This window comes from Palaemon carinicauda, chromosome 3 (assembly GCF_036898095.1).
Source record: "Palaemon carinicauda isolate YSFRI2023 chromosome 3, ASM3689809v2, whole genome shotgun sequence".
Lineage (NCBI taxonomy): Eukaryota > Metazoa > Arthropoda > Malacostraca > Decapoda > Palaemonidae > Palaemon > Palaemon carinicauda.
In genome coordinates, this window is record NC_090727.1 from 60448974 (window position 1) to 60553973 (window position 105000).

At 40.5% G+C, this 105000-nt stretch overlaps 4 long non-coding RNA genes across 13 annotated transcripts in view; 3 read left to right on the forward strand and 1 right to left on the reverse strand.

Annotated features, from left to right (window-relative positions):
- The first annotated feature begins 3160 nt into the window (after positions 1-3160).
- LOC137638298 (uncharacterized) lies at positions 3161-51518 on the forward strand. 6 transcript variants are annotated; one of them, XR_011044003.1, is made up of 5 exons: positions 3161-3272; positions 32546-32705; positions 33088-33514; positions 45248-45471; positions 51199-51513. It is a non-coding gene; the product is annotated as an uncharacterized lncRNA (long non-coding RNA). The 6 variants fall into 6 exon arrangements; XR_011044006.1 differs by lacking the exon at positions 3161-3272 and adding an exon at positions 5119-5199 and having other exon boundaries at positions 32546-32739; positions 51199-51518; XR_011044007.1 differs by lacking the exon at positions 3161-3272 and adding an exon at positions 5119-5199 and having other exon boundaries at positions 33088-33509; positions 51199-51514.
- A 7012-nt stretch (positions 51519-58530) lies between these two features.
- LOC137638299 (uncharacterized) lies at positions 58531-66356 on the forward strand. Its single transcript, XR_011044008.1, has 2 exons — positions 58531-58991; positions 65403-66356. It is a non-coding gene; the product is annotated as an uncharacterized lncRNA (long non-coding RNA).
- Positions 66357-71876: 5520 nt separating this feature from the next.
- On the forward strand, positions 71877-89052 carry LOC137638300 (uncharacterized). Of its 3 annotated transcripts, none has more exons than XR_011044010.1 (4): positions 71877-72014; positions 81871-81974; positions 82802-82916; positions 85589-89052. It is a non-coding gene; the product is annotated as an uncharacterized lncRNA (long non-coding RNA). The 3 variants fall into 3 exon arrangements; XR_011044009.1 differs by lacking the exon at positions 71877-72014 and adding an exon at positions 73120-73199; XR_011044011.1 differs by lacking the exon at positions 71877-72014 and adding an exon at positions 73120-73199 and having other exon boundaries at positions 82802-82911.
- A 10691-nt stretch (positions 89053-99743) lies between these two features.
- LOC137638301 (uncharacterized) overlaps positions 99744-105000 on the reverse strand; it is a 14508-nt gene continuing 9251 nt past the window's right edge. For all 3 annotated transcript variants that reach the window (XR_011044014.1, XR_011044013.1, XR_011044012.1), the window contains 2 exons: positions 102074-102687; positions 99744-100369 (listed from right to left, as the gene is read on the reverse strand). This is a non-coding gene — a long non-coding RNA (uncharacterized lncRNA). The remainder of the gene's footprint in view (positions 100370-102073; positions 102688-105000) is intronic.

Consider the following 105000-nt stretch of genomic DNA (forward strand, 5'->3'; position numbering starts at 1 on the left):
TTACATGATAGAATGGGACAATTTGTATGTTTTTATCTCATCACTTTAGCTTCGTTTCCCTAAATTAATTCGTCTGCTAACATCAAATCTCGATTTATTAAGGTTTTTATCTATGTATAGCCATCTTTAGGATGGAATATTCCTTAATGATTAACTATATTCTATTCTAGGACTTAACATTGCCTTTAGAATGGTATATTAATGTTTTATAAGCCATAACACCAAAGTCTTTTTTGCCACGTCACCATCAGTATTCTGCAAATGCTTTTTCACTTGTTTTACCAAACAGGATGACTAGAAACCCTTCGTGAGTTTTAAATTAACAGTCAAATAAAACATAAATAGGATATAACACATTCCATTTCTTTTATATAATTGTATTTTGTAGTACTTGTTGACAAAAGAATATATTTTATACGAAAGAATTTTAAAGCTCAGACAATAGTTTTTTTTTTTTTTAATGAATGATCCTTATAATCAGTTTTAACTTATTTATATTACCAATTTTTATTTTAAAAATTGAATAAAATCCTGACTATAAGTTAAAGTAATTTTATTTTCTAATATATTCGTTATATATTACTGTGTCCAGAAAAGATTAAACATTGTTAAATCATTTAATAGAATACACAAACTATATTCTTCTTATAATTACTATAAGAAAAACTAAGGGAGAATTAATGAAGAAAGACCATGAAATATCCGACTAAGTGAAATCTTCACTGCAACCCCCGTAGAGTTTAACCATGTCCGTTGCCTTTCTTGGCAGTTGGGCATGGTCCCTCTATGGTATCGTTTGACATTGCAAGCGTCTTTACCAAGAAGACTGCGACTGCGACCACTACACCAGTCACAAGGAACGAAGGATTGAACTTTTCACCATGGTTGGTGTCACTACCGGACACCTTGCAGACCTGACAACGCACTGCCACAACATCAGATGTAATTGCAATTATTGCAATATTGCATCCACCATGATCCTCAACTATTTTCAACCTGCCACAGCTGCTTTGGAGGAGACTACTCCCCCTCCCAAACGAAAGAAGAGCCCTGTTCAACCTTCTACAGCTCCCATTGAACCCTCACCATCGCCTTTAAGGACACCAAGGACTGAGAACCTGGCCTCACCCTTGTTTGTCCCTTCTTCACCTTCACAGACAGCATCTGTTGCAGCCCGCACTCCTTCTCCTTGCTGGGACTTGCTACTATCAAAACTTTTTCTCTAACTAAAAACCTTTCATTTCGTGGACCTAAAAAGTAGTCTCCTTTTCGGGTTGCTTTCCGTCCCTTTCCATGTCATGTCAAATCCCTCATTTAAATCCCTCATCCTATATTCCTCCAATACCACACTCTATTTCAAAGTCCAACCTTTCTCCTAATAACATCCATTTTTACTCCTCGGGGTTCTCTTTACAGATCCATCCTCTTACGGGCTGTCCAATGACAAGAGCCCGTGTCATGCTATAGGCATGGCAATCTGTAACCAACCAACCAACCAACAAGATCGGGCAATATCAAGATACCAGATTTGTTTACATCCATCGTTTTCAGCCGATCATTTACAACAGCAAATGAAATATGATTGTCTGTATGCTGAACGGTTGTGTGGCAATGCTTCGAATCTTTAAAAGTGACTAACTAGTTGTTCAAGAATGACATATTCCAGCAATTTTGAAAGGGGCATTTACTATTGCACTGTAATTTTTCAGTGGCTAATTTCTCTCGGTAGAAGAGAGACTAGCTATGGTAAGCAGCTCTCAAGTGAAGGATACTCCAAAATCTAACCATTGTTCTTTGCTCTTGGGTAGTGCCATAGACTCTGAACCATGGTTTTCCACTGTCTTGGTCTTAAACCCCAGTCCAGCAGATTACCAGGCAGAGACATTTCCAATATGCTACCAAAACCCTTTGTGATTGTACTAGGGAATTAGGCTATTGAAATTGCCTCTGCCAGGCGATCTGCTGGATAGGTTTTCAATACTTGCTCAAGCACAATAGTTTCTTGTAGTGTCTGCAACCTCACCATCCTTGAGAGTTAAGGATGGGGGTTTTGGGGAACCTACAGGTCTACCATTCCCTACCCCTCCCTGGTCGTAGCTTGGGTGAAGAGGGCATTTGGTGCTGATCATATGTATATATGGCAATTCTCTGGAGCTTTGTCCTGCTCGGTTGTTGTTAAGGTCCCTTGCTTCTGCCATTCATGAGTGGCCTTTAAACCTTAAAATCCGGACACAAATCTTTCAAAGCAGTCTCGGATGAAAGTGTCAGGAATGACTGACTTTACTTTACTTTAAGGGCTGCTTATCTGGTCCCGTACAGCAGGGGAACCCTACTCTCTACAGGACCTCCACGGTCGTTTTATGATGTTCATTCGGGAACATTTCACATTTCACAATGTACATTGTTCGCTTACTGTATGATCATCTTTGTCAAAACAGGAGAGTATCATTGATTGTGTGTTGGTAACTCCATATTCGTGTGGGGGTGGGTGGTCGGGGGAAAAGTAAAATACAAATGGTTTAAGGAAAATGAGGGATCTTTGCCCACACTAGAATGAGTGTTGTTGGCTTTTCAACTAATTATTATTATTATTATTATTATTATTATTATTATTATTATTATTATTATTATTATTATTATTATTATTATTATTATTAATTGCTAAACTACATCCCTAGTTGGAAAAGCAGAATGCTATAAGCCCTAGGGCTCCAACAGGGATTATATCCCAGTGACGAAACGAAATAAGGAAACTTCAAGAAAAGTAATTGACAATTAATATAAAATATTTCAAGAACAGTAACAACATTAAAATAAATATCTCACATATAAACTATGAAAACTTAAGAAAAAATAAGGGAAGAGAAATAAGATAGAATAGTGTGCCCAAGTTTACCCTCAAGCAAGAGAACTCTACCCCAGGACAGTGAAAGGCCATGGTAAAGAGGCTATTGCACTATCCAAGATCAGAGAACAACCGTTTGATTTTGGAGTGTCCTCCCAGAAGAGCTGCACTGTAATTGTTCAGTGGCTTCTTCTCACTTGGTATGGGTAGAATAGAATTTTTAGTTATGGTAAGCAACTCTTCTAGAAAAAGGACACTTCACTAGAAAGGCAACAAATGTTTGATATCATAAAATGTTTTTTTTTTTTTTTTTTTAGGTATGACAAGAGCAACGTCCCCGGAAGCCACCTCCAACAGCATACTACCAGATCCAATACATAGGCCCAGAGTTGATCTGGCCCTTTGTATTGGATCTTAACATAAAGCAGTGAGTTTATTACCTTCAGGCAGTAGTGGTGGTCCCCCAGGAAGACACAAAAAGGCTTTAAAATAAAGATAAATCAATATGTAATTAAAACCAATTTTCTGAGGCTGGTTTTTCCTTAAAGTATTTTGCGTCTCCTGGATGGTGACTTCTGCATGTGGAAACCTGGCGGTGGTACATATTAAAGGATTTCGGCTCCTTTAATGTAACTGTAGCATGTGGCACCACAACTGATGAAGGTTTTACTTTCTTTTATTAATATTTTTCATCACTTGATGTCCTTAGATATTTGATTAAGCAATGCTAGGTTGTTGTAACTGTTCAATGCTTTGGTAAAGTGTAATAGATTACATAAATTATGATCATAAACTTTACTTTAGTGATGAGGGAATTAATTTCCAAGACAATCTTAATATTAGTTCCAAACAATCATAGGCTGTTTATTTCAGTGTATTAGGTGAGTATTAAAGTTAAATCATTTTAACTGGCAAGGTAAAAAATAAGGAAAGTCTTCAAAGAAATAGAAACAAGCCTTTTCTTTGGGCAAATGCCTAATATGAATAAATTATAAAAAAAAGATTCATGATATAAAGTTTGGAATTTACGAAAACCTTGAAACTTAAATTAAGACAATAATCAACATCTTCCGTTCAATTGTTGTTACAAGAAGAATATAGTAAAAGAGATGAGGAAGATTGAGATCATCCTCTCTCTCTCTCTCTCTCTCTCTCTCTCTCTCTCTCTCTCTCTCTCTCTCTCTCTCTCTCTCTCTCTCTCTCTCTCTCTCTCTCTCAAATATCGTCTTTTCTACTTTTCTAATTCCCTCTCGCCCTATTGCTCATAGTCACGCTATATTCATGCACTTTGTATTCTGTGTTCACCCTCTCTCTCTCTCTCTCTCTCTCTCTCTCTCTCTCTCTCTCTCTCTCTCTCTCTCTCTCTCTCTCTCTCTCTCAAATGGTAAAAATTAATTACGTATGAGCTGGAAATAAAGAGATTGTGTTTGTGATATGAATCAAGTTAGAAATGGTGGGGAAACTAATTACAATTCGATGAGTCAACATAACTCAAGAGGTAGTCAGTTGATGGGGTTTCCCGGGAATGTATAGTATTAAAAGTATTATCGTAGAGATTACTGCTGTATATTTTTATATATATTATCGGGATGCTGTTATTGCCTAATGCGTATTCACGTTATAGATGCAATTTTAAGGAGAAAATGATTTCAGATACATGAAAAAATTGCTCTTAAATAGATTAAAATTGCGACAGTCTTCGGGGCCTTACAGTTCCCCCTTTTTAACTTGCTGGATCTGCGCTCGTAGGAGATGAATGGAGAAGTATTGATTTAAAAGCTCAAGATAGAGATGACTGGTGAAATATAACCGAGCCCTTAACATCAATAGGTGTAAGAGCAGATGAAGATGGTAACGATATATAATCTGATGTATATTTTCTCATTTTTTTTCACTTTTGAAATTTGTCAACTACTTTTAGGCTCGTAGTCTGTCCATGGGCCTTCACTAAAGATTAAGTCATATTAGTTTGCCTCTAAATATATGAATAATATATATTTATAAATTACAAAGAAGTAAATATAAATGGTAAAAAGCATAAATATCAGTTACTTTGATCCCAAGGATAATCTTTTAGGACTCATAGTTTATATTAAAAAACTTGAAATCTGGTTTAATTCATTGTGAAATACAGAATATATGCGCAATAATATGTAATTTAATTCAAAAAAAATTTCAGATAGGATTAAATAAAACACATTTAAAAGCCAAATCGAATATAAATTTTATAAAATTATTTTACGCTCATAGTACGTTGTTTTTGTTTTGATTTATTTTGAATTTGTGTATACGACCAGACCGTCCAGACGTCACTGAAGAGTCTCGTCATATCTAGTCTATATATCAGGAATTAGGTGAAATATGATGATTTACTAGATCACGCAGGTTTTAATCACAATTATTGCTTGCAACATTAGAGTTGGACTTGAGAAGTGTATATTTTAGGCAAGAAGTAGGCCCTCTACTACAGTCATTTGCACCCTATGGTTGGCCGGGCGCATTAGGGCTTCGTTATACGTGAAATTGTATGATTGTTTTGTTTTATTTTGGTTGTGTTTACAGTTTTAATCACGTAGAACAATAATGTAGCCCCGTGGAAGGTTTGGTGTTTGGTTCAGGACTCTTGGCCCAAGACAACTCGTCTCAAAGACAAATTGGCTCAAGACAAATTGTTCCAAAGATTACAACGCCCTAAAACAGTTCTGGGTAAAGTTTTATGTTCCGTAAGGGAATCATTTCGAACAAAAAATATATATTTTCCTGTAGTAAAGAACATGATGGGGGTGTATGTATAATAGCAGCCAACTTTATGTATCATTATTTTTAACTTGGAATACGGCAGTGTAAGGGGGGGGAGTTAGCCCCCTTCCCATTAGGCAAGTAGGTAAGGACATGGGTTGTAGGTTAGGTTAGGGGGGAAAGTTTAGGTAGGTTGATGTCCATTTTCAATCAATGTGTGAGGAACTGGCCGCTGATATACAAAGGCTCCGAGACAACTCGTCTCAAAGAAAAATTGGCTCAAGACAAATTGTCCCAAAGATTACAACTCCCTAAAACAGCTCTGAGTAAAGTTTTACTTACTGTAAGGGAATCATTTCGAAAAAAATATATATATATTTTCCTGTAGTATAAAGAACGTGATTTTACCGAATGTGACCTTCATTTCAATTGCAAACAAACAGAACAAACAGTACGACTAACTCGTGGTGTTCTTTATGGCTGTGATTGAAATTAAGTTAAATTCGGTGAAATCACATTATTTACAACAGGAAAACATATATTTTCAATATTAAACTTACCCGATAATCATGTAGCTGTCAACTCCGTTGCCCGACAGAATTCTACGGAAGGGATACGCCAGCGATCGCTATACAAGAGGGGGGTGTACTCACAAGCGCCACCTGTGGCCAGGTACTGCAGTACTTCTTGTTGACACCACTTCAATTTTTCCTCTGTCGTGCTTCCGGCAAGACGTTCATGGATACGCTTATAATTTTGGAGTCTTGTTCACGGTTTTTGGTGAAGTATTGCTCTAAGATTTCAGCTTTCGCTATTCAGGAAGTTTTATTATTAGCTTAGCTAGCTTTTGGAATTAATTTGATTAATTATAGTGACGAAGAGAGTATGAACTCTCTTTCACCTTTAAATGGCCGACCCTTCCCTTAGACGGAAGTGTTGGTTTCTAAGAGAGTATAGACTCTCTTTCTTAATTTTGCTTAACAAAGTTATAGATTTATTTTATATCTCCGCCTTTTATAGGCCTCTTCGATTAACTTCCTTTTTTATAAAATTATTAAAATTAATTTTTATATTTGTTTATATTCGACCTTTCCTAATAGTAGGCGGTCTTTTCTTGTACCGAAGTTAATTAACATTGAGCCCGTCATTTCGGTTTTACCTGTTAACATATTATGCTATTTTAATGTTTTTGAAAGAATTTCTTTGATAGTCTCGTACTGTTTCAAAGTTGAACTAACGTTTTGTTTTGTCTCTGCAGTTGTTGACGTTCAGAACGTTCAACTTGCGCTCTATCGTTACGATAGAGAGAGAATTTTCACGGTGTCACGTTGCAGTAAGAGTAAACCGTTTATAACGTTTTGTTCATTCTTTCTTAGCTTAATGGTTTTAATTCTAATAAAGGAACTTTTTATTTGGGAAATCTTTCAGTTTTTTTCCTTTAACAATAATATGTTTTAACGAGTATATATGATTGGGCTCTTCTCTCAGGTTCTAAGTCAAGAGAGAGAGAGATAGAGACGGAGGGAGAGAGAGCTGGATAAACGTTTCGTTCAAGCGAGTAACGTTGTTATCGTTTTTGCTCTTCTCCCTAGTCTCTTTAGGGGAAGAAGGTAAACGTTTCTAGAGTTTATTCTTGTTCTCAAGCTTTATGCGGTGAGAGATTTTAAACGTAGTTTATTTGATCTAGTGTTTAGTCTCTTTCCAGCCACTGAATTATTTATCTTTCATTAGATTTTTCTGTTACATTGTAATTCTGTTTTCGCAATTACTAACTTTTAAGGAAGGATAGAATTGCGTGTTTCAGGTACAAACCACTTAAAGTTTCGAGTTCAGTGAAATAAGTGCAAACAGAAATTCAAAAGTGATAAGTGATTAGCGCAAAGTGTGTCAGTGTTGTGCGTGAGGGTACTTCTGTGCGTGCCAGTCGTCCTCCCAGTCCGGGACCTCTTGCAAGCTCCCAAGCCCAGGGGAGAAGCAATGTCGAAGGGCAAAAGGGTTCGGCAGGCCTTGATCGGCGCACAGAAGTATCCTCGGTGGTTCCGGGCGTGTCTTACAGAGACCGTCACTCCCACCCGCAGACGATTGAGCCCTTATTTTACTCGTCTGCAGAAGAAATTTCGGGGAGAAAACGCTGGACTCAGGTCTCAAGACCTCTTAAACGTAAAGTCCAGACCTCTAGAGTTCAACAACCCGGATGCAGTCATTGGGTTAGCTCTGACTCTCCGCAGTCATCAGGTGACTGCACACCTCCTAAGAGAGGTAAGGTGATGCCGCAACAGACCTCATCTTCTGTTAAGGCTTTGCCTCAGCAGACCTTAGCGTCTGCCGACCCCAAGATGACTTTGCTGCAGTCCATGCAGTCACAGCTTGCGGTCTTAATGCGTGAGTGTCAGGCTGAGAAGGTTACACCTCCTCCTGCGATGGCTCCGCCTCACCGCAGTCCAGTCTGCCAGGCGTACGAAGTTGAGGTTCCTCAGGATACCTTACCGCGTACTGAGTTGCCAGTTACCAGCGGTGTGCAGCAACCTCCGCCTTCCTTAAGGCAACCTCAGCAATGGGAGCAGGAATCTTATGCCTTACTTCCTCCGCTTCCGCTTGCGGTTCCACCAGCGAGGCAACAATCTCTTGAGGTACGACAACCTCTTCCATCAATGAGGCAGCCACCTCAGCACTCGCTGCAGCGACCTCAACCCTCCTCAAGGCGAGAGCCTCAACTCCTTAGGCTAGCACCTCAGGAACCTCAACTTGCGAGACAAGAACTGCGTTCTGCGCAGCCGCTACCTCAACTCTCGCAGCTCACACCTCAGGAACCTCAACTCGTTCCTCAGGAACCTGCTACTGCGCATCCGCAACCCTTACAGCAAGCGCAACTCTTGAGGCAGCAACCTCATGCTATGAGTCAGCCACCTCAACGCATGCATCTGCCACTTTCTCCTCAACTTGAGCCTCTTCCCATTCAACTTGGAAATAACAAATGACAATAATAACACCTCATTACTTTCATAACTTGCATTTGTATTCATATACATGTATGCCTACACAAACATTATGATAATGGAGGTTATTTGTATTACTTATATAAAAATATATATGCATTCCTTGCAATATATTTTTAACAAAATCGCAAAATATGGCAAAATATCTTCAAAACAAAAATGAATCATGAGTTATGAATGTAAGGTAAATATTATGTTGATATTAAAACCCCATGCAAGCATGCATGAAGTAATGCAGTGTTGCCAACAGGGCGAGTTTCCCTTTCCTGAGGTGAAGTAGATTATAGTACATTTAGTGCAGCTTAATTCTACGATTATCATGCCGGCTATCAAATTCATCAACAAAACAGTCTAAATCAATTCCCTCGGCACGTGCACTTTCAATGGACAGTAATGCGATATTACTCACTCTAGCACTGGTCATGGAATTTCTGAGAAATGTTACACGCCATGCAACACGCTCTGCTTACCTTACAGCATGCTCTACATACAGCATGCTCTGCATACAGCATGCTCTGCATACAGCATGCTCTGCATACAACATGCTCTGCATACCTTACCGCATGCTTCTCAGTCACACATCTTTGGTTGTTGCCAACTCACTAGACTGTCAAGCAGTTTCATAACGTTGCCTTCTAGTCTGCTGCTTTTGCACCAGTGAAACCCTCACTGAGAGAACTTAGCTTTTCTCGGATATGGTCCCTGTAGATTTGAAAGTGCTTTTCTCCCTCCTTCTGATATTCCCTTGAGGACTCTGTCATTTGGAGAGGAGCCTTTAGCTGCGTAGCCTCCTATGGACTTTTATTTAAGCATAACATGCTTCCAGGGAAGGTAATGGTTCCACTTCAGTCGCTAACCCCGTCTGTTACCACACCTGCTCCCATAGACCTTGAGCTGTGTTGCAAGACATGCAGTCCAAGTTTAGTCCTTGTTAGAGGATTTTTTTGTTTACGGAGTCAGTGTGTCACTGGTAAGACGTTCAACAACCAGCAGAAGTGACTTGTTGTGACGCAGTGCGGCAACCTCAGCAACCCGATAAGGAGTTGTCTGTACGACCCAGACAGTCTAGACAGCTTCGGGTTGTCACTGTACTTCCTCGCTTCCCCATGGTTGACAGTTCACAGACTGTGCAGCAGTACCATGATCTTGTGTCCGGCTCCGTCAGACGACTGGCTTTTAAGAGCTCCCACAAGTCGTCGCTGTCTGGAGATTCTCAGATGGACTATGGATCTGACCAAGGAACTGGGCCTCCTGGTCAATTTTGAGGAGTCTCAGCTCGTCCCATCCCAGACCATTGTCTCCCTGGGTATGGATCTTCAGAGTCGAGCTTTTCGGGCTTTTCCGTCGGCCCCAAGGATCTTCCAAGCCCTAGAATGCATCCAGAGCATGCTGAGAAGGAACCGATGCTCAGTCAGGTAGTGGATGAGTCTAACAGGGACACTTTCATCGCTGGCCCTGTTCATCGTGTTAGGGAGACTCCACCTCCCCCCCTTCAGTATCATCTAGCTGCTCACTGGATAAAGGACATGACGCTAGAGACGGTCTCAGTTCCTGTTTCCGAAGAGAGGAGGTCTTCTCTCGCGTGGTGTAAGAACAGCTTTCTTCTCAAGGAAGTCTACCTTTGGCTGTTCAGAAACCCGACCGCCGTCTCCTCTCGGACGCATCAGACACGGGCGGGGGTGCGACTTTGGACGGACAGGAATGCTCGGGAACATGGAATCAGGAACAAAGGACACTTCACATCAATTGCAAGGAGTTGTTGGCGGTTCTTCTGGCCTTGATAAACTTCAAGTCCCTCCAGCTTAACAAAGTGGTGGAGGTGGACTCTGACAATACCACAGCCCTGGCTTACATCTTCAAGCAGGGAGGGACTCTTTCGTGAAGTTGTTCTAGATCGCAAGGGACCTCCTCATCTGGTCTAAAGATCGAAAGCTCACGCTGGTAACGAGGTTCATTCAGGGCGGTATGAATGTCATGGCAGATCACCTCAGCCGGAAGGGTCAGGTCATCCCCACAGAGTGGACCCTTCACAAGAATGTTTGCAGCAGACTTTGGGCCCTGTGGGGTCAGCCAACCATAGATCTGTTCGCTACCTCGATAACCTAGAGACTCCTGTTGTATTGTTCTCCGATTCCAGACCCAGCAGCAGTTCACGTGGATGCCTTTCTGCTGGATTGGTTCCATCTCGACCTGTATGCATTCCCGCCGTTCAAGATTGTCAACAGGGTACTTCAGAAGTTCTCCTCTCGCAAAGGGACACGGCTGACGTTGGTTGGCTCCGCTCTGGCCCGCGAGAGAATGGTTCTTAGAGGTACTGCAATGGCTGGTCGACATTCCCAGGACTCTTCCTCTAGGAGTGAACCTTCTACGTCTACCTCACGTAAAGAAGGTACTCCCAAACCTCCACGCTCTTCGTCTGACTGCCTTCAGACTTTCGAAAGACTCTCAAGAGCTAGGGGCTTTTCGAAGGAGGCAGCCAGAGCGATTGCCAAAGCAAGGAGAACATCCACTCTCAGAATCTATCAGTCTCAAGGGGAAGTATTTCGTAGCTGGTACAAGACCAATGCAGTTTCCTCAACCAGTACCACTGTAACCCAGATTGCTGACTTCCTGTTATATCTAAGGAAAGTAAGATCCCTTTCAGCTCCTACGATCAAGGGTTACAGAAGTATGTTGGCAGCGGTTTTCCGCCACAGAGGCTTGGATCTTTCCACCAACAAAGATCTACAGGACCTCCCTAGGTTTTTTGAGACCTCAAAGGAACGTCGGTTGTCCACTCCAGGCTGGAATCTAGACGTGGTCCTAAGGTTCCTTATGTCATCAAGATTTGAACCTCTCCAATCAGCCTCTTTTTAGGTCCTCACATTAAAAACTCTTTTCCTCGTGTGCTTGACAACAGCTAAAAGAGTAAGTGAGATCCACGCCTTCAGCAGGATCATTGTTTTCACATCTGAAACGGCTACATGTTCCTTGCAGCTCGGTTTTTGCTAAACGAGCTTCCTTCACGTCCTTGGCCTAAGTCGTTCGAGATCCCAAGCCTGTCCAACTTGGTGGGGAATGAACTGGAGAGAGTACTTTGCCCAGTTAGAGCTCTTAGGTACTATCTAAAAAGGTCTTAACCTTTACGAGGACAATCAGAAGCCTTATGGTGTGCTATCAAGAAACCTTCTTTTCCAAGTTCTAAGAACTCAGTTTCTTACTATTCAGGCTTCTGATTAGGGAAGCACATTCTCATCTGAAGGAAGAAGACCTTGCTTTGCTGAAGGTAAGGACACATGAAGTGGGAGCTGTGGCTACTTCAGTGGCCTTCAAACAGAGCCATTCTCTGCAGAGTGTTATGGATGCAACCTATTGGAGAAGCAAGTCAGTGTTCGCATCATTCTATCTCAAAGATGTCCAGTCTCTTTACGAGTACTGCTACACCCTGGGACCATTCGTAGCAACGAATGCAGTAGTAGGCGAGGGCTCAGCCACTACATTCCCATAATCCCATAACCTTTTAACCTTTCTCTTGAATACTTTTTATGGGTTGTACGGTCGGCTAAGAAGCCTTCCACATCCTTGTTGATTTGGCGGGTGGTCAATTCTTTCTTGAGAAGCGCCGAGGTTAAAGGTTGTGATGAGGTCCTTTAGTATGGGTTGCAGCCCTTGATACTTCAGCACCTTAGAGTTGTTCAGCCTCCTAAGAGGAACGCTGCGCTCAGTAAGGAAGACGAACTTATTTAAGGCAGAGTAATGGCTCAAGTCGACTTCCTTACCAGGTACTTGTAATTTCATTGTTATTTTGAATAACTGATAATATGAAATACGGGATACTTAGCTTCTTGATATACATGTACACTGGTTTTCACCCACCTCCCTGGGTGTGAATCAGCTACATGATTATCGGGTAAGTTTAATATTGAAAAATGTTATTTTCATTAGTAAAATAAATTTTTGAATATACTTACCCGATAATCATGATTTAATTGACCCACCCTTCCTCCCCATAGAACCAGTGGACCGAGGAAAAATTGAAGTGGTGTCAACAAGAAGTACTGCAGTACCTGGCCACAGGTGGCGCTTGTGAGTACACCCCCCTCTTGTATAGCGATCGCTGGCGTATCCCTTCCGTAGAATTCTGTCGGGCAACGGAGTTGACAGCTACATGATTATCGGGTAAGTATATTCAAAAATTTATTTTACTAATGAAAATAACATTTTTCAGTTCAAAATGTTTTACCATGAATATAATGGTTCTTGTTTGGCCAAACATCAAGTTCCGTATGTACTGTACTGGCAATCGGTAATGTTGAGCTGCGCATGCCGTTAGCAATGTCTTACCCTGACGGTAAGAACAGTAATACCCAGCTCTGCCTACATCGAGACAACTCCACCTGTGTCAATTTTATTTTAATGTCTTATATGTTAGTAGACTTTACAACATTCATAACATTAAAATCAGAATTATTTATAAATGAGAGAAACATGAAATTCAATCTCTATACAAAAATAAGAAAACAGTCTATTAACAATGTACTATTAATTCTCTATATGCTTTTATGTTATTACAAAGAAATAGTTATAGATGGTAACAGTTTAAAATTTAATTTTTTTGGTTACATGTATGATAGTAGCCAGGCGTATGTATCATGACGGCTGACTAAGAATACAGCCATGGACTGATCCCTCCAATACAAACCCCCTGAAAGTCCTGCCATAATTACAAAAGTGACGGTTAGTCCCTTTTGCTGCTGTGAGTGGGAGGCTTACTTACTCCAATCTGCACCGCTAACTAGCAGTTACACCTTGTCAAAAAAGTGTATCGGCTGGTTTCAGCTTCGCCAAAATAACACTCCACAGTAAAGAGCTTCTCGTTTGTATTGCTAGGAAAAATACAATTGTTCCGTAACTGGAATACAAACCTACGCTATTTATTTAGAGGTATTACTTTTGAATATTAAACTTACCCGGTGAATATATAATAGCTGACGTCTCCGACGGCTCGACAGATTCCAAAAACTCGCTAGCGATCGCCGTGAAGGTTGCGGGTGTGACCACCAGCGCCGACTATCGGCCAGATACCGCATATACTTGTAAACATCTCCAGTTCTTCTCTGTCGGTCTTGTCGACAAGTTGGTTCCACTCGCTTTATTACCTCGAGTTTTCTACCGAATAGGTGAAGTACTTGGTTTTGGTTTTATTGCTTTCGCCGTGTTGGATTATTCAATACTATCTTCAAAAGAAATGCTTTTGAAAGGAGAGGAAAAGTGTTTTGCCCTTGCTTTTTTTTTTATCTCTGGTTTTTCCATAGAGTAAAGATGGCCGACCCTTCCCTCAGTGTACGGAAGTGTGTTTAAGGCTTTTAGTAATTATTTTATCACGTTATAAATTATTGTTGATATTTATAGATTCTCCTCTATATATTTTATATCTCACCCGCCTTTATTAGGCCTCTTCGATTAGCTTTCCATTTATACTAAACATCAAGATAAATTTTATGTTTTGTTTATATGCGGCCTTTACCTATTCCTTGTAGGCGGTCCTAACTTGGAAAACGAAGTTAAACAACGTTGAGCCCATTCAACTTTTATTTTTGTTAAGTTTAAATCAATTGCTCTGTAAGAGTTATGAAATGAATATTTTTTGAAAATATTTTAAGAAATATATTCTTTGAATAGTCTTCGTGCTGTTTTTTTCAAAGATGAACTAACGTTTGGTTTATTTATGCTACGCAGTTTGCGCTCTATCGTTACGATAGAGAAAGAGAGAATCACGGTTTCACTTTGCAGAAAGAGTAAATCGATTTTGACGTTTTGTTCATTCTTCTTTCAAACTGAAGTGTTTAAGATACTAATTTAAAGGAACTTGTTAATTTTCAATTTCTTAGTCCTTTCAGTTTTTTTCCTTTGATCAAATAACCTGTTTATTGACAAAGGGTGAGTGGGCAATTCTCTTGTGTGTGACAAGAGAGAGAGAGAGAAAGAGAGAACGATCCGATCTTTATTCTCGTCCCAAGTTTGTGTACAAGGAGTTTGGGAGCGAGTAACGTTGTTCTCGATTCAGTTTTTTACTCTCGTCCCAAGTCTCTGTACAGGGAGAGAGGATATAACGTTTTTAGTTTTTATTCTCGTCCCAAGGCACTGTACGGTGAGAGATTGAAAACGTAGTCTTTAATGAACTAGTGTTTAGTCTCCTCCCCAGTCACTGATCCTTTTTAACTTTATATATTTCCGATTTATTCAATATATATGTATATGTTTATTGATTTTTGCATGTGTATTTCATGTTGTACTAATGTGCTTACATTATACGACTCATTTCGCAATTATAACCTTTTGATGTAAGGGAGAATTGCGTGCTTCAGGTAGAATTCAGTTTTATTCATGCCTAATGTGAAATTATTGAAAAATACGATATCAGTGAAGTAAGTGCAAAAAAAAAAAAAAAAAAACATGTTCTGTGTTGCGGAGGGTTCGTTTGTTCGTGCTTGTCGCTCCCCTAGTCCGAGACCTCTTTCAGGCTCCCCTGCACCAGGGAGAAGTAATGTCGTAGGACTTAAGGGGACGAGAGGCTTTAACCAACGTACCGACGTTCCCTCTTTGGTATCGGATGTTTCTCGTCAAGATCGCCCTTACCATAAGACGGGTGAGACTGTGTTCTCCTCGTCATCCGAAGACTTTTTGCAAAAGAAACCTTGGCGCAAGGTTTCTAGACCCTTGAAGCGAAAGTCAGTCCCTTCAGGACAGGTCCAGCGTCCTGGCTGTAGCCATTGGGACAGCTCTGACCCTTTGCAGTCGTCGGAAGACTGTTCGCTTATTAAACGCAAGCGTAACACGGGGTCCGAGGGTCGCGGTAAAGGCAATGTTTTGCCAACACAGACGTTACCGTCGTCTCGGCCCGTTCCGACTCCCGTTGATCCTAAATGGGTTGTCCTGCAGGACATGCAGACTAAGCTTGCCTCCCTTATGGAGAAGTATGACGTTGAGCAGGTTCACGATGAACCTTCGCTTTCGAGTCGCCGTTACGCTAAACGAGACTCTGGCCGTCAGCCGCCCAAACGAGCTTTTACTCGTCCGTTTGACGTTAGTGCTGACGTTTCTTGTACTTTGGAACGTGATGTCAGTAGTTTTTCACGTCAGTCACGTGACATGGATCCTCCCTCGCTGCAGTCTCGTGTTGACTTTCAGCCGCTGCCGCAGTCTCGTGTTGACGTTCAGCCGCTGCCGCAGTCTCGTGTTGACGTTCAGCCGCTGCCGCCGCATCCCCGACCTGACGTTCGCCGACCGGCTCAGTTGCCTCGACTGGACGTTGAGCGTCAATCACCGCAGTCGAAGGTTGTTTTGCCTGCTCAGTCTATGCAGTCAAGGCAGTTCCGACGTGACGTCGAGCGTCAATCAACTTCAGTTGTTGTTGTTGGTCAGTCACAAGGATTTCAGTCATTTCAGCAGCGGCGTGACGTCGCTTCCTCTACTGCTACTGCTGCTCCTTTGCTTGTTGACATTGCCTGTCAAGCGTTGCCGCCGCGGCAGGTCTCTCCTTTTCATGAGACTCGGCAATTGTCGGACGAGGTTCCTTCAGATGAGGAAGTTGCTGATCCTCCTCCTACTGATATTCCTTTGGGGACTTTGTCAGACGGAGAGGAGCCTAAAGCTGCTCAGCCCTCTATGGACTTTAAAAAAAATCATGCTGATTTTTAAGGATCTTTTTCCGGACCATTTTGTAACTGCTGCTCCTCGTTCGCCTTCGTCAGAGTTTACGCTAGGCCTAGCTACTTCGAAGCCGTCGTTTTCTAAGCTAGTGCTCTCTCGCTCTTCTAAGAGAGCTTTACGTTTGCTAGGCGACTGGTTAATCACCAGGAGGAGTTTGGGGGAGACAGCCTTTGCTTTCCCTCCTTTTAAACTGGCTTCTAGAGCGAGCGTCTGGTATGACACGGGAGAAGTTCTCGGCTTGGGAGTTCCTGCCTCTGCCCAGGGAGACTTCTCAAGCCTCATAGACTCTCCCCGTCGCCTGGCCATGAGACGCTCCAAGATTTTATGGTCGGCTTCAGAGCTAGACCATCTCCTGTTAGGAGTTTTTCGAGCGTTTGAAGTTTTTATTTGTTGGATTGGTCCCTGGGAGCCTTAAGTAAGAAGGTCTCTCCAGCTGTCAATGTATTGCTGTACAATTATGTCATGCATGAACAAGGCTATCAGGGATGGCTCCAATGATCTGACAGCCACGTTCACTGCAGGAACAAGGCTATCAGGGATGGCTCCAATGATCTGGCAGCCACGTTCACTGCAGGAGTACTTAAGATGTAAGTGCGCTCAATGTGTTCATGGTCAAGACAAACTTCACGATGAAGACTACCAAATCTGTCTTGGCAGCAGTAAGGGAAGGCGACTGGATGGTCTCTCTCGACCTTCAGGATGCATTCTTCCACATCCCGATTCATCCAAACTTTCAACATCTGAGGTTTGTGGACGGGAAAGTAATGTACCAATGTCGAGCACTGTACTTCGGCCTCATTCCTGCTCCTCTTGTTTTTACAAGGCCCTTGCAAAATGTAGCAAGCTTTCTACATTTTTTGAGGATTCAGAGCCTCCCTTTATTTTGACGACTGGCTAATCAGGGCGTCGTCATTATATCGCTGTCTGGAGAGCCTCTAATGGACATTAGACCTAACCAAGGAGCTAGGTCTCATAGTGAACGTAGAGAAGTCGTAACTTACAGTACCCCATCCCAGACTATTCTTTATTTGGGAATGGAGATACAGTGTCTGATTTTTCGGGCCTTTTCGTCCCCCACAAGAATGGAACAAGCTCTGTTAAAAGTCCTTCACTTGCAAGAGAAAAACAGTTGCTCTGTAAGAGTTTGAACTAGCCTCGTGGGAACTCTTTCATCGCTGGAGTAGTTTATCTCTCTGGGGAGACTCAACCTATGCCCTCTCCAATTTCACCTAAACCATTGGAACAAGGAGAATGGCTTAGAGAGTATCTCTTTCCCAATCTCCAACTCAGTCTAGACATGTCTGACTTGGTGGGACAGCAACATCAGACTTCGAGAAGGTCTTTCTCTTGCGATCAAGAACCCAAACCATGTGTTGTATTCAGATGCATCGGATTTGGGTTAGGGAGCTCCACTGGACAGTCTGGAATGCTCGGGTTTTTTATCCACGGATCAGAAGGAACTCCATTTAAGGCAAGTAACATCTCTCCTTTGGCGAGATTTGTGCAAGGAAAAATGAATGTCTTGGCGGACTGCCTCAGCAGAAGAGGACAAGTCATCTCCATGGAGTGGACGTTGCATAAGACTGTGTGCGAGAAGCTATGGATGACATGGGGTCAAACCACCATAGATCTTTTTGCGACTTCTCTGACAAAGAGGCTCTCGACTTACTGCTTTCCAGTTCCAGATCCAGAGGCAGCCCCCATAGACGCTTTCCTGCTGGACTGGTCTCACCTGGACGTTTATGCCTTTCCACCTTTCAAGATCCTAAACAAGGTGCTGCAGTAGTTCACCTCTCACGAAGGGACCAGGTTGACATTAGTTGCTCCACTCTGGCCCGCGAGAGAGTGGTTCACAGAGGTACTTCTATGGCTGGTAGACGTTCCAAGAAGTCTGCCGTTACGGATGGATCTCTTGCGACAGCCTCACGTAAAGAGATTTTATCAAAGCCTCCCCACGCTTCGTCTAACTGCCTTCAGACTATCGAAAGACTCTCTTGAGCTCGAGGGTTTTCGAAGGAGGCAGCTAGAGCGATCGCGAGGGCTAGAAGATCCTCTACCATCAGGATCTATCAGTCGAAATGGGAGGTATTTAGAGACTGGTGCAAGTCCTCCTCTATTTCCTCTTCCAAGTGCCTCTGTAGCGCAGATTGTGAATTTTCTGCCTTATCTGAGAAACGGTCGCTCCCTCTCTGCATCCACCATTAAAGGCTACAGAAGCATGTTAGCTTCTGTTTTCAGGCATAAGGGTTTGGATCTTTCTAATAACAAAGATCTCCAAGACCTGCTTAAGTCTTTCGAGACTTCCAAGGAGCGTCATATTTCGACTCCTGCTTGGAACTTGGACGTGGTCCTACAGTTCCTTATGTCAGACAGGTTTGAACCATTAAATTCAGCCTCCCTGAAGGATCTTACCCTCAAGACACTTTTTTTTTGGTGAGCTTGGCTTCGGCTAAAAGGGTTAGTGAGATACATGCTTTTAGCAAGAACATCGGCTTCTCCACTAATAAAGCAGTATGCGCTCTTCAACTTGGTTTTTTTGGCCAAGAATGAACTTCCGTCCCGTCCTTGGCCTAAATCATTTGAAATCCCCAGTCTTTCTGAGATTGTGGGGAATGAAGTTGAAAGAGTGCTGTGCCCTGTTAGAGCTCTTAATTTTTGTTTATCCAGAACTAAACCGCGACGAGGTTGTTCAGAGGCTTTATGGTGCTCCGTTAAAAAGCCCTCTTTGCCTATGTCTAAGAATGCGTGGTCTTATTTTATTAGACTTTTGATTTGGGAGGCACACACTCTATTAAGTGAGAAGGATCATAATTTACTTAAAGTCAAGGCTCATGAAGTTAGAGCGATAGCAACTTCTGTAGCGTTTAAGCAAAATAGACCCATTAAAAGTATTATGGACGCGACCTTTTGGAGAGGCAACTCGGTTTTCGCTTTATATTACTTGAAAGATGTCCAGACTCTTTATGAGGACTGCTACACACTGGGACCATTCGTAGCAGCGAGTGCAGTAGTGGGTGAAGGCTCTACCACTACATTCCCTTAATCCCAATATCCTTTTAATCTACTCTTGAAATTTTTAATCTTATTTTGGGTTGTACGGGAGACTAAGAAGTCTTTCGCAATCTTTTTGATTTGGTGGGTGGTCAAAATATTGTTTCTTGAGAGCGCCCAGATTAAGGGTATTGATGAGGTCCTGTTATAGGGGTGTTCACCCTGGTTATAGTAGATCCTGGGAGTCTTTCGGCATCCTAAGAGGATCGCTGGGCTTCATGAGGATAGCGGACTAATGAGGCAGAGTAATAATCAGAGTCTGCTTCCTTACCAGGTACCTATACTTAAGTCTGTTTTTTGAATAATTGTCAAAAACTCTTGAGCATATACGCCTTTATTGTATTAATACTGGTCTCTACCCACCACCATGGGTGTGAATCAGCTATTATATATTCACCGGCTAAGTTTAATATTTAAAAATGATATTTTGATTATAAAATAAATTTTTGAATATACTTACCCAGTGAATATATAAATTAAAGGCCCTCCCTTCCTCCCCGATAGAGACCTAGGGGACTGAGAAGAACTGGAGATGTTTACAAGTATATGCGGTAGCTGGCCGATAGTCAGCTATTATATATTCACCGGGTAAGTACTGTATATTCAAAAATTTATTTTATAATCAAAATATCATTTTCGGCGAAGGTTTACCACCCATACCTCTAGTTAGGGGGGTTAGCTTGCTACCACTCCCACTCGCACACCGGTGATTTAGCTCACTTTGCTTTTGGCTCGGATAGTGCACAGTTGTTGCCGTTCCTCATCCTTCGCCGTTATTATTGGACTGCCATCAATTCTTTTGTGCTTTCTCTTTGTGTTAGTGTGTGTGTGTTGACTTCTGCGACCATGCGCACCTGCCCTGGACTCGATGGCCGGCCCTGCAGAACCTTCTTGTCGGCTGTGGAAACTGATCACCACACCCTTTGTCCCGCCTGCAGAGGTCAACGATGTGATAGTGGTAAACAGTGTACTGTATTGAGTATCGGGAGTGGTCTGCCTCCCAGTGGGAGAGGTTTGGGTGACGACGGAAGAAGAAGTCTAAGCGAGATATTTCTCCTTCAAAAGGGAAAAAACCCAAGGCCTTTTCCTCCGTCTCTCGACCTTCCTCCGGAGCTCCTACTCGTTCGGCCTCTTCCGAGAGACCGTCGAGTAGTAGCGTAGACCCTTTTATATGTGGCCAATCCTGGTCCTCGAGAGATGGTGTTGCTTCCCCTAGCGAAGCGCCCCACCTCTCCATTCAGGTGAGGCCTTGTCTATGTCTTCTGTTTTGCCGGTATGGTCATCCATGGAGCTTCTGGGTCTGCCCTCCAAGGATTCCTTGCTGCAGCTCATCCTCCTCCTGGGTGCAAGTGCGCTCGACGTCGTGGTGTCAGAGGTGTCTTCTGTGGCTTCTACTGACGCCCCTGCTCCTCCAGACTCTCCAGCTGTTGCTGCCGATTTAGTTTCCCCCGTTCCTGATCATCCTTTGAGGAGGAAACATAGTCCTACTCTGTCTCCTGTGAGTGTTTCTTCCCCTCAGGGAGTTCTCTTATAGAGACTCGTCTTCAGAGGACTGCTGCTGCTCATGGTCAGCTTGCTGATCCAACGGCCGCCCGTTGAGATACTACCGCTAGAGAGTTATGAGATCCTTTGACTGGCCAGACAGTACTACATTGGATCCTTCTTTCTGGCTACGGTTCACTTTCCCTTTGCCTACACATACACCAAACAGTCTGGCCTATATTTTACAGATTCTCCTCTGTCCTCATACACACTGGGATTATCAAACAATATTTCTCCGCCCAAGGGGTCAACTACTGCACTGTAATTGTTCAGTGGCTACTTTCTCTTGGTAAGGGTAGAAGAGACTCTTTAGCTATGGTCAGCAGCTCTTCTAGGAGAAGGACACTCCAAAATCAAACCATTGTTCTCTAGTCTTGGGTAGTGCCATAACCTCTGTACCATGGTCTTCCACTGTCTTGGGTTAGAGATCTCTTGCTTGAGGGTACACTCAGGCACACTATTCTATCTTATTTCTCTTCCTCTGGTTTTGTTGAAGTTTTTTATAGTTTATTTAAGAAATGTTTATTTCAATGTTGTTACTGTTCGTAAGATATTTTATTTTTCCTTGTTTCCTTTCCTAACTGGACTGTTTTCCGTGTTGGAGCCCCTGGGCTTGTAGCTTTCTACTTTTCCAACTAGGGTTGTAGCTTAGCAAGTAATAATGATATTAGAGGACGTCTCCGTCGCAGGGCTCGCCCTCCTCTTCACCTTAGAGGTCGTCCTTCACTATTGGTGAAAAAGCGGCTCTTCAGCCTCGTCATTGCAGCCGTCCCCTGCAGAGGAGTCTCCGCTTTAGTCGTCTCCTGGACCTCGACCTCCGCTTGTTCCTGGACCTTCTCCTGACTGCGCTCCTGCTAGTCCTTGGACTTCAGTCTTGGAATCTTATGTTGATCGTTCGCGATCTCCATTGGTGGATGTTCGCCCTTCCAAAGGGCACATCCCTGTTCCTGTTCTTACTACTAACCAACCTACCGATCTGCCATCACCGTTCCTGTCTCTGGTATAGCCTCCTGAGGCCCTACCTAAGCGTGCAGCTGCGCGCCAACGCTCTCCAGCTCGCCAGCGCTCACCAACATCACGTCAGCGTCAGCCTGCACCTTCACACCTTACTGAGCGCCCACGCTCCAGTTGTCAGCGCTCTATAATATTTCTGCGTTCACTAGACCAACAGCCTTCTCCTGCTAGTCCTCAGGGCCTTCCAATGCCACAGCGATCTCCCGATTGTCGGCGCTCTCCAGCGCAGCCTCGCCATTTTAGGTAGCAAAGTTTGGCAGTTCACCAGCGCTCACCAGCCAATCTATGCTCTCCAGCCCGAGCTTGTTAGCACTCTCCTGCGCAACAGCGCTCACCAAAACCTCAGCACGCTTCTGCGCAACCTCGGTCTCCGGCTCGCCAAGGCTCTCCTGAGCACAAGCGCCAGCGATCTCCTGCGCTCCAGCGCTCCACTGCATATCTGCGCTCTCCAGTGCCGAAGCTTTCGCAGCAACCTCCACCTCGCCGGCACTCTCCAGCTCACCAGTGCTCACCTGCGCACCTGCATTCTCCTGTAGCCGCTCTCTGGCAACCTCCTGCACAGCGCCGAACTGCACGCCAGCATTCTCGTGCGCATTCTAGGGAGACTGCACAACACTGTGTAGCGACCTACTAAACGCCAAAGCTCTCCTGCACATTTTAGTCTCCCTAAAATGTGCAGGAGAGCGTTGGCGTTTAGTTGGCGTTCCCCTCGCCGCAAACGCCTTTCAGCGTGACCGCCGGGGAAAGGGAAAGGGGGATCCACAGAAGGGTTCAAGATCCCGAAACTGCCTTCCTCTAAGGCAGACCCACCTAAAGTGGAGATTCCTCGCAGGAAACCTTCGGTCCCTTTCCCTTCAGGGGATCGGTCTGACAGTGCGTCAGTCAGTCAGCAGTGATGGTTCAGTGCTATGGTCAGGGCAGGGGTACAAGCCTTCAAACCTGTTCTGTCTGGCCTCTCTTCAGAGCATCTTACAGCTGCAGTAGACCTGCAAGGAACCATGGCTGCTGCTTCTGCCATGAAGAGGGAGAGAGGAGTCGAAGACGCGCTCACTTCCCCAAGGGTAAAGCTGACTCTGGTAAGACCATCAAGGCTCGCTCTCCTGCATCTTCCACCAGATACCCTCCTGCTTCATCTCTGCCAAGGGAGTCAAATATGTGAAACACTATCCATGGAAACTCTGTGTCAGTATATAAAAAAAAAAACAATTACTCTATGATGGGACAACAGCAGTCAGTGGTAAGAATAATTTAGTTTCACATGCTCTTAATCACATCACAATATAGTAGGGCATGCTTGAACCACTCATCAGTGTACGGGAAGAAGTTATAACAACAAAACAGTTCTTAAGTACCTTTTCTCTTGACAACTTTATCTTGCCTATAATCCCTGCTGGGTGCAGGGCACTGTCACTCTGTAATAAAATGAATATGTTCCGTAACCTAATACAAACCACGCTATTTACATGGGGTATTATTTTGGCGGAGCTGAAATGACGAGCCATTAAATTTTAACGAGGGTTAACTACCCCCTCGCTGGTTAGCGGGGGGTAGGGAAGGGGTAGCTAGCTACCCTTCTCCCCCCTCACACACTGTGAATAGCTCAATTCACTTTTGGCTCGGGTGATGATCAGACGTTTCTGCTCTCACCCTCGCTTGACAGCCTTTAATCTTTTTCTGCTTTCCCTTTAAACAGTTTGTGTGTGAAGTTGGCCTCGACTCTATAACAATGCGTACTTGCCCTGGACTTCCTAATCGCCCGAGCAGGACTTTTATGTCCTCTATGGATACGGATCCTCACGCCCTTTGCCCCCTTTGTCGAGGTCAACGGTGTGATAAGGAAAATGAGTGCAGGGAGTGGTCTGCCTCCCAGTGGGAGAAGTTCGGCCGTAGGCGCAAGAAGAAGTCCAAGAGAGACAGATCTCCTTCGAAGGTGACTTTGAAGAAGTAGGTCTCTAAGGACTCCTCTTGCGCCCCCCGAACCTCTTCCGAAGGTCTCCCTTGTCCGGCTTCACCTGTGAAACCGCCGAGTGAGATCGCAGGCCCTAGTGGTTTCTGCCAACCTCGGGGTGGTGGGGAGGGCGTGGCCTCCCTTAGCGAGGTTGTTCCCTCTCCTCCCCCGGGTGAGGATATTTTATATTTTGATGAATTTGACTGTACGGTATCTAACCATGGTTTATTTCAGCTTTGGGCTTCCTTGGGTCTTAAGGGCACTCCCTCCAAGGAAGGCCTGTTTGACTTGTTGCAGCTGGGGGCTGCTGTCAAACAGTCGCCGGTATTCCGGAGGTTTATCCTTCGGACATGGTCGACGCTGTTTTGACTGTCCTTTCTGACGTGACAAGTCAAACCCTTTATTCTGCTGCCTCGGATGTTGCTGAAGACTCACCTCTCCCTTCCGCGCAGCCTTCGAAGGGGAAGGTGGGTCCTCCGGTCTCTCTTGCGAGCTCGGCTCCCCCCGGGGGAGCGCGCTTTCAGAGACACCTCTTCGAAGGGCCGATGACCCTGACTCCTTACCCAGGGGTCGCATTCGACGTAAGGCCCGTAGGCCTCTTCGAGAGAGGGGGCTCCCTTCTCCCTATAAAGGGGTGAAGAGGCGCCTCTTTGGGTCCCCTTCTCCTCCCCCTGCGGAGGAACTACCTCGTCAGGAGAAGGTCATACCTGCAACATCCCTTGACCTCTCTGCGGATCGTTCACGATCCCCTACTCCTGCCAGATCTTCAGTGCTGCCGTCACCGATAATCCTGCAGGCACCGTCTCCTTCGGGGGAAAAGGACTCTGGGGTTAAGTCCCTGACCCCTGCGCGCGTACCTGCGCGCTTGCGTGCAGTTGAGTGTAGGTCATCTTTGTCACCTACTCGTCAACGATCTCCTGTTCGCCAGCGATCTTCTGTACGCCAGCGCTCTTCTGTACGCCAGCGCTCTCCTGCTCGCCAGCGCGCTCTCCATCTTGAGGATGATCAACGCTCCCCAACGCGCCAGCAATCTCCTGCTCGCCAGCGCTTTTCTGGGCGCGCTCTTCAGCCTGTGAAGGACCAACGCTCCCCAACGCGCCAGCGATCTCCTGCGCGCCAGTGCTCTCCTGGACATCCAGAGAAGGTACAACGCCTTCCAACGCGCCAGCGATCTCCTACTCGCCAGAGCTCCCCTGCTCGCCAGCGCTCCTTAAGGCGCCCCCAGCCTGAGAAGCAACAACTTCCTGATGGGCACACTGCGCGCCATCACTCTCCTGTGCGCGCGCAAGCACGCACTAGTGCCTGTGCCTGTTGTACGCCCTGCGCGCCACGCTCGCCAGTGCCCTCAAGATCTTCTGATTCAGACGCTCGCAAGGGTTCACCTTTGCCTCACTCGTCGATTCCTGCACTCCCGGTTGCTTGCTCCTGCGTGCCCTTCGATTACTGAGCGCCTCTTTAAGTTTGGCGCACCCACGCCCACGATCTCCTACAGCTCGCTCTTCACGCCAACACGCTGTGGGGCATGCAGGCTCTAAAGAAGGGGCCTCTCCTTCATGCGCCCCAATCACTGACAGATCTGCGCGCCACCAGTTGAGGGAGACCAAGTCTTCTAGGAGACATCTCTCTCCCTCCCACCATCACCAGCACTCTCCTAAGAAGGCGCGCGCCCACTCGCCAGCTCGTTCTCTGGAACGTTCTTCTATGCGTTCATATGCACGCTCTCCTACTCGACCTCGTGCATACCCTCCTGCGTGCGTTCACCTGCGCACCAATCACCTGCGCGCCACCACGCGCGGTCCTATGGTCGCCAATCTCCTACGTGCGAACGCTCACCCACAGGACGCTCGCTTACGCGCCAGCGCGCCCTATCGCCACGCTCACGTGCGCCCTCGCGCGCCCACGCGAAACTTCTTTCACGAGCTCTCCAGGGCGCGGCATCATACCCGCCCGTGTGAGTCATACGGATCGCAAGGATCATCAGCAGGACGTTTCTCCTGGGAGGCGTTCCCAGGATTCACCTCCGCGCAAGAGGAGGACAACGGCAGAACAAGAAAGATCGGCAGAGAGGTCTAGGCAATCATATTTTTATTTTCAAGAAGGCCCCGTGGTGTCCACTCCTAAGGGTCGCGAGATCCCCTTTTCTCCAGCGGGGATTGCTGACACAGCGTCAGTTACCCGTCTACCATGGTTCCGCCACATGATCAATGCTGTGGTCCAGGCTATTAAGCCTTCCAGCACTGATCAGGGACGGGACCCTGTGACGGGTTCTCCACCGTTGAAGAAAAGGAAAGGAGTGGGCTTCGTGGTGACTCCTCCCCGGGAAAAGCTGGTCTCCAGGAACCCCATCAGGCGGACCCCTTCTCCTTCTCCAACCTCTGCAGCTCCACCCCCTCCTGTAGATGAGTTTATCTCGTCCTCGGGGGATTCCTCTAACTCGGAGAATTCTCCCTTGGCACCAAGGGGAGAATTTTCTCCGGATAGAGGAGGGGTTGCAGGTGAGGAGGGTCCTCCTCGTGCGTCTTTGTTGGAGTCCTACTTCCCTCCCAGGAGGGAATCGAAGGACACCAAGACTGTTCCAAAATCTTCATCGAGGATTCATCAAGAGCCAGCTATCCCTGGGGAGGACGTCCACGTTTCTCCCCAAGAAGACCTCTTGGGGATGGGAGACTTAGCTGCCAGTCCACCAAGAGGAGAGCATAACGAGTCAGAACATGCGTTCTGGCAGGTCCTTGGATTGATGAGGGAGCTCAACAAAATCAAGGACCCGGAGACAGCCCCTCGCAAGGGGAAAAACACCGTGCTTGACGAAGTCTTTGGTGTCCAGAAGCCCCCCACGACTAGTGCGACTTTGCCCTGGTCTAAAGGGGTGAAAGGCGCCAGAGACAAGGTCTAAGCTCAACTCTCCGGTCTGGCCTCCTCAGGACGTTCTTCTGCCGGGTTCAAACTCCTCCCACCTCCTCTAGTCCAACAGAGGAGGTATTTCGAGATCGACGGGGAGTCTTGCATGTCTCTTCCACTCCATCATTCCGTGGAAGAACTAGCAAAGGGAACTTCTTTCGAGAAGCTCTCTACCCGGCAGGTGACGTTTGCAGCGTCAGAGACCCAAGACCTGGAAAAAGTCGCGAAGAGTGCCATGCAGGCAACTTCGTGGCTTGATCTCTGGCTTGGGTCTCTTGGCATCCTATTGCGATCCGAGGATCTGTCCAAGGAGAGCAATAGGAAAGCTTTGGAGACCTTCCTCCTCTCGGGCACTTGCTCTATAGAGTTTCTAGCCCACCAGGTCACTAACCTGTGGACCAACATGATCCTCAAAAGACGCGATTCAGTGTCCGAGAGGTTCCATCCGAAGATCCCACTGCAGACGTCAGCAGGCTCAGGCACTCCTCTATTTTTGGAGGGGAGTTACTGGAGCCTCGTGACATTGAGCAGACGGCTGAGAGGTGGAGGAGATCGAACCAGGACTCTCTCCTCCAAAGGGCCCTGACATCTTGGCCCTATAAACCTCTAGCCCCTCAACAACAATGTCAACAGCAGCCTCGCAAGACACCTAAGCAGGCTCCGGCAGCTAAGACAAGCGTGTCTAAGCCGCAGTCCTTTCAGCCGAAAGACAAGAAACGCGGCAAGTCCTCTAAGGGAGGTAGAACTCCTAGAGGAAGCGGCAAAGGTCGCAAACACTAGGAGTGGCAGTCCCCCCCGTGTGTCCACCTGTGGGGGGATGCCTAAAAAGTTGCGTGCAGAGGTGGCAGCAACTCGGGGCCGACCCTTGGACGGTCTCTGTGATCGGTCAAGGGTATCGCGTCCCGTTCACAACATCTCTACCTCCCCTGACAGCGAATCCAGTGTCGTTGAACTCCTATGCCTTGGGATCGGCAAAGGGGTTGGCCCTCCGGGCAGAAGTCGAGACCATGCTCAAGAAGGATGCTCTCCAGGAGGTCGACGACGGCTCCCCAGGCTTCTTCAGTCGACTCTTTCTTGTAAAGAAGGCGTCTGGAGGCTGGAGACCGGTCATCGACCTCTCAGCACTAAACAAGTTTGTCGTACAAACTCGTTTCAGTATGGAGACAGCAGACACAGTCAGACTTGCAGTGAGACGACAAGACTTTATGTGCACTCTGGATCTGAAGGACGCGTACTTCCAGATCCCCATCCATCCGTCTTCCAGGAAGTACTTAAGATTCAGCCTAGACGGCAAGACCTACCAGTTCAAGGTGCTGTGTTTCGGTCTCTCCACGGCACCCCAGGTGTTCACCAAGGTGTTCACTCTGATCTCGTCGTGGGCTCACAGGAACGGCATCCGTCTCCTTCGTTATCTGGACGACTGGCTAATCCTGGCAGACTCGGAGTCGACCCTTCTGCGACACCGAGACAGGCTTCTGGAAGTTTGCCAAGATCTAGGGATCTTGGTAAATCTCGAGAAGTCCTCTCTGCGCCCTACGAAGAAACTGGTATACCTAGGCATGAAACTAGACAAGATTCTCCACAAAGCCTTTCCATCAGACGAAAGGATAGCAAGGCTGAGGAAGGTAGCAGAACCTTTCCTCAGACGAGAAGAGCTTCCAGCCCAACTGTGGTTACGTCTCTTAGGCCATCTATCATCTTTGGTTCGGCTTGTTCCAAACGGCCGCCTCAGGATGAGATCCCTTCAGTGGAGGCTGAAGTCACGATGGAATCAGGGAAACGATTCCCCGGACTTCCTAGTTCCCATAGGACCTTCGGAACGGGCGGATTTTCGAGTGTGGCTGGACGACGAGAACCTACGGAAGGGAGCAGATCTTCTCGTCCTCCCCCCAGATTTGACTCTGTTTACGGACGCGTCAAATCAAGGGGGGGGGGGGGCCACATTCTGAGCCAAAGAGCCTCAGGCCTTTGGTCAGAATCGGAAAGGTGCCTCCACATCAACCTGCTAGAATTGAAGGCCGTTTTTCTGACTCTTCAACAGTTCCAACAAACCCTGGCGAGCCACTCCGTGGTGGTGATGAGCGACAACACCACAGTAGTGGCTTATATCAACAAGCAGGGAGGTACCTTCTCGCAACAGCTATCCCATCTTGCAGTAGAGATTCTGAGATGGTCCGAAACCCGCTCGATCTCACTGTCAGCTCGCTTCATTCCTGGCAAGAGGAATGGCCTCGCCGACAGCCTCAGCAGGGCGACGCAGATAGTGAGTACCGAGTGGTCTTTGGATCCTCAGCTAGCCAACAAAGTCCTGACTTTGTGGGGTTCCCCGACTGTAGACCTGTTTGCGACAGCCTTGAATTTCAGGCTGCCCCTTTACTGCTTTCCAGTCCCGGACCCCAAGGCTCTCTGGCAAGATGCATTTCAACACAGGTGGGACAACATAGACGTTTACGCCTTCCCACCTTTTTGTCTGATGAGAAGGGTGCTCAACAAGGCCAACCTATCGGTCAACCTCTCCATGACTCTCATAGCTACGCTATGGCATCATGCGGAATGGTTCCCGGACCTTCTGCAACTCCTAACGGAAAACCCAAGAGAACTCCCTCCACGTCACGAGCTACTCGGACAACCACATTGCAACATCTTCCACAAGGCCGTAGCTTCGCTTCGGCTTCACGCCTGGAGACTATCCAGCGACTCCTCACGGAGAGAGGATTTTCTCAACAGGTTGCGGACAGGATGTCTCGACACCTACGAGAATCCTCTGCTGGCATCTACCAGGCGAAGTGGAAAATCTTTTGTGGTTGGTGCCGTGGAAGGGGTATCTCTCCGCTCGATGCCACTATTCCAACAATAGCGGAGTTCCTTGTCTATCTTCGGGAGGAAATGCGCCTTTCGGTCTCGGCGGTGAAAGGCTATCGCTCAGCCTTAAGCTTAGCCTTCAGGCTGAAAGGAGTGGATATTTCCTCTTCGTTGGAACTTTCTCTACTCATACGCAACTACTGTACAAGCTTACTGGCCCCCAGTCGGAAGTCAGACCCCCTCCTTGGAACGTGGTTCAAGTACTCAGGGCTCTGAAAAGAGCTCCCTTTGAACCATTACGCCAGGCATCTGATCGCCACCTAACGTGGAAGACGGTGTTCCTACTCGCGTTGGCCTCGGCCAAACGAGTAAGTGAACTTCATGGTCTCCTACGACGTTGCCAATTCAAGGGGATGGGGGGAGGTAACGTTCAAGTTCGTCCCCGAGTTCATTGCTAAGACTCAAAACCCTGGGGTGTCGGATCCAAGATTCGACTCCTTCAAGGTAACGAGTCTACGTTCTGTAACAAGTGACCTAGACCATCTGTTACTGTGCCCAGTCAGGAGTCTGAGGCGCAACCTCAAAAGAACAGCTGCAGCCCGTCCTCATGTGCAAGCTTTGTTTGTGATCACAGGGAGGACAAAGAGGAGGGTCACCAAGAACTCCATCTCTTCATGGATTCGCAAGGTGATAAGCAGCACCTTGAATCCCGACTCTCCTCCGTCACGTCGTCCCAGAGCTCACGACGTCAGGGGTGTTGTTACTTCCCTGGCCTTCAAGAGAAACTTCTCTGACGCAGGTTCTACAAGCTGGGGTCTGGAAACATCAGACGTTCACAGCCCACTACCTGCAGGACGTGACCCACAGGAACCTCGATACGTTTTCTATCGGTCCTGTGGTGGCTGCACAACAGCTGGTCTAACCTCAGGCTCCTTATTGGACAAGTAGCAGAAGGTTGAGGGCATTGTTACCCGGTTTTAGTCTGCGTGAATGAAAGAGTATGTCTGGCCCTTACTTCTTTCTTCATTCTCCCCTCTCTTGGGGATAGCAGCATCCAGGTCTTTGCGCAGCTGACCTCAACCTCTGCAGGTAAACCATGCTTCCTTGTGCTCCTAGTATTAGCCTTAATACTGTCGCGTCCCCCATACCCTGATGAGGTGGTATTGGGAACGTCCTAGCCTAGAGTTCCACATAAAGAACTCCAGGTCAACTTACTAGGACGAGTCACGTTATTCTCCTTCACACACATCCTAGTAGGCCGCACGATGGTCAAACATGACAACGTGCGAGGGTTAGGGACTCCCGTTCCTTGAGTTCTACAACTCGGAATTGGAGTCCCCGGGTAAAGCCGAAGCCAGAAGGCTGGGGACTTTCCGCCCTTCCTAAGGGTAAGTCACCCCATATAAATAGCGTGGTTTGTATTAGGTTACGGAACAAATGACAAATTTCGTAGATAATTTCCTACCATACAAACCTTAGCTATTTACGCAAATGTTGCCCGTCAGCCCTGACCCCCAAGTCAAGTCCTACCTTTAAGTGAATTGAGCTATTCACAGTGTGTGAGGGGGGCTACCCCTTCCCTACCCCCCGCTAACTAGCGAGGGGGTAGTTAACTCTCGTTAAAATTTAATGGCTCGTCACTTCAGCTCCGCCAAAATAATACCCTATGTAAATAGCTAAGGGTTGTGTGGTAGGAAAAATACAAATTATCTACGAAATTTGTCATTCTTTTAGAGAAGGACTGGAGATCCAATAAACAAAAAGTACAAATTATTCCTAGATTTTATTTGTTTTATTATCATATCTCATAAGTTGTTCTGTATTTGTTGTTTATTGGATCTCCATTCCTTCTCTAAAAGAATTCTTTTTATTACTTGCTGACAAGTGCTTTACGTACTTTAAGGTTCACGCTGCTCGATATGTTTTCTATCGGCCCTGTGGTGGCTCCACAACAGTTGATATGATACCTCAAGCTCCTTATTGGACAAGTAGCCGAAGGTTGATGGCATTTTTACCTGGTTTTAGTCTGCGTAAATGAAAAGATTTGACTGGCTCTTTTTTCCTTTTCTTCATCCTCCCCTCTAGGGGAAAGCAGCATCTTGGGTTCTCTGCACAAGCTGACCTCAAACCACTGCAGGTAAACCATGCTCCCTTTTGTACATAGTAATAAGTTAATACTGTTGCGTCCCAATACCCTAGCGACGTGGTATTGGGAAAGTCTTTCTTACAACAGTTTTTCGTACCAAAAGACTTGGAATAACTTTACCTGGACAGTCACACTTCTAAATATCTCAACTCACAGCTTGCGTAGGCCGCGGACCTTGCGTAACAAGGTTATTGCGAGGTGTAGGGACTCCTTATTTTGAGTAACATACTCAGATAAGGAGCCCCCGAGTAAAGCCAAAAGCTAGATTAGCAGGGACATCCACCTTTTCTAGTGTGTGAGTCACTCCTAAATAAATAGCATAGGTTTGTATTCCAGTTATGAAACAAATGACAAATTCGAAGGTAATTTGTATTTTTCCTGAAAATACAAACCTTAGCTATTTATACAAAATTATCCCCCTTGAAGTCTTACCTCCAAGCAAAGTGAGCTAAATCACAGGTGTGTGAGTGTGTGCGGTAGCAAGCTACCTACCCCCCTACCCCCAGTAACTAGCAGTATGGGTAGTTCGACCCTCGCTAAATTTTAATGGCTCATCATTTCAGCTTCGCCGAAAGTAATACATCTAAATAAATAGCTAAGATTTGTATCGTTAGGAAGAATATAAATTATCTATGAATTTGCCATATTGCTTCCAAATTTGTCATTTTATAGTTAATTTATTTCCTTATCTCATTTCCTCCCTCTGCTATTTTTCCCTATAGGAGCCTTTGGGCCTATAGCATCCTGCTTTTCCAACTAGGGTTTTAGATTGGATTGTATTAATGCTAATGATCTCCCCAATAAACAATCTATATTAAAAAATTATTTAATAACATGATAAGGGAATACTGAAAAAAACTCTTTATTCCCAGTTATCGAGAGCTTTGCTGTTCAAGGAGGAGATTTGACACCGATTTACAGACCCAAGCACCAATGGACCCCAATTCTTCTCCGTGCTAGACGCCACAGGGCACCTGAACACGTGGTCTTCGGACTTGTCGTGAAGGGAACGGACATCGTGATATCCCTTAGGTAGGTCACGTCAGATAGTGAAAAACCTGTAGAGGTGAGTATCGTGTTGCACACCTGTCGTTATCCAAAGCAGTCACTGAGAAAAATGGTCCCTGGAAGTTTTATTGTTTATCGTCCTCTTAGATCTGTTGTTTTCAGGGTAGGCAGATCAAGTAAAGGAAGTTTTTATCTCGCGTCATTCTGATCTACTGGAGTTTATAAGGCCATTCGGTACTGAGTAGCTTTTGGAATGATGTACAGTAGTTAAAACTTTGCTTAAATTATACATTCTCCTATTGAAGGACTCAGGTTTATATAGTTAGGATGAATACAAATTACTGTTCTTTGAAATTTTGTTATAGACTAATGATTTGCCTAATTCATTGAGAAACTATTCCTTCAGAAACATCGACCCCACATAAAAGTGGGAAAAGATGCTGCCAAAGAAGAAGAAGAAAAGTGTGGGACTGAGGTAGATGGAGAACACTGGCCAGGAACATCGACCCCACATAAAAGTGGGAAAAGATGCAGACAAAGAAGAAGAAGAAAAGTGTGGGACTGAGGTAGATGGAGAACACTGGCCAGAAACATCGACCCCACATAAAAGTGGAAAAAGATGCAGACAAAGAAGAAGAAGAAAAGTGTGGGACTGAGGTAGATGGAGAACACTGGCCAGAAACATCGACCCCACATAAAAGTGGGAAAAGATGCAGACAAGGAAGAAGAAGAAGATTGAGAAACCATACCATCAAGGGCAGGTTAAGTAGTTGAGCCATGGAGATGGAAGCAGCCCTTCGTCAAGCTGTGCTCTGTGTTGTAATTTATGTAAGGTTAGGTAGTGTCCATCCTTTTTATTTTTGTATACATAAATGTTACCCCTGAGGTCATCATTGTTAAATATGTGGGATTTTTATCCATTTTTGCAAATGTGTCCAATATTTGCAAACCAACTTGCATTTGTTTTCTCACCAAATACAAACTAACGCTATTTATAGGGGATATTACGCTCAGCGAAGCTGAAAGGCGAGCCATTAGACTTTAAGCAAGGGTTAACCACCCCCCGGCTATTTAGCAGGGATGGTTGAGGGGTTAGTACCTACCCCACTCACTCACACACCTAGGCTGTGAACCCACTTTGCTTTTGGCTCGGGTGGAGGACGGACGTTGTTGCTCCTCCCCTTACCATTATTGACTTGCCATTACTGACTGATTGCTTTTTTCTCTTTCTTTTCAGTGTGTATATGTATATGTGCTCTCTCCTTGGCCGTCCTCATGCAGACTTAGTCCAGATCCTCATGCAGACTTAGTCCAGGATCTGAGGGCCACTCCTGCGGGACGTTCATGTCGTCTGCATCTGCTGTTTCCTGCCCCCTGTGGGCAGCGTTGTGAACAGAACAATGCTTGCCCTAAATGCCGAGAGTGGTATGCCTCTCAGTGAGAGAAGTATGGGCCCCGGCTGAAAATGTAATCCTAAATAGATTCTTTGCCGTCGGGGTCCTCTTCAAATTCTAAGAAATTTAGGACTTCTTTGACCACCCGACCTCTTCCCAAAGCTCCTGTGTAACTGGAATTCAAACCTATGCTATTTATTTAGGGGGGATTACTTTCTGTGAAGCTGAAATGACAAGCCATTAGAATTCAGTGAGGGTTAACTACCCATATCGCTAATTAGCTGGGCTAGCTTGCTACCGCTCCCGCTCACACACCAGTGATTTAGCTAACTTCACTTTTGGCTCGGATGAAGACCGGTTGTTACCGCTCTTCCTCCTATAGAAATGTTATGAGTTTCCTTCTCAGTGTTTGTGCAGTGCATGTGATAACGGATACGACAGGTTCTCATGACACTTGTGTAAGGCCGGGGACCCTTCCCTTCTGACCTCTCCCCTCTTGTCCATCGGTCTTCCCGTCGGCTGATAACCTACCATTGATTCAGCTGCCGGCGCACGGGAATCATCATCGTTTGCACCCTCCTCGTTCAGCTGTTGTCTTCGCCTATTTTTTGGGCTCAGCCATGTTGTCCTGATGGAAGGTTCCTTTAGGCTGCTTTCTAAGGGATATTTAGCTACAGTGATACTCCCAGAGAATTAACCATAGGTCTCAAGAATTTTAACTCCTGGCGCGAGTATCCTTAATATATCTTTAAGGATATCACATAATATCAGGGGACGTATTTTTTGATACGACACATAGCAATCTTCACCCCGAATAGATTTTACTCTTTGAGGGGGAAGAGTGGCCAACGAAGGGGAGCCGTTATCAAGGTACCCGGTGGACCCTGTCCCTGGACTACTACGGCGCATTATTCCTTTGAAAGTAGCATTTAAGCATGGTGCTCTCCCTCGTTTTTCTCAGTGTTGTTACTGTTTTCAAGAAATATTATCATGCAATCTCTAGCATCTTCATCCTCTGGAGAGTTGAGTATTTAATCTTTCCTGTGTATAATTTTGTTACTAATTTTTAATATGTATATAAAATTTTGATGTTTTTCCCGGGGGTTTTGCACGCATTAGCTATTCTATTGCCCGCCACACGACATTTTCACCATACAATACCAACTCCGGAACGGATTAATGTCGTATGGCGGGGGTCTACTGTATATGAGTGTATATATGTATAAATGGAAATATAGGTTTATGTTGTTAGATACTTGTAACTTTTTTCCCATAGAGCTGAGAGGAAGCTTTACTTAGGCTATGTCCTCTTGCGGGAGGACTAGATTATTACGCCTACGCTTTTTTCCCATAGAGCTGGGAGAAAGTTTGCCTTAGGTGATGTCCTCCTTCGGGAGGACTTTTCTCTCGTTCGCGGGAGAGAGTTTCTTACGCCTATGCTTTTTTCCCCATAGAGCTGGAAGAAAGCTTGTCTTGGGCGATGTCCTTCGGGAGGACTTCACTCTCGTTCGTGAGAGAGATATTATTAAGCCTAGGCTTTTCTCTCATAGAGCTGGAATAAAGCTTGTCTTAGGCGATGTCCTTCTTCAGGAGGACTTCTGTCTCGTTCGCGAGAGAGATAATATTAACCCTACGCTTTTTTCCCATAGAGCTGGGAGAAACCTTGTCTTAGGCGGTGTCCTCCATTGGGAGACCTCTCCCTCGTTCGCGAGAGAGATATTTTACGCCTATGCTTTATTCCCATAGAGCTGGGAGAAAGCTTGTCTTAGGCGTTCTCCTTCGGGGGAACTTCCCTCTCGTTTGCGAGAAATAACTTGTAGGAGTTTGCGGATCCACCAGGGCCAGTGGCAGAGCTTTCTCCGTAGTAGGTTCTCCCTTCGGGGGAACGAGTCTCACGTTCTCGAGAGAAGACCGCCTCTGGGCATCGGCGGTCCCCCGTTACGCTTATGGTTCTCCTTCAGGGGCGGAGCGAAAGCCTTATCTTAAGCGACATTCTACTTCGGGAGAACAAACCTCTTATGCGAAGGTGTTATCTTTGAAGCTGCTGGTTCGCCTTGATCCTTTTCGTTACGATCACCCTTTGGGCTGGCGTGATCGTGAACCTTCAGGCTCTCGTCATGTTGATCCTGTGGGTTCTCATGACAGTAGGAGTCCTTCGGGACTCCGCTCGAAACCTTTGGGTTTTAGTTACGCTGAACCTTCGGGCTCCCGTAACGATGGTAACGTTGAGCCTTTGGAAACTGGTACCATCAATCACGCTGACCTTTATAAGTCTCGTTATGGGTTCCTCGTTACGCTGATCCTTCGGGCTCTCGTAACATTAGTCATGCAGAACCCTTGGGCTCTCGTAACTTTAGTCACTCTGACACTTCGGTGTTTTGTGACAGGGAAACTTCGGTTTCTCGTTACGCTGACCCTTCGGGCTCTCGTAACATTAGTTACGCTGAACCCTTGGGCTCTCGTAACTTTAGTCACTCTGACACTTCAGTGTTTTGTGACAGGGAAACTTCGGTTTCTCGTTACGCTGATTCTTCGGGGTCTCGTAACATTAGTTACGTTGAACCCTTGGGCTCCCATAACTTTAGTCACTGACACTTCGGTGTTTTGTGACAGGGAAACTTCGGTTTCTCGTTACGCTGACCCTTCGGGGTCTTCTAACACAGGCTACGTTAGGCCTTTGATCTCTCGTGCCCTTAGTCACACTGATCCTTCGGGATCTTTTGACAGAGAAACTTACATTTCTCATTTGCGCTGATCCTTCGGGGTCTCACAACGCAGTTCACGCTGAACCTTTGGGTTCTCATGATCATAGCCATACTTATATGACAGAGTTTGTGGACTCTCGTTGTGTTCATCGTTTGCGCTCACACAACACAGACTATGGTGAACCTTCGGGTGAACGTAGTAGTGAGTACTCTCGCGCACAAATTGGCGCGCATGGCCGGATTGGTGTGCACCTCCAACCTTTTGCGCGGACAACCAAATTGGCGTGCACGACCAAATGGGCGCATGGACAATGTGGGGCGCACTGCTGATGTGGCGCGCACAGCCGATGTGGCAAGCACGATCGGATTGGCACACACAGCCGATGTGGAACACTCGACCGATTTGGCGCGCACGAACAACTAGGCGCACGCAATCAGTTGAAGTGCGCGAACAGCTCTTAGGACAGAGAGTTTTTCGAACTCTCGTTGCGTGAAGTGTTCACGAGTGCACAAGAGTTTTACTCTCATGACAGAGAGTTTTCGAACTGTCGTCCCGTGAATTGTTCGTGCGTGCCTATCGTCATCGAGAGTTTTACTCTTAAGACAGAGGGATACCTGCTGCCTAGGGGTTTCCGAATCTCTACAGGTAACTATGACACAGTTCCTTTGGGTCCTGGTCACGTAACACAATTCCTGAAAATTCCATCAGGAATCAGCGACAGAGTTCCTGTGGGTTCTCGGCACAACATCCCTTAAGGTCATGAGAAAGAAATTCACAAATAGATTCTGAACCCCTAGGTTCTCATCCGAATCTCTCGTTTCTGCGATCCAGAGTTTTTTCTGAAAACTCTATGGTCGATCCCCTTCCCCCCCCCCCCCCGGTACAGGATGGGTCTTCTAAAGGTGCGACTTGTTACATCACACTATGCTCCCAGCTGATTGCTATGTCAGCTAGTCTGGTTTCGCCAACACCGATCCTTTCGTTTTCGAACGAACCACCGTCATTTTCCTTCCACCTTCCCACTTCGAGTGGTTTGGTTAGCAGACGGAAATAAGCTGGGAATGAAAAGTTCTTTACATTCCAGTTCATTTCCCCTGGCAGGCCTTGCCTGAATTAGACGGTGGTTTTCTCACTAGCGAGAAAGCGTTTGATGGCAACTCATTCTGGTAATTATGTCTGGCCTTCTTGAAACAAACCCCCACATACGAGACTTTACCCTTTTCGGGACACTCGTTTCTGAGAAGTTTTTACAGAACCTCAATGGGTGTTGTTAAAACTTCATGAACGCCGTAAGCTGTCCTGGAGCATGCACTCTAGCCAAGACATAACTGTGAGGTTATTGTCTTGAACTCGGTTCTACCGTTTGATGGAGGCAGCCTCCCCCGTCATTGTACCCTGGGTATAACGACTTGCCTTTTTACACGATAGGCTTCCGAGACTTCATTCTATCCTTACAAGGTCATTGTTTCGAACAATTAGTCCCGAAGGAATATTGTTAGCTGACGTTAAAAGAACGATAGCAACAGCGTGGGCAACTTTTCCTTAAGTTTAAGAACATTTCAAACCGGTAACCAGACATCCGTTTCCGTGTAATGAACACTGGCTAGCCCCTCACATAGAGGAGGGGTAAACCAAAGGGGAAATGATCTCTTCTATAACTGTATATTTTGTTTGAGAACATGTTCGCTCTCATTCATGAAAATATTACAGCTAGTCAATGAGCAAAATTCCTTCGGCAATAATGTTGCGATTCGTCGCACATACATTATTCCAGCAACCGGATTCGTTGCAAACGTTTCCTGGAGGCAGAGAATACGCATGCACTAGCGCAAATGGACACGTACATATATGCGTGCAAGCGATCTTTCTGCCAATAAGGGCTTTATACATCTTGCAGTTAGAATTTCATTCTATTAAGTTGTTTATTTATATCCCTTACTTAAACCAGGTTTTTCAGTACATTACTTGGCTACTTTCCTGTAACCAGACATACAGCATTTACGTTCTGCCTCCTTATAGGCATTTTTTCCTTTCCCCCGATCGGATGTCTTAGTCTCCTACAAAGGCTTTGGCTGGAAACTTCTCATAAGGATATATGTTCCCTTGTAGGGAACATTTAATATAAAAGCTAGTTTACCGATCGGAGACGGAGAAGTACGAACGTTTTTTGTCCTAAGAAGAAGAAAACCTCGTTTACGAACGTTTTCAACTTTCTCCAACTGAGTTCCGGACACGACTTTTAAGTCAAACTACGCATGTATGCCTGTCATGCTCACAGTTTGGTGTTACTACTCCGTAGTAGACTTATGCTCTTTACCCATCCAACAATAGATTGAAGATATGTCTCCCCTCTTATGTTTGGTTGGATGCGTTCGGTGATTACCGTACTGTCTCTTGTCCGGAAAGCGATCTCTATGGAGATTCGCTATTATAACATAAGCTGTACTGATTAACTGGTTTACCGTTTGGTTTCGGTCTTATTCGGCCAACCACACTGGATTAGTGGCAGTTGGAGGGAGAACAGGCTGTTCTCCTTCCTTGCAAGAACGTGCAATTAGTTACACGTCTCGACATCATCTCGAGATTTGTTAATTGGTATGCACTCCCCCCCCCCCCCCTCACCTCTGGACAATCCGTGGATGATGGGTGGCAGACGAGAGCTTCTGCAAAGAGCCCTGTCTTCTTGTCTTCCCTCTGGATCTGATGCTTTCTTTAACCCTGGATAGGTACGGTCCTCGGACACCCCTTTAAGGGTATACTCGGACGCGAACGACCCCGACGCCAAAAAAAATTCTTGAAAAATCAGTTTTTGCAGTAACCTCCTTTTTTCTTTTGCCAAAAAAAACTTCAATGAATGCTTAAAACAACTGTAAAGATAAATACTACTCATCTGCAGAAAAACTATTTATTATAAATATTTTAAAAAATTAAGTAGAAAAAAAAAAAGACCTGACATAAAAATTCATAAAAAAAAAGTTTATACATATATACACAAATCCTTTTAGGAATTGATTCTTGAATGTTTAGGACACCTCTTGATGTATTTTGGATGAAGTCAGACCCATGGAGGTGAAGATCTGAAATGAGAAAAAAAAGGGTAACTTTTTTTGGCCAAAAAAAATTGTCCAAATTTCATGAATTTTTTTGGGTACCCAAATGAAATAGGAAGTGGCTAATTTTTTTAGGGAATAAACATATGTTATCCTAAAATAGAAATATGTAAAAAAATCTTCATTATTTTGTAAATTACATTTATATCAGGGGCCATATCTAAAGGTAATTTTTTGAGTACTTGGAAATTTCGTAAAAAAATACATATATTTAATATATAATATGATATTTATGCAGGTAAAAATATACCAAAATATCACAAATTCTATAGGGAACAAGAATATATATAGATAGGGCAGCTTACGCTTCGGATATGTCCACAAAATGGCCGCCAACCACACTGACTCAGACTCCCTAATCTGCCACTTGAAATGTAGGAAGGGTATGTCAATTTCAAGGTGTTATTTACTAATCTAATTATTATTGGATATGCATAAAATTTGTATGGTGGGTTGCTGGATAATTGTCGATTATTTTACGACTATAAAATTAAAATTCTGACCCAAAAAATTTTTTTTGAAGGGAAATAAAATCGAAAAAAAAAAATGTAAAACAATATTTTAGCTAAAAAAATTTGATGATATTCAATCAAAAAAAAAGTAAACAAAATTTTCCGACAAATAAACATCTAGAGGAATCATTACTCTGTGATAGTTCCTTAGTACGTAGTAATTTTGAAAGAATTGGGAAAAAACGAAAAAATGGCAATCACCGGAAAATCGAACACATACCTATATATACGCCATATCTGGCTAAAAAAAAGATAGGCATGGGTAGCCAGATCATCTAGAAACACTTTCCAACACTATAAAAATATAAGTTTTGCGACACTACTTGCCAATTCCTTACGGTAACATGACTAAGCAAAAAAATGCAAAACAAATAAAAAGGGGCACTCGTGGAAAAATGGCCATTCTAATATACGGCATTTCAGAAAAAAAAAATTTCAGCCACGTGCTAGGCAAACCATCAAGGCATATTTTCCGACAAATAAACATATAAATGAAATATTACTCTGTGATAGTTCCTTAGTACGTAGTAATTTTGAAAGAAATGGGAAAAAAACGAAAAAATGGCAATCACAGGAAAATCGAACACATACTTATATATACGCCATATCTGGCTAAAAAAAAAATAGGCATGGGTAGCCAGATCATCTAGAAACACTTTCCAACACTATAAAAATATAAGTTTTGCGACACTACTTGCCAATTCCTTACGGTAACATGACTAAGCAAAAAAATGCAAAACAAATAAAAAGGGGCACTCGCGGAAAAATGCCCAACATTCTAATATACGGCATCTCAGATAAAAAAAAAAAGACATGCACGTGTTAGCCCAACCATCAAGGCACACTTTCTAACACATAAACATGAAAAAAAAATCAATAATATACGGCAATTCCTTACTACGTAGTAAATTTTTACAAATATTGAAAAAAAAACAGAAATTGGCAACCGCAGTTAAATACCCAATATACCAATAACTACGTCGTATCTGACAAAAACAAAATCACGCATGGGTAGCCAGATCATCTAGACACACTTTCCAACATTAAAAAAGCAAAAGTTTTACGACACTATTTCGCAATATCTTACGGAAAAATGACTTGGCAAAAAAATTAAAAAAAGTTAAAAAGGGACACTCGCGGTAAAATGCCCGACATTCTAATATACGACATCTCAGATAAAAAAAAAAGACATGCACGTGTTAGCCCAACCATCAAGGCACACTTTCTAACACATAAACATGAAAAAAAAATGAATAATATACGGCAATTCCTTACTACGTAGTAATTTTTACAAATATTGAAAAAAAAACAGAAATTGGTAACCGCAGTTAAATACCCAATATACCAATAACTACGTCGTATCTGACAAAAACAAAGTCATGCATGGGTAGCCAGATCATCTAGACACACTTTCCAACACTAAACAAGCAAAAGTTTTACGACACTATTTGGCAATATCTTACGGAAAAATGACTTGGCAAAAAAATGAAAAAAAATGAAAAAGGGGCACTCGCGGTAAAATGGTCCTCGTGGTGATGAACGACATTTTAACTAAAAAAAAAAACATGCACATGGTAGCCAAACAATCCACCAAGACTTTCCACAACTGATAACCTATACAAGTTGCACCATTCTACGACAATTTCATAATACGTAATAACTTTGATAATTATGCAAACTACCTCAGAAGGGTAAACTCGGACGCGAACGACCCCGACGCGTCTCAGAAATCGGGGAAGGAGTACAGCTACAGCAATGCACATCTGGACACTACTAGAGCGTGTAGGGGAGACACCTCCTGCAGGTCGATCACCCACAAATTCAGTCACAGGGGTGAGTCACGTGAGAAAAACCTGCTTTTTTTTGACGCTCGGGGTCGCAAACGACCCACCGTACCTATCCAGGGTTAATGCATCAAAAGAGAAGTGGGGGGGGGGGGGCGGCATATGTCGCACCATTCCAGCCTCGTCTGTTGGCCCGATTCAGAAAGGTACCAGCATTCACCTCTCTTAGAGAACCATCTTGCAGGTCGAAGCCTCAGATGGACAGAGGACAACTAGTTGCCCCCATCTGTGTACCAGGAATGTGCTTGCAAAACCACCCAGATAGTGGGTTCCTAGTGTCTTGGAATCATCTTGTATCCATCAAAGTCTTAACTTTGTGAGGTCCGCGACTGTGGTTATGCTCGCAGCGCCCCTGATCTTCAGGCTCCCACCCGACCATTCCCCAGGCCCTCAAACAAGATGTATTCCAAGATCGGTGGGGCGGCCTAGAGACGTGCCTTATTTTTTTTCCCCATTCGATCTGGTGAAAAAGTCCTCAGCCAAGTCAGGACAAGCAAGATCTTATCAATGACTCCAATAGCTTTGCTATGGTATCCCGCAGAATGGTTCCAGGACCTTCTGCAGCCCCTGACAGAGTTCCAATAGCTTCGCTATGGCAACCCTCGGAATGGTTCCCGGACCTTCTACTGCTCCTGATGGAGTTCTGAGGGATCTTCCTCCACGGCACGATATTCCAAGCAGCCACATGCTAACACTTTCCTAAGCCGTAGCTTTGCTTCGACTTAACTCCTGGGACGATCTTACACCTCCTCTTTCAGAGAGGCCTTTCGCAACGAGTTGCGGAAAAGATGTCAAGGCACCTCAGACACTTTTCAGCGTCGGTCTTCCAGGTGAATTATTCGGTTCTTTGTGACTGATGTCATGGAAGGGGATTCTCTCCCATCGATGCCTTTACTTATACAAGTATGAGATAACTTGTCCCCCGTCGGATCTCAACCTCCTCCTGGGAACGCGGTTTGGGTCCTTCAGTCTCTGAAGGCCCCTCTCTACGAACCTTTATGCCCGGCAGCAAATTGCTTCCTTACACGGAAGACGGCCTTTCTACTCACTTGGGCTTTTGACCAAGAGAGTTAGTGTGTTGTATGATACATCTTCTGATGTTTCCTACTCTAGGAGACGGGGAGAACTAATCCTCAGCGGCGCCCCTGAGTGGATTGCCAAGACTCAAATTCTGAGTGTGCTGTACCCTAGGTGCAGCCTATTTCAAATAAAGAGTCTTCGTTTGGTAACCGAAAACCCATCAACTGGGGTTTTACCCAGTGGGGAGTCTTTGGGGTTACCTTAAAAGAACGATACCAGCTCGCCCCCGTGTGCCGGCACTGTTGACGAGCACGGAGAAGGTCAAGAGGAAAACCTCAAGGATTTCCTTCCCCTCTGGGATCGGAAGGCTATTGAGGTTACTCTCAATCTAGACTTTCGTTCATCCTAAGACCCAGAGCTCATAACGTCAGTGGGGTTGCTATGTCCTTGTGGCGCAGATACTTTAAAGTGGGCATGTGGAAGCGTCAATCGACTTTCACGGCCCACTACCTGCAAAGACGTAACCCACAAGAACATGGAGACCTTTTCCATCGGTCCTATGGTGGCCACACAACAAATGGTCTAAACACCTCAGGCTCCTTGATGGACAAGTAGCAGAGGGTTGAGGGCTAAGGCTACCCGGATTAGTCTGGGGTGAATGAGTAATAATGCCTGGCTCCTTTCTTTCCTTCACCTCCTCCCCTCTGGGGAAAACAGCTCCGCAAGCCTCAGCATAGCTGACCTCACCTCGCTGCAGGTAAGACCCATTTCCCTTGTGCCTCCTAAGTATAGAAGAATACTTTTTTACATCCCCAATACCTTTTGGGGGAGGGTATTGGTTAAGACTTTAAGAACAATAGGTTTCGTACTCGAGTTCCTCTGTTAACCCTTTTACCCCCAAAGGACGTACTGGTACGTTTCGCAAAACTCACCCCTTTACCCCCAGGGACGTACCGGTAAGTCCTTGTAAAAGACTGCTATTTAAATTTTTTTTTTGCATATTTTTTATTATTTTTTTTTTGAGAAACTTTAGGCATTTTCCAAGAGAATGAGACCAACCTGACCTCTCTATGATGAAAATTAAGGCTGTTAGAGCAATTTAAAAAAAATATACTGCAAAATGTGCTTGAAAAAAAATAACCCCTGGGGGTTAAGGGTTGGAAATTTCCAAATAGCCTGGGGGTAAAAGGGTTAAAGACAAGCCACACTGTTAGTTCCACTCACACACAAGCTTCTGCAGGCTGCAATCAGTGCATTACCTCATATCGGCACTTGATTTTAGCGAGGGTAGGGTCACTTCTACTATCGATCACAGATCGCAATAGAGAGGCCAGGTGGTGAGGACTTCTCCCTCCTAAGAGTAAGTCACCCTATAAATAGTGGAGGGTTTGTATCTACACCGGAACAAATAACAAATTTGTAAGTAATTTGTATTTTTCCTAGTATACAAATTGGCCCGCCACCCTGTCCCCCGAGAAGTCCTGCCATAAAGCAAAGTGGTTACTCAGCCGAGAGGTGTGAGTGAGCGGAGTAGCCAGTCTACCCCACCCCCCACCTGCTAACTAGCGAATGGGGTAGTTATCCCTCACTAAAATTATCATGGCTTGTCTTTCAGCTACGCCGAAAGTATACCCAATAAATAGCTCCAGGTTTGTATACTAGGAAAAATACAAATTACTTACAAATTTGTGGTATTTGCATGATAAACTGGTTTTCAATCATTTCGCTTCGTAGAAGTTTCTGAACATTCTAGGGCTCTTTCTGTATATAGTATTTTGACAAGGTTAAGTTCTTCCTTTTTTTTATTGTGATTAAAGAAGAGAGAAATGAAAGTACAGTTGTCATAAATCTTTGACAGGAGTTTGCCATCGACCCAAAATGAAGACTAGACAGAAGAACTAATTCTAAAGACCCTGTATTGGAGATCATAGTTTCTAAATGCTTAAATGATTCTACCTCATTAATCCCTTCTCCTTCCAGGGATATTTCATCTTCCATTGTATACTCAGTTCGCATTATCTCGTGGGACGTGGCTCTGGAGCAAGCTCAACAGTAGGAATGAAACTTGCGGCGGTCTCAGCTAAACGGTTCAGCATACATCTGACGCAAGGGCTGATGTTTGTCGGCATATCCAAGAAACGACTAGAAGGATGGACCTCAAGAAATCTGATTAGTCATTACTCTTCACTGACCCTTTCTCCTTGGTGAGTTTCCTTAATCATTCATGTTATAATAAAGCCTTATTTACAGGAGGAAAATCCCAAGTTCTTATTTTATTGTGGTTTGATGAGGGGCAATAGGGGACAAACAACAGTACAGGTGTTATAGGTCTTCCAGAAGAGTTTGCTTTTTGCTAAAGTAATGTAACAAAATGGGGAAATATTCTTCCTAATCAAGTTGTTGAATTGATAAATGTTCAAACTTGCAGCAAATGTTTGTATGTTGAACAAGCTAATATAAGTCTCTTTTTATAGTTTATATATGAAATTTGTTTTAATGTTGTTATTGTTTTTGAAATATTTTATTGTTCCGTAAATTCCCTGTGGCCGCGGGGGCATAAAAACAAGAATAGCGCCAACGTTAATCCTGAGTGTCGTAAGAGGCGACTAAAAGGGACGGGACGAGGGGGCTTGGAACCTCCTCTCCTGTATCTACATCCTGTGAGACATCGACAAAGAGATGGAGCTGGGGGGAGTGTGACTGCTCCCCGCACTCTAGTTTTTGGGTGTTTGAATGTGCGTGGATGTAGTACGATAGAGAGTAAAAGATGTGAAATTGGAAGTATGTTTAGGAATAGAAGGATGGATGTTTTGACTTTGTGTGAGACAAAGATAAAAGGAAAGGGTGAAGTGATGTTTGGTGAAATGTCTGGTAGAGTGTCTGGGATTGAAAGGGGAAGAGCGAGAGAGGGTGTGGCTTTATTGCTGAGTGAATGGATGACAGGTAAAGTAGTGGAATGGAAGGAGATATCATCTAGGTTAATGTGGGTAAGGGTTAGGTTGGGTAGGGAATGTTGGGCGTTTGTCAGTGCGTATGGGCCAGGTAGTGAGAAAAGTGAAGAAGAGCGGAATGAGTTCTGGAATGATTTAACTAGGTGTGTAGAAGGACTGGGTAGAAGGAATTATGTAGTTGTCATGGGTGACTTAAATGCTAGAGTGGGCGCTGGAGAGGTAGAAGGTGTCATTGGGAACTATGGCATACCAGGTGAAAATGAGAGTGGTGAGAGACTGGTAGATATGTGTTTTGAGCAAGAGATGGTGATAAGTAATAGCTTTTTCAAAAAGAAAGATAAAAATAATTATACATGGGTAAGAGTGGCAAATGGAAGAGTAGTAGAAAGAGCATTAATGGATTATGTGTTGATAACTAAAAGAATGTTTGGAAGATTGAAAGACGTGCACATTTTTAGGGGTATGGCTAACGGTATGTCTGATCATTTTTTGGTGGAAGGAAAATTAGTTATAGCAAAAGAATGGGGGAATAGAGTAGGTGGTTGTAAAAGGGAGTTAGTGAGGGTTGAAGAGCTAATAAAACCGGGGGTAAAAAGTAAATATCAGGAAAGGTTGAAAATGGCATATGATGAAGTGAAAGTAAGAGAAACTGGCAATTTAGAGGAGGAGTGGAAGTTAGTAAAAGAAAATTTTGTTGGGATTGCAAGTGATGTGTGTGGAAAGAAGGTTGTTGGAGGCAGCATGAGGAAGGGCAGTGAATGGTGGAATGAAGGAGTGAAGGTAAAAGTGAAAGAGAAAAAGAGGGCTTTTGAAGAATGGCTGCAGAGTGATAGTATAGAGAAGTATGAAAAATATAAATAGAAAAATGTGGAAGTAAAGCGCAAGGTACGTGAGGCAAAGAGGGCAGCTGACCTGAGGTGGGGTCAGGGATTGGGTCATTCATATGAAGAGCATAAGAAGAAGTTTTGGAAAGAAGTGAAGAGAGTAAGGAAGGCTGGCTCAAGAATTGAAGAGACAGTGAAAGATGGAAATGGAAGGTTGTTAAAAGGAGAGGAGGCAAGGAAAAGACGGGCGGAATATTTTGAAAGTTTACTGAATGATGAGGATAATAGGGAGGCAGATATAATTGCTGTTGCAGGTGTTAAGGTGCCAGTGATGGGAGATGAGAATGAGAGAGAGATTACAATAGATGAAGTGAGGAGAGCACTAGATGAAGCTAGAGTAGGAAAAGCATCTGGTATGGATGGTGTGAGAGCTGAGATGTTGAAGGAGGGGGGTGTGACTGTACTTGAATGGTTGGTGAGATTGTTTAATATGTGTTTTGTGTTGTCAATGGTACCAGTAGATTGGGTTTGTGCATGTATTTTACCACTATATAAGGGTAAGGGAGATGTGCATGAGTGTTGTAATTCAAGAGGTATTAGTTTGTTAAGCGTAGTTGGAAAAGTGTATGGTTGAGTAATGATTAATAGGATCAAGGATAAAACAGAGAATGCAATCTTAGAAATACAGGGTGGTTTTAGAAGAGGTAGGGGTTGTATGAATCAGATTTTTACAGTTAGGCAGATATGCGAGAAATATTTAGCAAAAGGTAAGGAGGTGTATGTTGCGTTTATGGATCTGGAGAAAGCATATGATAGAGTTGATAGGGAAGCAATGTGGAATGTGATGAGGTTATATGGAGTTGGTGGAAGGTTGTTGCAAGCAGTGAAAAGTTTCTACAAAGGTAGTAAAGCATGTGTTAGAATAGGAAATGAAGTGAGCGATTGGTTTCCGGTGAGAGTGGGGCTGAGACAGGGATGTGTGATGTCGCCGTGGTTGTTTAATTTGTATGTTGATGGAGTGGTGAGAGAGGTGAATGCTCGAGTGCTTGGACGAGGATTAAAACTGGTAGACGAGAATGATCATGAATGGGAGGTAAATCAGTTGTTGTTTGCGGATGATACTGTACTGGTAGCAGACACAGAAGAGAAGCTTGGACGATTGGTGACAGAATTTGGAAGAGTGTGTGAGAGAAGGAAGTTTGAGAGTTAATCTGGGTAAGAGTAATGTTATGAGATGTACGAGAAGGGAAGGTGGTGCAAGGTTGAATGTCATGTTGAATGGAGAGTTACTTGAGGAGGTGGATCAGTTCAAGTACTTGGGGTCTGTTGTTGCAGCAAATGGTGGAGTGGAAGCAGATGTACGTCAGAGAGTGAATGAAGTTTGCAAAGTGTTGGGGGCAGTTAAGGGAGTAGTAAAAAATAGAGGGTTGGGCATGAATGTAAAGAGAGTTTTATATGAGAAAGTGATTGTACCAACTGTGATGTATGGATCAGATTTATGGGGAATGAAAGTGATGGAGAGACAGAAATTGAATGTGTTTGAGATGAAGAGTCTAAGGAGTATGGCTGGTGTATCTCGAGTAGATAGGGTTAGGAACGAAGTGGTGAGGGTGAGAACGGGTGTAAGAAATGAGTTAGCAGCTAGAGTGGATATGAATGTGTTGAGGTGGTTTGGCCATGTTAAGGGAATGGAAAATGGCTGTCTGCTAAAGAAGGTGATGAAAGCAAGAGTTGATGGGAGAAGTACGAGAGGAATGCCAAGGTTTGGGTGGATGGATGGAGTGAAGGAAGCTCTGGGTGATAGGAGGATAGATGTGAGCGAGGCAAGAGAGCGTGCTAGAAATAAGAATGAATGGCGAGCGATTGTGACGCAGTTCCGGTAGGCCCTGCTGCTGCCTCCGATGCCTTACATGACCGCGGAGGTAGCAGCAGTAGGGGATTCAGCATTATGAAGCTTCATCTGTGGTGGATAATGTGGGAGGGTGGGCTGTGGCACCCTAGCAGTACCAGCTGAACTCGGTTGAGTCCCTTGTTAGGCTGGGAGGAGAGTAGAGGTCCCCTTTTTGTTTTTGTTTCTTTGTTGATGTCGGCTACCCCCCAAAATTGGGGGAAGGGCCTTGGTATATGTATGTATGTATGTTTGGAAAGTTTTTAATAATTTTCATAGGCTGCTTTTCTTACAAAACTTGTAGATTACATGGGTTGTTTTTCTTTGTTTTCTAAGAATTGTGCCTTTTTATATATTTCCATATCCAAAGATTCATTTGGATCTTAAGCTTACATTTGTTTCTTGAATGATCCCAGCTTCCTTTTTTCTAAAGTGTACATTTGTTTGTTGGCACATTGACATAGCTGGTCAACGTTTTCACCTTTAGTCTGTTCCTGCTTCCTTTTTTCAGTCTTCCGGGCTATCCTCTTAACTTTTTATCTGTAACAGCTGGGGTTTCCTCCAGTTGCATCCTTATTGTGGAGTGCCCTTCCAGGTCTCAAGTACCCTTTAAAGATTACACATTTAAATCAACTGGTACTGTTACAAATTAAAGGAGCTCCTTAAATATCTTCTCAGGGTGTAAAATATTGAAATATTGATTACAGCTTATGCTGTTACATACATACATACAGTACTTATATCTAGGCACTTCCCCCAATTTGGGGGGGTATCGGACATAAAACAATTGAAACAAAGGGGACCTCTCCTCTCTACGTTCCTCTGACGAGTTATCTTGGAAAGTCAAAATAATGAATGTTCATCTGGAATATAGAGTAGCCCATCAATTATTAACTTTTAACACCCAGTTAAGGCCCTTTTACATGCGGATATTTTAGTGTCGTCGGCAAGCTGTCCTTGTGCAAACGGTTACTATCCTGGAAAGTCTATTTACTGGCGCCAGTGAACTATCCCAGTGTAAACCAGTTCTTAGCGTATGTTATGCATTACTGAGACTAGCTTCGAATTGAATCCAGGCGAATGGAGTAGTTGGTAATGGTAAAGCAGATGACACTGCTGAGTTTGCAACAATTTTACCACAACTTCAACTCACCTCATAACCATCATAAAGTTTTTTGTAGTAAGAAAATGGCTTACTGGAATATTGAATCAGTAATTAATAAAACCTGTTTCTGTAATGAGAATACCTGTAGTCATAATAGAAACAAAAAAGAAAGTCCTTTTAGAAAGCTTGCATATTTCATACAAGATTGATCAAATGCTTTTAAATGTGTTTGCAAAATTAAATAATTTGTAGTAGGTTATGTAAATTATTTTTTTGTCTCCAATGAATAGTAAATATTCCTCCCAAATTTATTTCTGCCAACTTTTTAAGAGTCAAATTTGATCATTGAATTAGGCCCCAGTCAGTGACTTATTAATTTTATTGGTCATAACCTCAACTATTTGGTTTAATGAATGATTATTATTCCTTTTCTTCATACTTTATTCACTACAGCACTTTTGACAAAACTGTCTTTCTCAAATGATTACTGGCCTACATACGCCTAGTTTCTTTTGTAAAAGGAATGGTAAACCAGAGGCTTTCTATGAAGAATCTTGTAGCAAACTCCTTAATGCCAGTAAGGCTATAGCCTTCAATGAAAATTGTACGACTAGAGAGAAGCTGTGTCCCAAAAGTATAGTTTTTTTTTATATATATATATATTTATATATTTATAGAGGGAAGCTGTGCCCCAAAAGCATAGTATTTTTTCTATATACATTCAGGAGTCAAGAAAGGGAAGGATAGTGAAACTACAGAACTATTAAATCTTTCTTACAGTTACTGAGGCGCTGTTATGTGGACTGAAATTTTTTGCCTGGTTGATTTACGAAAACAATTTGTACTCATCCATGTGCTAATCTTTTTGTTTTTTGTTTTAAGGCTTTTATTTTCTAATAAATGTGGATAATGTGGGAGGTTGGGCTGTGGCACCCTAGCAGTACCAGCTGAACTCGGTTGAGTCCCTGGTTAGGCTGAAGGAACGTAGAGAGTAGAGGTCCCCTTTTTGTTTTGTTTCATTGTTGGTGTCGGCTACCCCCCAAAATTGGGGGAAGTGCCTGGGTATATGTATGTATGTATGTATGTATTTTCTAATGAAACTTGGATTATGGTCCTCTTCCATTATAGTTTAACTGTTTCTTATGTGTGTAATGTTATTTCAGAGGAAGGTTGGTGAAGATGATGATGATGACTATGAGCCTGGGGCAAAGAAAGTGAAGAAGCCCAAGGCCAAGAAGAGGAAAGCCTCCGACGACGAGGACGATTCCGATGAAGACTGGGGAAAGAAGAAGAAGGTACTAGCAGCTGAAGTGCGCAGGAGTTTTCTTTTATGTATTGCCTGTGATCTTGCATCTGCTTATGTGATCAATAGCTCTTATTTTGCAATGGATAACTGGGGGTGATGGAATCTTCAACGGATCAGTAGAACGGCGTCTCGAATGAGGCTGGTAGTCGTAACGTTCATTGATTGAGGAAAGGTTCCATTTTGTATGCGATAGGGTTTGTAAAATAATGCAGTTGTTTTCAATATTAAACTTACCCGATAATCATGTAGCTGTCAACTCCGTTGCCCGACAGAATTCTACGGGAGGGATACGGCAGCTATCACTATACTAGAAGGGGGTGTACTCACCAGCGCCACCTGTGGCCAGGTACTGCAGTACTTCTTGTTGACACCACCTCACTTTTTCCTCTGTCGTGCTTCCGGCAAGACATTCTGGGATACGCTTATGATTTTGGAGTATTGTTCACGGTTTTTGGTGAAGTATTTCTCTAAGATTCAGCTTTCGCTATACTGGAAACTTTTCTAATTAGCTTAGATAGCTTTTATTTGGTTTTGATTAATGGTTAACGATCTTTTTGCTTGATTTGGAATCCCCCTTGACTAACTCTTTGATTCAAGATGTCTGACCTTTCACAAGCCCCACCCCATAGACGATGTAGGTCTTGTAATAGGCGTGTTCCGAAGGCCTCGGTTGATCCTCACACCGCTTGTTCTGACTGTAGGGAAAGACCCTGTCAGTTGGAAGATCGATGTGAGGAATGCGCCGGACTTTCGGAACTTGAATTTGTTCGATTCCTGAAATATTCAACCAAGTTAGAGAGAGAGAGAGAGTTAGGAGGAGTTCTTCTCGCTCTTCACTTTTTTCCTCACCTCATGATCCTCAACCTTTTCCTCCCCCTGTAGTGGCTACCCCCGAACCTTCTATTTGTGCTCAACCTGATATGTCCGATGTTTTGCGTGCCATTCAGGCTTTAGGTGACAAAGTGGAATCGGTGGTTAGTGACCATAAGTCTCTTATGGCAGAAGTCAAAGAACTTAAGGTCAAAAGTGCAGTGGGAGGTGATAGTGCCAGTGCTGTGCCAAGTGCTAGTGTCAGTGCGGTGCCAAGTGCTAGTGTCAGTGTCAGTGTGGTGCGTGAGGGTACTTCTGTGCGTGCCAGTCGTCCTCCCAGTCCGGGACCTCTTGCAAGCTCCCAAGCCCAGGGGAGAAGCAATGTCGAAGGGCAAAAGGGTTCGGCAGGCCTTGATCGGCGCACAGAAGTATCCTCGGTGGTTGCGGGCGTGTCTTACAGAGACCGTCACTCCCACCCGCAGACGATTGAGCCCGTCTTTTACTCGTCTGCAGAAGAAATGTCAGGGAGAAAACGCTGGACTCAGGTCTCAAGACCTCTCAAACGCAAAGTCCAGACCTCAAGAGCTCTACAACCTGGTTGCAGTCATTGGATTAGCTCTGACTCTCCGCAGTCATCAGGTGACTGCACACCTCCTAAGAGAGGTAAGGTGATGCCGCAACAGACCTCATCTTCTGTTAAGGCTTTGCCTCAGCAGACCTTAGCGTCTGTCGACCCCAAGATGACTTTGCTGCAGTCCATGCAGTCACAGCTTGCGGTCTTAATGCGTGAGTGTCAGGCTGAGAAGGTTACACCTCCTCCTGCGATCGCTCCGCCTCACCGCAGTCCAGTCTGCCAGGCGTACGATGTTGAGGTTCCTCAGGATACCTTACCGCGTACTGAGTTGCCAGTTACCAGCGGTGTGCAGCAACCTCCGCCTTCCTTAAGGCAACCTCAGCAATGGGAGCAGGAGTCTTATGCCTTACTTCCTCCACTTCCGCTTGCGGTTCCACCAGCGAGGCAACAATCTCTTGAGGTACGACAACCTCTTCCATCCATGAGGCAGCCACCTCAGCACTCGCTGCAGCGACCTCAACCCTCCTCAAGGCGAGAGCCTCAACTCCTTAGGCTAGCACCTCAGGAACCTCAACTCGCGAGACAAGAACTGCGTTCTGCGCAGCCGCTACCTCAACTCTCGCAGCTCACACCTCAGGAACCTCAACTCGTTCCTCAGGAACCTGCTACTGCGCATCCGCAACCCTTACAGCAAGCGCAACTAACTCATGCTAGGAGTCAGCCACCTCAACCCATGCGCCTACCTTCCTCTACTCTTCCTGACCAGTCTTTGCAGCCTGAACCTCAGGTTTTACCTCAGCAACATAGACTTGAGGATGAAACCACAAGCGTTTATGCACCCGCTTGTTCAGATTCTGCTGTTCAGCATACCACTGTTACTTTACCTCTCACTTCGCTACACTCTGGTGATGAGGTTTCTGAGGAGGAAGCTGCGCACCTGGATCCCTCATCAGACGTGGAAGAACCCAAGTCTTCTCCTCTACCCATTGACTTTCGTAAGGTCCTGGCTCTTTTCAGAGAGGTATACCCGGACCATTTTGTTTCTGCTACCCCCCGCTCTCCTCCATCTGAGTTTTCGCTGGGCATGCAACCTGTTAAGTCAACTTATACTAAGCTCGTCTTTGCTAGGTCATCTAAGAGAGCTTTAAGAATATTAGGGGAGTGGTTGCAGTCTAAACAGCAACTAGGGAAGACTTCCTTTATGTTTCCACCTACTAAGCTCACTTCTAAGGCGGGTGTATGGTATGCCACAGGAGAGGAACCAGGCTTGGGAGTCCCTGCCTCTGCCCAGGCTGACTTCTCAAGTTTGGTCGACTCTCCTCGTAGATCAGCAATGAGGCGCTCTAAGGTTTGCTGGACCTTCTCCGATTTAGACCACTTCCTAAAGGGTGTATTTCGTGCCTTTGAGATGTTTAATTTTCTAGACTGGTGCCTGGGGGCCCTGAGCAAGAAGACCTCCCCTGCGGACAAGGACTCGGCCATGCTTTTAATGTCCTGCATGGATAAAGCAATTCGGGATGGGTCTGGTGAGCTTGCTTCAATGTTTGTGTCAGGAGTTCTTAAGAAAAGGGAGCAACTTTGCACCTTTCTTTCTTCCAGCATCACTCCTTGTCAAAGGTCTCAACTCCTTTTTGCTCCGCTTTCTAAGTTCTTGTTTCCCGAAGAGCTTATCAAGGATTTGTCTGCGGCCCTGATTCAGAAGGACACTCATGATCTTGTGGCCTCTTCAGCTCGTAAGACTAAGGTTGCTCCCTCAGTTCCCAGGACTTACCGCACCCCAGTGGCTGATACTCCTGCTACGAGGTTTATTCCGCCCTTTCGTGGCAGAGCCCCCAGCCGAGGAAGCTCCCGTCCAGACTCTTCCAGGAGCAGGTCTAGGAAAGGTCCCAAGACTTCAAAAGGCAAACACTGACTCTCCTCCTCTCCAGACAGCAGTAGGAGCCAGACTCAAGACCTTCTGGCAAGCTTGGGAAAGGAGAGGTGCAGACGCCCAGTCTGTCAGGTGGCTAAGGGAGGGTTACAGGATACCATTCTGCCGCAAACCCCCTCTGACCACTTCTCCCATCAACCTCTCTCCCAACTACAAGGAAAAGGACAAGAGGCTAGCGTTGCACCAGGAGGTGTCGCTCCTGTTACAGAAGAAGGCAGTGGTTATAGTCCGGGACCATCAATCCCCGGGCTTCTACAACCGTCTCTTTCTGGTGGCCAAGAAGACAGGAGGTTGGAGACCGGTGCTGGACGTCAGCGCGCTCAATGCTTATGTCACCAAGCAGACGTTCACTATGGAGACGACGAAGTCGGTCCTAGCAGCGGTCAGGCAGGAGGACTGGATGGTATCGTTGGATCTGAAAGACGCTTACTTTCACGTTCCTATTCATCCAGACTCCCAACCTTTCCTGAGATTCGTTTTTGGAAAGGTTGTGTACCAATTCCAAGCCCTGTGTTTTGGCCTAAGCACAGCTCCTATGGTGTTTACGCATCTGATGAGGAATATTGCAAAATTCCTCCACCTATCGGACATCAGAGCCTCCCTTTATTTAGACGACTGGCTGTTGAGAGCCTCCACGAGTCGTCGCTGTCTGGAGAGTCTCAACTGGACTTTAGACTTGATCAAGGAACTGGGTCTGTTAGTCAACTTAGAAAAGTCCCAGCTCATTCCCTCCCAATCCATAGTTTACCTGGGAATGGAGATTCGGAGTCAGGATTTTCGGGCTTTTCCATCGGCCCCAAGGATAAGCCAAGCCCTAGATTGCATCCTGAGCATGCTGAAGAGGAACAGTTGCTCGGTGAGACAGTGGATGAGTCTCACAGGGACCCTGTCATCATTAGCCCTGTTCGTCGAGTTAGGGAGACTCCACCTCCGCCCTCTTCAATTCCATCTAGCAGCTCATTGGGACAAGGATTTGACGCTCGAAGCAGTCTCTATCCCGGTCACCAAAGAGATGAAGACCACTCTCTTGTGGTGGAAAACCAACCTCCTTCTCAAGGAGGGCCTATCGTTAGCGATTCAGACCCCCAATCTTCATCTCTTCTCGGATGCATCAGACTCGGGCTGGGGCGCGACCTTGAACGGACAGGAATGCTCGGGGACGTGGAACAGGGAACAGGAATCGCTCCACATCAACTGCAAGGAGCTACTGGCAGTTCATATGGCCCTAATGAACTTCAAGTCCCTCCTGCTAGGCAAGGTGGTGGAGGTGAACTCCGACAACACCACAGCCTTGGCTTACATCTCCAAGCAGGGAGGGACCCATTCGAGGAACCTGTACGAGATAGCAAGGGACCTCCTCATTTGGTCAAGAAGTCTAAACCTCACTCTAGTAACGAGGTTCATTCAGGGCAACATGAACGTCTCAGCAGATCGCCTAAGCAGAAAAGATCAAGTCATCCCCACGGAATGGACCCTTCACAAGAGCGTGTGCAACAGACTTTGGACCTTGTGGGGTCAGCCTACGATAGATCTGTTTGCCACCTCCATGACCAAGAGGCTTCCTTTGTACTGTTCCCCAGTTCCAGACCCAGCAGCAGTTCATGTGGATGCTTTTCTGCTGAATTGGTCCCATCTCGACCTTTACGCATTCCCACCGTTCAAGATCATCAACAGAGTCATTCAGAAGTTCGTCTCGCACGAAGGGACACGGCTGACGCTGGTTGCTCCCCTTTGGCCTGCAAGAGAATGGTTCACAGAGGTACTACAATGGCTGGTCGACGTCCCCAGGACTCTCCCTCTAAGAGTGGACCTTCTACGTCAACCTCACGTAGACAAGGTGCACCCAAACCTCCACGCTCTTCGTCTGACTGCCTTCAGACTGTCGAAAGATTCGCTAGAGCTAGAGGCTTTTCGAAGGAGGCAGCCAGTGCGATTGCCAGAGCAAGGAGGGTATCCACTCGTAGAGTCTACCAATCCAAGTGGGAAGTCTTCCGAAGCTGGTGTAGAGCCAATGCAGTTTCCTCTACCAATACCTCTGTAACCCAAATAGCTGACTTCCTATTACATCTAAGGAATGAGAGATCCCTTTCGGCTCCTACGATTAAAGGGTACAGAAGTATGTTGGCTTCAGTTCTCCGCCACAGAGGTTTGGACCTTTCTTCCAACAAGGACCTTCAAGACATCCTTAAGTCTTTTGAGACTTCTAAAGAACGTCGTTTACCCACTCCAGGCTGGAATCTAGACGTAGTCTTAAGGTTCCTTATGTCTCCTAGGTTCGAACCTCTCCAGTCAGCTTCCTTCAAGGACCTTACCCTCAAGACTCTTTTCCTCGTCTGCCTTGCAACAGCTAAAAGAGTCAGTGAGGTTCATGCCTTCAGCAAGAACATTGGGTTCACATCCGAATCTGCAACATGTTCTTTACAGCTCGGATTTTTAGCTAAGAATGAACTTCCTTCACGTCCTTGGCCTAGATCGTTTGAAATTCCTAGCCTTTCCAACATGGTAGGTAACGAGCTAGAAAGAGTTCTTTGCCCTGTCAGAGCTCTGAAATATTATCTTAATAGGTCAAAACCTATACGAGGACAGTCAGAAGCCTTATGGTGTGCAATCAAGAAACCTTCGATGCCCATGTCCAAAAACGGAGTTTCGTATTATATAAGGCTTCTGATTAGAGAAGCCCATTCTCACATGAAGGATGAAGACCTTGCTTTGCTGAAGGTAAGGACCCACGAAGTGAGAGCCGTAGCCACTTCGATGGCCTTTAATAAGAACCGTTCTCTGCAGAGCATTATGGATGCAACTTATTGGAGGAGCAAGTCAGTGTTTGCATCATTTTATCTTAAAGATGTCCAGTCTCTTTACGAGAACTGCTACACCCTGGGACCATTCGTAGCAGCGAGTGCAGTAGTAGGTGAGGGCTCAGCCACTACATTCCCTTAATCCCATAACCTTTTTTAACCTTTCTCTTGAATGCTTTTATTGTTGTTTTTTGGGTTGTTACGGTAGGCTAAGAAGCCTTCCGCATCCTTTTTGATTTGGCGGGTGGTCTATTCATTCTTGAGAAGCGCCTGGGTTAGAGGTTGTGTAGAGGTCCTTTAGTATGGGTTGCAGCCCTGTATACTTTAGCTCCTTAGAGTTGATTCAGCCTCCTAAGAGGAACGCTGCGCTCAGTAAGGAAGACGAACTTAATAAAGGCAGAGTAACGGTTCAAGTCGACTTCCTTACCAGGTACTTATTATTTCATTGTTATTCTGAAATAACTGATTATATGAAATACGGGATACTTAGCTATCCTTTAGTCATGTACACTGGTTTTCACCCACCCCCCTGGGTGTGAATCAGCTACATGATTATCGGGTAAGTTTAATATTGAAAAATGTTATTTTCATTAGTAAAATAAATTTTTGAATATACTTACCCGATAATCATGATTTAATTGACCCACCCTTCCTCCCCATAGAGAACCAGTGGACCGAGGAAAAAGTGAGGTGGTGTCAACAAGAAGTACTGCAGTACCTGGCCACAGGTGGCGCTGGTGAGTACACCCCCTTCTAGTATAGTGATAGCTGGCGTATCCCTCCCGTAGAATTCTGTCGGGCAACGGAGTTGACAGCTACATGATTATCGGGTAAGTATATTCAAAAATTTATTTTACTAATGAAAATAACATTTTAATGATCTTATGAGCAATTAAGGGAGGCGCTCTGTGTTGTATCGTGAAATACGTAGGCAAAAAAAAAAAAAAAAGGATGAAAGTAGTTATGTTCATATATGCATGTTGAAATACTGAAATTTTTTAAATACTAAGTGATGGGATATATTGAACTATACTGTATCTACAAAATCTTATACTGAATTATATAGTTATTTTGATTTTTAATTTTTTGATGATATTTGAAAGATGTTTTATTTATAAAGGAAATTTTATTTTTTGATGATTCTTTGAAAGATATTTATATTTTATATTTTTATTTTACTTTATCTATGAAAGAAATCTTTATTTTTTTTCATGATCCTTTGTAAGATGTTTCATCTAGAAAGTAAATCTCTCGGAAACTTTTGTTTCAAGACAAAAGCGACTTGTCCTGCAATGTTATTAAAATTTTCTTTACGCTGCAGTCTCCCAAGAAGGCTGCCGGCGGTGGACGCGGGAAGGCTTCAGCTTTCACAAAGTCCTTCAAACTCTCCGACGAGTTGGCAGCTGTCGTCGGCGCAGACGTGATGCCCCGTCACGAAGTGGTTAAAAAATCGTGGGCCGTCATCAAAGAGCGTAACCTCCAGGATCCAGGCAATAAGCAGTTTGCCATTTGTGATGACCAGCTTTTCAAAGTGATTGGTAAGAATCTTTGAATGCTGTCTTTTCTATAGTTTTAAGTACATAAGGTCATCAACTACAAACAAGTTCCAAGAAACTGTTTGTAAGTTAGATTTTGTTAAAATTTCCCCTAGGTTAGGCTTCACCTAACTTACATGCCTATGGTTTTCAGCTGCAAATGTTAACCCTTTTACTCCAAAGGATATTTGGAACTTTCCAGCCCTAACCCCCAGGCATTTTATTTTTTCAAGCACATTTTTCCATATACACTTTTTAAATTGCTCTAACAGCCTTAATTATCGTCAGAGATAGGTCAGGTTGGTCTCATTCTCTTGGAAAATGCCTGAAGTTTCTGTTATCAAAAATATGCAAAAAAAATGTAAAGATTTTTTTTGCAAGGAGGTACCGGTACGTCCATGGAGTAAAGGGATGAGTTTTGTGACATGTACCAGTACGTCCATTTGGGAGTAAAAGGGTAAATAAATAGTCCCCGTTTCATTTTGTAAATGTTCTCTTGTTTATTACATTAGATATTTGTTTTGGCTTATTTACAAACCCTCTACTATTTATAGGGGTTTATATTGTTTTAATACAGTATTACATAATGAACCTTTAATACAATATCTGAAATTTGCGATTTCAGTTTGATTTGTTTGTCTTGGGAATGTTTGTAATTTGAGAACCTTCTCTATTGATTCTTTTATTATATAATTTGAAGGATTGCTGAAGACTAGATCATTCTTTCACTTTTGTGTCTTGCTCCATTCTTTGCTAAAGACTTGGCCTGGAGTTTAGTTGTAAAGGTATCTTAAATTGAAAATTTTAAGTTTGTACCAATTTGGAAAAGTTTCAAAGGAAGTTGGAAGGAAATCTTGTTCCTCCACATATTATTAGGTAGTCGGCGATTAGTAACGTACCTGCCATCTACTGAATTATTATAGTTGTTGGGTCCTTTGACTGCCATATAGTAGGATCCCTCTTTGGTCAAGACTCATTTTTCCTTTGCCAGCACATTACACCGATAGTCTATTCTTTACGTAATGCCTTTTATCATTGACTTGCTAATCTCTTGGATGGGATGGTTTGTAATTCAGTATTTGACCTCCCAAATTATGATGAATAATTTAGAGGCAGATTGTGTTCAGAGGTTTGTCAGTTTTTTTTTATTGTGTTAGTTACCTTTATCGGCAGCATTTTGCTGCTGTTGAAATGTCATTCGGTACTCCTTGCACAAGACAGAAGACAGCGAAGAACTCCTGTCCTTTGGATTTTGACTTCAACATGGAAGATTTTGAGTTCACTAAGGTTATGTTGTTTTTCTAGACAGTACTAGTATTTGTAATGGTTTCATAGGGTGCATACCTTGTTTTTTTCTTCCATGGTTTTATACTATGGTATTGCTATAGATGGCCATTTTCTTCTTAGTGAGCCTGAAATAATGTGTGTACAAGAAGTTCTAAAAGTTAAGAATTTTTAAACTGGTCTCAGTGGGTACTCTTGATAGTTATGCCACTTAGTCTTCCATATTCCCCGGCCAGATGTTGCTACCGCTTGTCTTATCATTTCACGGGATAGTGCCGCCTCTCTTTTTAATCAGCTTCTATGGTCTCTTAATGGTATACGATGGATGCACATTCTCAAGACCTTGATGGCTGGTTTCTGCTGTGTTTTTCAGGAAGGAGAAAAAGATCACACGTATTCTTATGAAGTCTTGCCATCTTGGACATGGCTGGCTCTTAAATCAGCTTTGAAATTGTCCCTCTGGTGTTCCCTCAGTGCAGTTTTCCCTTCAAATCCCTAGCACATGAGCCAGGGTGTATTTCCCTTCTAGCTCTACACAAGCTGTCCCATTTCAAGGATGGCAGTCTTGCTCTCCTGACTAGGGACAAGTGATGTGTATCTTTCTGCTTATGGCTTTTTGTCTACCATTGCTACTTGTCTTTTTGGCCCAAGTGTGCCTGGTATTCATGCCTGCTTTGACAGGTGAGCCAGTCCTTTGAATCATAATAACTTTGTAGTGTGGTTTCTACCCTTAATGAGGAAGTCTGTGTTGCTGAGAGAAGGGTGTATGGAAATTTGGTCATGTGTTTTTTTGAAGAGTTCCTGAAGTTGGTCGGCTGTAAACCTCTACCAGTGGAATAAGTTTCATCTGGCTCTTTTATCCGAACAGTCAACTTAGTGGGGAGGTGCGTGCATTGTTAAATCAGAATCCTATATAATAATTTTCATCCAGGAAGTACCTATGATTTTTGTGGCAAAGTAAGGTGCTTGCTTCCAATACCTCTGCTTCGGCCTGTGTGTTGTTTACTTTCCTCACTACTTTCATTGTTTGAGTCCTTGGGCTTGTAGCATTGTTTTTCCAATCAGGGTTTTAGTTTGGTTTTTAGTAATAATCACCACGTTGATGACTGGCTAGGAATGGTGGTCAAAATTATTGTTTATCTACGTAGATCAGTAAGCCTGAGAATGCTATACATAAATAAGCTATGCTGCTGTCCTAGAAGTTCCTTGTAAGTATCTCTGGAGGATTTCTCATTGGGCTTCCGTTATTGTGTTTATTTTTCTAAATTAGGGAGGCGTTGTTTGTACGTGTTCTTGTCTCAGTTGATGAGTGGCTTCTTTGTGAAAACCTTTTTCACACCTTGTGATGAAAGAGAGTTCTTTCGTCTTTTGTGCGGGGCGAGTTTATATATTGCTTTGGATTCTGTTAGATTCTGCTAATACACACTACTCTTAGCATGGTCATCTAGTTGCACTGGAAATGTGGCCCTCTTGTCGGGTTTGGCTCTCCCTCCCCAGTTGTGATTGGGTTATGTAAGATTAACGGGGGATGTAATCTACAAATGATTTTGCAACAATGAACCTATCAATCGTTCAAGTTTCTTCTCTTCCCTGCACTTATTGCTTATGCTGGAGTGTTATGAGAACTGGGAGTGTACAGTTAAAGAATTAGGATCTTGGTCGTAATAGTTTGTCACGAGGCTCTTCATTACTTGCTAAGCTACAATGCTAGTTTGGATGTATGATTTATGTGAAAGGGTGGGTATTTAGGACTCCAAATAGGGCCAGTGCCAGTTGGCCGGAGACTTGGAGGTTAAGCAAAGGATTTTTACATTCTTAATCAAAAGATCTTTGATTAGGTCACTAATAGTTTTCAGCCAGTATTTATAAGTCATTGGAGAGATCTTTAGGCAGTTGATTGTGGTCTTTTATAACTGCTTACTAGTCAAGATAAGGAAGCAGAAATAAAAGAAAACAATGCTGGGAGCTTGTCTAGTAATATTGAATGTTATTTCTGATACCCCCTGATGTTCATATTGCATTTTCTCCAGAAGCTTGGTTGACAGAGTTTTGCATTCAACGTTCATGTTTAAAATTTCATTTTCTTTCCTTTAAAAAGATACATGACCCCAGTAAAGTAATGAAACTCCTAGCTGTTTATTGTAAGGACTTCTGATGGTTTCACGTTATTCAGGTTTTCTGTTGTCTTTTCTGCTGGATTTGTTAGCTTCCTGCAAAGGGAATGCAATTAGATTGCAACAAATGCTGATCACAATCCAGAATGGACACAATGATCACAACGTGGTAACTGAGAGACAGAAGCCGTTATGAGAAGTGGTGTCGAGCTCTTTCAAATTTTCTTAATGGATTTGGAGTAAACTTTCAAGTCTTAAATAGAACTACTAACATTAGATTTTCATAATGGGCAAGGACAGAAAGTAAGTGTTACTTCAAGGGAAGAGAATAATTGCTTGTCAAGTTGACAATGATATGACACCAATACTTGCTAGTTGAAGTTTTATTAGTGATGTGCCTTAAAAGACCTCAAGTTATTTATCTCCCTTTATTCTCAGAAGGCCTAGATTCATGGATTGTAGACTACAGTATATCTGACTTGTCTGGTGTCCATAGTTTGGCATTATGCTCATGGTCTATGTTCCTTTAGTAAGGGATTTGTATGTTCACTGCACCTTAGTCTTGTATCTTTTATTTGTTCGCTGTTCCTTATAGGTCTTGTTCCTTTCATATTGTAGATTCTCCTAATTTTGTAAATTTTGGTGATGCAGCAGCTAAAGCTAGTTAATTGCATCACAATCTGAATGACTGCTTTTTTTATTAGTGTGCAAGCTCGGCCGTTAGATTATCACAGGTTTGATTTATTTGGATAAGTTGGATTAATACTTCTGCTCGATTTTTCATCCCTTTTGAATTTTACTTTGAAGACAAAGGTTATAGGGTTATTTGTGTATTTTTTTTTTTTTTTTTTTTTTTTTTTTTTTTTTTTTTTTTTTTTGAAGAAATGTCGTTAGAAATTTCATAGTCTAATCCACAAACCCTCGCTAAATTTTAATGGCTCGTCATTTCAGCTTTGCCGAAAGTAATACCCCTAAATAAATAGCATAGGTTTGGATTCCAGATATGGAACAAATAATGTTTCACTAATTGAGTTCCCTTTAGAGGCTAAGCCTTTTGTCCCTGAACCTCAACATATGAGTATCACTAACATGCCAGTTGTAAGCAATGGGTTAGGAAGTCAAATGTCTACTAGAAAAATCTACCCTTCAACTCTTGTCGAGGAAATTTCTGATGGGTCTTTTTCATAGAAAAAATTTAAATATTCTTTAAATCCTTTTGGTTTCTATTAAATCTACAGCATTTTTAGATACAGTACTAAGAGAATGTTATACGCACTGGAATTTAGGTAGCTGCTGTTCTTATTTTAATTATTCATTACTCTTGTCTCCTCTGATGGTCCAGCACTTTGCTGCAGTAGAGGGGCTTGAGTGTCTCAATGATGGGCTGGGTAATGGCGGTGGGGTAGTTTATCCACCCTGGCAGGCTCAACCATACCGCTAAGGCCAGTTCTGAGAGACCAGACCAAGACTGGACCCCTATAGGCCTTCTCCTTTATTTCAGATAGGCAAAGGCTAGGAGAAGGAAAACTCCAAAATCAAACCAAACCAAACCAAACAAGACCCCAACGGCGGAGCTTCCCAGCGCCGGCGGAAGAGGGCAATGCCTATCGGGCAGGCAACAAGGCGGGCCTTGACATAACAAGAATCCGGCAGCCCGATGCAACCAACATCGGAGAAGCTGCCTGTCTCATATGTCTTGAGCCGCGGTGAAAACGATGTGGGCCAAGTGTGTGTGCGTGGCCATTGCAAAGCCACGACCACCCAAAACAATATACCCAGCTACTGGCATTCCGTCGTATCCTCCACCCTTCTTCTGATAGGAGGCTGATGGCTAACAACAGAACCCAATACTCGGACACGAGTGGGCGCCGACGATACGACTCTTGTAGTTTATTTTATTTCTTTATTTCCTTTCCTCAATGGGCAATTTTTCCCTAGTGCTTATAGCATCATGTTTTCCTACTAGGGTGGTTGTAACTTACCTAGTATTGATGATAATAGCATTCTTACCCCAGCTGTTTGCTTATGTTGATGTACCTGTTCTGCATCGATTACATCAGATACTAGTGGTTGCCGATACTTTTGAAGTGACCAAAATTATCTCGAGTTTATTTACCATAAAATGACTTTATTAATAGGTAATAGGTTTTTGAGAATTTGCTTCTACCAAGTACTAGGTTTGTAAGAATTTAATTTTTGGTTTGGATTTGAAAAGGATTTTATCATCATCTCCTCCAACGCATATTGACGTAAAGGGCTTCGGTTAGATTTCGCCAGTCGTTTCTATCTTGATCTTTGAAATCCATACTTCTCCATTCATCATCATCTCCTTCACGTTTCACATTCTTCAGCCATGTAGGCCTGGGTCTTCCAACTATTCTAGTGCCTTGTGGAGCCCAGTTGAAAGTTTGGTGAACTAATCTCTTGCAGTACACATTTATTTCAGAAAACTGGAATATAATCTAGGTCATAGTACAACAAATAAGCACTATTTATGGTCAATGTATGCTTGAATCAGAAATTCTTATTGTATCTCTTCATCTATCAGGAGGCAATTGCTAGCATTACTAATTAACCATTGAATTAATATGTGCAGAGATTTCTCCATATCTATTTTGTAGGAATTTCATCAAATTCAATTTCGATGTGGATTCAAACAGGTACTAAAGTAATGTATTTATAATTTAACTGTTGAAGGCAATGAGAATTTCATTTACATTTTGCTTAAACTATGCCATTCGCCTTACATTTAGGAAAGGATTCAGGAGGTACTAAAGTATTGTATTTATTCATTGGCTATTTAAGGCTGAAAATTTCATTTACATTTAGCTCAAACTATGCCATTTTCTTGACAAGTGAAACTTAGTTATATAAATAGTCGGTATTACGAGATTTATGAATTTTCTGCTAGCAAATTATCTTTCCATTCAAGTTACTTTATTCCCAAAGTATCCTGTACACATAATAGCATGAATGTTTCGTTTGAAAACCACCTATAATAATTTTCTCCCCACAGGTGTCAAACGCTTCCTTACCTTTGGTATGAGGAAACATTTGAAGAACCACTTCTTGGAAGCCGCATAAAAGCTGCTGGGGTTAGGGTAGCAAGCTGTCGAACTCCATTTGAGTAGCACATCCAGGCAGTGACTGACCTCCCATTGTCATCTTTTGTAGCTGCTGTTCATATTTGATGGTCTCGTGTTCTAGTGGTGATTGTTTGACTTGGCCATCCACAGCTTTTATTGGACTTTACAGTACTTGATTGAAACAGTTGAATTAGCCTCAATAATTGTTGGGAACAATAAGTTTGCATCCATTTTTTAAATTATTTATTGTAATCTCAGTTTAAATTTAGTGGTAGGGACTTATTTCTTATAACAGCATTGTTTGGTGTGCTCTTTTTGTTCTGTGTAAAATCTTGAAGTGAAGTTATATATATTTTTTTTTTTGTACTCTATTTTCCCCCCCTTGTCTTTGTCTTAACGCTGGGAGAAATAGAAACTATTAATGTGTAGTTTTATTTTATTTTCAACCCCCAAAATCTGCCGGAGGGAAGCCGTATTTCATTCCCCTTAATTGTCTGATGTGTTCAGTCCGGTGGAAAAGTTTAACCTGTAGCAAATTTCATCTATCATTATTGAAGTTTGTCATAAATCATTATACATTTTGTTTTTTTGAGCAGTGAAAACATGTATAAGATAAGATATTAATAGGAGATTTGTTTCTGTGGCTTGCATGAAAGGTAATTTTTTTCTTGCTCTTTTGAAAGCATCTTTATCATTAACCAAGTTGTAGACACACACTCCAGTTCATAGGCTGTGGCGTGGAACTTGGATCCAAGTAGGGTCGCGCTTCATTTTGTTTTCACTTTCTATTTTGAGTTTGCGATGCAAGAACCCACAGGTGGTTTTATGACTTTAATCTGTCACAATGGTAAAATCTTTTAATAAAATATTTTGTAAGAAAAAAACAGGAATATTGTGTTATTTCCCTATTTGTTGACAAGCATCATTTTGAATGTGGTTTGCTGCAGCCTTCCACCCCTTGACCTTCAGAAGCATTTCTTTTCCCAATGTTTTATTTTGCCCTTTTTAATGGACTACCAACACACTTTTCTATGGTACCTCCCTAATGTTCATATTTCTTTCGTCCATGAAAACTAGGAATGTAGAATGCTACTCCTACAAGTTAAGAAATTTGCCTTCAATAAAGTAAAGCAGCAGCTAACATCAAAAACATGCATATGTCTGATAGCTTCTGTTTAAGTATGCTCTACAAACAATATGTTCCATTTTACAGGTTTTAGAGCCTTATTGGGTCACTGCATGACTTTGTTATTGTCATAGTCAAGTAGCAACTGTAATTGTCTGAGAGTGCTCTATGTTAAATCTATAGTGCCTGGAAAAGTGATATTCTTCAAATGTGTTGACTAGTTCAAAAGTGATCTATCGAATTTGACATGAATTCTTGAGTCTCGAGTACATTTCAGAACAGTCATCCTCTTGACTTATGAAATTTCTATATCAGGTTACTCATTTAAATACCATCTATTTCTCTAGCTCAAGATCCTTAAAGTTGGGGCAGTGGATGGAATTTTTCAGTAATAGTGAAATATAGATATGTGATACACCTATTTGCCGAGATTTGTTTTGTAAAATATATTTTATCTACCATGGCATATTTCCCAATTTTGTGAGGTAGCCTGACAAGGGACTTGGCTGAGTTTGGTTGGTAGTCTTAAAGTGCTACAGCCCAGCCTTCCCTGTTTTCCACCGCAAATGTAGCTTCATACGCTGACTCCCGTACTTCCGCTACCTCAACGCCCACCAAGGTGACCCGAGATAGCAACGGTGCCTATCTGGGTAAACTTGGCACATTATTCCATCTTATTTCTCTTCTTCCTGTTTTTTTAAAGTTTGTACTTGAAAGATATTTTTTAATGTTGTTAATGTTCTGTAAACATTTTATTTTAATTGTTCATTAATTCTCTTATAAACAGTAGGTTACTTATTTCTTTGTTTCCTCTCCTCACTGGGCTTATTTTTCCTGTTAGAGCCCTTAGCCTTAAAGCATTCTATTTATCCTACTAGTAGTGTAGCGTAACTAGTAATAAGGATAATAATAATAGTAATGTGATGTGTCTGCTTGAATGGAGTGCTTTCAAGATTACTGTAATTAGTTCTCAGGAACTTATCCAGTTGTTTAGTCACAGATGTTCCTAAATTTCACAGAAATACTAGCTATGCTGGAGGCTCTAGTTCTGTTGCACGATCTAGCTAACAAAGGAGAATGTACACTCAGACCTCACAGCAATTTTGCCATATGTGAAACAAGGTGTCACAATGTCGAGAACTTTATTTTTTTCCTAACAGAAGAACTATCATGTTATAAAGAAGAAAGGCACATCTGCCTTCTTCCTCATTCTGTATAGATATACTGTATTTTGAAATTTGGACGCTCATATTGAGAATACCTCATCAGTGTTTAGAAAGTGTAACCTTTTTAGGTGATCAAAAGCTAGTGAATTTTTACTTAAGCATTAAAATGGAAGAGCATGATTAAATCTTAATGAATTACAGGTTGTATAGAGTATTATTTGTATGATCCCTTCTTGATGTACTGTTATATTTTCCTCTTTAATTGGTCTTGAAAATTGTATTACATTTCTGGAGAAAAAAGTTATTCTTCATTGATAAACCTGAGCTGGTTGCATTGGTGTTGATTTTGTGGTTGAGGTTAGGCTGGGCTACGTCTAGTTGTGTTGTTGTATTGTGGGGTTGTTTGTTGTAGTGCTAAGGTGTTGGGTGAACAGAATTTTCTTTATATGATTTAGGTGAACTGGGCTTTACTGTATTATTGTGTTGAGATGGCGACAGGTAAAATTCCACTTCCACAATTTAGGAGAGATAAAAATAATTCTGTTTAGGAAAGAAGTAGAGGCTCGGCAAGTGGTGACAGATGTTAAAGAGGAGAAACAGGGTATTGTGTTGGCTTTGAGTTTGCCTGAGACTGATGATTTTAATTTGAGGGAGAAAGTTTTTGAGAATCTAAGCTTGGATATGCTAAAGGGTGTTGATGGTGTTAGGGATTTGATTACATTTCTAGATGAACAGTTTGGGAAGGATGATTTGCAAAAGTTTGAAGATTTTGAGGACTATTGCAGAGGTTCTAGTGAGAATATTAGTCAATTTATTATCAATTTTGATCACAAGTACAATAGAATTAAAACTGACGCTCTTAAATTACCATCTGAAATTCTTGCATTAAAATTGTTGAGAAAGTCAAGGTTGAATAAAGCAGAGAAATTGCTAGTCATCTCTGGTATGAATTATCAAGAGAAAAGCACACTGTATAAGCAAGCCAAGAGATCTCTAAAAAAAAAATCATAGGAGAGGGAATATGTGGGGGGAACAGGCTCAGCCAGGATTCAGAGGTTAGAAAGTTAGAACTGACCTATATAGCTTCTGAACAGGAATTTTAGATCATAGTATGGTGACTCAAAGACTGGGCATAGCAGGGGGTGGAGGTAGATATTCTGGTTTGGGCAAGCATGGAGAGAAGCCTTTGAACCCAACCGGACCAGATGGTTCTTTTAGACATTTTGTGAAAGACTGCCCAGATAGTTGGGAAAGATTAAACTGTGTACACATAACTAGTCAGGGTGAGGGGTCTGATGAAGGAAGTAATGAGTGTGTAGTGGGTGCTAGTGCTGATGAGAGTATACAGTAGTGTTAATCACAGGATTTGATAAGTCCGAAATTGCAAGTTTTGGGATTGAGGCGGGTAGCTGTGCTGTTTTAGACTGCATGTTCAAGTACCATTTGTGGGAAATCATGGCTTCAGGGTTATTTGAGTATATTGAGTGAGGATGATAGGTTGTTAGTCGAGACCACAGATAGTAAGAGGGTGTTTAAATTTTGGTGGGGTGGATACTCAGTTGAAGTCTCTTGGGGTGTGTAGTCTACCAGCTTCCTTAGTTGGGAATAAGGTCTCAATTAAAACTGACATAGTTGATTCTAACCTTCCTTTGTTGTTATCAAGGCAGGCTATGAAAACTGCCAAGGTAAAGATGGATATCAAAAATGACTCAGTGGAGATTTTAGGCAAACCAGTAGTTTCAAATATTACTTCTTGTGGACATTATTGTATTCCTGCTTATTAAGCAGGGGGTTGGAGTTCAGTGTGGAATTTAAATCTGATGGTGCGGGGAACATAAGTAATAAAGCTGGTGGGTTATATGGTGATGGTGATGTGGAATGGGACTTGACATCGTTTGCTCAGTCAGATTTCAGGGAAGCCGATACTACTGGTAATGGGGTTGAAAGCAGTGAGGTGCCAGTTGGAGCAGGAAATGAAAGTGAGAATCATTCAGTTCCTAAGATTAGACTTTGAAGGCAAGAGAATGATTGTTGTAAAATATAGGCTACAACTCTTACTAAAGCAGAACAGACCACGTCGGAGTGTCATGAAGCAAAACAAGCGGAGCTGTAAAGACTATGTGACTTTGGCACTTATGAGGAGGTACCTTTTTGGGGGACAGAAGTGTATTTCAATCAAGTGGGCTCTGACTAGGAAAGATTCTGGGATAAAAGCACGTTTGGTGGCGAGGGGTTTTGAGGAAGAAAGTACTTTTCAGAGTGATTCCCCAACAATGGGTAAGAGTGCCATCAGATGATAGCTAGTTTGGGGTGGGAAGTAAGAACTACGGATATTAAATCTGCTTTTCCTCAGGGAAGGGACCTTGAGAGGGATGTATACATTCATTCTCCTTGTGGAGGGTGTGGTGTGAAAACTAAAAAAGGACCTCTATGGGTTGGGAGATGCTTCCAGACAATTTTATTTGAGTGTTAGGGAGGAGATGCAAAAATTAGGATGTCAACAGTGTGTTATTGAGCCAAGTTTATTCTACAAATTGTCTGGGAAGGGAAAACTTTAGGGTATTTTGGTTACTCACATAGATGACTTTTTGCATGAAGGTACGAGTGTTTTTTTGGGAGGAAGTTATGGAGCCATTGAGAGAGAGGTTTCTTGCCAGTAGGATGGAAGGAGGTAATTTTTCTTATGTCGGTTTTAGAATAGTGCAAAGTAAACAGGGGTTTTTGCTTGATCAGAGTAGTTATGCAGATAGTATGAAGATAGAGCAATTAGACCAAGAAAGGCTTTCGCAAAGGGGTTCGGAACTTTCAGCACTTGGCAAGACAAGTTATTGATCTATTGTAGGTGCAAATAATTGATTTGTGTTGGGTTCAAGACCTGATATGGCTTTTGATATGGTGGAGTTTTCAACTAGAGTAAATCATGCAACCTTGGAAGATTTAGTTAAGGCTAGATAGGTTTTGAGAAGGTTTATGAATCTTATAATCTGTTCCCATGCATAGATAATCCTTGGTCTTTGTATGTTTTTACTGATGCATCATTAGCTAATTTACCTGATGGGGTTAGTAGTTCTTTGGGTATTGTTATTTTTATTACTGATGGGAATAGATCAAGTCCTCTTACCTGGCATGCAAATAAGATAAAGAGGGTAGTTAGATTGACCTTGGCAGCTGAGACTTTAGCATTGTTGGAAGGATTGGAGGAGGCACTTTATCTCAGATCAATGTTGATAAAAATTGACACCAGTGCTGTAGCTAATGTTGTCGGTTATGTGGATAATAAGAGTATGGTGGAGGCTATTTATTCTACCAAAATGGTAAGTGGTAGAAGATTGAAAATGATCTTGGGGCAATAAAGGAGATGCTAAAAAAATGACGTAAAACACGTCAACTGGTTACCAGGATCATCCCAGCTTGCTGATTGCCGGACAAAAAGGTCGGGCATGAGGTGAACAGTTGCTTGCTGTATTTTGTACAGGTCGCTTTGGGAATATTGAGATCTAAATGTTGTTGCTCGGTTGATTGTTGTCTTGGTATGTTCACTCACATATTTTACAATTGATGGATCTTTATTTTAGCTGTCTTGTGTGGAGAAGAAGGTCTAGGTTTTAAACGCTGCTGATTTTCAGTCTTGAAATTTTATGGAATTGTAGCTAAAGGTTTTGGTTTTAGATATTGCTGGTTTTGAGTACCCTTTTTAATATGACATTGTATGTTTCACTGGAAGAAAAGAAAAGAGAGAGGGGAATGTTTGTGGGTTGTTTGTTCGGTGGTTTGAAGTGTCGGTCGTATGATGGGGTGGGTGTGGTTGTGGTGGAGAGGTGAGGCTGGAGAGTGGAGAGCAGGTGGTCTTTCTTTCTGACGTCTGACTTTGATGGCTGCTTTTCCGGTCCCATACAGCAGGAGAACCCTACTCTCTACAGGACCTCCCCTGTCATTTTACCTTATTCGCTTAGAGTATTGATCTTTTCAGATAGTGTATTGTTCATTTACCGTTAAATCGTCATTGTTGTATGACTTTTGAAATAAGAAAGTCTTCAGTTTCCTCTTGAAAGCCTTAATGTTTTCAATCATTTGAAAGTTTCGTGGGAGCTTATTATATAGTCTCAGGGCCGCATATTTAAAGGCTCTAGAGCCTAAAATAGACATATATCTAGGTTCCAACAGTTTGAAGCCATCTGTAATTATTCTTTAGCGTGGATCAAGGTGTCATTGTGGGAGCGCTCCCAGGACAGGTCAACCAGCAACGTACTGTGAGTATACCCTCAATCAGAAGGGTGATTACATAACATCTCCCTTCATTTAATAGGTATATATTTGTAAACATAGTTAAACAAACATAGGCTAATACCGGTTTATATGGAATCTATAGCCAAACTATGAATCCTAGATCTTAAAATACTTTTATTATTCTCAAGTAAATCTTACTCATTCTATATCACACAATTATATAAGTTATGGAAGATAATATTCTTAAAGGCATTAACGTATGACATTTGTCAAGATGACGTTATATATACATAAAAATAATATTCGTGGTCGTTGAATATATTATAGTTACCCTTAAATTAGGTTTTCTCTAAATCAAAACTTTTATCGTTTCTTTTTTAAAACCACTAATCTAGGGGTAACTTACTTATAAATTTCACTCGTATACTGCATATCACTTAAACATCAAATTAAATTCATACGAATATCTTCTGAACTCCTATTATAATTCAGTTAATCTATTGGAAAAATATTTGAATATATCTTAAGCAAATTACTATAATTTTAGCTGATGAAAAGGCTATAGAATGCAGACAATGGTGTGGAGGTCCCTGATTGGTTGAAACACTTCCTTAACTAGGGGGACAACTTTTGGGAATTTGTCCCCAAATTTGGGAATTTTTAAAAGGTTTTGGGGGGCATTGAGAGTGGGAGTTCCCGTACGTCTGGTATATGTAAAACATTATCTAAATACTCATGAATAATTATCCAGTCTTCAATGAGACATAATGAAAGTGAATGACTTTTAATTATGTTTTATTGTTTTCCTATGGTATACCATTCATTGCAATTAGAACTTTATTAATATATCTTTCAGAGCACAAACTGAAATCAGAGCATAAATTAATCACTAATAAAACAAAATATACTGTATGTTGCTTCACAATTGGAGCAATTAGAAATAAAAACAGAATAGATTATAATTACAGAAGACACAGGAGTACATAGTACAGTATCTAGTAGGCTATAAATTTAATTGTGTTGAAAAATGCCTAGAGAAATTACTTCTGGTCAGGGGAACTTTTAGAGACTGTCTAGGGATGTTCCTGACTGTAAACTGTAGAAGAAGATTCATTTCTCAGACAAAGAGAGAGAGAGGAAGAAGGAACCAAGTCTTGTGACTCTCGTCTTTTAACTTGTGATCCTGCAAACAGTGAAGGCTTCATTAGGTAAGGAGGGACACATTTTACAAGGTTTCATTGATTTTATTATGTTCTCGCAGTATCTTTAATTACTCAAAATACTGGAGATTCGAATATCTTATAGGTGTTGTAGGTTTCCTTGTGTTAAACCATCGAATTTCTTTAAGGGTCTTTCATTGGTGAAGAAACTTTATAAAAAGCATTTCTCAAAAAATGTTATTTTTAGCGTGTGTTGGTAATTCCATTAATCAGTGAGTGGTTATTAAATGAGATTGTTTCTAGATGTGGCTTTAACTTAACAATTAATGAGATAGTGTATAACAGTAGTCGCTGTGTGGTTTTAGTTCCAGTTGAGGATTCTGTAATCACCTATAATTGAAGTTGTTACTATAAGAATGAATTAAGATAATACTAATGCCTGTAGCCTTAGGCCTAGATTTTATAATCCAAATCAACTGTCGATAATTTTTATGGATTTTTTGTTCCCGTGGTTAAATAGAGGGTCGTATCATTTTAATATTTGCGCAATGTTTTATCAAAAAACGACAGAACTTTTTAATCACATACTTTGATTTAATCTGATAAGAAATTTGATAAGAGATTATTTTTCGCATTTTAAAAGGTGTGAATATGAGGGTGTAAACTATAGTGAAAACTGTGATTTGTGCAAATTATTTGCATTGCAAAAGTGTAATTAAGAAACGAGGGTTTCAGGTGATGTGTGATGGAAAGTTGTTCGTTGGTTGACCAAAAATATAATTCAGTGAGCAACTCAACATTCTCACAGAATCATTATTTTATTGATACACAAAATTAATTCTTTGTTATAAATATACATATATCATTCTTTTGAATACAAATTCATACAATCCTTGACACAAATATATACAATCATTTTGCTTTTAAGAAACAACCATTGTCTCACTTTACGTTAGTTTGATAACTCAAAGTATCGACCACACCCACCAATTAAGCTCTCTCTCTCTCTCTCTCTCTCTCTCTCTCTCTCTCTCTCTCTCTCTCTCTCTCTCTCTCTCTCTCTCTCAGCTGCTTTGTAATAATATAAGCATGCCCCAATTTACTGTTTTATTTCGGTTATTTAACAAATATTTTGTTAGTAAACTTTTAAGTTTCATGAGTGGGTCTCCCACATAAGTATTGCTTACGTCAGAACTGTTTAATTTCAGTGTCCCTGCAACATTGATAATAATAACTTAAAGCATATTCTTAGTTGAGAGTGAGAATAACATTGATATCCTATGTCAGCAACTGGGAGTTCCATAGTCGGTAAAACTACAAAAACATTTTGTTCAGTCTTTCGAAAAAGCTATCTTCGCGTAGAGGTAAATTTGAAGACATCCTTCGGTTTTGATAAGCTCTCTCTCTCTCTCTCTCTCTCTCTCTCTCTCTCTCTCTCTCTCTCTCTCTCTCTCTCTCTCTCTCTCTCTCTCTCTCTCTCTCCTAAATACAGGAAAGCCGTGAGCATCAAATCCATTAAGATATTAAATATTCGGAAGTGTATCCCAAGATATGTTATTTGTAAGTTTAGATTTAAGTCATCTCAGCACATGCACTTAGGCAGAAGTAAGTGGTTGGTAGAATAAGAGGCTTAATTTTGATCTTTAAGGGACTCTATACCAGCAATGCATTGAAATTCAGTTTAAATTAAGGTAGGAAATTACCGTGATAAAAGCTCAAGTAGGAACACGGCTTTTTATTTAGATCTTTAGAAAAATATTCTTGGGAAACCCTTTATAAAAACTATTTTTATATGCAAATCTCGTTTTTTTTTCTCATTCCATTAATGTCTGTATAATGACCTAATTATCTCATTAGTATTGACTAAACTCTTACCATAAGTGTGTGTGTAGGGGGGAGGTTTGTCCTGGACAGTTTTTTCGACCAACCAGACAGAACTGGTTTTCTGCATATTTGTTCTTCGTCTAAAAGGGTGGACCTACTCGTTGTCAGTGAACTTTCAAAAAAGTCCGTTTATAATCTGAAAATGGGAAGCCTTATTCAGTCATTAATACCAACAGTCTTCATTTAGTATTATGACAAACGGTTGTATTTATTTTGCATGAATTAAATTTGTTACTAAGTGATGATTACCTTCAGGGGGAAATTACTGGCGATATTTTGATGAAAAAAAAACCTTAAGTGTTTCTCATACATTTGGTTCCATTAAGGAACTTTACTTAAAGGGCTGTTTTTTTTTCCTTTCTTTTTATGGCCCTTTCACATTCAGAGGACACCTACTCCCTGCAGAGATTAAAAGGTCAGTTTATCGTGTACAATCTAAGGTATTTTGCATATCACACAGTTCGTGTTTATTGTCAAATGCTTTCGTTTTCAAGCTGAGGTACTATTTAGGTTTAGTATTTATCCTCGCTTTATTTGCAATGACATATTTATGATTAGTTTTCATGTTGGTTCTGGCAGAATATTATTAAGTTAAGACGAATTTCTTGTGTAATTCTGATATTTGAGAAAATATTCTTATGGAAGCATTTATTGATATGCCTTATGTATTGAACCGTCATCAATATTTTCCTATCATTCACTAGTGGGCAGGCGTAATAAAAGCATTAGTTAGTAACAAAACTCTTACTGTAACTGGGGTGTCCCTAGTCTGTTTTTCGACCAGTCAGGCAGAAGTGGTTTTCAACGCAGGCCTATTTGCTCTTCGTTAAGAAGACGGGACTACTCATTGTCAGCTATTTTTTTTTTTAGATCAGTTTGTAATCTGAAAATAGGAAGTCTTATTTATTTTAACAGGTAATAAGTTATTTTTGTTTTGAATGCATTAAGTTTTGAATTGATAAACGATGAATAGTTTCATGTAGAAATTTCCGAAGGCAATATCATTTTGATGAAATAAAGCTGGTTATTAGTGATCCACAAAATTGTATAAAGCATCAATACTGTCTTTGATACTTCGTGGACGAAGCAACTTGAATCGAAGCCTTGACAATAAACTCTCTATTGATTTTTGCCTTTTCATAGCTTAAGGGCAAATTGTCCTCAAATACATCAGGACAATAAAATTAGCTGTATCCTCGGTCAGGTGAGTTAAATTGTCTTAACGTTGTGTGCAGGTTACGTAACATAAGGTTTTGATGAGAACCAGAGTTCTATGAGCCTGGTGTGGACCATATTATCAATTATTAGCATCTTTGTGACCTTATATTAATCATGTTTTGTCTAATAGGGCTCTAATAAACATGACTTCTAGCGCTTTTATGTTGACTGTTTTGCAGTTGCTTTGCTTGTGAACGTGGCCCTTCAGTGTAAAGTAGTGATAGGCTTGGAATCTCTCTCTCTCTCTCTCTCTCTCTCTCTCTCTCTCTCTCTCAAGTTCAAGAATAAGTTAGACAAGATCATACAAAACCCTCTAAATGCTTAAACTAAATCGCCCTACCAAAGAGCAAATGGAGTCTCCAGGGATCGACTAAAAAGTCTTTTGAGACATCCGAAATCCTTGTAACTCCTTGAAACTCTCGCTCGTGCATTCTGTTACCTTTCAACACACTGAAGTGACCTCATCATGACTACTTATCTCAAAATTACTCTTTTCTAAGAATTTGCTATGGTGACCCCCTTTAGGTATTCTACTAATAATCCTAACAGTCATGTGGATTTAAATCCATCTTGCAGTCGATATCCTTCAGTCCTACTGGTGGCTTATTTCCTTGATTTCAAATGGTCCAAAATATCCCATTTAGTTTTCTATACAGTTTTCGGCTATATTGGTTAATTAATTTGGTAGTTAAGATCCAATTTGTCTAAAGCTGTTGATCCTAAAAGAGAGAGAGAGAGAGAGAGAGAGAGAGAGAGAGAGAGAGAGAGAGAGCCTTGTTGCCTCTCTCCACAACAATTCCTTCATGCAAGTAAACGTTAACCGCCCCCCCCCCTCTCTCTCTCTCTCTCTCTCTCTCTCTCTCTCTCTCTCTCTCTCTCTCTCTCTCTCTCTCTCAAAGAAAATATTTGTTAAATCACCGGAAGCTTATTGAGTCTGTAAACCTATTTGAATAAACGATTTTTTTTTCCTAAAACACTATAGCCGATCAAATTCATTTGAATGAAATAATTATATTAGTTAATTTTTCATAATGCAGTCGACAAACAACTGTAATCACCTCATTAGTTTTGGCATAACTCTTTTTGTAAGTACTAAAAGTTTTTTGTCTGTGTTTTCGGTCTGCCAAGCAAATGTCGTTACCTGCAGTTTTGCTCAAGGTCGGAAGTCGGAGAAACACGTCTGTGTTACCTAAATGTGAAGATAATTGTTAACTTACTTTTTTGTTTTGTTTTGAATGTCCAAAAAGACGATAAATACTTTCATGTGTAAATTACTTTCGTCATTGATTTGTGAAGCAAAACTGGTTATAAGTAATAAATGTTTCTTCAGTAAACAAAATCTTGGTTGATGATGATCTGTGAACTACGAATTTGTGTCCATGATTCAGACTAGGACCCATTTCTAAGTGTCCTTCCTGATTTAAACGGTTTGTTCTTCTGGTTTGGCACTTGTATGTTCATTTTCACCATACAGTGGAGAATTTTTTTTTTAGTCCCTTGAGAGTTGAATTGTGTACCATCTCATAGGGGGAATTGCGAGTGAAATATTGTCGAATTTATTCATGTAACTAATTGAGAAAAAAAGTTTAAGTTTTTATGTATGTATGTATGTATGTACAGTATGCATGTATGTATGTATGTGCAGTACCAACTCCTATCACGTTTTAATGCATATTGCGTGCTTAGCTATTTGTTGATTATCATAAAAAGTTCCATCATATTTGCAACCAGGTATGAGCCGCTGTAACCTCATAGGGGGGAGGGGTGCTGAGGGTGGCTTCTTGTGGGGGCGGGGGCGGGTACTGGGGAGTGGTCAGTATTTGTGAAAGGGAAATATTTTTGGAAGAGATAAATTATGAATAAAATAATTTACATACATTATATAAATTAACAGTCGTGAATTTTTATTGTTACCCCCAAATTTAGCGTCTGTGTTCTTAATAGGCCCCACGTTTATTGAATTGTGCTACGACCTTTTTATTTATTTATTTACTAAGTGTATTAGCTCGAAGCAAATATTACATAGTTTGCTTAACCATATTGATATATTAGGTTACTTATTTTACTTTAAGGGCTGTTTTCATGGTCCTATCAATACAGAGGAACACTTGAGCCCTGCAGGACCTACAAGATCTGTTTGTCATATACATTAATTAGGTATTTATCGTATCATACATCGTATTTAGTGTTTATTTTCAAATCCACATATTATTGAAACATTCGGGGAAACGAAAAAGTCTTCAGTTTCTTTTTGAAAGTCTTAATATCTTCAGTCTTTCGAATGTATAGTTGGAGCTTATTGTATAGTCATGGGACCGCTCATTTGAAAGCTGTAGAATCTACAGTAAAAGTTGAAAGGTTTAAATGCCGATCATGAATGGTAGAGGCTAGGACAGTGGCATTGCCCTATCGAGCAGGACAATGCCCTAGAGACTAACCATATGTACATATGATCAGCGCCCAAGCCCCCTCTCCACCCAAGCTAGGACCACGGAGGGCCAGGCAATGGGCGTTGATGACTCACCAGATAGACCTATAGGCTTCCCCAAACCCCCTATCCTTAGCTCACAAAGATGGTGAGGCTGCAGCGACCAAACGAAATTGACATGTATCTTGGTTCCATTAACTCGAAACTACTCCACTGTATTTGTTCAGTGGCTACTTTCCTTTTGGTAAGGGTAGAAGAGACTCTTTAGCTTTGGTAAGCAGCTCTTCTAGGAGAAGGACACTCCAAAATCAAACCATTGTTCTCTAGTCTTGGATAGTGCCATAGCCTCTGTACCACTATTCAATCTGATTTCTCTTCCTCTTGTTTTGTTAAAGTTTTTATAGTTTATATAGGAAATATTTATTTTAATGTTGTTACTCTTCTTAAAATATTTTATTTTCCTTCTTTCCTTTCCTCACTGGGCTATTTTCCCTGTTGGGGCCCCTGGGCTTATAGCATTCTGCTTTTCCAACTAGGGTTGTAGCTTAGCAAGTAATAATAATAATAATAATATCTGTAACTATTCTCGTGCCAGCACAATTTGTTGGCTGCACAATATGTGGCAATTCCCTTAGATATTTTGGATGTCCGGTTCTGATAACTTGAGTCATTGCACAGACTCTATTCCAGCTTTGATAGGCAGCCAATGTTATTCACTAAGTATAGGAGCGATCTTTTCTCGAAGTGGGACACCATTTTATCAATCATGCTGCTATGTTAATTATGTTTTGTAATATCTAAAGTTGTCATTTGAGATCAAAACAGAGCGAGTTTCAATAGTCAATTCCTGAATTAACATAGGCCTTATCATAGTCTGCTTGCCTTACTTCTGGAGTGAGGTCATTATGACGTCATTATGACGTCATTATAACGTCATTATAACATAACACAGAAAATGACGAGTGGACTTGTCCAGTGTAGTTCAATACCAGGGAAGCCGGACAATCGTTTAGCGTTGGCCAAAGTTATTTCGGTTTGGTTTTGGAAAGGGGCAGATTCGACCGGCGTTGTCCTTATTAGCCGAACTTACAACTAAAGGTAAAGTTTATTTGATTTTGAGATCCCTGAAGGTCCCTCACCCCAAATTTTCTCACCCAAGGATCTGTCACCCTGAGCGAGGATCTTTAGGTGATAGTTTATATTAATAAAACAATCATAATATCAAAGTAATTTATTGAAACGTACGATAATACCTAAAATGTGAATATGGATATTGTGCAACGATATTGTTCACATAACTTCTCAAAATGTCACATGAATTTCTGCAGGGATGAGTTTAACAATTCTTGCAGCCAAGCATCGGCTTTATATAGCATGATATATCGATTTCTTTAGTAATCCCAGGACCGCCCAACGTTACTAGAAACACATATCCCACCAAAAAGCTGTTGTAGTCAATCGTAGTTTTTTCCAGAATTCAAATTCAAATTCAAAAAAGTTTATTGACATATAGATACATCAAATGGGATGTATTAGCATGCTAATGCCTCCCCAACAAAACTTATTACAATGCTCCTTTATCTATTCCAGTAAAACCTGGGAAACTTGTTAAAAATTTTTTTTGTGATATTATTATTTAAGACAAAGCAAACTTGCTCAGTAACACTATTAATAGAAACATTTCTAAATTCCCTAAGTTTATCACATTCTAACATATAATGATGTAGAGTATGCGAGTATGCTTCACCACACAATCTACAGGGTATACCATCACCATCAATATATTGCCAACAATAATTATACCCCAACCTCATTCTCATAACAAAAGTATCAACTTTAGAAAGGACCTTGCCGTATGTAACATTAGTATTTTCAGTAACAAGCAAATAATGCCTCATACTGACGCTGCCCTCTTCCAAGATCTTTAAAGCCTTTTCTGTTCCCCAAACCTCTCGTTTTATTCTCATTCCTATAGGTTTACTTGACGTCTTGTTTTTGTTCCCCCAATTCGTTCACTCCAGGGATACATGTTATGAAGTATGAACCCAATTCTGCAGTCACAATCTCTAATAAAAGGACTACACAATAGGGATAGAATTACCCCTGCACAAATTAAATTACACTGGCTGCCGGTAAAGGCGAGAATCGAATACAAACTATTCTTACTAACCTATAAGATACTGAACCAAAATGTCTAAAAGAATGCCTGAAAAAACTAGAACTAGAAACAAATGTTACCATAAGACACATGAGTGACAAAGAGACTATCTGAACCAAGAACAAATGGTAAATTTGGTGAAAGGGCTTTTAGCTACTGTGCGCCTAGACATTATGATAAACCGACGACTGAAATGAAGGACTTAAAGGGAGCAATTGAATTTAAGAAGAAACTAAAGACATTACTTTTCACAAGATCATATGATTTGGAAGATACTACAATCAAAGAATTTTATAAGTTACAATGAAAATGTTTCGTTAGATGATTGATATGGACCCACCCGAGAAGTAGTTCACTCGACTTCAGTGGAGGGTTGGATTTAAACCCAAAACAAGTAAACAAGTAAAGAACTATAACTATGACTATAACTATTATACAGTAGTGCAACAATCTTTGTGATTTCTGAAATTTTACTGAAATTTTACTGAAATTTTACTGAAATTTTAACTAGTAAAGTAAGGCAAAACCTCTTCAGCCGGTATGTTCCTGCGTACTAGTACCCCCTCATTTGTGGCCAATAGTTTGTGTGGTGTTTTTTGACAATTTGATAAATACAACCAATGAATTATGACTTGTTCACAATCAACAAATTAACCTTTTGTATTTGTTCGGGCTATCGTGGATATCTTGTACTGAAAGTAAGGCAAAACCTCTTCAGGCGGTATGTTCCTGCGTACTAGTACCCCCTCATTTGTAGCCAATAGTTTGTGTGGTGTTTTTTGACAATTTGATTAATACAACCAATGAATTATGACTTGTTCACAATCAACAAATTAACCTTTTGTATTTGTTCGGGCTATCGTGGATATCTTGTAAATAGTTTTTTTTATGCATCTTTGTAAACTCAGCTGTTGACATTGGATAGTCTTGAGTTTGGAAAGTCCTTAACTATTTTGGGGAAACTTTAGCCAAGAAAAAAAAACAGGCAAAAGTAAAAATGTTGCTAATATGTCCTTTTCAATTCTTTCCAGATTTGTACTCCAGTGACACTGAGGACTGGAAGAGGACACAAAGGCTGTCATGCAACAAGTTGAGAAATTGCAAGATCTTGAGTCTTTTGTCTTGTGCGAGCCAAGTTAAGTATGACGTTATCAAAGATGAACTGATGGTGTAAACATCGCTTGAATAGTGAAATTTTCTTTAGGTTCTATGCATTTTAGAAGACAGGTTTAATTTGGGGCATTTAGTGCTGGTATGAAGTTCCTCAATCACATACAGAACAATATTAGATTATGTTGCGTGAATAGCAGATATGTAAGATCTTTGTGTTTTTAGAAATTTGTTTTTCTTTCAGTGAGAGTTTTTGTTCTTAATTTGAAACTGGAGTGATAGGCCTCATAGGATTCACTTAAGCTGTGTTGATCAAACTATCATGAATTTATTTTAATTCATGTCTTTTGATTAATTCCCGTAGTTGCCAATGCATTTTTTTAAAAAGAAGTATTCAAATGCAATTATAGTTTAATTCGAGATTTCCATTTAGACATTAAATAATAGTCACCTACTTTTTTTGCACAACAAAACTTTCAAGTTTACTTTTTTTTTGGCAAAATTATTTTAGGAGAAATTAGTTAAGTACAATGAGTCTTTTTATAGTTTATATATGACATATCTGTTTTGACGTTGTTACCTTTTTTTAGAATGATTTATTGTTAATTTTTCATCATTTATTTATTTACTTCCTTAACTCACTGGGCTATTTTTCCCTATTGGAGCCCCTGGGCTTATAGCATCTAGCTTTTCCAACTAGGGTTGTAGCTTGGCTAGTAATAATAATAATCATAATAGTAATAGTAATAATAATAGTAATAATAATAATAATAATAATAATAATAATGATAGGCAAAAGCAAAAAAATCAGTTGAAATGTCCTTTTCAATTCTTTCTACATTTGTGTTCCAGTTTGCTTGGTATGGATAATTGGTATTCATATGAGCCTGAAGTCCAAAGGACGTGCAGACGCTGTTGTTCCCCAAGTTGAGAAACTGCCTCCCGTCTTCTGCATGAACCTAGTTAAGTATGACATCTTCAATTATCTTACTTGTTTACTTGTTTTGGGTTTAAATCCAACCCTCCACTGAAGTCGAGTGAACTACTTCTCGGGCGGGTCCATATTAATCATTTAACGAAACATTTTCATTATAACTTATACAATTCTTTGATTGTAGCATCCTCCAAATCATATGATCTTGTGAAGAGTAATGTCTTTTGTTTCTTCTTAAATTCAGTTGCTCCCTATAGGTCCTTCATTTCAGTTGGCAGTTTATCATAATGTCTGATACTGTAAACTCCGTTTGGATGGTAAAATTATTTTGAAAATTGTTTGCTTTTTAGAAAATAGGTTAGATTTTTTGCCATTTAGTACTGGGGTGAAGTTACAAGAGTACAGAGATGGAATGTTAGACTATAGCAGTGGTTCCCAACCAGGGGGAAATTTTCCCCTGGGGGGAAATTTGAAGCTTCCAGGGGGGAAATAATCACACTACCCACTAACTAAAACATGCGGAAAATGTCATAGTACGTGCGGCAATTTGTTGTTAGCCATTCAATTGTGATATGATCATATCAGTTCTCAAAGACATGATATTCAAGGGGAGAATTGGAGTGTCATGCCCATTTCTGAGGCAGGCGAGTGGGCATGAGGGCTGGGCGGGACATGAAGGGGGAAATCTGGATGGTTGAACTAGGTGCAGGGGGGGGGGGAGGGAATGACAGAAAAAAGGTTGGGAACCACTGGACAATAGACTGAGTAAATATATGATATTGAAGATTTTAGTATTTCTGGATATTGGTTTTCCCATTGTATGAGAATATTTTTTTTTTAGGATATGGAGTCTTTAGATTAAAATTTAAGTGATAGGAATCACTCAAACTGTATACGAACAAACATTCATACATGGTTTTTTTTCTGAATGATTTTTCTTTTTTCGTAAATCCCGTTAGTTAGAAAGCTAAGATTAAATCCATGTTTCCTTTTTTTTATTATTACTAAAATAAATGGTTTTAAACTCAAATAGCCTAAGTTTAGAGTTTAGTTCTATACCTCTGTTTAGGTGTGAAATAAGTCGGCTACTTTTAGATTAACATTTTAGATAAAAAAAAATCAAATCAACTTTAACTTTTTTTTTGTGTGGGGGGGGGGGGTCAAAAGTGTTCAGGTTAGTGTATGTGTGAAGCTGTAAATCAGTTAAATTGAATTCTTATTGTAAGTGAGTAGTGATATCAGTGCGCCATGTGTGGTGCACTGTAGATGCTAATTCAACTTAGTTTAATTTTTTTTAGCAAAGTATTTTCTACTCATATTTTTGAGAATTTACTGTTGAAAACTTGACATAGGAACTCTAGCACATCTTTTTATTAGTTCTTAAGATATCCTATATTTTTTTTTTGTCCTGTAATATTCTAATTTCTTCAGTAAAATATCAAAATATATAGAATATCATAGTTTTTGTTGCTTAAGTCATCCTAATCAATTTGGAGCTTAGTATCTTGCTTTTGGGTGCTTAAAATATCCCTCTTTTGGGGGCCTAAAATATCCTACTTTTAGGGTGCTTAAATATCCTACTTTTGGGGGCTTAAAATATCTTAAATATCCTACTTTTGGGGGCTTAAAATATCCTACTTTTGGGGGCTTAAAATATCTTACTTTTGGGGGCTTAAAATATCTTACTATTAGGGGCTTAAAATATCCTACTTTTGGGGGCTTAAAATATACTACTTTTGGGGGCTTAAGATCTCCTACTTTTGGGGGCTTAAAATATCCTACTTTTGGGGGCTTAAAATATCCTACTTTTGGGGGCTTAAAATATCCTACTTTTAGGGTGCTTAAATATCCAACTTTTGGGGCTTAAAATATCTTAAATATCCTACTTTTGGGGGCTTAAAATATCCTACTTTTGGGGGCTTAAAATATCCTACTTTTGGGGGCTTAAGATATCCTACTTTTGGGGGCTTAAGATATCCTACTTTTGGGGCTTAAGATATCCTACTTTTGGGGCTTAAGATATCCTACTTTTGGGGCTTAAAATATCCTACTTTTGGGGGCTTAAAATATCCTACTTTTGGGGGCTTAGAATATCTTACTTTTGGGCTTAAATATCTTACTTTTATGGGCTTAAAATATCTTACTTTTAGGGGCTTAAGATATCCTACTTTTGGGGGCTTAAAATATTCTACTTTTGTGGGCTTAGAATATCTTACTTTTAGGGGCATAAATATCTTACTTTTAGGGGCTTAAAATATCCTACTTTTGGGGGCTTAAAATATCCTACTTTTGGGGGCTTAAAATATCCTACTTTTGGGGGCTTAGAATATCTTACTTTTAGGGGCTTAAAATATCCTACTTTTGGGGGCTTAAAATATCCTACTTTTGGGGGCTTAAATATCCTACTTTTGGGGGCTTAAGATATCCTACTTTTGGGGGCTTAAAATATCATGCTTTTCGAGGCTTAAAATATCCTACTTTTTGGGGCTTAAGATATCCTACTTTTGGGGGCTTAAAATATCCTACTTTTGGGGGCTTAAAATATCCTACTTTTGGGGGCTTAAGATATCCTATTTTTTCGATTGAACAGACTTATCAAACATATATTATTGCTTAAAAATTACCAAAAACAGTACTAAATTTATATTTTATAAATCTTGATTAGTAATTTTCTGTGAGTTCCTATTAACACTTTCGTCTTTCAGGTTGATGTGGCCTTCTGCTCGGACACTTAGAACCCTTTAACCAAAAGGATGATGAACATTGACTATCCTGGATCAGTTGACACTCCTGGTAAAATTCTTCAGTGGGAGAAGATCAAGTGGAACTTCTAGAACACTTTTTTGGGCATTTGTAGGAATGCCTCTATTTAAATTAGTTTTTTAAGTATCTAGTTCAAGTATTAAGCCTTGGACAATGTGCTAAGTTATATTGTTAGCTTACTAATTTACCTAAATTCTTTCATTTTTAGTTTCATGAGTTTAGTTTTTATAATTAAATTCCCATTAGAAATTGCTTTAATGAATAGTTGATGACTTAAATTTCGTTATGAATCAATTTAGGCCTATTTAAATCAAGTGTCAATAGCTAAGATTGCAATCTTGCGTAAACTAACCTGAAGCTTTATAGCGCTAAATTGTATCTCATTCGCATCAACCTGGTGGCATCTGAAAAATCTTATTGTGGAAATCATAGTTATGAAATTTCAGATAGTCCTGTAGGAGTTACTTCAGGTAGGAGTCACTAAAGGTAGAGGGTAGGCTATTTCATAAACAAGTCATTTCAGGTATGAGTTTTTCAGGTAGAGGGCAGACTATTTTAGGTAGAGGCTGGGATATTTCAAGGAGGAGTTATTTCAGGTAGTACTTCTACGTAGAGGCTGGGATAGTCGGGTAGAGGTCTTTCAGGTGGAGGCTGGGCTGTTTCAGGTAGAGGCTGGGCTGTTTCAGGTAGAGGCAGGGCTGTTTCAGGTAGAGGCTGGGCTGTTTCAGGTAGAGGCTGGGCTGTTTCAGGTAGAGGCTGGGCTGTTTCAGGTAGAGGCTGGGCTGTTTCAGGTAGAGGCTGGACTGTTCAGGTAGAGGCAGGGCTGTTTCAGGTAGTCTGGGCTATTTCAGGTAGAGGCTGGGCTGTTTCAGGTAGAGGCTGGGCTGTTTCAGGTAGAGTCTGGGCTATTTCAGGTAGAGTCTGGGCTATTTCAGGCAGGAGTTATTTCAGGTAGAGGCTGGGCTGTTTCAGGTAGGGGCTGGGCTGTTTCAGGTAGGGGCTGGGCTGTTTCTGGTAGGGGCTGGGCTGTTTCTGGTAGAGTCTGGGCTATTTCAGGTAGAGGCTGGGCTATTTCAGGTAGAGACTGGGCTATTTCAGGTAGAGACTGGGTTATTTCAGTTAAATTTTAATCTAGTGATATCTTCAGGATTTATTTATTTAATCCAGGGGGATTGGACATTCAAATTATGAGATCCTAGAAGCAAAATTTTCCTAAGGTTTTTTATTTGTCCATTTTGACTTTCAAGAATTGAGTATTTCTAGTAAGATTTTGAAAACCTTTATTAACACTAAAACAGTTTTTAGTTTGTAATCTATATCCTTTTTAAAGTTTAGGGAAAGGGAACATGTTAGTAAATTAGTTGGGAAATTTTTAAACTAGGGTTTTTGTATTAGGAATGAATAGGTTATATAAGAGTACTAAATTATCCGGTGCCAAAACTTTTAGTTGATGAAAATAAGGTTTTTGTTTTTAAGTGTACATAATTTATCTCTTTTTGTGGTATTTGAATTAGGCTGCTTTAAATGCTTATTTCAAGGTGTGTTCTTGTTTAGCCTTTGAATTTTTCTTTCTGTCCTATAAGCTTAAGGTTCCTTAACACAAAACCCTTTCTAGTTTCAATAGTATACCTTGGATAATTGATCCCCCACATCATGTTTTAAATTTTATAAAGGGTAATAACTAGCAAATTTATTTGGATCAATCTAAAGCTTAAATACCCTATTGGTTCTACATTTTAAAATCTAGAGTAAATATTTTGATGTCTGTAATTTGTATAAAAACTTATTCTTCTTTTATTTCTAAATTTGTAAGATTCAGTTTTTGATCAAATTTCCATCTCTCTCTCTCTCTCTCTCTCTCTCTCTCTCTCTCTCTCTCTCTCTCTCTCTCTCTCTCAATATATATAAGTTAGTAACTAGAGTAGTTTACAGTAGATTCTAGGAGTATACTTTAAATGAAATAAAAAGGTATATAATATAGGTAAAAGAAAAGGTTACTGTACATGTTTGTCAGATTTTGATTAGATATTATTAGAGAATCTTAAATTTAAGGTTAGGAAAGATGATTCTAAAACTTTCTGCTTTTGGGAAGGTCGAAAGGCTGATTTGTTGATTGGCATAAATTTAAATGCTAAGGATTAAAGTTGGACTTGAACATCGATGGATAATAACGAATAGTGAATAGTTTTAGGCGATCGTTGGCAGACGAGATGGTTAGGAAAAATCTGATGTGAAAAGGTTAGAAGGGCTTTGGTGTAAAATGGCTAGGAGGGCATTAGTGTGAAAGGGCTAGGAAGGCTTTGGTGTGAAGAGGCTAGGAGGGCTTTAGTGTGGAAGGGCTAGGAAGGCTTTGGTGTGAAGAGGCTAGGAGGGCTTTAGTGTGAAAGGGCTGGGAGGGCTTTAGTGTGAAAGGGATAGGAGGGCATTAGTGTGAAAGGGCTAGGAAGGCTTTGGTGTGAAGAGGCTAGGAGGGCTTTAGTGTGAAAGGGCTGGGAGGGCTTTAGTGTGAAAGGGCTAGGAGGGCATTAGTGTGAAGAGGCAAGGAGGGCTTTAGTGTGGAAGGGCTAGGAAGGCTTTAGTGTGAAAGGGATAGGAGGGCATTAGTGTGAAGAGGCTAGGAGGGCTTTAGTGTGGAAGGGCTAGGAAGGCTTTAGTGTGAAAGGGCTGGGAGGGCTTTAGTGTGAAAGGGCTAGGAAGGCTTTGGTGTGAAGAGGCTAGGAGGTCTTTAGTGTGAAAGGGCTAGGAGGGCATTAGTGTGAAAGGGCTAGGAAGGCTTTGGTGTGAAGAGGCTAGGAAGGCTTTGGTGTGAAGAGGCTAGGAGGTCTTAAGTGTGAAAGGGCTACGAGGGCATTAGTGTGAAAGGGCTAGGAAGGCTTTGGTGTGAAGAGGCTAGGAGGGCTTTAGTGTGGAAGGGCTAGGAAGGCTTTGGTGTGAAGAGGCTAGGAGGGCTTTAGTGTGAAAGGGCTGGGAGGGCTTTAGTGTGAAAGGGCTAGGAGGGCATTAGTGTGAAGAGGCAAGGAGGGCTTTAGTGTGGAAGGGCTAGGAAGGCTTTAGTGTGAAAGGGCTGGGAGGGCTTTAGTGTGAAAGGGCTAGGAAGGCTTTGGTGTGAAGAGGCTAGGAGGGCTTTAGTGTGAAAGGGCTAGGAGGGCTTTAGTGTTAAAGGGCTAGGAGGGCATTAGTGTGAAAGGGCTAGGAAGGCTTTGGTGTGAAGAGGCTAGGAGGGCTTTATTGTGAAAGGCCTGGGAGGGCTTTGGTGTGAAAAGGCTAGGAAGGCTTTGGTGTGAAGTGACTAGAAAGACTTTGGTGTGAAGTGGCTTGGAGAGCTTTGGTGTGAAATGGCTAAGAAGACTTTGGTGTGAAATGACTAGGAGAGCTTTGGTGTGAAGTGGCTAGGAGGTGTTTGGTGTGAAGTGACTAGAAAGACTTTGGTTTGAAATGGCTTGGAGAGCTTTGGTGTGAGGTGGCTAAGAAGACTTTGGTGTGAAATGACTAGGAGAGCTTTGGTGTGAAGTGGCTAGGAGGCGTTTGGTGTGAAATAAGCTAGGTCTTTGGTCTGAAAGGGTTAGTTGGGCTTTGGTGCGAAATGGCTAGGGAGGCTTTGGGGTGAAATGGCTAGTAGGGCTGGGAAGTGTGAGGGATGGTATGTGACTGTGTGAAATTGTAGGGCTTTGGCTAGTATTAGTGATCTTCCTCATCTTGTCTTAGGCTACTTGAACATACCTTGAAATTACCTTCGATTTTTTAAAATGATGCAGGGGAGTATTTTGGAAAATCTTACAAATGTTTGAATCCGATTGTTCCCTCTAATACTTAATCAAAGTTTCAGAGCTCCCATTCCCACTCCTTGATCCTTCCCCCTCCTTTTTTGGAAAGATTTTTAAAAAGAATTAAAGGGAACGTTCATATGACTGAGCCTCCCTCCCCATCTGCCCCCCTCCCTCTTCTGGTATCAGTATTTGCCATATTCCTCACCACTGAAAGGCCAGAGGGCCCATGAAGTATATATCTTGCTTTTGACTGGAACCACTGTTCATTTAGGCTGTTTATGAGCTTCCCATGTACGGAACCCGTCCATTCTTTTGCTGGTATGATGAGAGAAGTATGTTGTTAACTTGGTTATGTTGTATTGCCAAAATGTTAGACTGTGTGCCATGATGAACACGTTCAGTCCAAATTGATTTCCATGAAATCTTGTCAGGGTAGATTTTATTCCTGTCAATTCTAGTCATGATTAATAATTCAGTCTGTTAAATGATCTTTAAAGCCTCAAATGAATTTAAATTTTTGATGTTTCATACTCTTAAATATTTTTTAAATTTAGTTTAAAACTTTTTAAAAATCTTTAATCTTGAATTGTAGGAGATTGTAATGTCAGATTGAACAGGTTTCTGTTATGTATGCACTATAATTTCAGTTAAACTATATCAAATTTTTCATGTATTGTGTAAATTGAGTTGTGAAAAACTTTGTCAAGATAGTGATTTAAATTCTGTCCAAGAATATGTGAGTTTTCAATGATAATGTAAAATTAGTAACTGCACTGCTAAATTTTTTAATTTTATCTGTCAATGAAAATCAAAAAGGTAGAGATATTTCAAGTTGGTTTTAAAAGATAACTTTCTCAAAAAGTGTTGACATTGTCAAGTCTTACAATCCAGTGCTTTTCATTACACTGAGATACCCGAGCTCTCTGAAAAGGGTTCCAGCTGGGACTATAAATGTCCCAAGATATCTGATTCCTACTGTTTCTGTTCAGGACATAAAGAAGGGACAAAGAACTGCTGTAGTCATTTTAGAAGAAATGTGTAATACATTCTTGAATATATTGTTGTTGGTATAGTTTTAGTTGTTAAGTGTTTGGGAGTTAGTGCCAATGTTGACTAGGGGAATTAAGGCATTATCAAAGTCATTGTTTGTGGAATTCAGAATCAGGTAATATAGTTTATGGGATGTTTTATACAGGGTTGAATTAAGGGTTAAATTATCAGTAACCTAGCTTAGGGGATGTTTATACAGGGTTAGATTAAAGGTTAAATAATAATGGTCCAGTTTAATTTAGTTTAATCTGCTCTTGGTTATGTATTTCTAGAATTTCTCCATGATTTTGAAAAGGGTCCAAACTGAAGTTTGACGTTTTGAGATTAGATTTGATATATGCACTGTGATACTGATGTACAGGAATGTATCTTGTGTAGTAATTTAAAAAAAAAAAAAAAAAAACCTCCTCTGAAGTTATATTCTTCTTTTAATGCAAGGAAATTTTGTAATTCAGAAAATTTAGACTTAATCTGATAAGCCTCTGAAGCTTGTACAAAAAATCAAGTCAGAGCATTGGTGTTTATATTGTAATAAACTATATAACTCGCCAGTTTCTTTTAATTTTAATGACACTTGATTGAGATTTAGGTCGTTTACATGTAAAAAGGTCATATGTTCGACGCTAATCTTTCTAGACAACTAAAGCAAAAACTGTTAAGTTAACTAAAAGCTTTGATAAACTCTCATCTGCTTATGCTATGATAAACTCTCATCTGCTTATGCTAAAGGCCTTTACGTTTAAATGCCAATATACTTAAATTAACGTCTCAAACTATTGATTTTTTTGTGTAAAACTTTAGTTAACTTGCGTCTATGCTGAGTAAATGTATAGTAACTTAAGGTAATCTAAAACTAGAAGTTAGTCCATTAATCTTCAAATCACTTTATCCGAATTTATGTAATTACTATAAGAAAAATCCTGAAAAATCAGTTTCTAGCGATTTAAAGCCCTGTCCACACGATCGAGCATGCTCGACGGGCTAACCGTGATACCAGACCACAATAGTTAGTAAGAATGAGGGTTAATGACGTCAGAAGCAGGAAAACCACAGACAGGGGTCTGGCATCACACAGTGTTGCCAGATCCCTGCCTTTAGTTTTCCCGCTTCTGACGTCATCAACCCTCATTTTCACTAAGTATTGTGGTCTGATATCACTGTTTGCCCGTCGGGCATGCTCGATCGTGTGGACAGGGCATTAATGTCTTGAATATTTCATGTACCCAACGTCTAAATTACATATAAATTAGCCACTAAATATTTATTTGAAACTTGCAACATTTCGAATTTTGTTGAGCAGTTCAATATTTTCATCTTGATGCGAAGTACAGAAAACCTTTACTGATTTGGTTGCATAGTTTTCACATTGTTGGGGGATTTAGATTTAGTTAATAAACGACAGTTATATCTTTAAAAAAAAATACTAAAGATTATAATCTTTAGTATTTTATCTACGTGGAATTATAGTTTTCTTAAAATAAGATACAGTACACTTCAAAAAGGTCTCCACTTGCATTGATTTAATGTAGATATTACCGTAATAGTTTCACTATGTAACTACGCAAAAGTTTTTAGATGTATGAGCTCTGAGAGTGCACCACTTATGTTGCTGCTCTACTACTTAGAATTAAGTCTTCAGATTGAATTTAGGAATTAATTGATGCAAGACAATGCATTCCTTGTACATCAGTAAATTTAACAAGAAATGAACGAGTGGTTGGATGATGTCTGGTGTAAGTGTTACGAGGAGGATCTTATCTGCAGAAGGAAGTTTTAATTTCATGCTAATGTATTCGTTAGTGAAAATTAGTTTAATTGGGTGCTGATTTTAATAGATCTGTGTAAAAGCTATCTTAATGAGACTTGGATTAATTAGTTTTTTCTCGGGTTAAGTCAAGGTTAGCAATTAGTCTATACCCCAGGTTAACACCAAAAATTTGATCTAGATTTATACTAAATAATAGGAGATTGAAAGTTTAAATATTGAAATTAGGGTAAACTTTGTTCAGTAGGGAGCGAAAAATTTATTCTATTTCATAAGGGACAATATTAGTTTTCTTTGCATAATTGGCCAAACTGGAGTTTCAAATCAAAGTGTTTTGAGAATGATTTAAATAATCCTGGTGCCTAAATTTATTTCATACTTGAATCGTAAATTTTAAAGATTTTCGTAATGAGTAATTGAAAACATATATGAAGAAGCTGATCCGATGGTTAATCAATTTAAAGTAATTTAAATTGTCTTTGCATCAATTCTTTTAAGATTAAATCTAAAGATTTTTTTTTAATAGTAGCTTAATCAGTTGCTCTCTTTACCAGCTTGGTACATCCTAATTGTTTTTGTCTATAGATTGTCAAAATTATATTAAGCCGTTTTACGAATCTTTTAGTATATTGACTTCTTACGTGGCCAAATTAAGATTAGGTGATATGCAAGGCGTTGAGTGTTGGATATGCAAATAGAGAACTATTATTTTCAAATATGTAGGGCAAGCTTAAGGTTTCTTCACAATTCGTTTCTAAGGGACAAGTTTCAGGCTCGTGCTTTGACCATAAGCAATTCAATTTACAAATACCTAATGTATAAGATACTTTATAATTCTGATTGTTTCAAAGGTTTCTTTTAATAAAAGGAATTAATTTTTATGAAGGAATAAAGCCTTTAGTTCATGCCATTGAAATACAGACAATTTGAAAGTCTGGGATTAATTCTTATCAAATCAAATTTCAGTCATCTTCAGTATTCATGATAGTCGAAATGTAGAAGCCAAACAGTCTGGCCAAATCTAGGATAACTGGAGATCGTCCAATATCCTTAACATTACGGAGAATTTAACAGTTAAAGAGAAATAGTATCATACCCATAGATGTTTTTACATTGCTAATAACCTTTTCAAACCACAGAATGGCCTAATGTAATTCCGTTTCCTAAGTTTTAACTTTAACATTAGCTTTATGATGAATTTCTGATACTCAAATTGTAATTATATTTATTTTACATAATACTTTTTAAAATAACTAATTTTCCAATTTATTAAAAAAAATCTGACTATTAAGATCGTAGATACGAAGTTTATAATACCAAAGATATTCCATTAAAGGAAGTCTGTCTCAAAAGTATTCATATAAAAGAGAATGATTCCGAATAATTTAAAATCTCCTTAAGCTTGTCCATAGTTTATGGTTTAATAAAAGATGTTCAAGAGAAGGTAATATCTATGGAATTTATTCAGGGCTGGGTAGTGTGTGTGCGCGCGCGCGCATGCGTGCGTGCGTGCGACGTATGTATATGTATGCATGTATGTGTGTGTGTCTCATACTGTTGACTAATTTTCATCAAGTAGGCCTACTGATCGATTAGCAGGTGTGCCTGTATGAGAGGAATAAATACTAGGCAATGTGACACTAAGGTAAAATATCTGTTTGGTCATTAGCAACAGGCTTTGTAGGTAGGCCTACTGTTAGTTTAAGGGTTGTTCATCTTTATAGGTTGGCCTTCTGTTAGTTTAAGGGTTGTTCAGCTTTGTAGGTAGGCCTATTGTTAGTTTAAAGGGTGTTAGGCTTAGTAGGGAGGCCTACAGTTAGTTTAAGGGGTTTTCATCTCTGTAGGTAGGCCTACTGTTAGTTTAAGGGTTGTCCAGCTTTGTAGGTAGGCCTACTGTTAGTTTAAGAGTTGTTAAGCTTTGTAGGCAGGCTTACAGTTAGTTTAAGGGGTGTTCAGCTTTGTATGTAGGCCCACTGTTAGTTTAAGGGGTTTTCAGCTTTGTAGATAAGCCCACTGTTAGTTTAAGGGGTTTTCAGCTTTGTAGATAAGCCCACTGTTAGTTTAAGGGGTTTTCAGCTTTGTAGATAGGCCCACTGCTAGGTTAAGGGTTATTTAGCTTTTATCTCTCCACGTAGCTTTCAAAAGGGGTCATATTTGAGAATGTATTACACATGGAACTGAATTGACTTTTGTGGTCCACGTGCAAGGTTAATGTGTACTTCGGTCCGATCTGCCTATCTGCTAGGAGGAGTAGTAAGGATAGTCAGGGCAGTGGTTTGCACGTGTCTTCTCCTTTACCCGACTCAATCCTGCACATGAAATGGGACGGATGAGAGAGATGCCTTTGGGCAGTTGTGGTTCCTGTCTGCTTTTGAGAGAGCAAAAGGTTTCTGGAGTAATTGATCGTGGTGGAATTGTAATATAAGACTGATGAGGTCTCCACTCCCTCCAACCATTTTCTATTTAATTATTGTTTCTAAATAAAAATTTAAGATTTGAGAAAAAAGTCCCCTTGTTCTGTTACTGCTTAAAGGTTTATCATTTAAGATGTCAAAATTAGAATACTATAACATAATCATGAAAAAAAAATTATATTATTCTTGGCATATCTTAATTCACAATCAATGCATTAATTTCTGTACGATTTTCAATAAAAAAAAATTTCAAAAGAGAAGGAAATGGAAAGCATTCAAGGGCCTGGTGACATTGTTCGTTCAAAAACAAAATACCTAATTAGTCTTTTGTTACCAGGTGGGAAGGGGCGGGCCTTGGTGGGCTTTCCATTTCCTTCTCTTTTTTTTTTATTGAAAACTTAACTAATTTACACAATCATGGCACTTGTAACCTCAAATGTTTATCTTCAAACTCATTCCAATGTTAAGAAAAATCAAAGTTAACGAAATACTTTAGTATCCCATATTATGAGATCTGAAATATACGTTTTCTATGACTCATTGGTTGAGTTTGTTGATAGAAAACGGAGTTAAATAATTTGATATAGTTTGTCACTGACTTTGTAGTGTGTTCATAATTTTATACTTAATATTGCTATTGAGTGTATTTTAAACCTGTCCTGTGTATGGCAACCAATCTTCTACAATAAAAGACTTTATCAAAATTTGTTTGTTTTTCTTAGTTCATTGTTTTATAAACTTGAAAATTAACAGAAGTAATAGTTTAGCTTCTTAGTCGACTATGCCTAAACTCAGAGTTAAAAGTAACTTATATAAAGATGAATAATTTTGAGGCTAAAATGAATTATTATCACAAGACTAGAGTTGTCAGGAATGAATATACTTTGAGAATTGGACTGAACATGAATTACCATAGTAAATAGTCCTCATTTTGATAATACTAACATAGCCTACCAAGAGACACATTTCTCTCATCACCAGTGGAAGAGTGAACGAGATCTCTGCATGGGAAGGGAATAAACCAGTCTTATAAATGAACACTTGTGGTTTAACATAGTTAAAAGCAAGATTTTATACTTCATATGAGCTCTCTGGTCTTTCAGAGGAGAGAGAGAATGAAGGCATTTTACCGATACCAGAAGAGGGAGGGGGACGACTGGGGAGAACACTCAGTCATACGAACGTTAGATTAAGGAGAACACTCCAGGTTACGAAATTTTTATATTTTTTTTTAATTTTATATTTTATTAAATAATTTTTAATATGGATGTAATGAAAATAAATAAATTCATTTAAGTTTTTATTTCTTTTATTTACAACTTTAGTTGCATAAATTATACATTAATCCAATCAAAGTTTTAACTTCCATACATTACTAATGTATCTTCTATTCATACATTATTATTGTATTTTCTATTCATACATTACTAACTCCATCTTCTAGTCATACATTACTACTGTATCTTCTGTTTATAAATTTCTACTGTAATTTGTAATTTTAATCTAAAAATACAGCTATTTTAACAATGAAAAACCCAGATAAGACATTAGCCATGTAAAGTGCATGAGACTTGTAATCGTTAAGTAAAATAAATTATAGAAGACATCTTAAGGCATTCAAGGCTAAGCCATGGATGATTTTTTATGTCTCCTATAATGTATTTTACTTTACGATTACGAGTCTCTTGTACTCTACATGGCTAATGTCTTTTCAGCGTTTTTTCATTATAACAGCTGTATTTTCAGATCAAAATCACCCAATACAGTGGGAATTCATAAACAGAAGATACAGTAGTAATGTATGACTAGAAGATGGAGTTAGTAATGTATGAATAGAAGATACAGTAATAATGCATAAATAGAAGATACAGTGATAATGCATGAATAGAAGATACAGTAATAATGCATAAATAGAAGATACAGTCATAATGCATAAATAGAAGATACAGTAGTAAATATGTAAACAGAAGTCAGAAGTAATGCATAAGCAGACAATAAAATTGTAATAAAAAAACATAACTGATAATTTATAGAAGTTGAAATATTATTCAAAACTGATATGCAATTTTACTATATACATAGAATACAATTATCATTTAACGACCACTTGCCTGACTATTATTATTTTCCTTGAATCTAAACCATCTTAGAAAGACAACTGAAAGTGCAAATGAAAATTTTGATCATGCTGATTCTAAGCAATGTCTGCATGGTTTGATTGCCCTCACAAGGGAGATAAAAAAAAGAGTTTTAAATCACTAGTGTTTCAAGCACCGATGTCTCTAGAAGTTACTTAATAGTGACATACTTCAAACAAGCTTTAAAAAACAGAAAAAAAAAACATCCTCTCACTTCGTATGCTTAAATATCTTATTCAACTCTTCCTTCAATTTTGAAAATTTATTTCAGTTATTAATGTTTACGTCTATTTTCTATCTTAAGTTAACATTTTGAAAGCTGCCCTCTCCAATAAGATGAAATTTAAGTTATTTCCTAAAGATTTACTTAATTTAAATTAAATTATTTGATCACAGAAATAATCTCTCTAAATATTTCTATAAGACTACCAAGAGGTATGCGTTCTCTAGATTGCCTTTCTAGAATGAATCTATAAACTATCCCCTTTATTCTCATTAAAAGCTATTCCTACGTCAATCACTATTACTTTCTAGAATGAATCTATAAACTATCCCCTTTATTCTCATTAAAAGCTATTCCTACGTCAATCACTATTACTTTCTTTATAAAAGAACAAATTAAAGTTATTCATAAATACAGTGTCCTTGAAACTTGTCCCAAAACTTTTCATCTTAAAATCCTGTCCTGATAAACAACTGCATTTTCTTTCCGATAGTCTATATGGAGTCCCATTTAAATAATAAACTTAATTCCCCAAAAAAATACTAACGTTCAATAAATCTATATCTTAACTATTTTGCTTTAAACTAATCAATTTCTGTACTTGACCTTTCTTCATACTTCATTAACGCCATGTCATTTCCCTTATCTATTCTCTTCAACATCCCTTAAACACCTTTTTCAATAGGGTTTTAGTTTTATAGCTACTCTTTCCTTCAACCCTACAAGCAATATGTTCTTTAAGACCTGAGAACTAATAGAGTTCTTACATACATATTCTTTCCTAGACCTTAAATCCATCAACTATCCTTATAAATCTATAATTAATGTGATAATAGTTCTTTACATTTTTATATACCCATCCTCTTATCTTATAACTCTACCATTATTTTATAAATCAGCCCTAACTTAAAACCTTTTGAAAAATAAAGAATTTAACAATTTATTCTCAGATACCTAGATGAAGCTTTAATCTTCCTTATGTCATTAAGTCTTTCCATCAAGTCACTTGACCTACATTAGGCAACTAGTGATGTGAAGCAGATCACATGAATAAGGTCATTACATGTAATATCGAGAGACATTGCTTAAAATCACTTATTTTTATGCAAAACAGTTCAGTCATTCTAAGGCTTACTATAAAAAAAAACTAACAATTCTAAGAACATCAAGTTTAGGACAATTTCTCAGCTATTTTGAACAAGGATCTTACGTGTGACTGCAGTAATGTTCCACAAAGGATGTTTCTTTTGAAAATATAATCAAGAAGAAAGCAAGGAGAGAATGAACAAAAATACCATCTTAACTTTGAAATTAAAATACATTACGTCAATTTTTTTCTTCAACAGAACGGGAACTTACTGAAAACTTGAATTGTATATATAAGAGAGAGAGAGAGAGAGAGAGAGAGAGAGAGAGAGAGAGAGAGAGAGAGAGAGAGAGAGAGAGAGAGAGTTTATTATGCAATTTCTATCTGTTAATATCAGCAATTTAACAATCTCTATTGGATGATATCCTATTACAGGATTTCAAAATTGCTTTGATAATCTAAAAAAAGCTTTACTTTAATTTTCACAGGTTTATGGCGTTGCATAATTATCAAAACTTATCAAATTAAGAACTCATTTAATCTTAATGTTAAATTGTGGACTGATGAAGGTTTTAACCTATAAGATTACAAATAAGAAACAAAATAAAAACAAATATTCATGCAGAAGCAAAGTCAGTTTCTTAAGGAATGAAATAGATGGATTCGATAAGATTCTCTTTAGCAATTATTTGAATAAAGGTAGCTATGGGATCAACGTTTGTACTACAACACAGGGATAAATAGTTTAAGTTAAAACTAAATTAGATTTTAGCCAGTCATGATTTGAATAAAGATAGCCATGGGATTGATGCTTGTACGACAATACAGGGATAGATAGTATCAGTTAAAACTAAGTTAGATTTTAGATTATTTTGAAAGTCTTTCAACATGGAAACCAACCTCGACATCACGATTCTCCAGACATTAGTTAGGCCAAGTAAAAGTTATTGCATAGAATTGATAAAAGTAATATTACACAAATAAGCTAATTTCAAAATGAAAATAGTTCCTTTTCAACTTTAAGATAAACTATAAACCAAGTCTAAATGGATGAGTTACGAAAGCAGAAGAATAATCAATTAAAGGGTTGAAGTGACAGTTCCAAGAATTTTAAACAATGCTTATAGTAGGGTTTACAGTAGATGCTAGAGCGGGAAACACAAAGCTAATAACCCAGCAGTCACACGTACTGATATCTTGCTTAAAATAGTTACACACATTCACAGATATTACTACTCATTGACAGTGTAAAGCAGAAATGTCAAACTCATACCAATTATGTACTTTCGAGGACCAAAATAGATTTGGTAATTATTTAGTGGCAAAACTGAAGATTAAAGGTTATTTGCAGGTCACCCTAGTTTACCAAATATACATTTGGGTTCACTTTAACAGCTTAGTTAAATTTTCCTCAGTTATACCAATTATAGTAAGTTGAAAAATCTAGTCAGCTTGAGGGCCCTATCTGGCCCGCAGGCCCCAAGTTTGACATTTCCGGTCTAGAGAAAACTCTAGACTTTAAATTCATATAAAAAGCTATGTGGGAATAATTTCAATGATCGTTATGGGATATTATCTCTGATATGGAAGTCCCAAAGGCTAACGTGTTTCCCTATTTGACAGGACACTTTTAAAGAATACATTTAGTGATCAAATTCATTTTCATGACTACAAAACTGTTTTATATTATTTCATACTTTTCTGCTTAGTTAATTACTAACCTTACTGTACAAATTTAAAAACTAAAACTATTTACTTGCTCTAAGGCTAGTTTAACTTAAAGAGACCTCGTAGGGATATTCAGATGGTCTTGAATGACCGAAAAGCTTAAAATCAAAACTTAAATTTAGAGCTAAAAACAAAATACTTCATTTTTGGTTTATAGAAATATACGGAAAAGTATATGGAAAACATAAATGTTCATGCCAGAAAAAGCAATTCTGAAAATGTTGACCATATGAAGCACTAAGATCGGAGTTAATAAGCTTAACGGAATTAATAAAATTTTCAAGACTAAATTATGATTGTTAGAAGTAATTGTTCAAAGTGGAAATTCAATTCTTTCTATGAAAAAAAAAATTAAGATTAAACTAGTCTAAATAAATTTGTTTTGGCTGAACTAAATTTCTTTGAAGACCTGACAGATTGCCAACTTCAGGGGAACTTCAAGGCTTCTTGGGAGCTCTTCACTTGTTGACAGCAGTAGAAGAAGTTGTAGTAATTTTTCTATTTTTCTTGAAGAATTCTTCTCTTGTCTTGCTTTGGATTCCTTAGCAGTCCTGTGAAAATAAAACCGAATTATCATTTTGTCGTGTGGATGGATATATTACTACCCAAGAAAATGTTCTGGACTAATACAGCTAGAAATCTATAACACGAAGTGCCCACTTCCAATAAAATAGTAATTTGCATTTAGCACTCAACATATACCAAAGAAAGTCTTAAATCCAGACTCAAATTTTCCATCTAACCACAGAATTACTCCAATCACCTTTCCAACAAAACTCTTTCAACCTATACGCTGATCCCCTACATATTTGCTGCCTAAACCCACTGAATTGCATCCTAAGATATAAAGATGTTCAGCCTAATCGTATGGCTGAACAATGGTAAGAATATCTTGCCTATATGTAACATTACCACTTCTACGAATTTATCCTACATTGGGCCATAAACATATTTCAATAAAATCCAAAGGACAGCTATGAACTAAATCCATTGAACTTACATCTACTCAATGTTAACGCTTATATTTATCCAATGAATAATCTACCATACTTAGGAGTGTTACTAAAGTGGTAAGCATTAAACACAGGGTTTTAACATAACCCACTGAATGAAAATACTAATTATTATTATTATCATTATGATTATTATTATTACTAGCCAAGCTACAACCCTAGTTGGAAAAGCAAGATGCTTTAAGCCCAAGGGCTCCAATAGGGAAAATAGCCCAATGAGGAAAGGAAATAAGGAAATGAATAAATGATGAGAATAAATTAACAATAAATCATTCTAAAAAACAGTAACAATGTTAAAACAGATATGGGATAACCCATTCAGACTCAAAATATTCAACCTATCATGTCATAACACCTAGATGAAGTTACTCAATTAACCTAAGACCTTCCCATATGTCAACGACAATCCTGTCACACTAATATTCGATGTCTCTACAGTAACGAAAAGTGGGTAATTTACACGTATTCAAATGCTTAGTTGTAATCAATGATTGTTCATGAAAATTCAAACCTGATGTATAACTAATGGTAAGACAACCCTCTTTTGTCGAAGAAATAAAGATAAAATCAGAAATATGTGATCAGTGCACAGATAGACTAAATGGCGCACATGATCTTGAAATAAAATAATAACTAAGACTAACTTTATAAGAATTAATATAATAGAAAACCAAGTCTGGTGAACGTCATCATGTAGACAGTATTATTATTATTATTATTATTATTATTATTATTATTATTAACTGCTAGGCTACAACCCTAGTTGGAAAAACATGATGCTATAAGCCCAGGGGCTCCAACAAGGAAAATAGCCCGGTGAGGAAAGGAAACAAGAAAAAATTAAATATTCTAAGAGCAGTAACAACATTAAAATAAATATTTCGTATATAAACTACTGTATAAAAATTAACAAAACAAGAGGAAGATAAATAAGATAGAATAGTGTGCTTGAGTGCACCCTCAAGCAAGAGAACTCTAGCCCTAGACAGTGGAAGACCATAGTACAAAGGCTATGGCACTACCCAAGACTAGAGAACAAAGGTTTGATTTTGGAGTGTCCTTCTCCTAGAAGAACTGCTCACACACTTTAGAATCATGAATTAGATATTCGATTTGTTCTCCTTTGTAAATAGCTACAGCAAATGACTACAGGCTTTGTTCTCATCTTAATAATAATATTCATGAATAAACTTTACGTCAGTTCATTATCTTTTGAAGTTAGAATTATCCTGTTACTCTCACCTTCAATGAAGTCTCTGCAACTAAATGGTTCCAGGGTTTGATCTCCAATGATGCAGTTAGAAGTCTCTGCAACTAAATGGTTTCAGAGTTTGATCTCCAATGATGCAGTTAGAAGTCTCTGCAACTAAATGGCTTCAGAGTTTGATCTCCAATGATGCAGTTAGAAGTCTCTGCAACTAAATGGCTTCAGAGTTTGATCTCCAATGATGCAGTTAGAAGTCTCTGCAACTAAATGGCTTCAGAGTTTGATCTCCAATGATGCAGTTAGAAGTCTCTGCAACTAAATGGCTTCAGAGTTGGATCTCCAATGATGCAGTTAGAAGTCTCTGCAACTAAATGGCTTCAGAGTTGGATCTCCAATGATGCAGTTAGAAGTCTCTGCAACTAAATGGCTTCAGAGTTGGATCTCCAATGATGCAGTTAGAAGTCTCTGCAACTAAATGGCTTCAGAGTTGGATCTCCAATGATGCAGTTAGAAGTCTCTGCAACTAAATGGCTTCAGAGTTTGATCTCCAATGATGCAGTTAGAAGTCTCTGCAACTAAATGGTTTCAGAGTTGGATCTCCAATGATGCAGTTAGAAGACCCTCCGAAACTTCCTTATTAGAACAGCACCTGTAAAATTCAAATTTAATTAGCTCTTTACAAAATTTAATTAAAGATTGATTAATTTTACATGCAATGTAAAGGAAAATAAAGCATTATCATTTGAGCTTTCTTTGAAAATCCCTTATAGAATTCCTCTTATGTACATCGTAGTCTAAGTTTAAATTTATAGGAGTATTATGAATAGAAAAATTAGATTCTATCAGTTTTACTTCTTAATATGCTCATGAGGTCAACACCTAAATTTAATGTTTATCTTATTATTTCTCGAGTCAAGTAGGATAAATCAATTAAAATCAATTATGTTCACTATTATTTAATTCTCACATTAAAATCAAGGGGAATTTAGACATATAAGCTATATATTACCTTACTACAAAAACATCACCATTTGTGCATATACAGTATATTATTCCGTTCACAATCAAGGCTCATGAGCTGTCCAACGTCTAAAAACTCTAGGTTGTGAATAGGGGGGGGGGGGGTGTGTACATGGGAGGAGTTGTATATACCAAACATATGCCAAATAACTACCTATTCTTAATTAAAACTTACCAAATAATTCAATAAAATCCTTTCATCTTCAGCCAATCATAAATTGAAAGGACGGGCAATTTATATAATTTATATTCACTTCTTAATGCATTGGAGGTCTATATATTTACTCGTTTGTAAATATCCTGTTGATGAAACAATAAACCACTGCTTTGATAACCACCTTCACATTTCAAATCTAGTTCTTAGAAGAGTAACTGCTTCAATAAACCATGGCACGAAGTCACAGCCTGTTGACATTTGACTGTTTCGGAACTTGAGTTAATAAAAGGGGACTGGTATAAAAGTCACGCCTTTCTAGGTAACCTTGTACTAAACACTTGTACTATTATTTGAATACCTTCTATATCACGTAAGGCCTTTAGTCATGAATCGCCTTCTCATTTGGGCCTAATAATTCCTAAAATCCAACTTGGCTCTCTTTATAATAGAAAGAAATCTCAAAATGATTACTGCATTCAATGGGTACAATATTCAACATACTAGTTCAAATCTGATGTCTAAATCATTTAACTATAAGGGCCATTTTCCTGACTTTCTGAGACAAGGAAACTGGATCTACAAAATCTGTATTTCGTAAACATTCTTAGGTAGTTGTATCATACAGCATATTCTCTGTTGATTGCCAAATCCAAATTATTGAATCACTTAGAAACCAGGTAATTTTGTTACAATAAAAGCACTTATGTAGATTATCAATGATGGCTATTGAATAAATAACTGTCCATTAAAAAGGCTTATATTATCGGTATTGAATTATCAGGTAAACAAAATATAACTACCATCCATATCAGGCTTGAATCGTCATTAAAGAATTTCAAGATGTACCACATTTTATAATATAAAGAAATAACTTGTAAAAACCTAACCAGACTTTATCATATAAAGAAATTAATTGTAAAAACCTAACTACACTTTATCATATAAAGAAATTAATTGTAAAAACCTAACTACACTTTATCATATAAAGAAATTAATTGTAAAAACCTAACTACATCTTATCATATAAAGAAATTAATTGTAAAAACCTAACTACACTATCATATAAAGAAATTAATTGTATAAACCTAACCAGACTTTATCATATAAAGATATTGTAAAAACATAACCAAACTTTATCATATAAAGAAATTACTTGTAAAAACCTAACTACACTTTATCATATAAAGAAATTAATTGTATAAACCTAACCAGACTTTATCATATAAAGATATTGTAAAAACATAACCAGACTTTATCATATAAAGAAATTCCTTATAAAAACCTAACTACACTTTATCATATAAAGAAATTACTTGTAAAAACCTAACTACACTTTATCATATAAAGAAATTACTTGTAAAAACCTAACTACACTTTATCATATAAAGAAATTACTTGTAAAAACCTAACCACATTTTTTCAAATAAAGAAATTACTTGTAAAAACCTAACCAAACTTTATCATATAAAGAAATTACTTGTAAAAACCTAACCACACTTTATCATAAAGAAATTACTTGTAAAAACCTAACCACATTTTTTCAAATAAAGAAATTACTTGTAAAAACCTAACCACATTATTTCAAATAAAGAAATTACTTGTAAAAACCTAACCACACTTTATCATAAAGAAATTACTTGTAAAAACCTAACCACATTTTTTCATATAAAGAAATTACTGAAAAACCTACTGATTCATAACGATTTTGAAATCAGTTTTCAAAACTATACAACAAGCTCTCTCACTGGATATCAAGGCTTTCAAGAAGAAGAAATTGAAGTCTTT